The sequence below is a fragment of the Blennius ocellaris genome (assembly GCF_963422515.1).
Source record: "Blennius ocellaris genome assembly, chromosome: 17".
In the NCBI taxonomy this organism is placed as follows: Eukaryota; Metazoa; Chordata; class Actinopteri; order Blenniiformes; family Blenniidae; genus Blennius; species Blennius ocellaris.
In genome coordinates, this window is record NC_137666.1 from 20321514 (window position 1) to 20464427 (window position 142914).

General features: G+C 43.9%; 6 protein-coding genes and 1 long non-coding RNA gene across 15 annotated transcripts; 5 read left to right on the forward strand and 2 right to left on the reverse strand.

Moving 5' to 3' along the window:
• Positions 1–1476: 1476 nt before the first annotated feature.
• On the forward strand, positions 1477–35744 carry larp1b (La ribonucleoprotein 1B). 6 transcript variants are annotated; one of them, XM_080512876.1, is made up of 20 exons: positions 1477–2231; positions 6393–6454; positions 10857–10913; positions 11183–11411; positions 13246–13419; positions 14309–14434; positions 14563–14725; positions 17321–17465; positions 18253–18430; positions 20384–20577; positions 21159–21248; positions 22431–22781; positions 27259–27373; positions 28332–28501; positions 28788–28894; positions 29252–29412; positions 29510–29654; positions 30665–30774; positions 33543–33670; positions 34239–35744. In XM_080512876.1, exons 1-20 carry the CDS (start codon positions 1895–1897, stop codon positions 34512–34514), a joined length of 3318 nt encoding a protein of 1105 aa, XP_080369002.1. In that variant the 5' UTR covers positions 1477–1894; the 3' UTR covers positions 34515–35744. The 6 variants fall into 6 exon arrangements, with proteins under 6 accessions (XP_080369002.1, XP_080369004.1, XP_080369003.1 ...); XM_080512878.1 differs by having other exon boundaries at positions 11183–11405; XM_080512877.1 differs by having other exon boundaries at positions 11189–11411.
• A 1823-nt stretch (positions 35745–37567) lies between these two features.
• pgrmc2 (progesterone receptor membrane component 2) lies at positions 37568–46860 on the forward strand. Its single transcript, XM_080512967.1, has 3 exons — positions 37568–37911; positions 44846–45001; positions 45189–46860. Exons 1-3 carry the CDS (start codon positions 37569–37571, stop codon positions 45284–45286), a joined length of 597 nt encoding a protein of 198 aa, XP_080369093.1. The 5' UTR covers position 37568; the 3' UTR covers positions 45287–46860.
• A 1811-nt stretch (positions 46861–48671) lies between these two features.
• asmt2 (acetylserotonin O-methyltransferase 2) lies at positions 48672–53187 on the forward strand (the record flags this gene model as incomplete). The annotated part of the gene is made up of 9 exons (XM_080512991.1): positions 48672–48769; positions 48856–48942; positions 49123–49297; positions 49422–49551; positions 49621–49689; positions 49805–49923; positions 50290–50427; positions 50527–50649; positions 52976–53187. The coding sequence occupies exons 2-9, from the start codon at positions 48862–48864 to the stop codon at positions 53185–53187; spliced, it is 1047 nt and encodes a 348-aa protein (XP_080369117.1). The 5' UTR covers positions 48672–48769; positions 48856–48861.
• Positions 53188–57691: 4504 nt separating this feature from the next.
• Positions 57692–69358, forward strand: jade1 (jade family PHD finger 1). 2 transcript variants are annotated; one of them, XM_080513518.1, is made up of 11 exons: positions 57692–57764; positions 59838–59910; positions 61537–61604; positions 62430–62587; positions 62666–62850; positions 62957–63168; positions 63569–63736; positions 64868–64984; positions 65521–66135; positions 66525–66642; positions 66796–69358. In XM_080513518.1, the coding sequence occupies exons 2-11, from the start codon at positions 59862–59864 to the stop codon at positions 67743–67745; spliced, it is 2640 nt and encodes an 879-aa protein (XP_080369644.1). In that variant the 5' UTR covers positions 57692–57764; positions 59838–59861; the 3' UTR covers positions 67746–69358. The 2 variants fall into 2 exon arrangements, with proteins under 2 accessions (XP_080369644.1, XP_080369645.1); XM_080513519.1 differs by having other exon boundaries at positions 57751–57764; positions 59786–59910.
• A 4439-nt stretch (positions 69359–73797) lies between these two features.
• Positions 73798–87377, reverse strand: nsd2 (nuclear receptor binding SET domain protein 2; the record flags this gene model as incomplete). The annotated part of the gene is made up of 19 exons (XM_080513224.1): positions 86763–87377; positions 84740–84905; positions 84454–84620; positions 83419–83652; positions 82725–82911; positions 81947–82059; positions 81536–81628; positions 81307–81433; positions 81030–81221; positions 79902–80081; positions 78936–79092; positions 78648–78850; positions 78372–78475; positions 78021–78290; positions 76696–76812; positions 75908–76049; positions 75152–75258; positions 74870–75065; positions 73798–74066 (listed from the first exon to the last, which is right to left on the reverse strand). Exons 1-19 carry the CDS (start codon positions 87372–87374, stop codon positions 73798–73800), a joined length of 3636 nt encoding a protein of 1211 aa, XP_080369350.1. The 5' UTR covers positions 87375–87377.
• Positions 87378–90437: 3060 nt separating this feature from the next.
• letm1 (leucine zipper-EF-hand containing transmembrane protein 1) lies at positions 90438–117800 on the forward strand. 3 transcript variants are annotated; one of them, XM_080513005.1, is made up of 15 exons: positions 90438–90741; positions 96923–96980; positions 97692–98184; positions 103742–103885; positions 103997–104134; positions 104788–104991; positions 105087–105206; positions 105463–105594; positions 105685–105843; positions 106102–106224; positions 109046–109180; positions 109300–109493; positions 110718–110750; positions 111277–111433; positions 113739–117800. In XM_080513005.1, the coding sequence occupies exons 1-15, from the start codon at positions 90663–90665 to the stop codon at positions 113889–113891; spliced, it is 2322 nt and encodes a 773-aa protein (XP_080369131.1). In that variant the 5' UTR covers positions 90438–90662; the 3' UTR covers positions 113892–117800. The 3 variants fall into 3 exon arrangements, with proteins under 3 accessions (XP_080369131.1, XP_080369132.1, XP_080369133.1); XM_080513006.1 differs by lacking the exon at positions 110718–110750; XM_080513007.1 differs by lacking the exon at positions 110718–110750 and having other exon boundaries at positions 111295–111433.
• LOC308142535 lies at positions 96307–97777 on the reverse strand. The gene is made up of 3 exons (XR_013937004.1): positions 97640–97777; positions 96903–96986; positions 96307–96415 (listed from the first exon to the last, which is right to left on the reverse strand). It is a non-coding gene; the product is annotated as an uncharacterized lncRNA (long non-coding RNA).
• Positions 117801–142914: the final 25114 nt, after the last annotated feature.

Sequence of the window (142914 nt, forward strand, 5' to 3'; positions counted from 1 at the left end):
TTTATATGAGCTTTAAACTGTCATAAATATCAAAGAAAATGTTCATCTGTGTTTCCTAAAGCCTGATTACATGTTTTCCCCTGACATCTTTAAACACAAAATATTTAGTTTAAAATCCCAACTATTACAAATTTCATCTCACAGCAGTAAACTTGTATTTTTTCCATCGATCAAAATATCACATCATTCTTATGCTAGATGATCTGAAATATATATTTTATGGTGTAATATAAAACATTGAGTGGCAGACTAGAGCAGTTGCACTCTTGCCTCACTGTGAGAAGGTCACGGGTTCAAATTCCAGGCCTTACGGTGTAGAGCTTGCATGTTCACTCTGTGTGTGTGGGTTTCCTCCCATAGTCCAAACACAAGCCTGTGAGGTTAATGGGTGACCTTGATATTGATCCTTGGAGTGAATGTGAGTGTGTGTGTGTGTGTGTGTGTGTGTTTGCCATGTGATAGACTGGACATCTGTCCAGGTGTACCCTGCCCTCGCCCATGGTTGTCTGGGATTGGCTCCAGCACCCGCTGTCCAGAACAGATTAAAGCGGTAAACGAAGATTACCGCTTTTACCAAAGCAAAAATAACAGTGATTCAGTCTGAAACGTGTCATTTCTCAACAACGAGTCCACAAGCAGAAGAGATTCATTTTATTTACAAAGAGTACTAAAGAAATAAAAACATTTCACATCTAAATACTTTAAATGAGAATACTTCAAACTCAAAACACTGACTTGTTTATCAACATTTTGCATCGATTAACTCATCAGTATTTCTATTCTAAATGAACTCAGAAGCCATATTTCAAGTTTGATTGGCAAGGTATGTAGTGTAGAAGTGTATAATGCAGCATAATACTGCAAATGAAATACAGCCGGTGGAAAATGCAGGGGGGCAGGGGAGGTGTACTGTACAGGTCATCTCAGAGAGGGGATGAGGTCCAAACAGAGGTCCCTGAACAATCTATCACCACCATGATGGTCCACAACAGGAGCACAGTCAGCTACAGACTCACACAACCAACAGTTACATAAGATCACGTAGATATCAGATTCTAGAACTCTTGCTTGTAAATAATATTTGTTGTGTTTTCACTGTCCATTTCCGTGCTTTAAGGTTTTCCACGTATAAATATTTAGTAATTAAATTTGTATTCTATCTCATTTGTTAGTCAAGCATTATATTGCATTTATTATCATATATTCTGTGTGGAGCAACACCGTAAAATAATTCATCTCTGAGATTAATGGAGTATTTCTCTGGATTGTCTGTGATGTAGTACCGCAGAGTGTCTGCTGGGGGCGGCAAAGAGACCGTTGCCAGGAATAATTGAGTTTTACTGGTGCAGTAACGCAATGTCTCCACTGGGTGCAGCAGAGGGACTGTTTACAGGAGTAATGGAGTAGTGGTGCAGAATGGCGGAGTGTCCGCTGGGGGCAGCAGAGTCACTGTTTACAGGCACACTGACTGCAGCAGGCTGCACGAGCTCCGGACTGTCGCGTGGAGCTCACTCTCCGAGAGGAGGTCGCTGTACAAGTCTATCCCCCAAAAAAGTTACTGAAACTCGCAGGAGGGTCGATTGGGCGAGTGCCGTTTACATGGTGACAAAGTGTGGATTCAAAGGTAACGATTTGTTGGTATGAAAGTGTCGACCGGAGCGGAAAACGAGGACTTTTAGCTCCGGGCTCGCCTGCTAACGGTTAGCTGCGTTAGCTGCTAGGCTAGCTGCTAGCAGCGAGGTCCAGCCCAGAAGTTGTTTACCTGAAGTTTACCTGGACCCGTGGAGGTGCTCTCTCCCACCCGAGCTTCACTGCACTTTTCTCTGGGATAAGAGTGCCGGGACCAGGGAGGCACACTGGATTTAACACCGCACGCTGTTAGGAAACTAGCAGGATGTCCACAGAGGTTGACTCGGGTTTGACAGCGGCCAGCTCCGGCGGAGCAGCGGAGAAGTACCACAACAAGTCCGAGGAGGGTCACCTGCAGGCGGAACAGGGCGAGCCGGGCCAGAAGGGCTCCGACGAGGCTGCCAGGAGCCCCGCGGACACTCACAAGAAATGCAAAGAGAACGACAAGGAGAACGATCAAAGCGGCGGCGCGGAGTCGGCTGCGGAGACGGTGAAGAGGAAAGTGGTGGAGGCTCCTCCGCCCAAAGTCAACCCGTGGACGAAGAGGACCACGGGCAGGGTGCCAGTGAACAACATCAGCTCCTCCAGTACGCAGGAGAAAGGTGAGCTGCAGTTAAATCCACACATGGGATCAGATTGAACTTTACAATATGCTCTTCCTCCTCCTCCTCCTCTTCCTCTTCCTCCCCCTTCCCCCCCACGAGCAGCCGCATGTTTGCTGCAGCTTTTTGACAGCAGAAATCCTCGCCAATCTCCTCTGTCAGGCCTCATATGGGCTCATTTACACGTGAATGGGCCACATTAAGTTGAATGTCAGCGCAGTCAGGAGGTGTTGATGGTGGCATTTGTGCCCCCATCCCCCCCCTGTGCTCGGATTGCTCCGGAGCACCACGTGTTGATCGCTGACAACTGCTACTTCTTTAGCCACCTCCAGCTAACTGCTGCTGCCCAGAAATGTCACAGACTGGAGGCCGGTGGTGGGGAGGAGCAGCACCGCTGGGGCTTAGTGTGGAGCAAAATCACACCTAAATCTCTCCTGTAGTGTCGACCCACAGTGTTTGGGGGGGGGGGGAAATGTAGGAGAAGACAGGCCAATTGCCCCTGTTTCTGCTGCTGTTCAGGCACGTTTCACATGTCCAATGGCCTGTCTGCCTGCAGTTCCTCCCACCAGCCAGATCCTCTGTCACCAGTAAAAGCACAAAGTATGTGTACAAGGGAGTTGGAACAGGTGGGGGAAGAGAGTGTGTAAAGTAATAATTTTATTGGGACGCGTGAGTAAACAAACATGCATTCCCACCCGAAGTTCTCTTGAGCTCAGCCTGCACCGGTCAAATCTCACTTTCAACCAGTTTATAATGGCGTGTAATTCAGAGTTGCGATACGAAGCCGTTTAATCCACTTGTATTTTGTAGAGTCTTGCCAATCATGTAAAAGAAATTGCCTTACGCGTAATACAAGAAAACCTAAAGCTGACAAATGAGCAAATCCTGGAATAGAGGTTAACCCGAGAAGCTATTTTCATAATCCCATGTGTTGTGTTTGACTTGGTGCTGACTCGGTATGATACAATCTTTATGGTTGCACATTAATGGACATTGATTTTATCATTCGCAGTCATAAATCATTTAAAGTGTAGAATTAACAGTCTTAACTAATGAGCAAAATGAAATATTTGTAATTAATTAGGCAGTGTCTTCCTGAGATTTTCTTGGTGGCACCAGATATCCACCTTTATAGTGAAATAATCACTCAATCTTTTTGTTATGAAAAGGGTGCATTTTTCTTCACGTTTGTCACTTTCTATTATCATAGAAATAAATGCATTTGAGCAATAAATGGTAATAATCAAAGTCAGCTATGACGTCATAATTAAATTGCAAAATTTAAAATCCAGTTGAAACATCTTGATTTCACTCAGTATACTTTAAAAAGTCATCATGTGCAGAAGCATTGATTCAGTTTTGCTTCAGCTTTAAAGGTTTAGAATTAAAACAACTTTACCAGCGTTTCTTAATCACTCCTTAATGCACCAAGTTAGAAGAAATAAAAATTGAATCATTCCATTTGTCATTGTACTACACATTAATTGAATAGTATTTCAGTATTGGACCTAAAAACACCTCACACTAGTACATTAACTGTTTGATGTAAAATGTTTATAGATGGGATATTTTGAAATATAATTGTCTCATTTGTATTCATAATAGAAAATCGTAAAAATAGCTGTGAAGACACACTGACCTTTTAATTCTTGAAGGAGAAACCAAACGACTCGACCTGATTTTCCTAGTGAAATATGCGACACTGGATGTGATCCATCTGGGAGAGATTTGTTTGTGGCTGTACAGTAATTATTTTAAGGCGAAGGTGATCTTTAAAAGCTCTTATATGTTTTCATTTCCAAAATCTAATTTATCATAATCAATGGCAAAAGTTTTTATAAAGTTCGCATTTAACGCCAATACTCAGTGACAGAAATAAGTTTTGTTGTTGTTGCCAAAGATCAATTAGCAGTTCTTCACAGCTCCAAACAGTAACTCTAAGTGAGAAAATTCATTTCTACAACCTAAAAAAGGTTTATTTAAAGTGATTATGAAATTGCAAATTTAACCAACAATATATTTATAAGACCATATTAATCATCAGGACCTGGTGCATGTTTTTTTTTTGAGGGGGGGGGTTTGTGTATTCAGCCACAGTAATTAATTATTTACAATGTTTACATAATGAAAATATTTTAAATGATAAAGTTTTGCATTATTTCTTGTTGATATGCAATTATAAATGCAGTCTTCAATAAAAATGTATGAAGTGGTTTGCCACTTTCAAAATAATCTTAAATAGAGAATCCTTATGGATGTTAAGCTCAAAAATCCTGACAGGCTGTAGATGTGTCGTTATAGTTGCTATAACTAGTTATTCCTCATTAGAAAGTAATTGTCGTAACACTTCATTTTGTCATTGTTATAACCTCACACTAAATTGTCTTTGCACATTTAAACCCTCATTTTGACATTAAAGTACTTTTGACTTGATAATGAACAAAGTTTAAGTATTTTCAAATATAGTTTTTGGAACCTTTTTCTTTCTCTCTCTGGAAAATGCCTTCAGGGCTTTTTCTCTTGCTTACTTACTGGAAATATGCAGCTGAAAATGTTGCTGCCAGAATGTTTAACAGGCTCCAGGTGGATTCTGGGAAATGTAGGCTTAAGCTCCTGTGTGGTTCTGCCTCATCTTCCATGTTCTGACCTTTAATCCTTCATGGACACTCTGTTTTATACAGGAGCTTTTTGGACATTCTAGATATCTGACAAATTCTAAAACGGAACATTTGACATGCTCTGGAACCACGGACACGATCTCGAACAGAAACTTTGAATGATGACGTTGAAATGTGATGTTTTCTCGAACTCCGACTAATTGTAGAAACAAGCTTTTTGACACATTGTGGTATAACAGATGTCTGACACGTTCTGGAACGACCTTTAGAAAAGATTTGTGACACGTTAAAGAATTCCTGACAAGATTAGACAGTTTGAAGAATTGAACTCTGGATGAGAAAGTCCAACAGGTTTCAGAACTCCAGCTTATTCTAGAATACAACAAGAGAACTTTGACATGCTATAGAACTAAACAAAAACAAAAAAACAGAACTCTGACACAATTTAGAAGTCAAGACATGTTTTAGGAATCTGACAAAATCTGGTAAAGAACATTTGACAAGTTCTTGGGCTCTTGACGGATTTTAGAACAGAACTCTGATACGTTCAAGAATCTTAACAAATTGAAGAATAGATCTTCGAATGATGCAAAGGTCTGACGGGTTGTGGAACTCTGAGCAGTTCTCGAACAGAACCAAAGAAGTCAAGACGCGTTGTAGAACATTGTTGTGACACAGTCAAGCACTGACACATCCTAGAACTCTGTAGCAAGAGGTCGTCTGATGGGCTCCGGCACTCGGACAGATTCTACAACAGACAAATTCTCTTTCACAAATTATAGAACTTATAATTTTGAGCCTTTCCAAACATGGTCGCTGGTCTGTGAAAGATTAAAATAATAAAAATAATGTGATCAGCTCCACTTCTTGGGACCAGTTTTACTTTTGCGTGTACGAAGAGAAACAGCAGCTTTGTCAAATTCAGACCATTCAGCTAAATGTGAGTTCTGAAATGTGTGTCAGGGCAGCCGGGGAGCTATATTTGACGCGTGCAGCCGTGACGAGCGCGCAGGCATCGTTTTACAGCGCTACTGTACCAGCAGCTCTGCAGGCATTCATGAGGACGCCTCAGCCCGGGAGGGGGTGGGGGGTGGGGGGGGGGGGGTCTTATCAATACAACCATCCTCTGAGCGATAGGGACCGAAAGGCTTCAGAGGGCCACTCCCAACATACACACACACACACACACACACACACACACACACACACACACACACACACACACACACACACACACACACACACACACACACACACACACACACACACACACACACACACACACACACAGAGCTGCCTGTATACAAAACAACCCCCAACAAATTGTTTCCGTCAGGCCCCGCAGGCAGCATATTTATTTATTCTACGGAAAGAGAGTCCCCGGTGCAGCGTGAGCCAGTGAGCTGCACTGCGGAGCAACAGTTCACTTCAAGCTGAAAAAAGAAAACAAATCTGCCTGAAACTGGATTAATCATCCTCTGGATTTACTCTCCTCTACCTCGTGTGACGATGCCGCTTTCTTTCATTGACTGTGTGTCCGCAGATCAGCAAAACGCCCTGAAAGTCGTCCGAGCCACCAAACCCAGGACGAGAAAATCCAGCAAGGTAACCATCCTCGTGTTTCTTTCTTTATCCCATAAATATTACAATGAGTCTTGTTTCGAGGTATTAAGCATTAATAAATGCATGGTAAGGTGTTATTGTATATTGATGATTACCTAAAAGTTAAAAAGAAAAAAGATTTGAATTAATATTGTTAAACGTTCTTATGGTGTGTGCTGTGGCACTAAAAGACTGAACTTGCGTTTGTTAGTTTTGTCGGTTTTTGTCAAGTGAGCCATGTCAGTTTGTCAAAATCGTCTACCACGAACCTGTTGAGCCACCTTGGCCCAACTAATACCCCTCCCAGGATTGTTCCATTCCAGACAAAGAGTTAAGAGTGATGGCTGGCCTTGATAGTTGGTGAGGGTGGGGCTGTGTGCGTTGGGGGGGGGGGGGTCCACCCCTTGATTTGGTTCGGTGGCGTTCACATTCACTTTAGAGATCGGATCAAACCACCAGGAAAATGTTACGCTATTACAAAAGCTGCCGGTTTGGGAGCGCTGTTGCTCAAAACAGGCTGACCAGAGAGGAAGTAAAGAAGAAACGTGGCTCATTGATTGGTCCAGACCGTAATCAAGTCCCACCTCTTTAGCCTGTGGTGGCTAGTCTAGTTAGCTCATGGCTAATGGGTAGCCACAAACATCCACATTGTACTATAGTCTTCAGATCAGATATCAATGAGCGACTTTGTCACTACTTCCTCTACTTCCTCCTCTCTACTTCCTCCTCTCTACTTCTTCCTCTCTACTTCTTCCTCTACTTCATCCTCTCTACTTCTTCCTCTACTTCTTCCTCTACTTCTCCCTCTACGTCTTCCTCTCTACTTCTTCCTCTACTTCTTCCTCTCTCCTTCCTCTACTTCTTCCTCCTCTCTACTTCTTCCTCCTCTACTTCTTCCTCTCTGTCTTCCTCTACTTCCTCCTCTCTACATCTTCCTCTACTTCATCCTCTCTACTTCTTCCTCTACTTCTCCCTCTACGTCTTCTTCTCTACTTCTTCCTCTCTCCTTCCTCTACTTCTTCCTCCTCTCTACTTCTTCCTCCTCTACTTCTTCCTCTCTGTCTTCCTCTACTTCCTCCTCTCTACATCTTCCTCTACTTCCTCCTCTCTACATCTTCCTCTACTTCTTCTTCTCTACTTCTTCCTCTACTTCTTCCTCTACTTCTTCCTCTCTACTTCTTCCTCTCTCCTTCCTCTACCTCTTCCTCTACTTCTTCCTCCTCTCCACTTCTTCCTCCTCTCTACTTCTTCCTCTCTACATCTTCCTCTACTTCTTCCTCTCTACTTCTTCCTCTCTCCTTCCTCTACCTCTTCCTCTGAGTAGAGGAAGATGTGTATCTTCCTCTACTTCTTCCTCTCTACTTCTTTCTCTCTGTCTTCCTCTCTACATCTTCCTCTACTTCTTCCTCTCTACTTCTTCCTCCTCTTGACTTCCTCCTCTACTTCTTCCTCTACTTCTTCCTCTCTACTTTCTACTCTCTACTTCTTCCTCTCTACTTCATCCTCTCTACTTCTTCCTCCTCTCGACTTCCTCCTCTCCTTCCTCTCTACTTCCTCCTCTCTACTTCTTCATCTCCTTCTTCCTCTGTCTTCCTCTACTTCTTCCTCTCTACATCTTCCTCTATGTCTTCCTCTCTACTTCTTCCTCTCTACTTCTTCCTCTCTACGTCTTCCTCTCTACTCCACATCTGCTCGCAAGATATTTTCAGACTCTTTCTTTCTGCTCCTGCTTCTTCTGATTTACGTGGTCAGCTTTGATCTCACACTCTGGATGGTTTTTCCAAGTGTAAAAATAGCGCAGACAAAATACAATACTATTTTTTTCACTAACCTTGTGCTGCACAGTTTCTCCTAAGAGTAGAGATCATAACACAAAACTGACACTGAGAAGCGACCAGTAGAAATGTGTAGCTGATCATTGAAGGCCAGTTCAGAGCCACACTGATGGGATGGCTTTACCTCAACGTGCTGACATTTCAGAAACAAATCCATGTGGTTAATCTCAGGCCTCCGCCTGAGACTAACCACAGGAATTTGATCAAAATGGTTTTAAATTTGAACATATTAAGGATGTAATCACAGTTCTTTGAACTGAAACCAAGACAGCAGTTTAAATTGAGCCGATCTGTTTGGTTTACTTCGTTAAATGAGGCTGTATGTGACTCTTGCAGTCCACTTGGATTGGCCACCCTCATTTTAACAGTCTTTCACATAAAGAATATCCAGCTAGTCCATTATTCAGTTTATAATTGAAAGGTAATTATCATTTATGGTGGAAAGGTGTTCAGTTTCACGTTTGCACAACTAAAGTGCAGTAACAATACTCATAATATCCACCAGGGGACTTATTTGAAGCCTCCATGTTATTAAATCATCACAAGACAAATGAAACTTGTTGCACACCAAGTTGTGAATTTTGGTTTAATTCCACATTATTATATCCACATTGTTTTGCAGCTCATCCTTTTGCAATGATGAGGATTTATTGATCGTCACAACTTGTGTGCTTCTGTTTTGATCACATCTCACACCCTGAGTAGAAGCAACAGAACGGGAATAATAGAATTTAACATTGAACATGAGGAGATGTGATGTATGGAGGTTTCTGTACACTGCTTGATCTCATGTTATCATTTTCTACATAGAACCTCACATTTTCTAAACTTGCTCATGAAATGAACTTGTAAGTCATCTTCTCACTCTGCTGATAAATTGACGCTCTTTTGAAAAATCTTGTAAATTCGAATTTTTATTGCAACTTCTAGTCAACTTGAGAGAAGAGGGCAACGTTTTGATGCTTGATGGATGTATGGAGAAAAGTTCTCAGCTGCTTCCAGATGAAATAATCAAATATATTTACACATTGACACAAGACCCTGTAAATATATACAATAATCGGTTAATATGCTGCTTCTGAGCTGAAGTACAATAAAAAATAAAGCAGACGTGGAAAAAGAAAAAGGTTTGAGTAAAGAAATCCCCAGAGGTAAAAGGATAGCTTTTCAATATTTGTTGTGTAAACTTTACCCAATTATAAAGAAAGGATGAATAACAGGAAAAGAACTGCAAGTTTAATTTCATAAGCTTTTTTGCCTTTTCACCTTTAAGATTTTATCCTTAATAAATGGGTCACAGGCAAAGAAATTGTGCTTTAAAACGCTGATGAAGACAAAAAGTAAAGTATTAACTGAGACGTGTTTTGAGTTATATGGCTGAAATGGTGGCAGGGCACTAACGTTTCATCCTGAATTTTATTCCTATTTGTTTGGATTCTCCAGCCCTTTTCCAAAAACTTTCATCAATTTAAATAACTGTGGAATAAACAAAATATTAGATGTGGAAAACCGTGTGCTACCAGTCAGCCATACCTGCTCTCATGTATGGCCCCAGAATAGGACTAAAACGAAACATATTAAATGCCAAGGAAACTTATTCTTCATTCAAAAATGTTACAAGTAAAATAACAAAAACGACCATCTGAAACGCCTCATTGTTAATTTCTTTCACTTCATTAAGGCATTATAACAGAATTCTCACTAAAATGCACTTTAACCTCTTTTTGTGCAGAATCATTTGGAATTAGAGAGACCGACGCACGTTTTTCACTTTTGAATAAACTGACGTGTGGGTTTTTTTTGGCCTTTTTTCACTCGCTCACGTTTACTTTTCACCACTGCGGCTCCGGACGGGAACGCCACAGCTGCTGCTAGCGCAGCGCTAGCTGGTTTGAGCTGCCATCCCGCGATCATGTTTGTCTTTCCCAACCTGTTTTTCCACGGAGGCCATTTCAAAGTTAACTACTGGAGGAGAATCAGATGATACCCGAAATTTAATTTAAAAGAATTAGTTTTCTTTTCACGGTCGTAAAGAAAGAAAGTTAAAAGTGTGTGTGTGTGTGTGTGTGTGTGTGTGTGTGTGTGTGTGTGTGTGTGTGTGTGTGTGTGTGTGTGTGTGTGTGTGTGTGTGTGTGTGTGTGTGTGTGTGTGTGTGTGTGTGTGTGTGTGTGTGTGTGTGTGTGTGTGTGTGTGAGCTCAGTGTACACTATAAAACTGCCTTCAGAAATCAGTAGTATAAACTTTTCTCTTTAAAAAAAAAAAATTGTATTTAGTCAAAAAAACTAAGTGTGCGTTAATGTTCCAGATTCAGCATGTGAGCGTTTCCTCGGCCCACTTTTCTCTGTTCAACCTTGATGTCATGTATGTTTGTCCAAAACTTCGCGTGGGTGGAAAGTGACTCCTCTGGTTTATCGTTATTGTTTGCATTTGCCCCAAACACACAGAGCACTGACCTTCTTTTTTTTTTTTTTTTCTTTTACCCCGGTATGTACCTGCCCGGGACCAGCAGGGGGCGACTTGTCTGCACTGGGCATTGTTTTATTTGATTTGTCTGTTTTTTTTGTTCACAGTCCAGTGACTTCAGTGACATCACAAACTGGCCCACACCGGGAGAGCTGGCCAAAGAGGTGTGTGTGTGTGTGTGTGTGTGTGTGTGTGTGTGTGTGTGTGTGTGTGTGTGTGTGTGTGTGTGTGTGTGTGTGTGTGTGTGTGTGTGTGTGTGTGTGTGTGTGTGTGTGTGTGTGTGTGTGTGTGTGTGTGTGTGTGTGTGTGTGTGTGTGTACATTCAGCTTTGTCTTTTGATGGTCTTGTGTGACCTGGTATGCACATTAAAACCATAGATTAGTACTTTTTGAAATGACCTTATCATGCACTGAAGTTGCCTTTGTTTCCCAAGCAACAGCAAAATGTGGTTAACAATGGGAAGAAGCCTCCGTCCTCGCGCCGAGAGAAGGACAAGAGGAGAGAGCGGCTGGACAGGAAGTCGGAGAGCAGCCACGACGGCGGCGAGAGCAAAGAGAACCAGGAGGCTCAGCCCGACCCGCTGGAGAGTCTTCCCAAAGACGAGGTGTCGAAGGCAGGGCAGGACGCCAGGAATGCCGGCCTGAAGAAGAAAGGAGGTGAGGGTGAGGAAACCTTTTTCTTTTCTTTATTTGAGCATGTCAAAGCATCGTACTTCAAATAAGTTCTGTGATTGTGGCTTGTGACCTGGGCTGAATCCTCAACAAGCTCCTTTTCGTCACTGTTGAGTGAAAGTTACCATCTCCAAAGTGATTTAAAGAAAAAAATGTAGTTAAGAAAAGTCGTTTCCATCTGAATAAGTTGCCTCGAGCTGACGTGGGGATGTGTTTTCACTGGACTGTGACAGCCTGTTTTCCTAAACTCTGTGTGGAAGGGAGCTTCTCTGTAACGGCACTGGTTGGTGCATGCCGAGTTTGATTCTTCAAAAGCACAAATAACAGACATGGACGTGACTGACCTCCTCGGCGTGTGAAGCAGAGATGAGATGAAGAGTTTTGTACCAACATGTGAGGAAACCATGTTTGTAGCTGTGAGGAGAACTTTACAATCACTGAGAAGCCAGTTGGTTTGACTTGGCATGCTCCAGAGAAAACATTGCTCATGTTTCTGTGGCGAAGCCGCCGGAGTCATTAAACTGGTTCGTGCCGCCTCTGATGGCAAATTCCAATAAGTACAGTTGGAGCTGCATTGACTCCCAACACTCGCACATCGGCACATTCTCTCGCCGGGGGGGGGGGGGGGGGGGGATCCGAGATAAACTGTACTTTCAGTGAACACTTAAATGTCTGCCTTTGTTGGTTTCTGACGATAGATAGGATTTTCAAGGCGACATTAAATGACCATCATACTGCAAAAAGGTCAAAGAGTCGACTTGGCCAAGATACTTTTTCAGACGGCTTCCTGCGGTGAACACGGGTAGAAATAGGCGACTGGTTAACACAGTGTCGCTGCAGGTCCAAGTTCTTGCAGACAAAGATGTGGGCAGGTATTTCCTCCAGGAGCTGCCGTACTCTGACAAGACTCAACTTTCTCCTCTTTATATCTCTAGAAAAGCTGTAGACAGTCTTCATATATGATGTCGTGGCAAACCGAGTGGAAACTACAACCAAAAACGGTCCATTGTGATAATGTAGTCCTTTTATATATTTCCCATAATGAACTGGCCAGTCTGGAGACGGGAGAAGTCACTATGTAGTACAGGAGTCGTAGTCGGACCACACAATTCCAAGCGACGGCTTCCAGTGTTTGCTGAAGTCCCTGGAAAAGGTTAATAAGTGAAGTATTCAGTGAGCGTAACCTGTGAGGTCAGCGTGCAGTAAAAAGTCCAGTGGAAAGCTGGTGGTTTCCTCGAGGCTCCGCTTTGACGACTCAACACGTCCTTTAAATCGCTGAAACATCCCAAACACAACCCAGTGGAACATCAGCACTTTGTCAAGTAAACCAACACAGTAATGGCGCAGCCCAAATAATATGAAGTTTAGCTTCAAGTCCCTGGTAGAAGTTGGTCTGCAAAGGTCTTGCATATAAAGACGTTACTGCTCATACAGTATTGGCAGTAAATAGTCCTTTTCATGTCTGTGGTCATGGAGTCAGTGACGATCTCGTAGTTTGAGTCTGACGTGTGGGTGGAACAAACACTTTAAACTTGTGAGTGAAGATAAATCAGACAGCAGCTCAGTGGAACATAACATCTTCAATTAATATTACTGAAGCAGGAGCATCATGGAAGTAATCTTCAAAAAAAAAAAAAACATCAATGGCGGTTAACAATGTTTTATCAACGTGAGTTCTGACAATATATTTCCCTGGTTATTTTATGACACGACATTTGTGAGTATAGACGAAGCTTTTATTTTCCTGAGTGTTTGGGTCCAGAACTCTTCAAGCTCTCTCTTTTTTTTTTTTTTTTCTCTCCCCCCGCTCTGCAATCATCGCCAGGTAACAAACGTAAGTGGCTTTCTCTGCCGCTGGAGGAAGTCTCCCGGGACGACGGCGAAAAGACGGCGGGCGGCGGCGGCCCGACCCGCCCCGACGCGGAGCCCAGCAGCGACTCCGCCAACCCCTCGTCGCCCAATCAAACGCCCCAAGTTAGCAGAGCGGATAGCAGCAGGAGTAAGTGTCCAGCAGCCGGCTCGGCTTTCCTTCTCTTCACGCCGTCCGCCTCCCCCGGTGCCCGTCGCCTTTGAAGTTTCCCGTTCGCTCTGCACGTCACTCGCTGTTTGCTCTACGCTTCTTTGCTTTTCAAGTCCCCTCCTGTACTCGCAGCGTGTGCACAAAGTTTCCGCACTGCACAACGAGAGCGTGGCGTCTGGGAATGTATTTGGCGATTTAAAAACAAAACAAAAAAAAACCCGCTTGACTTTCAGACTGTCATTAAAGCCACTCATAAAGAAGGTTCTATACGGGATCATTATATTTCCTCCACAACCTGAAGGGACATTTTCCCTCCAGTTACATTTTAAACAATATTTACAATTTGAACCACCTGAGGTGTTGCTATCGAGCGACACAAATCTGTTACGCGGTCACACAAATTCTAAATGTTCTTCAGTTTGATCACAGCCATCTGTTCCAAAATGATGTGTAAACTAATGAAATCCTGGGAGAGTTTCGTCTTCTCGTATTTTCCTGTCAACTTTAAGATGACCAAATGGTTCATCTCTTCGTTTCCTAACAAACTAACGATGGCAAAGTGAAGAAAATGATAAAAGTTGTGATGAAATTAGATTTTTTTTTGTTATTTATTGTGGTATTTCTTATCGTGCTTTAAAAAAGTGCAGCATAAACTGCTGCGAGTTGCAACCACTATTTTAATAAGCAAGTCATATCCACTGTACATTTTGTTGTTGTTGTAAATAACACATTTTATTTGTAGCTGTAGATTCTTTTAAATTTTTAAAAATGACAAGTTTCAGTGTTTTGCTGAGAAGCCGAAGACACGGTTGTTGTCTGGTGATCTGCTGGGCGTTGAACGTTCTGACGGCGAGTCGATGTCTTCCAGGTTGGCGGAGGGAGCCGCGGGACTTCGGGGACGACGTCTCCAGCGTGCGCAGCGACAGCGGGAGTGTCCGCGGAGGAATCCGGGGCCGGGGGAAGGGCCGTGGCCGCGGGCGAGGTCGCGGGCGAGGTGAGGACTTTGATCCCCGCCGTCGGGTTTCTCCATGTTTTCTGAGCCTCCGACGTGGAGAATTCTTCTCCCGCAGTCGACGCCAGAGGTTCGTAGCTCACGTTTGGGTCTCGTTTCTCCCCCCGCAGGCCGCTATGAATACTCTGGGAACTTCCGAGACTCCCAGTCCTCGGACGTCCAGGCGGCCTCGGAGTTCGGCACCAACATGGTTTACTACTACGACGACGGAAACAAGGTCCAGATGTACACGGTGGACGAGAAGCTCCTGAAGGAATACATCAAACGGCAAATGTGAGTGGATCAGAACTCCAGTTTTCAGGTGGGAGCAGAAGAGCTGGCGTGTTGAAACTGTTGACTCGTGTGGCTGACAGTTTAAAAGATCCAGCATGAACACCTCACGTCACTACGACTCCTGCATTTTTTTTATCTCGACATTCTAAAACGGAGAAGTCTGAGGTTTGACCATACCGTGATGGTGAAAGATAGAAGTTTGTTTGGAAAGAGGAAGAAGAGTTCACTCATTAAACATTTTAACATTTTGCAGCCATGAAATACAAATAAATCCGGCTGATTAGGTAATCAGGGGATAAATCAGTGGATTAAACCTCCAAGGTTTATCTGAAGCCATGTTTCTTCACTCTTCTCTCTAGAAAAGCTCCCTGACGTCGTTTCAACGTGACTTTTGGATTATATCAAATATAATCCATCATTTATTGCAGGTTTCCACTGGGAAATTAAAGATTTATGCTCTTTTTTTTTTTAAGTATTAAAAAAGGCATATTTTATTTAGATGGCGTGGTCATTTCTCTTCACCTTTACAGAGAAAACCCAACAAACGACACCCAGAAACTCAGAATTCAAGGAATGGAAACACTGGAAATATTGTTTTACATCTTGAATAGTTATTTCAGTTTCAGTTTGTGTCACGACGTTATTGTGGTTGCTTTGCTGATGGATTTTCTTTTAGCTTTTGTATTAAATTAGGAAAAGAGCTCCTGTTTTTTTTTTTTTGTTACATGAATACATAATGGAAACAGTTTGGCTTAAAGTTTTTCTATCGTTTGTACCCATGACTATCTATTAATAGATTTTATTCCTCCTCCTCTTCTTCCAACGCTATCGATTATAGTGCATCGGTAAAGTTGTCTAAAAGTTATTCACAACACATTTCAAGCATTTATTTTTTAAACAGTTGTGTAATTGTGGCCAAATAAAATGAGATTATGACAGGCGCTTTGAACTCGTTTTAGTTTTCATAACTTACATGCTGAAATCATGAATGAATAAAACAAAGCTTTGAAACATGCAAGTTTATGTCTAATTAAGTCTAATATACAGGTCATATCAAAAAGTAAAATACAATGGAAAATTTCATTTGACCAATCATTTATTTTAAGGTAAACAAATTTTCCATTGTATTACACTTTTTTGATCGGCCCTATATCCGACATTTTTTTAAAACAAAGAAATGATCAAGTACTTGAAAAGTTTAATTTTATTAATGTAGCTCCTCTGTGAAATTTACTTCCTGTAGAAATGAACCTTTTAAACGTCACCTTATTGAGTAACTTCTGTATTTCTTCCTGGAACTTAAATACCAACAATGATTTATTTAAAATATAGGCTCTGTACAACGTGTAGAGTTTGTGAAAAATTATAAATTATTCACTTTTCACAGAATAACCGGAACACCGGGGTGTTTTTGACCTTTTATAGCCATTTGATGATTTTCATTGTGCACATAAGACAAGTCAAAGTTCAGTCTGTTAATTTTCAAACATAAATGCAACAAGTCAGATTTAGTTATGATTCAGACGCTTATAAAATATAGAAAAGGGAGCTTTTTTTTAAGATTCAGAAAGTTTTTTTAATACTATTTTGATGTATTATGTCGATATAATACGTGGAGCAGGTATTTGGGCCGTAACGCTTCTTGCAGTGGCCTGCAGGGGGCAGCGTGCGCTCTGAGTCCACCTCTCAGCTTTGGCCTCATTACAGATCACTCAGCCGAGGAGGGTGAGGTGGATCCTAAATATAGTCCGAGTGCTTTGGAGGGGACAGGCCATGAATTATATGCAGGCCTGAGCGAGGAAATGTGAAGAAAAAAATAAAAGTGTGTTATGTGAGGGGGGTGGGGGGGGGGGGTATTCTTGTCTTCTCCTCTTCTCGTCTCACTCTGTGTTTTTCAGGCTGCTCGGTCAGCCATCGTTACTTCACTTCAACTGCACACATGCCTGCAGGCGGAGCTGTGTGTGTGTGTGTGTGTGTGTTTTAGTCTGCTCACAAAATAGATTTAGTTTAAAAGCATTTAGTTTAGTATTGACCTGGTTTGTTTTTTGTTTGTTTTTTTTAAACAAAGAATTGCTATTTCCAGTAACTCACCGGATGTTACAAATAGTTTGGATTCTTCAAAAGTGACTCAGTTTTTTAACATGTAAGAAAAGGTGTGATTAACAGTGATCCTTCTACATATATTACAAAGACGTTTCAAGACGAGCCGTCGACACGATCTCCTGTTGAAACTCATGTTGCATGATTTCATGAAACGGATGTTTTATTTCCCCGAAGAGAGAATCAGAAATGAATTCATGTAGTGAAAGTTTACTGAAAAGGAACAATATTTCCAATCATTCTTTCGGACTTTTTCTTAAAGAACAAAGATGTTGCTGCATTTACAAGCCTATCATTTGACTTTTTTTTTTTTTTTTTGTGACACTTCCTGATTTGAATCATATTCTGGGAGTTTTATAGAGTTCCTTGACCTTGTCTATAATTGTTGACACCCAGACAAGTCGATGCGCGTTTGTTTGTTTTTTAGCCGATCATGAATGCCTTGTAGAGAAAAGTCAAACCAACCGACTGAGTGTGTTGTGTTTGGCCCTGCAGTGAGTACTACTTCAGCCTCCACAACCTGGAGCGGGATTTCTTCCTGAGGAGGAAAATGGACGCGCAGGGTTTCCTCCCCATTTCCCTCATCGCCAGCTTCCACCGGGTTCAAGCTCTCACCACCGACGTCAGCCTCATCATGGAGGTACCGCTCAGCCTCGCATAAACTTCTGTGGTTTCATCAAAGCCACTACTCAAGATTGACTTGATAGGTCACACTTGTTTTGACCTGTTTTGATTCTCCTTGATGTTGTGATTGTACTGGATCATAAAGCAAACTACAATCTAACAGAGCCTTGACTGTATGTAGTGTAAATGCTTAGTATTTTGATGTTTTCTCCTCTTCATAAATATATAAGTGCCTGTTTAGGTCTCATATGTTCCCTTCCACATGCAGGCAAACAAAGCCTTTTTAATTACAACTGTGTTTGTGACCAGTAAAGAATCTTGAGTGATAATTTTGGGGAAAGTGAACCTATAAATATCAATATTAAAAGCAGTTAATGAGCAGATCATCTCCTTGATGTCATATATGTGACCTTAAACAGAATAACGGAGTGAAACTGGTGAGGTCTGTGTATAAAAACCTGACGTAGCCAGGAGCAGTCAAGCGCTTAAGTCCAGGTTCATTTCTCTGCATTTAGAAACGTTAACAGTTGGAATCCAATCTCCAGAACCAACATTGGATTTGGTTCTGGTGTGTGAGCTTGGTAAAGGAGGATCAGAGAGTAAATGATGCACAAAGTGACCTTCAGTCAGTGAAACCTGCAGACAGACTTGAAGTAGAAGAATTGCTTTCGACCACTTGTCCCCGAGTCTTTCCCAGTTGCGTAAGCCCCCCCCCCCCCCCCCCCCAGGTGGCTGATGGGTATTCTCGGACGTTATCTCCCTCCCCCGGTGTTTGACCTGTGTTGCACACTTGTGCCCTCCAGGCCCTGAAGAGCAGTAAAGAGGTGGAGCTGGTGGACAACAGGGTCCGCTGCAAGGTGGACCCGGAGCGCTGGCCCATCGCCGTCCCCCCCATCGTGGGCTCCCCCCGCACCGACTTCTCCCAGCTCATCAACTGCCCCGAGTTCGTTCCTCGACAGACGCTCAGCTCCACCAACTCCGGTCAGTGACCGCCGCTGTCCTCCGCCTCATGAGGAAAATCTACCGGCCCTTTAACTCAGTGTTTTTCAAACACTGTGCCGCGGCACACTGGTGTTTCCGTGAGATCTAATCAGCTGTGCCGTGGGAAATGATCCAATTTCACATTTTTTCTAAAAAAAACATTTACTCTCACAGTCAGCTGTGAGAGCAGTGTGCAGAGTAATCAAGTATAAGTACTGTGCCGAACACCGGCGGAAGAATTGCTCTGAGTCGAGATTCTTTTCTGCCAGCTGATCACCAGAGGCTTTTATTTTGACATGAACATACACAACTGGACCTTCATAACAGGACGACACTCCACACGACACATTTCTCACTCATGGTTGCACACCAACATCCAACAAACCAAACCAGACGAAATAATGAACGATCTGAACCGAGGAACAAAAACGCAACACAAGCACAAATCAACACACACAACCACCCCAACAATAACCCTCAATAACCTCCGGCAACACATAACCGGAACTCCCATCATGCCCTGCAGCGACCAACTCCGTGATCGCTACAATACTCTTCACCACTAGATGGCAGCACAGAACTTTGCCGGTGAAATGGAAACTTAACAGACGTCAGTCTGGTTAATCACCACCACCTGCTGCTCCCATCTTGTATCAAAGTGTGTCAGTGACAGTGATGGAGACGTTTTTGAAAAGGAAGAATGTTAACCAGGATCTCAGCTCTTCATCCATCAGGTCCAGGTTTCACTCTGAGTCAGTGAAAATAAAAAAAAGAAATTGGGAAACACTTTTTTTCTGTATTTATTTGATTCCTGTTGATAAAACTTTGATGAGAATGACTTTATGTTGTTAATAGAGGCTACAGAGGTTCACATTTGAACATTTTCGGGTGGTGGTGTGCCTCCAGATTTTTCCAAAGAAAAAAAGTGTGCCTTGGCTCAAAAAAGGTTGAAAAACACTGCTTTAAGTGACCTTTTGCTCTCATTTGTATTTCTAAGTATTTTATTCCAAGTTATCAACGTTAACAAAACACAGGTTGCGCCAGTGAGTTATTGGGATTACTGTTGAGACGAAGTGCCAACCATTAACCATTGAAGCTGTTTGTGCTGATCCTCATCCGGAACCAACATTAATACGACTAAGAGCATAATTTACTTTCAGTGTTTGTCCGTCACACGCACACACACTTTGTGTGTTTTCTGCGCCATCCTGGTGCCCCACATACCCAGCTGAGCAGCTAATGTGGATTAATCACAGCTGGAACAAGTCCTCTAAATACTCTGAAGTGCTCCTCTTACCCAGGACGCCACTCTGTCTTATTGTAGAACAAAATATACCATATTACTTCATATTACTACATATTACACATCGGCAGTTTAGTGATCGTCGCATCTTTCCCGGGGACATACATTACGTGTGAAATCAAACAAAAACCAACGGACACAAAAACAAATGGTGGTTTTTGAGAGTTTTGATCACATTACAATTGAAATCAGGCTTCACTTGTATCTCTGAGTATAGAAGCTCCAGCTAATGATCTGTTATGTGATTAATCAATGTATTAAAGTGTCTAACAACATTACAACAGTCAGTTCAAAGACATAGATTGATATAAATACCTATACATTGCCTTGAGTCTATTTGACCATTTTCATTGGGTTCTTTATTCCATTTATTTCATATTCAAAGCTAATAACACACAGCAGCTCACAGGATGAGCAGATGAGCACTGATTTGTCTTTATTAAGAGCTGCATTCACGTTACAAAGCTCCTTCCTTCTCATTACGTCTCTAGAAAGTTTGAATCATTAATCATGTTGCAACCCGACTGACAAATCACCAATAAAAGCAGCCTAGTGTTAAATTGTCCCTCCAAGTAGCCGCTAATGTCTAAAAGTTGTGAGGTTCAGTCTGCGAGCTTTGCTCACTGGGTTCCACGTGTTTGACTTTGCAGCTTCCCCGCCCGAGAAGGAGCCTCCTGCCGAGTCCCCGCAGCCTCTGAACCCCACCGGTCCCGGCGGCTCCCCCCCCGGCCGAGGGTCTCTTCAGGCCACCGACGACTCCATTGACGCCCCCGTGCCCAAACTGGACCCCGACGCCTGGATCCAGGTGGAGAAACGCCACCGACAGCCCTCCGGCAAGGCAAAGGTAGGGTTGGTGACCAGGACCTTCACAGTTTGAGGGTTGTTTAATTTAGAGGATAGGTGCTCTCATATAAGAAGGTTGAAGACCCCCCCCCCCCCCGCTTGATTCAGACATCAACTGGAACTAAATGGGCGCAAATAAGAGAATCTCCAGGTCATCGGGAACTAAACTGGTAATGTTCCCACTTAGCACTGGGCCCAACAAAAGTCTTTATTCTTTTGAGCAAGAAGGAAATTTGAGCAGTCCTCCTTTTTCAACTGGGAATTTCCTTCCTTCATTCAGTAAATCCAGCTTTACAGTCTGACTATTAGAGGTCCAAAATAACTCTGTTGATCCTAATGCAGCACAAAGACGTTGAAGTTGCTGTTAAAACCCGAGGTTTGTTTAGTCTGTAGACGATTAATAGATATTCTGCTCATCTCGTCACATCTCTTTTTACTCCTGCAGCACACGAAGGGAGAAAGTACATAACTCCGTCTTTTAATCTCCTCCATCATGTCTGTTTTTTCACCACCTCTTCCACTGTCTCCTCTTTCCTCCTGCACCCCCCCCCCCCCCCCCCCCCTCCCTGTCTGGGCCGGCAGCATGTCAGTGCTGAAGTCAGTGCTGAAGTCAGTGCTGTCGGCTCGTCCCCCCCCCCCTCGGCCCTCCAGCCCGACTGCCTCCCCTCTGCAGTTGAGTAATTCTCTCTCTTGCTCGTCCTCTCTGCCTCTCCGTCCCTCTGCTTCTCGCTCGCTCCTCATCCCGTCACCTTCCTCTTCACTTCATGCATCCAGTGTCTGAATCTAATGCAGTTTAAAAGCCTGACACAGCGACGGCGTGATGAGTGATGGAATGTAATTGAATACTGGAACACCTCAGTCACCGATTACTGGAATCAAATGAGTTACTGAAGTTTTTTATTGTCTCGTTACTTTTGTGGTATTAACTGTTGTAGAGCTGCTGTCTGGGTATTACGCAATCTGAGCAAACTGTTAGCTTTAGCATTAGCTGGACCTATTTTTGCCTATTGTCTATTTGTTACAATTACATTAACTCTTGTTGACTGAATAGCTTTTTTTTTGATACTTTGTTACACCCAGATTATAGAGCATCTTCCTCTTCTGACATCAGATTATAGAGCATCTTCCTCCTCTAACTTCAGATTACAGATCATCTTCCTCCTCTAACACCAGATTACAGAGCATCTTCCTCCTCTAACACCAGATTATAGAGCATCTTCCTCCTCTAACATCAGATTACAGAGCATCTTCCTCCTCTAACACCAGATTACAGAGCATCTTCCTCCTCTAACACCAGATTACAGAGCATCTTCCTCCTCTAACACCAGATTACAGAGCATCTTCCTCCTCTAACACCAGATTACAGAGCATCTTCCTCCTCTAACACCAGATTACAGAGCATCTTCCTCCCCTAACATCAGATTATAGAGCCTCTTCCTCCTCTAACACCAGATTATAGAGCATCTTCCTTCACTATCTAAACTACATTATGTAGAAGCACCTAGTAACTCCCCAAATACCACTGCTCACTAGATATTACAATTCAGGACAATGAAAATGAGAACATTAGACTGAGAGCTTCTTGTGTAAAGTCTATATATAATGTAAATTCCTCAATGTTGTGTTTGTGAGAAAACAAAACATTGTGTAACTTCACAAATCTTCTCATAGATTTCTGTTGGCGGTTTTGTTGAATGTTTGAATAAACTAAGAACATGCTGCTGTTTATCTTCACTGGTGTGAAAATAATAGAAATGTCCCAGTTTTCAGTCTTTTAATTGTCTCATCAAGACGACAGCGTTTCTAATCCAGTGCGTCTCTTCCCGATGGTCTGCTGTGCGTTGTGTGGTCCAGGGCGACGGCAAGCCGCTGCCTCCTCCCAGCCAGCAGCCCGAGCCGGACCAGGAGGAGCTGGACTTCATGTTCGACGAGGAGATGGAGCAGATGGCGCCCAGGAAGAACCAGTTCACCGACTGGTCCGACGACGACGACTCCGACTACGAGCTGGACGACCAGGACGTCAACAAGATCCTCATCGTCACCCAGACGCCCCCGTACCTCCGCAAGCACCCCAGCGGCGACCGCACGGGGAACCACGAGTCCCGGGCCAAGCTGACGGCCGACCTGGCCAAAGCCATCAACGACGGGCTGTACTACTACGAGCAGGACCTGTGGAAGGGGGAGGAGCAGGTCGAGAGCAGCAAGGTCAGACTCACTTTCAATGGCGTAAAGACATTTTCCTCCTCTGTTTTCTTTGATACAACACAGGGGTGTCAAACTCGTTTCAGTTGAGGGGCCACATCCACCCTAACCTGACCTCTGGAGGCCCAACAAGTCAAACGTAACATATTCAACTGCAGATACGGACAAATGCAAAGTCTTTCCTTCTTTTGATCCTTTTGTAACTGCAAGGATTTGCCAGTCTATTCTGAAATGTACATATTAAATCAGATATTCAAATCAAATCAAATTCATCAAAATATATCACTATATTTGATTTGATATTTAAGGAAATCAGATATTATTATATTTGAAAACAAAAAAAAACCCTCAGTCACCTGTATCTGGATATCGTATTCAGGATTAAAACAATTTGTGATCATCTGGAAAGTGTTTTGAGTTTACGTGTCTACAGTATCATTTCACATAAGTTGGACTCATTGTTTTATTGTGAAAGGCATTGCGTTACGTGACCTCCACAGATTGCATTAATGTTGGGGGTCAAATTCTGACCAAGGGCGGTTTTGAATGTCATTTCTGACAATCTAGTGTTTTTAGATCAGCCTCTGTCAGTTTTCATATTTATACTTTTTAAAAAAAATAAAGAAAAAATCACATGTCGGGCCGGTTCTGGCCCGCGGGCCGCATGTTTGACACCCCTGATATAACACTTTGAATATTCCTGATAAAGTCAAGCTTCAGCTCACCGTTTGAATTGATCTCTATGGGATCGATGGCCTCAGGCTCCAAACTGAGCCGTGCTTCAATTCTCTCATAGGTAATAAAAAAATGTCCCCCTGCTTGCTTTGGTTTAACTTCAAAATAAAAGACTCTTTTACCTGTCATTGGATTTCTGATAAACAGGCTAAACGGCAGTTTTACATTGTTTTTAAAGACTATTATGATCAAAAACAAAGTGAATAATCTCTGATAATTAGATCTTTTTTCTTTTTGTGGTTGAACAAGTTGAAGCGGGAAAGTCGAGTCGTGATCAAATCCTCGACCTTTAGTTCAGCACACGTCGTTTCCCTCTTGAGATTGACAGGTAATTTAAACGATGGAACCCTTTGCCAGCGTGTCGTGTTGTAGCAGGTCTGCAGTGTTAAAAATGGAGCCGCCACTGTGAGAAGATGAACCGCAGAAGCACTAAAATGTAAATGTCCCGCATGCCTCAACGAGTCGGCGTTTTTCTTTACTTTTCTTTCTTTTTCTTTTTTTTTGTGCTTTAAACCATTTATTTTCTATTTGCTTCTCTGAAAAGAAAACAATCTGACTCATTTAAAGTCACACTTCTTTTTTTTATTATTTGTTAATGGCAAATGTACATGGTTATACATACAGTGTACAAATACAGATAGAAGATTATTTCCCTCCGTGCATTTTTAACTCACTGAACCAACCCTTCACCCTTTGTCTACACAAAGTTAGACAAATTTGTTTTGCGTATCACCGAAACTCCCAAAAGCTGTCAAATAATTGCCGGGATATAAAATTACTGACACCCGGAGCTATTTACAAAAGTGGAGCGCTTACAGTATGGAAGCAGACAAAAACCTTCTACTTTAGAAAACTTTAAAACAATTCAGATAAGTCGTAGAAAATCTGTTCTCATTGGGTAATCTAGTTGATCCATTTATTCCAAATGTGATAAAATTAGTTTTTTTTCTTGTTTGCATTATGTAGGTTGACTTTCAAGAATGTCAATCCAACCTTGCAGAGAAAGTGGAGCTGAAGTTACACACTTTTTAAGTCCGCTTTTTGCTTTTTGTTTTTTCATATGGCGTCTTTACAGCCCACTCAAGCTTTAGGACTTTTATGAACCATTACTTTGTTTTTCCTTCCAAATGATTACCTACAGTTTCACTGCGACAGAGAGGACGGGGAGTTAATCAATGTTCTTTCCAGAAAAGTGTTACTCAAGTGAGCACTGTTGCTGTTTGGAGGGACGACACAGCCCAGGCTCTCAGCAGGGCTCATTTATTTCTATTGTACCAGTCCTACACAAGACCGTCTGAGGTGCAATGAATATTTTTTAAGTATTGCTGAATATGCATTTCGAAAGCCAACAGAAGATTGAGAGCAAACACTTGCTCTTCCCCTCCAGATGTTAGCTGAGGTTAGCCTCTGGGCTAACCAGCAGAAAGTGACGCTGCCTGGCCGTGGTGCTCGTCACACAGGCCCTGCTTCTCTCAGCTCCCGGGGTTTGGGACCTGCAGGTGCTTCAGCTCTGCCCGGTGACAGTCTGGCTCTGTGACAGTAGGTCAGTGGGTTGATTTCCCAAGTGACACCGCGGCGCTGCAGCGCCTGGACAGCAGAGCCGCACGGAAATAGTCGCAGACCAAAACTTCACAGAGGCACGATCGTCAATCTAAAGCCCAGTTTGTCTCCACGACTTCTCAACCTTTATTTTCACTCACTTCCTTGCACATGAACATTTCAAGTTAAACTCCATTACAAACTATTTTTGTGACAGAAAATGTTGCGATGGATCCAGTTTGTCTTTATATTCATAATAGCAGAGGGTTAAAAGGTCATGGTTAAAGGCTCATCCTGCCCCCACTCTGACACTCGACTGGATGTGTCCTTTTCACACATTCAGATTTTCCACTTCTGACAGTCGGGAGAAAAAGTTCCTCCCTGGTTTTGTTCCTCCGCTTCACTGCAGCCCGGAGCGGCGGTCCCTCGCAGCGCTCTTGACTTTAAGGCCTTGTGACGGGGCCGCTGAAGCTCGCGCTGTGCGCACCGGCACCAAAAATAAACGGGACTATTTATCGCCCACTCCGCGAGCCGGCAGACTTCATGCGTGTGGCCCAGCTGCTTCCAGGACTCAGTGGAAGGTTCTCGGGGAAGCTGCAGGGACTGACACCCACTAAAGGTTACACAGTGTGTCCCCCCCCCCCCCCCCCCCCCCCGCGCTTTGATTTATAAGGAGAGCAGACGTATGGAGCGCCGTATGAAAGCTCAGGATCGTGTTGCAGGAGAAAGACAGACCCTATGGAAGGACCGTGATGACGGGCTGCAGAGCTTTCTCGACGTCTCCTAGTCTTCTGCTGAATTGTTGTCGTCATGGGGAATAAAATCAGTCTGAACCGTCACTGTGATTAAAGCTCGCCAGAACGCCACACCTCATTCATTCTGCCGCCACAAAAAAGAAAGACGCTTTTAGTTTTTTGGAAAACAAGAAGCGAACTGTGAGCAAAAAGCAGTTTCCTTTTTGTGTTTTTTTTTTTTATTTCATTTATATGAAATATATCATGTTTTTGTCCAACCTTTTTCTCAGCGGCTTCACTGTAGTACAGTTAAGGACATGATGAATAACAATCCCTGTATATGACGGATAAAGAAAAATGTATATATGCACTAATTGGGGACATTTGTGAATAGAAATCAATATTTTAATTATTTAATTTCCCAAAACAATGAAATGTCATTTTAAAGCCGAAATCTTTTTCTTTTTTTTAAAATTCTACAATACACAACAGGAGGATGAAAGTGTTTGACATGAAGAGCCAATATGGAAAATGGGACACAGATGTGTGAAATACTCATAATTCCTGCCTGAGACAAACTTTAAAGAATAAATGATGCATTTAAAGCAGAAAACGTCGATCTGTTGAAACGCCACACGAAAAGAAAGAATTCTGCATCGTCAGCTGTTTGTGGGCTCGAAGGTTGTCGTTATAGTCGTCACCACATGTGAGAAATGTTACGCCTGAACACACACACACACACACACACACACACACACACACACACACACACACACACACACACACACACACACCAAGGCCACCAGCTTTTTCTCAATCAAACGCTGACGTGTAAAGTTCAGAGTCTGCTGCACATCTGCTGTGTGTCACAGCCTCGTTTCTTCATCCGTTATCAGCTGCCCCAGTACACACACACACACACACACACACACACACACACACACACACACACACACACACACACACACACACACACACACACACACACACACACACACACACACACACACACACACACACACACACACACACACGAGGTGCTACGGCATCGTCACTTAACCCTACATGATTAAAATGTGTTTAACGATAGAGTTGCAACCGAAAAAAAACAATGTAATGAATCAGCAATTTTCCATCGTCTGGTTTCTGACAGAAACTTGTGAAAGACGTTTTTTTGACCGATTGTTTTATTTCTCTGTTTGCTACATGACTTTTAATTTGTCTCCCACAAAAAAGAAGTTCCAGAGAACCTTCTGCCAGTTTTTGTTTTGGTCTCAAACTCTTAATGTCACAATCATGGATGATTTTCCAAAAAGTGACTTTGAAGATTTTGTTGATTTCTCTTTGAAGTCAGTTTATATTTTGAGAGTAAAATTGAGAAGCGAAGTGTTAAATATGTTCAAACCAGACTGGTTCAGCTTCAGCTGACCTGCCGGACGCTTCTTGACGCGTTCCGTGTTTCCGCTGTGCAGCAGGATGTGGAGAACTTCAAGAAGCTGAACGTCATCAGCAAAGACGAGTTCGACACCCTGACCCCTAAAGTGTCCATCGACCCCAACCAGGAAATCCCGCCTCCCCCCATGACAGGTGAGCCTCAACCGTTCCAAAAAAAAAAAAAAAAAAATAGATGTAGGCAGGCCTTAAATGGTTCCTTCTGGACTGCTAAATACTACATTGTGACGTGTAGCTTTTGCTTTTTAAAAGTAATATTATATATATTTCCTTTTCTCCTTGACACTGCTAATATATTTTCTTGCTTTGTTAAAAAGTTGTCATTTTTCTAATAATAATAGTAATCGCTTCTTTTCATTGGTGAAGGTTTTCACTTGTACCTCCAAACTTCACTACATGCACATGTTTGTTCCCCCTGTAGTTTCACTTTACTTCTATCTGCACCCCAAACTGAGCACCGGTGGCCTCTGAACTCTGAAATAGTTTTTAATAGAATATTAGATGTCGTCATTTCTGTCACACATGAATCGATCGGGGAACAAGCAAGGTTGTCAGTACTTGTATCAAAATCAGCATTTTCACAGCAAAGAATATTTAATTCTTCTATGAAAAGCATGAATGACGTGCAGTTGACCAATCACGTTGCTCGTTACTGGGCGTCGTACTACAAACCGGAAGTCAGTTGAGGTTTGTGTACTCGAACCGACGATTCGCTATATTTTGGCAGAAAAAAAGATGAATTTAACCAAAGTTAGACGGTGACTAGTAGTGATGGCCGTTCTCTACATATTATAGAGGCTTTCAGCGGCACGTCCGCTATTTTTTTTTCAGCCGTCGTTTCCAAAAAAGGACGGCTGGACGGCTCGCTGCCTGAAACCATGATTATGTTGAGAATCCTTGTTTTGATGCACAAAACGATCCAAAAGATGAGCTGATCATCTTCAGTCGGTCCAAAAATATATTATACGTTGCTTTTTTACTTGCTTTTATTTATTTATTTATTTAGAACTTGGGTTACGTGATATTTCTATGATGTTATTCCTTGATCATTCGGTGAAAGAACAAGTTGATGGAATGTGTTTGGTGTCCTCAGTGGACAGCGGGGCCGAGATGGCTCGCTCCCTCCCGAAAACGGTCCCCGAGTCCCCCGGCTCCCAGCAGCCCCGGACCCCCCGCACGCCTCGCACCCCCGGGCGCCAGGACCCCAACAAGACGCCCCGTTTCTACCCCGTCATGAAGGAGAGCGGCGCCATCGACGGGCAGGTGAGCCCGGGGCGGGGTCACATGACAGGCTTTGCAAAGAGAAAACATTGGTTCTATTTTTTGGGATCAGAGCATTTTTAGTACGAAGTGGCAGACTGGAGGTCGGAGATGCAGCAGTAAACATTAGCTTCCTCATTGTGAGCTAACTAGTGTGATCATCAACGCTTTTTTTTTTTTTGTATTTTCAGTATCGAGTATTTTTTGAAAAAGACTAACGTTGAAACGGCACTCGTTGGCTTTAAATGTACGCCCTTGTTAAAAAAGAACTGTCTGCCGTCTGCTGCAGATGCCGAGGAAGAAGAAGACCCGCCACAGTTCCAACCCTCCCCTGGAGGCCCACATCGGCTGGGTGATGGACTCCCGTGAGCACCGGCCGCGCTCCGCCTCCATCAGGTACCACCGCCTCCCTCAGCCAAAAAACTAATTCTCCAACACTACGAGTGTGATACGAGCACTGAGGGTCAGAGGGGACGGGACGCCTGAGTGTGTGATCGCTCAACGTGTTTAGAAGACGCTACGACGTTTCTTCATGTCGCCTCCGTTGATGAATTATCATCAAGACAAATGTCAGCCATTAAATTGACGATTGCACGACTTCTGGAAACCTGTCAAATTTAGAAAAAAGAGGAGTGACGGAGGGACAGACAGATGAACGTATTCTAACATTCTGTTGTTGTTTTTTTAAATATTGGACTCCATGGCTTGTGTTGAATGGTGCAGTGAGTCGATGTGTTCTGCTTCCCGCTGCAGCAGCTCCAACGCGTCTCCCTCTGAAGGAGCGCCGCTGACGGGCAGTTACGGCTGCACCCCCCAGTCTCTGCCCAAGTTCTGGCATCCTTCCCACGAGCTGCTGAGGGACAACGGCTTCACCCAGCAGGGATACCACAAGTACCGCCGACGCTGCCTCAACGGTACGCTAACGCACGCCGCCGCCGCTCCGCTCTCAGCCTCACGCCAGAGGCCTTTTTTATAATTGCAATAACGGACGTGACGCTGCTGCCGTTTCAGAGAGGAAACGGTTGGGGATCGGACAGTCCCAGGAGATGAACACCCTCTTCAGGTTCTGGTCCTTCTTCCTCAGGGACAACTTCAACAGGAAGATGTACGAGGAGTTCAAACAGTACGCGCTGGAAGACGCCAAAGATAGCTACAGGTGAGGAGGAGGAGGGGGGCGAGGACTCTTGGGTCTGTGGAGGCAAAGTCACGGCGGAGACAGACCTGCAGGGCAGCGGGAAGCTTTCCAGGTCTGAAGTCTAGAAAGAGGCTTCAGGTTTTCTACGGCGTGCAGATCGAACTTTTTGACTCAGGGATGAATCATTCATGATCCACACGAGGAACTCAGAAAGATCAAGGCGCTCGCGTGCTAAATCAGTGTTTTGTTATTTAACGCCAGCATCAAATGTCCTTGTCTCCAAATAGCAGAATACCGTGTCGACACATCGGCCAGAAATCAGAGGAATTTTGGTCCAGAAAACTACATTTGGAACAGTAACGGTAATATTGCTGAATTAAACCTGGAGGAATAAATGAATAGAACCATTAAGAGCAGCAAAAAGCGTGAAAACAATTATGATTTCAATAAAATACAGGGTAAAAGCAAAGAAAAATAAAATGATTTAAAACCAAATTCGAATAATAGACAACTTTAAAAATATTTACCAGTAGATAAAATCAAAATGACAACAAAAGGAAAAGAAAGTATATTTATTCATCTTTAAATTAAGGATTAAAACAATGAAATAGAAAATTAAATATAGAATAAAGTAGAAACAATTTTTTTTTTAAATAACCATTTTGGAAAGATTGATATAGAAATGAATCCCCCCCCCCAAAAAACAACAACAATTTAAATATTTTAAATAATTTGAAACAAAAATCCAATTTTTGACATTAAATGTCTCATCATGGAGAAAGAACCTGAAACGAGAGGCAGGTTTAACCTTTGAACTGTTTTTTCCTCCTAATTGGTGTGTGAGTGAGACAAACAACCATCAGGTGTTTTATATAGCTGCTCACAAACCGGTCTTTCCGCTCCGTCTCCAAGCTTAATGCTCGTAAAATCAAATGTGAGAAAGATGCTGATATGAGATGAAGAGATTAGAACTCGTCACCTCCCGTCAGGGTGAATAAACATCAGTGTGAACGTGTTTCCCCTCCGTGCAGGTACGGACTGGAGTGTCTGTTCAGATACTACAGCTACGGTTTGGAGAAGAGATTCCGGTTAGATCTGTTCAAGGACTTCCAGGAGGAGACGCTCCGAGACTTCGAGAGAGGTAATTGACACGCCTGTGAACAGACTCGCCCCGGACGCCAGCGCAAGATTCACCGGAAAAAGTCTCTCCCCGAATGCCGGAAGACGGAACACCGCCGTGGAAAACTGCTCCTCGTGGAACGTCAAACAGGAGTTTAATGGATTAGTAACCGAGCCGCAAGACGCCGGCATGAGACTTCCACGTCTTGTCCGTGAGAAAGTTTCCCTTTCGTCCTTCACCGTCAAGAGCCGCGTCGGATACTTTCTCCTCGGATCTCCACAATCTGGCCTCGTGGTTCCTCGCTCCTCTCAACACTTCTGAACAAGCTGTGCAGAAAATCATCCTCTCGGTTCCACACAGACGTTAAAACTCAATGAAACCGTGACGTTTCTGAGCCAAATTCACATAAAGAGTGGAACCTTAATAGATTTAGTATCCAGTGATTCTCAAAGCAATATGACAGATAGCTTATTCCACTGAAAATAATAAAGAATCTGACATGAATGTGAGAATATCGTTAAAATGCGTTACATAGAGCAGCCCCGTCAAATTCAGTGCGTCCTCCTCCGTGGGCGCCACTGGCCCAAACGGTTGCCACGGTGACCGTGTGGTTCCTGGTACCGCCGAGCTCCGCGTGCCGGCCGGGGGTCAAGATGTTCTGCACACAGGAGAGACTCGGTGTCCAGGTACGAGGCTCCCTGCTGGACTGAGAATGAAACGTGTCAGGGTCACTTCTCTGGAAATCATCGCTTCCTTTAGAAATGTCGGCTTTATGAAGCAAAACATGGTGACGTGCAGAATGTGATCGGCAGCAGAGCAGGTGGAGATCAAACTCCTCCTTCACTCTCATGTCATTTCATCATCAGCCAGCGTTGGTGTGTTCAAACCTCCTGATCCCAACTGGAAGAATCATTCTTCCCTCTGAGAGCTGGAACGAAAGGAAGTGAAGGATTAAAGTGGATTTTAACACTGTAATACAAACAAGGTTTTTTTTATCTGAAGGCTTCAGCCTCTTAGTTCCAACCCAGTCCTTTCTCATCCGGCCCAGTACTTTCTCATCCAGCCCAGTCCTTTCTCATCCAGCCCAGTCCTCTCTCATCCGGCCCAGTTCTTTCTCATCCAGCCCAGTCCTCTCTCATCCGGCCCAGTCCTTTCTCCGGCCCAGTCCTTTCTCATCCAGCCCAGTCCTTTCTCATCCAGCCCAGTCCTTTCTCATCCAGCCCAGTTGTTCCTCATCCAGCCCAGTCCTTTCTCATCCAGCCCAGTCCTCTCTCATCCAGCCCAGTCCTTTCTCATCCAGCCCAGTCCTCTCTCATCCAGCCCAGTCCTTTCTCATCCGGCCCAGTCCTCTCTCATCCGGCCCAGTCCTCTCTCATCCGGCCCAGTCCTCTCTCATCCGGCCCAGTCCTCTCTCATCCGGCCCAGTCCTCTCTCATCCAGCCCAGTTGTTCCTCATCCAGCCCAGTCCTTTCTCATCCAGCCCAGTCCTCTCTCATCCAACCCAATCCTTTCTCATCCAGCCCAGTCCTCTCTCATCCAACCCAATCCTTTCTCATCCAGGCCAGTCCTCTCTCATCCAACCCAATCCTTTCTCATCCAGGCCAGTCGTTTCTCATCCGGCCCAGTCGTTTCTTGTTCAGACTGGGTTAAGTTGAGTCAGTTGAGTGTATTTTTTAAATTCACCTCTAGTTTTTACTCTTATTTGTGTCACTCTGTGGTTCCTGTCTGCTCTTTCATTAAAAAAAACAAACAACATAATAATGTAGGCAACCAGAAAACTTTTTAACACAAACGTGTGAATTTATGTGGTTTACATACAATCATTCCAATAATCTTTCCTAGAATGTTTTAAAACCTCAATCCATCACAAGAAAACCTGTTTAAATCGTTTAATTTCAGTTTTTTGTCATAATTGTTATTGTGACACACTAAATTAATCTACAACAGTATAAATCAGGCGGATTAAAATCATCCTGTTGTGGCTGAATGCCTGGAAAACAGTCATCTTCCACCAGTTCTTTAGCCACTGACAGACGTTTAACTTCACTCTGTGTGAAGATGATACATTGGCCTTGATTCAATTTTCATCCCATGACCTCATGTTCGTTCTGTAGTTTGTTTACTCTTGTCAATGTAAAAATACTCATAAATAGTAAAAAAATATATATATATAATTATCTTGTTTACAAAAGTGTACACAGAAAAATTGGATTACAACACTTTAAAAATGATTTCCTTTATGAATCATGACGGATTATTAAAACCATTAAATCAATAATAGTTGACATTAATTGTTTATACATTTTGATCAAGTGAAAATATTGAAGAAACGTTATTTGCAAATGTTAATCAAAAGAACATGTATGAAATAATTTTATATTTGCGTCCATGTCTAAAACGTATACAGACGTAATGAAGGGTTTGCTGAACCAAATGTTAAGTTGTATGTTTTTATAAACATGTGAATGTGGAACAACTACCATAATTCCCAGACTATTGTGCATCTGAACAAGAGTCGTACCCACCAATTGTATAAAGGGAAAAAAGAAAGGTCGTAGTTACGTGATGCTCCTGAACGCATCGCATGAAACTCATTTACATCATTGTTTAAACCGCAGGGCGGAAAGTGTGTGAAACAGGTAGCGGCTTATAGTCCAGAAATTACGGTAATTCCAAACTTGAACGTTTTACAGATAAAAAAAAAAAAAAGAGGCAGATGAAAAAGAACAATTGACTGTTTGATGGGAGGTTTTGTGACGGCCCTCTGCTGGTTTCTTGTGGTCCTGCAGGTCAGCTCTACGGTCTGGAGAAGTTCTGGGCCTTCCTGAAATACTCTAAGATGAAGAACCAGCCCATCGAGCCCAAACTGCAGGAGCACCTGTCGCAGTTCAAGAACCTGGAGGACTTCAGGGTGGTGGTGAGTCTCGGCTCGCTTCTCTGTGTTACACCGTCTGACTGCACATTCTGCCCGTCGGTACTTTTATTTTGATAAGTCACCGTAATAAACGTTGTGTAAACGGTGGCCTAACATCTACAGCTGAAGTCTGACATTTTACCATCTTCATCATTTATTTAAAAAAAGAGAAGTGAAGCAACAAAATAACTTGTTTTTAAAGTGGGTTTCTCAAGTAGCAGCACCGCCAGAAGTTTAAAAAGGCTGTTTTCTTCCTTTAAGATGTTTCTAATAGAGATCCCTCCTTCACTCCAGAGGAAAATAGACTTTTCAAAAGCTCCAGGCAGATAAAGTCACAACCTCTCAATTGATTTTGATTTCCTGACATGATGTCAGTGTTTGTTCCACAGTGATGATCCCTGTCTGGTACGAGTTGCACCGCGGGGCCGACCGTTAAAATACCTTGGCTGCCATGTTGTTTATCTCCTCTCTTATCGGTGTGAAAGTATTATGACGTGCCGCGATCTGGATTTCTCTCTCTCGTCAATCCGGTAAGTTCCAGGTTAACAGTGTTGGTGTGGTGTGTCTGCAGCCTCCCAGCGGAGAGGAAGGAGGCAGGAGGAGACGTCACTCGTCCTCGGCCGGGGACGAAGGGAGACGCCGGCGACATCCCTCCAACACTACCTCAAAGTCCTCACAAGCCTCCAAATCCTCCAACGTGGCTGCCGCCGCCGCCGCCGCCTCAGGTGACCCGGCCCAGACCACCGCGCCCAAAGACAACGCCCAGAAAGCAGCGGCTCCGCCCACCCAGGGAAAGAAGAGCGACGCCCGAGCTGCGAAGAAGGACGGCGGCGCGACGAATAAATGAAGCGCTCCTCCGCCCGGGGCGTGCGTTTGGATACGAGGCGAGGAGGCGGCGGCTCTCGGCTCAGCGTTCAGTGTTTCTCAGACTGTTCCAGTGTGATGAGACTGAACCAGCTCGACTTAATTTGATCGTTTTTATCAGTGCATTTCATTTTAAAGCAGGCGTAGGCAGCAATGAGCTTGAATCTGTCGGCCCGATGGCTCGTAACGTTTACAAAAACACACACACACACAAGAAAAAAAATGCATTCCCTGCATTTTGCCTTTCACTCAGATGCCAAACTCCTCGGCGAGTTCATGATTTAAAAAGAGAAAAACCATCTGCTCTGGGCCTGCGAGGAGCTGTTGAACTGTGATCCTACTTTGCCAAGATAAAGATAAAGAGATGCTGCAGGTCGTCTCGTGTGCCTTAATCTGATTCAAGTCGGAATCAGCCACAGAAAGAAAAAGAAAAAAGAGAGAGAGAGAAAAAGTCCAAATTCTGCTTTATGCTCTCGAATCAAGTCTTCCTAATTGATGGTTTGGGGTTTGAAACTGACACGGCGTGCAGGTCGTTCTCCTTCCTGGCACGTAAACATTGCTCCGTTTCCATGGTGACAATCAAAGCGGTAAATTTGGACTCTCCTCCCCTCCGAGGCTCCGGATCAGATGTTTTCCAGTCTGATGTTGCAGCTACAAACGTTTTAATTTAAAATTTAAAAAGGAAAAAAAAAAAGAAAGAAAGTGTAGAAATGAGTTTTATCTGGGAAGCTTTAAGCCCTCTTTTACACCCCGAGGTCATATAATTTATTGTTTTATTTTTGTTTTTATCTACCATTTACTTGATTGATGGAATAGTCTTAGGTAATCATTGCAGTTGTTAATGGCTTTCTTTTTTCTTTTTTTGCTGTTGAATATTATGGAGAGAGAAAAAGATCTTTCTGTTGGAATAATGGGTTTGAGCTAGCATCATAAAACTACAGTATATTTTAGCTTGAAGTTTACTTCCTATTATGTTTGAGGCTTGGTGCTTTAGAGCACTTTAATTGTTAACTTTCCTTCTTCGATGGACTTAAGTTTTTAGAGTTGCCTTTAAAAAAAAAAAATGTAAATACTATAAAAAATCATTTGCTATTCAATTATTCTCTTGATTTTAAGAAGTGATCTATCGGTAGTGTGGTTTTCAGTGTGTTTTAGGATAACGCATCGCATGTTAAAGAATTGTAAAAATGCAAAAAAATATAAAACCAGTTGATTGTAAGAAGTTGTGTTGGTGTGGTCTGTCCTGTTTTCTCTACTTCTCCTGTGCGGGCGCTGGCGGGAGATCCAAGTCGTCCAGCCTGATCAGCAGGTTTGATTTCTCCCTGGAAGCGGCTGATCTGAGCCGAGCTGCAAATCTGAATCTTTCTTGAACGAGTCATCTCGCTGCAGCGTTAAAGAAGTTGTTGACATGGAGCGGGCAAACCGAAACACCCAGGCTGAACCGTGGGGAACACAACACACGGGACAATAAACAAACAAAGTGAAAGGATTCTCTAAACTAGAACCAGACTCGTTAAAATAGACCTGAACTATCTAAACCGCACCTCTAAAAACAAACCTGGACACTTGAAACGGACTGGACCTCTTACAAAAAATTTAATCTTACACCCTTTCTCAATAAAGCCTGGTCTTTTAGAACTAGAACCAGACTTCCTAAAATGGACCAGTAGCCTTTAGACTAGACTGTTTAAACCTTAAAACTTATTCCAAATTCTTCAAAACTGACTTGGACCCTCTAAAGACACTGGGGTTCTTTTGAAAAGGACTGTAATGGACCTTTTTTCCTTTTTTAACTTAACCAAGACACGGTTAAAAGGAGCTAAATGGTGAGCCAGTTTCTCTAAAAAGTTGAAACGGACCCATAATGACTATAAATACAACTCTTTAAAATTGGCCTCAACTCCGTGAAGCAGACCTTTTTAAATAGATTTTTCTAAAATTGTACCTATATTTTCTCTTTCAGTGGTTAGACTGCATGTTGGTGTTAAGAGACAAAAGAGTATATGTTTTCTACTTCCACGATATACAAGAACCAAAAACAAAGTGAAAAAGTAAAACAATAAATGTGTTGCTGCCTTTTTTACCATGTGCCATGTTAGCAGAGCTACGGGTCCCGAGAGGGACAAAAAAGTCGAAGTCGTGATTTAAAACTTAACAGGCGGTTGTTTAGATGCCTTCAGGTGTTCCTCGGAATTCTCACACAACAATCAGAAGTCACTCTTCATGTATTTTTTTTTTTCAAAGAAAACACCAGCAAACCAAACAGAAATTAACCTTTGTGTTTGCCTGGAGTGCTGCAAATCTGAAATTGGCCTTATTTTCGATTTAAAAACGTACTTTGGCCCACTTTGAAATGGATTATTTGGTACATTTGAATAAAAGTTAACATCTCCCTATAAACCATTATTACATAATGCTGCTACAGCACATTTACATGTAAGAATCTGGTCTTTATAATCACAACAATAATAACAATGAAATGACTGAAATGAGGCTCACACACTTTAGAATAGAATAGAAAATACCACAATCATCCCAGAGAGAAGACTATTGTCTAATCAATAATATATTATGCCTTCATCCAGTTAAATAAGTAAACAATAATACAACCATAAAGTAAATAATTTGTAAAATCAAGTCAATGCAATACATTTTTTGTTGAATGGAAAATGAAAATAAAAACACATGTATTTAAAGTTATGATGAAAGAAGCAGTAATAAATACAGATAAAAATCGACATTATGTATGAAAACCAGATTGATGAAAATGCTTTGTGAAATAAATAATATAATGCACTGGGATAAATGGTATAGCACATACATACATACATACATACATACATACATATAAATAAACACAGACATGTGTCAAACATGACGTCAAACGACGTTTGCCGCCCAACTTTCGTTGTAGGCGGAAATAACTAAGTGTTAAGCCCGTGAACGCAGCTCTCCTCTTTTTCAACTGGTGGTCGGTGTTTTCTGACGGGCCCTGAACGCAGCACGTCCAGGGGCGGGTAGGCGCTAACCGAGCAGTATGGCGGACGATGGAGACAGTTCGAGCGGACCAGTGGACACCAGCGGCGGGCAGGGGGCAGCGGAGGAGTCGGACGGGCTGGGCCTCGGCGGGATGTTGCTGAATATCGGCTTTCTGCTTGTGCTGGTGGCGGTGTGTCTGGCGGCGTACCGGCGGTGGGGCAGGCGGCTCGGCTCCGACGCGGCCCAGGGCGACGCGGCCTCGGCGCTTCCCAAGATGCGGAGACGGGACTTCAGTCTGGAGCAGCTGCGGGAGTACGACGGGCTCCAGAACCCCCGCATCCTCATGGCCGTCAACATGAAGGTGTTCGACGTGACGAGCGGCAGAAAGTTTTACGGAAAAGGTGAGCGGGCTTCTTGTGCGGGCTGAGACAGCGGCGTGGCGGCGGCGGCGGCGGCGGCGGCAGGGAGCCCGCCGACACGTCCCCGGCTTTGTGGTGAGCTGTCCCGGATAGACATTTGGGCGCACGCCGCTCCGGTTAGCCATTAGCTCCGCGGGGCTTTGTCTGCGCTTCTCAATGGGAGGCTCGGCTGCGAGCTAACTAGCCTGCTAAGTTTGAGGCTCTCCTGGCCTTTCAAATGAAACGACAAGTTCGTGTCTGCGGGCAGCCGCCGTCTTTCTCCGGAGGTTAAAGTTCTCCAGATGCGGCAGCGGGGAGGATCTCTAGGATCCAGCGGGGCTCGTGGTCGTGTGTTGGCGGCTGGACGCGATCCGGAGCCGCCGCTTGTTTTACACCCAGCAGACTCGTTATTCCTCCAAACCTCCACATCAGCACCGGATAAAAGCAACAAAATACAACACAGACTGGCGATAGCGAACATCTCAACACTTATTTACTGTAACTTTGTAAAGTTGTCAGAGAAGAACAGCAGAATCTAATTTGTTGTGGAATAAAATCAAAACTCCAGCCCTGGGATGATAAAAATCCTCTCAACTCTTACTGTTGACACCAGAATAAGACCTTTTTATCCAAAAAACTCGTGTAAATGTTGTAAAACTGGTCAAAAGCACACATCCCTCTGCGTTAAAGCTAAAAAATGTTATTTGCAAACTTTTCTGACTAGATTTATGATGTTTAAATTGCATAAAATACCTTAATCTCAACCACAAATGTATGTAAACAGATTATCCACATTTATAGGAGGAATAAACAATATAACAACCTCCTTGTTTCTTCCAATGTTACTTTTAATACACAGTCCTTTTGGCTCATCCTGTAAACTATTGGCAACAACTTTCCACCATTCTGCTTTGTAATACCCATACAAACAATGTGCTTCATGTATGACTGAAAACACACATATGGAATGTTTAAATTGAAACTTAATTTTGATTTGGTTTCTACTATTATATATGTTTATGAGTATTAGTATTCAAAATACATTAATCTGGTGACATGACATACAAAACATTTTGACACTTGGAAACTATATTTAAATTATTTTCACACACATTTAATCTGATATACACTTTCTATTGTTAGTTTGTAAGAAATTCTAAAGTTACTGATTCATATGTCACGTTGTAGTTCACTATTTTATGTCGAGACACGAGTTTGCATGAAGAATCATCTCTAAAAATCTGTATTTCTGAACTGCGAGTGTCTAAGTTTACTGTATAAGTCTGATCCTTTGATCTAAAAGTGAATTTAAAAGACCACAGTTGAATGAAAATGTGCTTCAAAGTGAGACGGTCTTTACTTCTAGTGTCGCTCATTGATTCCCCACCCTGCTGAGGTCCGAGTTGAGTTTTGTTCGCAGCTTGGAAACACTTCAGCAACAACAACAACTTGTTGTGTTTCCTCTGCAGGTCGATTAGATCACAGCAACACAAAGTTACACAAAAGTACTTGTTTCTGACCGTTTAGTTTTTTTTTTATTAGACATGTGACATAAAGACCACAGAGGCTGCCGGGCCACAGCAGCACAAACACTGTTAAAGTTTTGGTATTTTCATCCCACTCAGTTCATCTGATTGTTGCATTTAACTGCACATGAAGTGAGTGAATCAGTGTTGTTTCACATATCAGCTGAATCCCTCCAGGAAATGTACTTTTATCCAAATGAACACCGTACTGTTTGACTGCTGTGTTTGATTTCGGGTTAGAAGTTTTATAAAGAAACAGAATGTTAGTTTTCTCCTGTTTGAATGTTTTTCAGCTCAAAACTCGTCTGTGGCTTTGGTCAAATTCACGTTAGCCAACACATGGTATTGGATATATAAGTAATGATAATTAATTACTCAACTGTATTAATAAATTGCAATGCACTTTTGTAAAAACTAGGACAGTAAGCCCATAAAAAAAAATTGGTGTACAGACTTATACCTGATTAAATACACTTAATTTAGACCGTAAATTAGAAACATTTTAAATTAATCTTTTGAAACATTTCAAAGTAAGAAATTATATATGTCTATCAATGTTCAATTATACAGTTTACAACGGATTTTATTCAACATGAGCTGCAAATAATGTTTTTTATGACGTCTCAATAGAGAAATCTCTATTTTCTTAAAAATGTTGAATGTTTCTAGTGTCTTCATTCATGAATGGTTAATTTAGGGACTGGGCTGATTCAATCCAGTATTGGGCTCCGATATGAACGTAATTCATGGATCAGAAATTTCTGATCCAACCTGCGGGGATTTCTGATCCATGAAGCCTCGTCTGCTTCACCGTTGCTGAAACGACTCCACAGTGTTTCCCTGCTGCTGCTCTGCTCACTGGCTGCAAACTGTGGACTGGATTTCCTGAAGGGAGGCGGGTCTCAATGAGACATGGAGGAGTGAGTCAGGAAATCCAGTCCACAGTTTGCAGCCAGCTAGCAGGCTAACGTAGCAGCACTGTGCTAATCAACTTTTCATGATAACATGTTGCTGTTTGGACGTATTTTACACTCAAAACACTGCAAAGGCTGTCAGCAGGCGATTCACACCTCGGTGAGGCTTTGTCCTCCTCCACCCTAAACTCCCTGAAAGTAGTCCCAATGGTTGGAGCTGCGTTAGAGCTGGAAACATTGTGTTGCTGCTGCGTTGCTAAAGAATTTCTCCAGGGATTAATAAAGTGATTGTGAAGTTTATTATGAGATGATGACGTCACACATTGTCCACATGGAACTAAAATACTTTGTACTGCTTCCTTTTCTCACCTTCTAACCTCAAGTTGTCTGTAGAGAGAAAACATGCAAACATTCCTACATTTATTACTTTATTGGAGAGAGGAGTTCATTACTGCCTCATATAAAATCAACAATAATGATAATAATAGTAAAGTCAAAAATAATAATAATACTATTAAAGTAAACAGAGCTCCGGGAAATCAACAGATATTCAAATTCGGGTATCTGGATCGTTTAAGAAGAGAAAAAACAGTCATCGCTGCATCTCTCGGTCAATTGAAAACTAATTTCTTCATTAAATTATTGTGACACAAGTTTTGTTCTTTGATTGCTATTTTATCATTATTCATTGCTGACTGGGTGTGTCGCTGCTTTTTTAGTTCATGAGAGATTTTTTTCTTTTTTTTCAATAAACTGCTTCCTTTCAACTTTGTCCAACTTTGAAAGGCTTCAGGACAATTATCAAATGCATGGAGGGTGAATCCACGGAGCAACACGGTTTTTAAACTTCAACCTGCAGCCGCTTCAGACACGGACTGGGATTGAGTCACAACATGCTGACTCAGCTTAGTTGAAACGGGAAACCAGGGTGACATGTGAATATGAAATAAAAGCACATTAGTGGATTTAGCAGAGCGTATGTCTAACTCCTGCACTTTGAGGCTGGTTCTGGAGTTGTGTGGTTCTGGAGTTGTGTGGTTCTGCTGTGATACGTCAGGACGAAGGGTTTTTTGTTTGAAGCGTGTGAATGCGGCTCGCTGTGAACTCCGGGTTCCTCCCCTCTCGCAGCTCCTTCTTTTCTCTGAAAGCCCGTCGATCCTGCCGCTCAGCATTTCTGCCTCCTGCCAGACTCGGTGATAAACTATAATTATTGGCGCTCGTGTGTCGGAGGCGGCGATCGCCCCCAGCTGAACTTAGCCCTCGCACTGTAACCAGTTACTCAATAAGTACTCGGATTACTGCGCTGATCGACTGTTTGGCAGCTCTCTTTGTTGCAGAGGTCGCTGTCTGTGCAACACGCAGTACTGTAATCGAGTACTATGAGTACTGTAAGTACTAAGTATGTAAACGTCTCATGGTGGAGGAGAGTAATACGAGGGCTGCGTGATGTCAGCATGCAACAATATGGTTTGTGATGAATAGAAACACTTCTGCATGATGACATTAATGCATTTGTGTCATGACATTTCTTCTCAAGTCACAGTTTATGAATTATCACAAAGAATCACTGTTTTCTTCTATATTTGAATGACGGCACCGTGCAGGTAAAAAGTCTTTTGTTACATGAACCTTGTACTTTGATCTCTGGATAAATAAAGCTGTGATCCGTCTTCAGACTTAATTTATACCATAATGTTATGAAATACACTTTATGCAGGTCGGTAGACTTCAAAGTTTACCGGAAAACTTTAAGGATTCATGAAAAGTATGGCGAGAAGAAGATATCTACAAAATAGATTAGATTAGATTAGATAATCCTTTATTTGTTCCACAATGAGGGAATGTTCATTGTTGCAGAAGACGGTAATAAGGAATACAAACAATGAAAACCATAACAGGCCCTCGGTGGAGAGCATAACTTTGCCGGCGCCACATTTATCACCTTGGAAACCAACGCATTACAAGGATATTTGATCCTCCACTCCTCCTCCCATCGTTTGTCATCACGGCCGTGTGAATTCCTTCGCGTCGTGGCAAAGTTCAGGTTAAATGATGTCCTGTCTGTTCCAACTCTTTTGTGTTACTTGAACACACCATCAGGGTGAAGCTGGCCTGTGATTGGCTGAGAGTGGAGAAGGGGGCGGGAGCAGAGGCAGCCCTGATGGACGGCGCACCGCAGAGCAATGGAGTGAATCTCCTCCTTGCCCCGGGGATCTGGTGGATCCCAACATCTAATGGACGATGACAAATCATCCCAGGAGCCCCGGGACACTGCCCGGCGTGATTGTGTTGAGTGGCGTCGTCCTGCGGCTGAACGGGTCTCCGGTTTGAATCCGGCTGCTCTCGTTCTGAACTGTTTCAGACACGGAGAACAAACGTGTGTCAGTAGTTTCTCCTCCTGCCGAAGACTTTAAAGACGGCGTGTTGCGAGAAGCGGCGGAGGGATCTGCCGCTGCGGCTGCAGAGGTTTGTTATCCGTCAGATGTGTGTCAGTTGTGCAAGGTGAGAGAGCACATCTAATCTGAGGCGATAAGGTGCTCCGCGGCCCGTTTCACAGCTTTCGAGCAGCAACGGCTGCTTTTGTTCTCTTGCTCACGGTCGCAGTCGCCAGAAGCAGGAAACCTGCAGCGCTGCACAGTTTTCACATGCTCGTCAGATGATCCCGGGACCCGGAGGGCCTCGGGCGCCGCCTCCAGGACTTCATCACCCGTCTGCTGCAAACAGCCCATCAATCACTGGACCTTTTAGCTCGCGTTATTTAACCTTTCAGTCTGCAGCCACTTTAAAATGCAAAACGCTTGGTCACAGTTCAGCACCGCGTTTCAGACTCGCCGTCTCGCTTCAAGCTCCTGGACACTTTCCAGGTAGAAGCTGATGCTGTGGCTGTGAGGACTCGGCTGATGAAGACGATGATGATGATGAGCTGGATCACGGCACCAGGTCGATGTGTGCTTCACGAACTAACTAACTCTCACTGTTGGTTTTAAAGCTGGAAACTGGAAACGCTGAAGGATTTAAAGGCCTAGTGAAATGTAAAACACTACTTCGCAAAAAACGATAGTTGAGGTACTACTTCTAAGGTTCCTCCGACTCTGCCCCACCACTGTTGTCACATCACAAAGTTATTTGAATTTTGAATCTCCAGCAGAGGAAGTCGGGGGAATCCTTCTTCGTGAGTGTGACGTCAAGAGATGTGCAGATCTCGCTCTGTTGTGTTTATATTGGTTTGCGTTGTTTCCCTCTTAAATATCAAAGTTTTAAGTGTTTTGAAGTTATAGTCGGCGTTTTATGAGCCTTGACGAAAGATTGAGCCTGGAGGAGACCAGAGAGAGGAGAAAAGGAGCACAGGCGGCTGGAGCGGCTAGCCGTTAGCTCGCGTGGCTAGCGGGAGCCGCTAGCTCGGGCAGCTAGTAGACAATCAAGTAATACCTGGACTCTTCTTCGGTGATTCCGCGCAGTCAGAAAAGCGCTTCGACATGATCCAGGAAGCCGGGTCGTTCTGCCAAAAGTCAGGACGCCTCAAAGCCGCGGTGTAAACTGGCGGCTGCTGAGTCACGGACGAAGCGTCTTCTGCTTCCTCAAACATGTTCCAGACGGGGTCACCGATGGCAGAACGACCCTTCTGTGTTTCTTCATCAATCACTGGGTTTAAAATGCCCGGTGATGATGAAATATGGTTAAATTCAGCCTCTTCGTCGTCAAAACTCTGATCCTCCATAATGTAAACACAACTTGGGCGTGTGCACAACTCATGATGTCACTCTATTATTGTCAGAAGCTCCGCCCAGCAGCGAAAATACCGCTGTTTATCGGCTATTTTCTCGCAGATTGCCGTGTTTTAACATTTTACCCTTCGGCCAGTTAGCATAAAAATGTCCCTAGAAGCGACAGCCAGAGTGTTTTGGAGGTCGAATTTTCATTTCACAAGGACTTTAATTCTTCACTTTATATTAAACAGGAGAGACTTTGTTTAGTTTTTTTACCTTCCTCCTCCATCAGCTGAGCAGTTCTCTCAAATCAGTTCATGTGATCGAAAAAGAAAAAGGCCTCATTATAAGTGAGGAATGGTTTGGTTGAAGCTTCTCCTGCTCCTTCAAACACTCGTCTGGGCGGTTGAGTTTCTAAAGTGCCGCCTCGCCTTGATAACGGGATCGTCTCCAGGAATCTGCTTCGTCAACAACAATCATCACTTTGAAGAAAACAAAGAAAACGAATGTCTGCGGGCTTTAAATGTTAAAGCAGCACCAGTCATAAGACCTGCAACTGAAGGTCAAAACATCCCTTCCTGCACTTTGTTTTTGTCTTTTGAAGCCTTGAAACGCCTGAAAAGAGTTTTATTCTCGCAACTTTGCAGATATTTAGTGGAGAATGTTGAGAGGATGAATTTGGCAGATTCTACCGAACTGCTGCTGGAGCGTCTTTTCTCAGCGTCAACCTGAACGTTCGACGCGCGGAGACGCCAGAGTCTGTAACATCGTGGTCTCTTGTGTCTCTCAGATGGTCCTTATGGCATTTTCGCGGGCCGGGATGCTTCGAGGGGACTGGCCACCTTCTGCCTGGAGAAAGACGCCCTGAGGGACGAGTACGACGACCTGTCCGACCTCAACGCCGTGCAGATGGAGAGCGTCCGGGAGTGGGAGATGCAGTTCATGGGTAGGCTCGTCCCCAGGGACACTTTCCTCCTGTGATCGAAGCCAAATGAATTTGTACCATTGAAAATCATATCTGGGCATATTTCATACACTTGTTTAAATAAGAACCTTTTTCTGTATCGTACCTCTGTGTTGCCTTCCGAGGTGGACGGCGACTCGTTAACCCCTGGTGTTGCGTTTCCTCGCAGAAAAGTACGATTACGTTGGGCGGTTGCTGAAGCCGGGCGACGAGCCGTCGGAGTACACGGACGAGGAGGACATCAAGGACCACCTGAAGCACGACTGAGCGGTTCGTCACAGCGACCAAAGCCGGGAGCCCCCCCAACAGCTGCGATGGACCTCCTCCTCCTCCCCCCCCTGCCCCTCCCCCACCCAAACCCAACGTCTTCCCCCCCCCCCCACAAACTGCTCGGCGCGCGGCTGTTCGGACGACAAGCGGGGGGGGGCGGGACTCAGGTCTCGACGCCGCCCGGACCTTCCTCCCTCTTCATCCCTGGAAGATTGACGGTCCCGAAACCTCCGTGAGGGGGGGGAGGGGAGGGGCGGGGGGGGGCTCGTGCCATTAGATGTATGTGAAACAAAAACCCTAAAATATTTAAAGTGTTGTTGGGGCGAGGCGGGGCGCGTGGGGAGCGTGCGGGCTGGAGGCAGGTCGGAGGTCGGAGGGACACACTGGTCTGAGACCATTGGCCGATCGGGACGGGGAGGCCGATTTCTCTTTTTATCTTTGGTTTAGTCACATCGCAAATGAAACTGCTTCAGCTTCGGACAGCTTGTCAATCAATCACTTGTGTTTTTCGTTCCAGTCGTTGCCCCCACCCCTCCCGTCCAGAGGGGCGGAGCCAAGGCGGCGGGTGGACGGGGCGTTTTCCTCCTGTGTTCTGTAGTGTCTGCACTACTAGTTCTCTTCGTTTGTCACCATGTGATTGTTCTTGTTGAGTAGCATAGAGGGAGGGAGAGGGAGGGGGCGGGGTTCCTTTACTGTCGGGGAGTTTATTTTGGGAGGGGCATCAAAGGTCCTTTGCCATATGAAACCTGTTTTGAGTCACATCAGACGGACTGATCGGGAATCCAAAAGGGAAAGGTGAGAGGTCAGTCCCAATCAATCGATCAATTGTTTACACGCCTCACAAGCCGGCTGCAAGTCTGTAGATTCCCCCGGAAAATGGTCCAAGTATTAATTGTGCCTTATTTTGTTTGTTGCGTCAGTGGCGAGCGGTCTAACGGCGGCGGGACGGAGGCATTGGTTATTTTCTCGAAAAACACCCCCCCCCCCCCACCACCACCCCCAGACTTTTAAAAACTAAAGTAAAAAAGGCAAAGCGTTGCGTGTCGGTCGTTCCAGCACAGACTGTAAGGTTTCCCCCACTTCACTCTGTAAATAGACCGTATCAATTACTCAGTGTTACTGCCATATTTATGTAGTTGATGAACTCCATATACGTATAATGGTACTGTCGTATTGGCCAAAACCCCCCGATTGTTTGTGTTGTTCTGTTTTGTTTTTTTTCTTTCAGTTCTGAACTTCTTTTTAAATGTGGGCGAATTTCCAAATAAAGAAATCTGAAGAGAAAAAAAAAAAGAGTTGCGAAAAGTGCTGCAGGGCGGGACCGGGAGCTGTTTTTCTTAGGTTTTTTTTGTTTGTTTTGTTTTGTTTTTTTTCGGAGATATTGCTTTTCCTGTAAATATATCTATCTTTTATTAAAAGCATGTGCAACAACAAAGTGAGCTATGCCGATTTCCCACCACATCGTGTATTTAAATGTTGGGGGTGTGTGTGTGTGTGTGTGTGTGTGTGTGTGTGCGTGCGCGCGCGTGTCTGCGTGACCGAGGCAGGAAGGGATTTGTTCATGCATAATAAATCGATTTGGTTAATAATTGAAGATGTCTGGGCTTTGTTTACCTTCAGAGGCGGCGTGATTGGATCACTACCTGCCAGACGGACGAGCAGTGATTCAATCTTTGTCACCAGGATAAAGTTATGTGAAGCCTTCTGCACCAATTAGTCATGATTGATCCTGTCAAAAGAAAAAAAAGTTTTCTCTCCCTCACTCTTGTAAACAATTCTTTGTTTCTTACTAATTTAAAACTAACTATATAAATAGTTTGGGGGGAAAAAGTATGTGAAGCCTTTGGGATTTGCTAGTTTTGGCTTTAATTGGTCATAAAATGATCCCAAGGCACTTCTAATGCAACAAACAATTGTAGTGTTTAATGTCTTCATTCGATAATCCATTAAAACATCTACTGTGCTGCTGAAGCTAAAAGTTCAGAAGTTAAGTTTTCAACCTAAAGGCCTTCAATGTGGAAACACTTTTTCTCGCCTTCATTTTGGAACGATAACATTTCTGACTCCAATTTTAATAGTTTGTCTCTCAAAAATCAGACTTCAGACAGTTTGTTAGGACGCAGGCGTTTACACGGCAACGACTTCGATGGAAAACACCAAATTTTAATGTTTTGGGTGCCGAGTCACTGACGACGCAACTATTTCGAAAACCATTCCCAAGGTGGGACTTTTTGAAAATGCATTTTTGGTCATGCATACCAAGGCCGGAGTGTGTGTGTGTGTGTGTGTGTGTGTGGTTTCATTACAAAGACAAACAGCACCTACATGATACCTATATTGTTTTCAGTGTTTGTTGTTGCCTTAGAAACAAACATCCTTTTCAGGACGTTGTAGATTTCAGAACTTCGCCTCTGAAAAACATCTGTGGAATTCTGACCCACATTTCTTTAGAATCTCCAACCTGAAGGAGGCGGAGCTTTGAAAACGTCAACCGCCCAGAATTTAACCTCGATGTTTCTTTTCGATTTGATATTTTCATGAAAACTTTCCATGACTGGTACAAAAAAATGACTAAAAAGCACAATTATAATGTTCTAATGGTCATAAAAAATTAAGTACTTTTTTTAAATTATTAATTATTAACCACTCGTATCCCATAAACTGTGACATAATTCATAGTTATTTTCTTTGTTTCCTTTCAAGCACAAGTCTTTATTAACATACATCATAATGCTGGATTTCTTATGAGCCAGAATTATAGCCATGAAGTAAGAAATAGTTAAATGATTTTCTTTCTTTCTTCAGAAGAATTATTCATGTTATGAATCAAAATGTTGCAATAAATATTCAAGAAGTTTAACATACTCCTTTCTGAGCATGCTACACTTCCATTGCGTTCATTATATTGTTTTAATTTATCTTTGCAATGAAATTATTGGTTCATAATTTTTTAATTCGAAATGAATGTTACTGTTTTGTACATTTAAAGGAAGTCTTTTAATATATGCGTTGTGTACAGTAGCCACAATAACATTATTATTGTTGTTGTTGTTGTTAAAAATGTACCATAAAGTAGGAACAAAAACAAATAATTTGTATTGAGTCAAGTGTTCGGGTTTTATTATTCTGCTCTCTGTCACACTCACACACGCGCGTGAGTGTCTCTCTCGCTCTCTCTCTCTCTCTCTCTCGCTCTCTCTCTCTCTCTCTCTCTCTCTGCAGGTCCACAGCGCCTCCTCTGCTCTGTGGAGGCTGCCGGTACTGCACCCCCCCCCTCCTCCTCCTCCCTCTCTCTCTCTCTCTCTCTCTCTCTCTCTCTGTTCGGTCTTGGACGCGACGGACCCGCCGACCATTTAATTTCGGCATCAAACCCTCCGACATCTTGGCTCTTTTAGGGGAGAAAAAAAAAACACAAAACTCCCCGGAATTGCGCACCGACCGCCGGATCGCGGAGCTTCCCTGCGGGACTGTCTGCACCGGGTGAGTAAAAGAGGAGAAGGATCCACGGAGAGATGCGGCTTTACGCACATTCCTGCAGCTTTACGCGCTTTGTTGCTTCTGTGCAGAGCATCATGGCAGAGCATTTGTCCCAGAGCGAGCTGGACTACCCATTCAAACTTCTGGAGTATTTCAACGGCTTCAGGGTGTCAAAGGTGAGCTTTCACTCCTCACAGCAGGGGGTCCTGCACGAGGTCAGTTTGCAGCAAACACTCATTGGAAGTTGTCGATATCATGACATCGGAGTGAGACGGTTGGAGCCCAATCCTCGGGAGGACATGCAGATGTTTCCTCCAGCTCAGAGGTGTGATGCAGGCCTGTGTGGCTCCCGGCAGGTGATCTTCTCGGCCTGTGAGCTGGGAGTGTTTGACCTCCTGCTGAGCGCCCAGGAGCCCCTGAGCGCCAAACACGTGGCCCGGGAGCTGAGCTCCAGCGAGGACGGGATGGAGCGGCTGCTGGACGCGCTGGTGGGCATCGAGATCCTGGAGGTGGAGCAGAGGGACGGCACAGGTGGGGAACCCCTTCCAGTTCTGTCCCTTCATCCCACAGAACACGGTTTCTGTGGTTTAAGGTCACTTCTGAATCGTCTCCCATCAGCGTTGGATCCGACAGTCAGACATGTTGTGCTCCGCAGCGTTGTACAGCAGCAGCGACGTGGCCAGCCTCTACCTGGCCAAGGGTAGCGCCAAGTCGCTCCACGACATGATCGTCTACCAGTCGCAGACCATCTACCCGCTGTGGAACAACATGGCGGACGCCGTCAGGTCAGTGGCTTCGCTGTGTGAATGAGGAGACGCGAGAGGAAGGAGTTTTAACCTCCGAGACTGTTGCAGGGAAGGAAAGAACCAGAATGAGAAGACGTTCGGGCTGCCGGCGGAGGAAGTGTTCCAGGCCGTGTACAGGTTGGTCTTCAACTTGTTCACTTCTCATGTTGGCTTCAGTCAGCTGAATCTAAAGGGGGCTATAGAGCGGTGCAGAAGATGAAGGGATGAAGGGTGGGTTGTGTGATCCTGACAGGTCGGAAGAGGAGATGTTGAAGTTCATGGGTTTGATGAACTCGTCCTGGGTTCTGGACGGACCCGACATCGTGACGGCGTTCAACCTCTCGGGCTTCCAGAGGATCGTCGACCTGGGAGGTGACGTCACTTCTGATTTAATCCTCTCAGCTCCTCCTAGGTGTTTCCTCTAAAGAGTCGTGTGCAGCTGAAGTGAAGGATGGGCTTCACTTTATCTCACTGACTCAAGTAAAAGCTTTTAAAATAGTTTCAAACGCACTATTTTCTCTGTCTTTTCCAAATGAAGTACATATTTAAAAAAAACGTTTTTTTAAATTCAACTTCAACACTCCATTTCCAACCTGCAGTCTGTCTTTTACTTTCTTACTTTCTGATGACTGAAGCGTCTCCTGGTCTCCAGCGTGTCACAATAAGTAGCTCCTAGCAGAAAGTGAGCACGCACACGCGTGTTGATTAACGTGTTTGTTGTGTGTGAACAACTCCCAGGATGCACCGGGGCTCTGGCCCGCGAGATGGCCAAGGCGTACCCGTCGTCCTCCGTCGTGGTGTTCGACCTCCCGCAGGTGGTGGAGACGGCGCGGAGACATTTCGCCCAGGAGGACGATAGCGTTGAGTTTCAAGCGGGTGAGACGCGTTGGGGAAACGGTGGAAGTCGACTTCCTCTCATGCAGTATTTATTGCTCACCAGGCAGAAGTCGATGCATGTTGTGTATCACTGTACAGGCGACTTCTTCACTGGTGAAATCCCTGCGGCTGACTTGTTCGTTCTGGCGCGAATCATCCATGACTGGTCGGAGGACAAGTGTGAGATGCTGCTGAAGAAAATCCACGACGCCTGCAGACCAGGTGAGTTCAGGAGGAGGAGTCGTTCCACTTCCTGGAACAGGCTTCAAGAAACACAGCATGTATATATGTGTGAATGTACGTACGTATGTATGTACGTATGTATGTATGTATGTATGCATGCATGCATGTATGTATGTATGTATGTATGTATGTATGTATGTACGTATGCATGCATGCATGCATGTATGTACGTATGCATGCATGTATGTATGTACGTATGTATGTATGTATGTATGTATGTATGTATGTATGTATGTATGTATGTATGTATGTATGTACGTATGCATGTATGTATGTATGTATGTATGCATGCATGCATGTATGTACGTATGCATGCATGCATGTATGTATGTATGTATGTATGTATGTATGTATGTATGCACACATGTATGTACGTATATATCTATGTACGTATGCATGCATGCATGTATGCATGTATGTACGTATGCATGCATGCATGTATGTATGTATGTATGTATGTACGTATGCATGCATGCATGCATGTATGTACGTATGCATGCATGTATGTATGTACGTATGTATGTATGTATGTATGTATGTATGTATGTATGTATGTATGTATGTATGTATGTATGTATGTATGTATGTATGTATGTACGTATGCATGTATGTATGTATGTACGTATGCATGCATGCATGTATGTACGTATGCATGCATGCATGTATGTATGTATGTATGTATGTATGTATGTATGTATGTATGTATGTATGTATGTATGTATGCACACATGTATGTACGTATATATCTATGTACGTATGCATGCATGCATGTATGCATGTATGTACGTATGCATGCATGCATGTATGTATGTATGTATGTATGTATGTATGCACGTATATATCTATGTACGTATGCATGCATGCATGAATGTATGCATATCGGTATGTATGCATGCATGTATGTATGTATGCATGTATGTATGCACACATGTATGTACGTATGCATGTACGTATGCACGTACGTATATGTTTGTACATATATATGTACGTACATATGTATGTATGCATGCATGTACGTATATATGTATGTATGTATGCACACATGCACATACATACATATATACGTACATACGTACGTATGTATGTATGTGGATGGCTGGATTGATGTTATCAGCTTTTTGCAAAAACTACTCACCTGAGTTACAATAACAGTGAATCGTTTCTAAATAAATCCCTAAAACTGCAAAAAAAAAAAGTCCTGTACAAAGCAGATAAGAGAGGTACCTCATGAAGATCAAAGATCACCGTCTGTTGCCATGGAGACCCTCCCTGCTCAGCGTGTCACACAGCGATGTCGCTACCTGACCTGCCTGGTTAGCGTCACTATGCGCTCACGGCTATCATGCTGGTGATGCTAACTCGGTTCCGCGATCAATTGTGGCGTTGGCGACGGTCTGCACTCTACCGAGCGTAGCTCTAGTCAAACGGCTACGCTCTCAGATTCAAGTCTTCACAGTTTTTCCTGGAGACATGAGGAGCAGAAATGAAGGAGTTTCTTGAGTAAATGTGTTTTTCTGGACGGAGACGGAACACGAGAGCAGCAAGCCAGGATTAGTGCAGATTAAAGTGACGTTTGATGGATTTACTGCTTTTTGACTCATCAGGAGAAGAAAATGTGTTAATGACTATTAAATAGATGGGATTAATTGTGTGATTAATAGAGGCAGTGCTTTTAAAGCTCTTCATACTGCAGTTTTCCTGCTCATTCTTAGATAGAAGGTACTTTTCTTCCAGCCAAGCCTAAAGGATCCATTTATTTTGCTTTAATTCTTATTAATTTCACAGATAACTCCAGTTAAAACTCTATTTCAGTAGAGTTGTACATGTCTTGCAGCACGCTGTAGTCTGAGCTGATTCCAGACTCCTTTCAAAAGTAAATGCAGTAGATTCTTTTTAAACACTGAAGTTCAAATGCACACTTTTAGTCACTCCTGATATTCCTAGAAAAACTGCGAACACTGAAATATTTGAGTTTGTAAAAAAACTCCCAGAATGCAACGGCGACAGGAGGAGTCTTCTGGACATTTCACTGGATTTCATTGAAATTGGCTTTATGTCGAGACTGCAGTCATTTTCAACAGTAATTGTTTAATTTTGCAAAAAATAAAATAAAAAATTTACATTTTCATCACGTATGCTCTGCGTCACAATAAAGAAAAAGTTAAAATTCAAAGGTTACCATGGCACTCTTTTTACCCAGGTGAAATTGAGCTGATTGTGACCCCTGGATGTGTTTGACCCTCCCGACTTAACACACTGTAGTCAAACACGTCGGTGAACGTTGAGGCTGGTGTGTGCTCCTCAGGCGGCGGCGTCCTGCTGGTGGAGGCCATGTTGCTGGAGAACCGGCGGGGGCCCGTCACGGCCCAGATCTTCTCCCTCAACATGCTGGTGCAGACGGAGGGCCGCGAGCGCCCCCCCTCCGAGTACACGCGCCTGCTGGAGAGGAGCGGCTTCGGCCAGGTGCAGCTCTGCCGCTCCGGGAAGTCGTACGACGCCATCCTGGCGCTCAGATGAGCTGCGGGAGGAAAACTGGAATCAGGTTCGACCGTGAAGCCACGCTGTCAAGTTCTTGCCAGCGTCTGGAGCTGCAGGATTCATTTATATTGCTTAGATAGGGTCACATTTTTAATTTAAAACCCTCATGGCAACCAGGAATATAATAATCAGCAATTTGTTACCACCGTTTCAACGTAATGACTTTCCAATAATCGAATAAAACAAAAACAGATACAAACAAAACTGAGAGTGCTGCAACAAAGTACTTTATTTTCAAGAAATCCCACCTTCATTTTACATTAATAGGTTGTTATACGACGCCCGTCCCGAGGCGTCGTCGCCACGGCGACTGCAGGAAAACTTTCAATCTGCTGAAATAGAAAACTGCAGCATTATTCAGTGTTTATCTTTAAACTGTGGGAAGATATCAAACTGAGATGCTGTTTACGCAACGTTTTCAAGTGAAAACGCAAAAGTTTCATTGAAAGCGGCTCCCAGGTGAAACTTTTTGAAAACGCTCCATGGAAATGGGAGAAACGCTCAGGCCGTGCAGATGGCAGACCTCTGCACATGCTCAGTAGAGACAATCAGAACATTTCCTCCATCGTGTCGTGACTCCCAGTCCATGTTCTTCTGGACTTGGTACTTTTATTTTGACAGTCACTGTAATGACAATCCAACTTGGTACTTTTATTTTGACCGTCACTGTAATAACAATCCAACTTGGTACTTTTATTTTGACCGTCACTGTAGTAACAATTCAACTTGGTACTTTTATTTTGACAGTCACCATAATAAGAATCCAACTTGGTACTTTTATTTTGACAGTCATCGGTCTGAGAATGTCTGTTTTCTACAATTGTTAATGTTTAGAGCTCATTGTTTTCTTCTGCGTGTGTGTGTGTGTATGTGTGTGTGTGTGTGTGTGTGTGTGTGTGTGTGTGTGTGGTTTCATTACAAAAAAAGAACAACAGTGCCAACTGATGGCTAGGCATGCTAACTACATAATTTTCAGCGTTTCTCCCATTGCTTTGTAAACGGACGTCGTTTGTGAACGGGAAACTTTTGTTAAATGAAAATGCAAAAACTATGCACTTTCACTTGTTGTCATGGAAACAGGACCTACAAACTTAACCTCAGTAAAAATACAAACTTTTAAACTGGAACCTGTGATTAATTGTGTAATTGTGTAAATGTGCTTTCTGACTGAACTTCCTCAATGAACCTTATTTCTTATTTTACTGATTTCACTTGAAACGTCTGTATGTGAGAGTAATGTGGCTGTGTGCATTTATCTACAGTTTATTTGTGCTTATGGCATTCATTTTTTTTAATGCTCGTAAACTTTTTTTTTTTTTTTAATCATCTCAGCTGTGACAATCTGCCGATAAGTTCACATGTTGTTGAAATGAGCATTGAAGAACCTGGAGTTTCTGTTTTAAATGTGCATGTGAGTCAGTGATGAGATATGATTAAAAAAAAAAACACAGAAACATGAGAAAACTGTATTTTCTGGATCAGCTGGTGAAACTGTTAGATTGTTTATCTTCTTCTCTTCCCTTCACACATATTTATTTTCTTTAAAAGTGTATTCATGTCTGAAATCCTGTTCCTAATATATATATATATATATATATATATATATATATATATATATATATATATATATATATATATATTAGGAATTTATGCATGTCTTTTCAGTTTCCGGGTGTTCGAGGAGTATTTTTAGATAATAAACTATTAAGACAACATTTTGGTTCTTAGCCTACTTCTGCCTTTGTATGTTTTTATATTATTGTACAAGTTTATTTTTATGAAATATTTTCTCTTTTTTTCATTCAAACTTAAATCTTGTACAATAAAAACAGTTTTACGTCACTCTGTCTCTGTGTGTGTGTAATAAAATGCACTAAACTTTATATTTAATATTGTATGGCAGCAACAGGAAGTCTTGATGCAAATTTTTTTGTTTTACTTTAAAAACATCAAATAGCTTCAACTCTGAGCTGGAACAAGGTGATCCAGGTGACAAATTACAACAAGCCGGCAAAAACATGACGAACAGGTCTTGAATTGTCTATTTTGGTGAACATCACGAGTCTTATTGTCCATTTTCCATTTATCTTGTGATCGTGTTTTCTTATGAATATTTTCTGCATATTTCTGATTGTTTTGTGTATTTTTGTTGCCATTTCTTTCATTTGATGTTCTATAGATCCTTTATAAACATTTATTTCAAATTCTTATAATTATAATTTGTTTATTTTTTAAATTACTTTGTAATTTTTCATTTCTCTTTGTGTTCATTTGTCTTTTTTTATTTTAATTTCTTTCTTGTTGTTTTGTTTCTATTTTGAAAATGCAAACTACTTTTGCATTTTCATTCATTATTAGTTGTAGTTATTTTCTATTTTTTGTGCTTTTCCATCTTCAGTAGAAAAAAAGTTGTTTTTGTGGCTTTATAGTAGTTTTTGCATCTTTCCTACCTCCAAAATCTGATTGTAAAAAGTGTTTTTTTAATCTAAATAAAATACATTCTTTTGAGAGAAAGTAACTATGAATACATTTGGTAATTCTTCTTCTTATTTTATGTTGACAGCATGACTGTGAAGCATACATAAAAGTGATATAAACTGTGGATTAATAACAGTTTTTACTGCTAAACACATTTTCCATCAGAACATATATACATTTTTCTAAACAGAACCACACATTTAAATAAGCTCCCAGGTTTGTGTCTTTTGGGATTATTTTGTGGTGTTTTACGGACATTATGTAATCTTTTTGGTCAGTTTCCATCTTTCTCTGGTCGTTTACATTTTTTGTAACCATAATTTCAGTATTTTTATGTTATTTTGATGTGCTCGGTTGAGATTTACTGCGTGTTTGTGATGTTTAATGCATCATTTTTGCCTCGTTACATGTTCGTTTTATGCCTTTAATCGATGTTTTCTGGCTGTCTTTCCACGTGTTTCTGTGCCTGTTTCCAGTGCTTGGTGAACGTCGGGTGTCTTCTTGCTGTTATTTGAGTCGCGTGAGGCCCTCTGCCCCTCCAGGCCCCTGAGCTGCCCTCCGTGTGCCTGTTCAGAAAAGGAAACATGCCTGGTGTGTGGTGCTTTGACGCACGGGGGGATAATTAATAATTTCCAAGTGAGGTTTTCCCTTTTAACAGATAAACACGTGCACTTTCTAAAAAAAAAAGAAAAAAAGGAGCTTGGGTTCAGTTTGCTGTGTAACACACTCAGGAGAGTTACCTTCACTTTATTGTGTTTGTGGATAATAAATCTGCAGCAGAGTTGGTCCTGCAACTCTGGAAACTTTCTGTTCTTTCCACTCATCTGTGTTATTAACAATAATATTGTGAGACTCTCTGCTGCCAAAAAATGAGCTTGTGTTGATTGTAGTCCGTTGAAGCGTCACAAGTAGCATTGGAATGGGAAAGGGAGGAGCCGGAGGTGGAGAATATGCAGAAAAAAGATAAGGAAAAGTAAAAAGCATATGAACAGGAAGAAGAACGAGGTGCGGAAGAAAAGGAAAAGTGTAAAAGGTGAGAAGAATCAGTTGGGAAAACAAGGAAGCAAAGGACGAGTAGAAGGAGAGTAAAGGGGGTCAAATGAAGTAATAGAGGAAAAATATATTTATTGCTCTTTGCTCAGCAGATCAATGTGGAATTTATCTGTTACTGAAGAGTCTGGAAACTGTCAAAACATCTAAAAGTATTTACAAAAGTACAAAAATAAATAGAAGGAGCAAACAAAAGCAGTGGACATATATTATATATATTCACTTTACAATATAGCCTGAAATCTGAAAAACTGATCAACTTGATCATCAGTGGAACAACAAATATAGTGTCCCAACCACTTAAATACTTTCTGAGTTTCTTTCTGGCAAGTAAATTAATTGTGATTAAATCAACTTGGGAAACACATCCCTGTAATCTGATTACTTTCTATCTACGGTATGAATTGAAGCTACCTGGATAAAGGTTTAAAAGTCTTGCATTGACAGTGTTGCATATTTATTCATGGGGAAGAAAGGAGGAAATAATAGAACAAAAGAGGAGAAAAATAGAAGAAACAAAAACTAATGAATGTTTTTTTCCCCCTTTAAAATAATTGTTTTCAATCTTTTAAACCGGATTTTCAAACTTCCTGACTTAATGTCAAAACTTTAATGGACTTTGTCCGTTTTATTATTTTGTTTCCTGCACAATTAATTCTGAAAAACAAGCACATTATCTGTAATAACTAAAGCATTATGAGCAGTAATTATGTTTTTTTAAATGAACGATGTCAGTTTGAGCTCCATGGGCACGCGCACTGTGCGCGCTCCGGCTGACAGCAGACCACTGCACGCGCAACCTCACTGTTCGCGTCGGTTTGGAATGGGAGGTAGCGCCCTGCCGCCCTCCAGCGGCCGACCCGCGGAGCTGCGTGCCCGGGCACGGCCCCCTCCTCCCGGCCGTCGCCTCCTCCTCCACCGCTCGGTGTGTTTGTGTATGTGGAATGCGGGTCAAGCGGAACTCACGGCAGAAACTGCGCTTCGCAACAAACTCAAACAAGCGGCTCGCCTCTGCCTGACGCGCTCCTGTACGTACCGTCCACTTTCTCCGCGGCCCTCCGCAGCTCGAGCCGGGTTCCAGAAGGTTCTCGACGGGATATTTGAGCGAGTTTGTGTGTTTGCAGTATGGTCGCACCAGCGGTCCGCTAGGAGAACGCGACATCGTCATTTAAAATGGCGCCAAAGATTAACCTCCGCCAGTGGAGCGCTGGTCACTGTACCACCCCGTGCCCCGCTGGTTAGCCGCACCGCTGCCTGAACTGCCCTCTGTCATTAAATTATACTTTAATTCACGACTCCGAGTTGTTTTTAGGGAGTTTGTTTGGATCAATAATTGACCCCTCACCTTTGACAGTTAGCTCGGCTGTGACTGAGGCGTGTATCGAGGGGCTACGTTAGCAACGGTGGCTAATGCTAAACAAACCCCATGAAAGTGGACGAGTGGCCGGTGCTAACGAGCTAGCCGCTGCTGTCAACTGCTAACGTCAGCTAAATTTAACTGGCCTTAATATTACTCAGAGCAAACATTTTTGGTACAAGTCGGTTTATGGTGACTCGATTTTGTTCAACGATGCGATTCATATCGGTCGATTTATCCTTACGTTTTATGTACCATAAACGATTGTTATTATAAACAACATTTACGGTGCGGAAGTTGGACTCGGTTTGGGAGCTCTCTCTTTAAAGGTAAATTTGAATGATTCTTAGTTTTAGTCTGCACTTGAGAATTTCTGTGAAGCATTTTACGCTGTTGAGCAAAGAGTATTAACAGATTGTTTTAGGCTGTTGTTTGTCTTTTTTTTATATAGTTTTATTTAAGGTTTAACAGTAAGTTGCAGATAATATTGCATATATATTATTGGCTGCAGTTTTTTGTTTTATGTCTCTAATCGGCGTGGAATATGTTATAAAGAATCTTTCCATTTAAATGCTTAGCACATCTGACCAATTCCACTTAAAGTTCTCAATTATGGCCTGATTGTAATCACAAAAGTGATGTGCCAATCACATTTAGCTATTCTTTCGTAAATGTGTTTAGTTAGTTAGAAATATATATTGAAACATTATTTGAGCTGTCATAACTACATTAGATCACGTCGAGGTTGAGTTACTCTGCTTAAACCTTTTAATTTAATGAGTTTTGAAGTTTTCCCTTAAACTATGAACTGACAGTACGAACCGGAGGCTAACTTCAGGGGGTGTGGGTGGGCCCGCGTGTTGCATAACGGACTGAGGTTAGCATTGAGGCTAACCGCTGCTAGCGCCAACCTGCAACCTAATTAAAAGAAATGCATTCCTGTGAGGTGTGCTGACAAGCTGCACCCACGTCGCTTAAACCCAGCGGCCTTGCCTGCTGGAATAACACTCGAGCAGCGTTGTTTTGGTGCGGCTGGCCGCCACCTTGCGCCGGATTGAGGGGCGGCACACACAAACCGGGCTAGCACGCTGTTAGCCTAGCCTGCTGAAGTTCGTGTTCGCACGTTTCCATGCAAATGGGAGTTTTTCCACCTGCTGTGAGTGCAAACTGGAGTTTTTCCCCACCCGATATGAGTTGTGTTGAGTCGGTGCTGGAGTCTTTCCGCTGCACGGTGCTGCTTCCAGGTGTTGTTTTCAGTGTGGGAACTTGTTGTTTTGAAGGCTGGTTTCAGTGCATGTGTTCACATTGGTGCAGATTGCAGCAGAGCCGCTGTGCTGTCACAAGGTTCGCAGCCGGTGCAATAGTAACACGGTCTAACTGACTGGAAATTGTGTTTTCTTTGCCGTTTTTATCCGGATTAATTCCTGTGTTGTTTCAAATGTACTGGTTTGGTTTGTTTTGAAATGAATTGAACATATAAGATGCGCATTTGTTACCTAAATCAACTGTTTACACGTTCAACAACAAACCCTTAACATATATGAGATGACGACATGAGCGTCTTTATATTGTTTTTAGAATTTATTTTGATAGCAGTGTACTTGTGTATAATAGGGACGAACTGACGTTTTAACGCAACTTTCCTCCATCATATCAGTTTTCTGAGTCAAACTTTTGTCTCCCTCCCATCAGATCTGACAGCTGTTTGTCTCAGCCTCACCAGTATTGTGTGTTTTCTGTGAAGTGCGGAGCTGGAAACACAGGCGACATGAAGAGGAGCAGGCACACCAGCAGCAGCGAGGACTCGGACAATGGAAGTAAGCAAAATATCTGTGCTGACTCATACATCACCGGCTCCAAATATAGAGCCGAGCGATCCGGCTCAATCCTGCCGGAGAAAGTGCCAGGCAGGACTCTTTAAGTTCAGCGAAGCACATAAAGACCGTGTGATCTGCCTGGCAGTTTGTTCTTGCTTCAACATATCTCCAGGAAGGAAAACGAGAAAGTCGAGCGTCAGGTGATGAAAGATAAAGAAAAGGAGAAAGACAGGCTACAGTTTGAGAGACAGGGGACAGAGTGGGACCTTTAAAGACGGCCAGGCAGGTCAGACACTCTAATCAGGACTCTCAACAATTTCAACAGCAGGGTGTGGTTGTTTGTTTTACACTGTATAAACTCTCAGAGAGTTCAACCACACTATTCAAAAGGAAGAAAACACGATAAACTTCTCCCGAATACCACTGTCATTGTGTTTATGAAATTGACATGGTATTTAGTATTAAAATACATCAGTTATTCTCATTTTAAAAGACCTTGTAAGGCGAGTAAAAATATTTATGGTCATGTTTGACCTCCAGGAGTCTATTTTCCTCCTTCTAGTTTCCAGCTTTGCAAGTTATTTTAGTATTTTATTTTGTTAAAGGAAATATCTTGTGACATTCAAATTTAAATTTTACTGATATAACAATTTGAAGCTTAAAACATTTATTACATGATATTAAAACAGTCTATTAGCTCTTTTTACATTTATTGTTTCTTCATGTGCTATATATAAATTATATACTGGACATGATTTTAAAAGATGTTTCTTTGCTTTTGCCATCAGTAATTTAACAAAAAAATTCAAATAAGTTGCATTTTACGAAACTGAAAGTATCAGATGAAGTTTTTGTGCATCATAATGAAGCTTTCTCAGTTTCTCCCTGCAGAGGGGAACTCCAGTCATTTTGTAAAGATGTTTTTCATGAGCAAAACCTTTCAGACAAATTCAACACCTGAAAGATCCTAGAGAAACTCTCTTAAATCTAACTCGAGCTGCACCGATATCTCCTGCTGCTCTTTAATCATGTGTTCACTGATTATTAGTTTGGAGTCTTGATAAAAGGTTCATTCCTTTAGCAGCACTCGCCGATATAAGAAAAACCACAGACAGTGCAACATTTATAGCTTCACAATCTGAGTTGAGTAAAAGGTTCTGAAATCCACATTATGGACAGTTTTTAGTACATCTGTCTAACAGCTTTATATCTGCCATTCACACATACAACAACAGGAAAATGATCAGTTCAGATAAGATTAAAGGGAAAACCAAAGTAAAATAGTAAAGCTATGTAATTGTAATTGCAAGAAAGTAGCCTAAATGACTTTTAGGAGATTGTAACTGGATGACAGGGCTCCATTTAATTCCCATATAAGAGCTGAAAAAACTTCTTGATTCATTTCTGTGACTGAAATGTTGTTTATTCTAGTGTGTGTGTGTGTGTGTGTGTGTGTGTGTGTGTGTGTGTGTGTGTGTGTGTGTGTGTGTGTGTGTGTGTGTGTGTGTGTGTGTGTGTGTGTGTGTGTGTGAGAACTGAAAGCCTCCAAAAAGGCTCATCAGGGTGAAAAGATGTATACGAAATGTCTTCACCTCTTAACAGTTTGTCCCATTTCTTCTCCTGCAGGTAATTCAACCTGCTGGTCACAACAGTCGTCCCACCCGAGGAGGGGGACGGGGCAGAAACCCTCCGAGGTACGCTCCACCTCACACTCTGTGTGTGTGTGTGTGTGTGTGTGTGTGTGTGTGTGTGTGTGTGTGTGTGTGTGCGTGCTATCGGTGACCGACATGAGCCTGAGACCCTCAGTTGGAAACTCTCCCTGTTATCTGCTCTCCAGTCTGGACTTGGTCCTCACAGGCCACTGTAGCCCCGCCCCCTGAGCTCTGAGCCAATCAAATCAAAGCAAAACAAAGACTCGTGCTGAAGGCGTGCGCTGACTGGCTGCGGCTCCTCGGCTGTTTGTGCACAGCGTGTTCGGTTGTTTTATGACCCGTGTCAGCTGATAGAACATCAGGATGGAAAAACCCATCAGTTATTAATGCAGACTTAAATCTGCAGCTTTTAAAGCAGCTTTATGGCAACTTGTACCGTGGATTTTGTTGAAATGGTGGCACAGAGTTTATAGTGAAGACATAATGTGGCTGTATTCAGGTGTTTTTCATGAAATATCACGTGTCATTGTTGTGAATCAGTGACTGAAGTGTGGGGCTGCAGTGTCGTGACGATGACAGATCATTTGGGATAAATATAAACACTGAGCTGAAGTTCATGTCTTTGTACTTTGAGATCAGTGCTTCCAGATAACAATGCTCTGTCTCTTGTCACGGACTTGCACCAGGCCTTGTGTTTTTGTCTTACTAAAGCAGTTTTACTCAGTTCTTGGTCATTCCTGGTGACTTCTGTGCTTCTGTCTTGTGAGTCGGTTTGAAATGATTTCGCTTGTCAATCACTGTACAAATGTTTTAGTTTTTTTGTGGGGTAAGCTGTGTGTTTTAACTCCTGATGGTGAACGTCTGCAGGTCTTCAGGACGGACCTGATCACAGCCATGAAAGTGCACGACTCGTACCAACTGAACCCCGAGGACTACTACGTCCTGGCCGACCCCTGGAGGCAGGAGTGGGAGAAGGGGGTCCAGGTCCCCGTCAGCCCCCAGTCCATCCCGCAGCCTGTGGCCCGGTAGGAAGACCCAGAGCGGCTCGCTTAAACACTCTGCGTTCCTGAAGGCCAATCTAGTAACGGGAGTGTTCTGTGCAGGGTGTTGGGAGAAAAGGGAAAGGAGCTCATGTTCATCAGGCCAAAGAAAATGATCCGGACCTCGGGGGCAGAGGCGCTGGGCTACGTGGACATCCGGACGCTGGCAGACGGGATGTGTCGCTACGACCTGAACGAGGAGGACGTGGCCTGGCTGCAGGTCATCAACCAGGAGTTTACAGATATGGGTGAGCCCACGATTCAGTCGCAGTCCTCTCTTGCTGAACACATGCAGCAGTTAGCATTAGCTTCAGCTCTGCTGGGGGGCCTCCTGGCTTCTCGTCCACTTTCCAGCCTTACCGCCGCTGGACGAAATCACCATGGAGCGAGTGATGGAGGAGTTTGAGTGCCGTTGCCACGACAACATGACACACGCCATGGAGACGGAGGAGGGTCTGGGCATCGAGTACGACGAGGACGTGGTGTGCGACGTGTGCCAGTCGCCCGACGGCGAGGACAACAACGAGATGGTGTTCTGCGACAAGTGCAACATCTGCGTGCACCAGGTGAGAAATCCACTGACGCTACCGTCACACATTTCAAGATTCACTGTACAACAGTTCATTCTCAGAAGATACAGCAAATGTTGTTCTTTGGGTGTCGCTGCTGAGGGTAGCCGAGTTCTCTGTTCGCTTTCTAAACTAGTTTGTGCGATAAGATTCTGCAGTGAAACTTGAAGAGGCAGGTTTTGACACTGAGACGTGACAAAGTGAACACAGAAAGGTGTAAATTCCTGCCAACAAGTTGCAGCCTGAACCCCGCGGTGACGTTTCCCTCTGGTGACATCCTTTATTTAACTTGAGGCTCCTCCAGAAAACTTCCAGTTCAATTTTAAAGAGAAATGTTTTCACTCTGCTCAACCTCTCTCTCTCTCTTTTACTTTTCTTCCCAAAAAAATCCCACCAGGCTTGTTATGGCATCCAAAAAGTCCCAAAGGGCAGCTGGCTGTGCCGGATCTGCGCCCTGGGAATCCTGCCAAAGTGCCAGTTATGTCCCAAGAAGGGCGGTGCCATGAAGCCCACCCGCAGTGGAACCAAGTGGGTCCACGTCAGCTGTGCCTTGTGGATCCCAGAGGTGAGCGCCGACACCGAGTACAGACGGCGTTCAGGCCCCGTTTAGACCACAACGTCTGTCGGTGGACGTCGGAGGGGAACTTTATGAAAACAATGTTTGTCCACATGGCAACGGCAGAAACACTGAAAATGATGCCGCTTGCATGACGCCACACTGCAATCTGGTGTCAAAATAAAACTACCAAGTTGGATTATTATTATGGTGACCGCCAAAATAGAACTACCAAGTTGGATTGTTATTATGGTGACTGTCAAAATAAGAGTACCAAGTTGGATTGTTATTATGGTGACTGTCAAAATAAGAGTACCAAGTTGGATTGTTATTATGGTGACTGTCAAAATAAGAGTACCAAGTTGGATTGTTATTATGGTGACTGTCAAAATAAGACTACCAAGTTGGATTGTTATTATGGTGACTGTCAAAATAAATCTACCAAGTTGGATTGTTATTATGGTGACCGCCAAAATAAAACTACCAAGTTGGATTGTTATTATGGTGACTGTCAAAATAAGACTACCAAGTTGGATTGTTATTATGGTGACTGTCAAAATAAAACTACCAAGTTGGATTGTTATGGTGACTGTCAAATTAAAAGCACTAGGGGCAAAACAAGACTAGCAAGTCCCTGCAGAATAGAAAGTGGGAGTCATGACACCATGGAGGAAACTTTGTTCTGATTGGCTCTACTGAGCATGTGCAGAACTACTGGTTAGCCCATAGTGCTCATGAGCAAGAGCAAGAACGCTCCTGATGGCCTCACATGATTACATCGTTTGTTTTCTGGTGCCAAAACGTTTCTTTAAACAATATTTACATCGTCGTTAACAACTTCATTCAAACAGATGAACTTTTTCTATCTGAGCTTTAAAGGCCAGTAAGTCTTGGTTCCTCCTCCCGGTGTGATACCAGGAGAATATGAAGGTTAAAAGATAAAGTACGATATGATATTGGAACAATGTTTCTCCTGTGACGTCTGGTCATGTGACCACGGTGCATCCTGCCTTCACCTGCACTGTCCTCAGACTCGTTTAGCTCAAACTCCCGTTGTGTTCCTCCACGCCGTCGTGATTGATGTGCGATGACTCGCCCGCCGCTGTCTGACGCTCCCGGTGTGTTCACTGTGGCGTGCAGGTGAGCATCGGGAACCCAGAGAAGATGGAGCCCATCACCAACGTGTCCCAGATCCCCAGCAACAGATGGGCTCTGATCTGCTGCCTGTGCAAGGAGAAGACGGGAGCGTGCATCCAGGTACAGAGACGCCGTCCGCTTCTCTGCTTGTCACGGCCAAACGACCGTGTGAAATGTAATCAGATTATTTCAGCTCAGCGATGGCGGCGGCCTTCAGGCAGAACACAGTTTGCAGTTTGTACACTTTGTTTTGAACTGTGACGACGTACCAGGCTGTCATCAGCGTTTCCTACATTTACAATGGAACTCAAAGTTCTTTCCACAATTCTAACAAACACTCAAGAATGAACAAAGAAGTAAAACCAGAAGTTTCCAAGTGAACCAAACAAGAGATAAATAACTAAACTTGACAAGCCGGGTGAGAAGGTGGCTCTTGTGTTTGCTTTTCCATTTTTTGCACGTTCTGCTGATCATCAGTGTGTAAAGAGTTTAAATGAGCTAAGACTCTTTCAGCTCCTCATCAAGTACGGCTGAATTCTGCTGAAGCTCAAATGACGTTTTCTCACAGACCTTGTGTCTCGTGCTGCTGGTTTTTCAGCTCCAAGGTGCAGTTTCCCTTTTCTTACATGTCGATTTCCCTGATCCTTCCCCCGCAGTGCTCGGCCAAGAACTGCCGGACCGCCTTCCACGTGACGTGCGGCCTCCACGCCGGGCTGGAGATGAACACCATCCTCACCGAGGACGACGAGGTCAAGTTCAAGTCGTACTGCCCCAAACACTCGGGCCTGGAGGGCGGCGAGGCCCGGGACCGAGAGTCCGGAGGGGAGGAGGAGAAGGAGAAGGAGGAGGGCTCCAGGGACGGGAAGTGCAGGAGGAGAGGTCGGGTGAGAGGGGGGGAGGACGAGGAGGAGGAGGTGGCCTCCTCCTCCTCGTCCTCCTACGTCGCCCCGCCGCTCCCGGACCGGACGGCCGAGGCGCTCAGCAGCCGCCAGCAGGAGAAACGGGTCAGCCTCCGCAAGATGAAGCTGCAGGAGATGGAGGAGGAGTTCTTCCAGTTTGTGGAGGTGAAGGAGGTGGCGGCTCACCTCAAGCTGCCCCCGGAGGTGGTGGACTTCCTGTTCCAGTACTGGAAGCTCAAACGCAAAGCCAACTTCAACCAGCCGCTGCTCACGCCCAAAAAGGACGAGGAGGAGAGCCTCGCCCGCCGCGAGCAGGAGGTGCTGCTGCGGCGCCTGCAGCTCTTCACGCACCTCCGCCAGGACCTGGAGAGGGTACGCTTCTTCTTCTTCTGCTGCTCCACACCAGGCGCTCACACACAAACACATACTGACCCGATCACAAGTGTGTGTGAACTTTTAAAACAGCACTGACTCGTGAAAAACCCACAGGGACGAGAACAATCTGATTGAAAGAATTCAGTAAAAACAAGGATTAACACGAGGTCCTGCAGGGTTTAGCTCCTCCCACTTCAGCACACCTGACTGCAATGAGGGGCTCGTTATTGGGCTTTTACACAACCTGGGTGGTGACATCATCGTTAGAGTGCTTTACAGTGACTGTTCTAATGATAAATGAAAGAATCTATATTTATCGTGTGTGTGTGTGTGTGTGTGTGTGTGTGTGTGTGTGTGTGTGTGTGTGTGTGTGTGTGTCCCCTCAGGTGAGGAATCTGACCTACATGGTGACGCGCAGGGAGAAGATGAAGCGCTCACTGTGGAGGGTCCAGGAGCAGATCTTCCAGCACCAGGTCCGCCTTGTCGACCACGAGCTGCTCAGCGGTGAGTCTGCGGCCGACGGAGGGCCGGCGCCTCCTACTGGTCAAATTGGGAACAAATCAACTTTCAGTTCTTCCTCTTTCCTTGTTTCCCTTCCTTCTTTTTACATCTATTATTATTATTATTATTGTTAATAATAACTCCCCCTCCTTGCAGGAGATCCGTCCTCCAAGGATCTGGAGCAGTTCTTCTCTCTCGGCTGGTTCTCTTCAGGTTCTTCGGGTTCTCAGACCAAACGGGGTTCAAAGCAGGAGAAGAGGAGGAGCGGCGAGAGGAGGAGTCTGTTGGAAACTCCCAGCGTGCCCCTGGAGTCCAAGGACAGCAGGAGCTCACGCCTCAAAGAGGCGGGGCCTGCGGAGGCCACGCCCACCGCCACCACCCTCCACTCCGGCGCCGGCACGGAACCGCAGGTGGACCCGGAGCCGCACAGAGCCGACGGCAGGAAGCCCCCCCGGAGGGACGCCCCGGGGGCGGAGCAGGAGGCGAGGCGGCGGCGGGAGGAGGCGGAGCAGGAGGAGCGGCGGCGGAAGAGGAGGAGCGAGCTGGTGGACCGGAGCAGCTTCAGACAGCTGGAGAAGACGGTTTCCATCCGGCTGGTCGACATCCGCAGCTCCGACTCCGACGACTACTTCATCGACGAGGGCGGGACCAGGCGGGGCCCCGCCCCCTCCAACGCCGCCGCCAACACTAAGCCGCACAGAGCCGCCGTGTCGGACGCCAAAGCGAACGGCTGGCTGCGGAGGACGCCGGCCAACGGCTCGCACGCGGCCGGCGGGCCGGCGGGGCAGCTGAAGAGCTGGGGCAAGTTCAGGATCCCCAAGAAGGGCGAGAAGCTGGTGGCCAGGGGGCCGGAGGGCGGGCAGGGGGCGGAGCCACGCAAGCCGCTGCTCCGGCCGCTCACCAACACGCCGGAGCCGTCGTCCTACCCGAGGACTCGGCTCCGCACGGGCACGGAGAACGAGGAGTTCTCCTCCGAGCCCCGGGGGGGCGACGGCGAGCTGGAGCCGTGCCTGAAGCGCTGCCACTCCCACCAGCTGAGGGGCGACGCCACGCTGGGCCGCCGCTACGGCTCCGACATCATCCGCAGGGGCGTGCTGGCGTCCTGATGGAGGAGGGGGAGGAGCCGGGCGGCGGCGGGGAGGGAGCCGCTTTAAAAGCAGAGAATAAAGTCAGAATGTCGAGGGCGGAAAGTGTTTGCACCTGGTCGTTGATTTGATTTTTCATCACGTTTCCTCGTGTGTCCGTTCGGTTTCTCTCCACGTTCTTCACTTCCTTCTTACTTTTCCTCGTTTTAAACTTAGTTTTTCCTCGTTTCTTTTCTTTTTTTCCCCCAGAAACATTAAACTCTTGACTTTTTTAATAACTGTCTCTTTAACTTCAGTTTTTCCCAAACTTTTGTCTTCGTTTCTGCTTTTTTTGACTTTTAGAAATTTTATTTGTGACCTTTAAGTTAAGTGTTTCTCTTTTTTTTTAACCAAACCTTTGGATTTCGACTTTCATTCTTTTGTCGATATTTCAGTTTGGCTTTGTTTTGATTCTCATTTTCATTTCTGTCATTTGCTTTATAAACTCAATCCTCATTCTTTTGAGTTTATTTTAATGTTTTCTTCTCTTTTAAAGTTTTAGCTCTTTTTCTCAAACTTTTGCACATTTATTATTGAATTCTTTTGATCAGATTCTCAATATTTGACTCATTTCTACATCTCTGGGTTCGTCTCACCCACCTTTTCACTTGATCCTTAAAACATTCAAATGAGTTTTTCTTGAATTGATTTTTGAACTTTAAATTGTTTTATTTTTTCTGAACATTTTCACTTTATTCTGATTTGTATTTTTGCTTCTTTCTTCTCTAAATTCAAACTCTACGTTCATTTTTGCCTCTTTTTTTTTTTTTTTTTTGATTTAACTCCCCCCTCTCTTTCTCTTGGATATTTTCGATTCTCCACATTTTGACTTTATCGGTAAACCAACTGAACCACCAGGTTGCTCTTCGCGTTGGAATCCCTGCCCGACGCTCTGAACACTCCTCCGCCTGGCCGCTCGCTCTCTCTACCTTTATTTTTCTCAATGAATCCTAAAATATAAAGCTAGTTTAAGAAACAGAGCTGATATTTATTTTTTATTTGTAACATATGTAAAACTGGGAAATATTTCACTTTATTTTGAGCTAGTTTGTACGTTTGTTGTATTTTTTTTTTTCTCAGAGTAGAAAGATGTCAAGATGCCACTTAAAAAGCTCGCTCAGATATTTACAAGCAACGAGGGAAGAGTCGTGATTGTTGCTTTGGACCATAAGCTTGCATTCTTATTTTTTATGAATAGTATTAAACTCGGCCATGAGTCGGTTGCACTTAGTTGGAGAGGCTGAAGCGGGTGATGTTTTTTTTTTTTGTCTCCTCTTGATTCGAGCTCCATCGGATGTAAACGGCTCCAAACATGAACTCTGAAGGTTTTTTGGAAGGAACTCCTTCGTCAGCACTTAAGTGTAATTGAACTGCGATCGTATCGTATCCATCATGTGCCTAACTTTGATTTGAAGCGTTTGCACTACGAGAAGACGGCACAGTGAGGTTTGAGTAGAGTTATTTTTACACTGAAAACTAAAAGTCCAGCGTTTTGTACTCTCGGCCGCTGCTGTACTACTGTCATGCAAGATGAACCTTGTTTTCTTTCTGTTGTCGTCGTCTTCAAGAGGAATAAACACTCTTAAAAGACTTAAGTCTGCGTCCGGGTCGTCTCTGTCTCAGTTCACACACGTCACAGAAATACACTCTTCTGTGTTTTATTTGCATTGATCAACAAGTAAACTATTATAAGAAACTGAAATAGTCCTTCATCTACCTCACTTTCTTAACAACCTCCATGTACATGAATCCTTCATTTCCAACTGAATCGCTGTCCTGGTTCATCACAACTGCACTGTATTTACCATCACATCCCTTAACGTGTGCTGTGTTCCAGTGGGAAGTTCACCCTGAGGCACGACCAGAGGACTCCAGTCCGATTCCCAAATGTTTTAAACTAACGTAATAAATAAAATACTTTAAACTGATATTTAGTTAAATGATAAAGACATCCAACACAGTTGAAAATTAACCAATACACTAAAATCGTTTTTGAGAAAATTAATTGTAATTGATTACTTTTGAAGTTAATTAAAATGACTTTTTTCACATCTCCTGCTTGTTCTCAGATTCCAGACTGAATCTGTACATTTTGTGTTTCCCGTTTTTCTTTTCTTTCTTTTTATCAGCAGTGTTACATGCTCGACCAAATCAAAATTAAAATATATTACATTTAGTAATGTTTATGTCACTTCGGCTAACTTGTGTAACTCTAAATTTGATACTTTTTACATGCCTGGCACTTCCGGTTAGCGCTTGGCACTTCCGGTTCGCGGTTTGACGATTAAAAGTTCCATCAACTGGTCTAAACTGTTGTTAATTGCCTCTGATAGTACATGTATAATCGTTTTATGTAAGCCGTATTGAATATTGTGTGTCAGTATTCATTTTCATATCGTTAGAAATAACTTACAGACATGAACAGTGATAGAAAATGTAATTTCAGGATAAAATGTGTATATTTGAAAGCGGGTTCGCTGCGGGCCGTAAAGCGCACGTGTCGATCGTCCGGAGCGTCTTTGGAGGACAAACTCTCCCACTTGATGAGATTTCAGATATTATTTTTTGAGAAACTAAACTAAACCGTACAATGCTCTTCTACATATTATTTCCAATTAATATTTTATATATTTGTCATATATCTAGTATATGTTCATATGTAATTATTATAGTATCATATGGCTTTGTTTCTCTTGGTGTGATTTAGCTCCTCACACTTATTATAGATTAATTTAATGTGATTATTGTAGGACTGTAAATATCTACTGTAATATGCAATAAAGACTGCTTCATAATGAAATATGTATATTGTGTTTTTGTGTCAGATATACTTAATAATCCTTCCAAATGTGTCAAATATACTTTGGAATCCTCGTGGACGAGTTGTCCTGGTTTGGAGTTTTGTGGAGGACACACCTGATCACACTTAAGGGATAATTATTAGACTTTTTTGGTACAAGCTTGATGATTATTAGATTCAGGTGTAATGAAGTAATTTGAAACCTGAAACATGCAGTTTGATACTTTTGCTTGAAATCTATGGTTATGAGTCCAAGATGTACAAGGTTTGAATGTCGGGTGGAAATTGTATTTATAGGCCATGTAATGACGTATAATACATACAATAATAACAAATACTCCTTGGTTGTGGACTTACATGTTCATTACAGAAGTGCTTATTTTTTGTTAAATGTTGAAGAATCTGGGTCTAAAGTCACAACGGCTGTTTACAGATCTGTAATTTTTAAATGATTTATTGACATGCTCACATCTAATCTTCTCAAAAAAGATACGTCAAAGTGGTGAAGCTTAGTGAAGATTCACATTAAAAAAAGTCTTAGTTTCACTAATTTCTCTGCTTGAATTAATAAAAAAAAAACAAACTCGTTCTAGAAATGCATTTTCCTAAAATGAAAATAACTCAACCGCATGTCAAATACTAACGACATGTTGATGCAAAAATAATAAATGAGATAAGATCTTTAAACCAGCTACCATGAAATAAGGTGATATTGACTTTAAATAACTTATTTTAATCAAAATGCTTTTCCACATTTTATCAGAAAAGGCAGTAAAAAGTTATTAGTCCAAATATTTAAGAAATAAAGTTTCTGTTGATGTGTGCAACACCAGTGATGACAGAAAAAGATAGAATAAACCAAAGTACTTTATACCAGCAGTTTCAGGAATCACCAACCAAACCAGACCTCTCTAGTAAAATACATCTATAAAAAAAAAAAGAATCCTAAAATTTGCCTTTGCTTGTTTTTATTTAAATAAAAGTAAAAGTGTGTAACACATCCAAGTTTTATACAACTTGATATCCACTGTCAGTTAACTGCTTCTACTTTATTCCAACATGTTACACGTAAAAGACCAAAGCGCTGACTAGAATAGTTTAAAATAAAGGGAATCATAGAAAGACGCCATGAAAAGTGGGAATAAATAAAAACCCCGGGAGAAACGGCAGCTGCTTGTTGGAGCACTTTTTATTGCACGACTCAGGTGACGTGAAATCCTGCACAAAAGTGTTTTTAATCGCACTGCTTTGAAACGGGGGGGGGAGAAACAAAAAAACGTACACTTGTGTGAAGGAATCCGAGGATATTTACAATAGATGCATCACTATGACCACTTATACATTATGTACACATTAGTCTCTGGGTTCACTAGGACAGTAGTTACAGGATGAAACTCTTCAGCTCTACGGGGACGAACTGGCTGGACTACATTCACTCAAACTTAAAAGACGAGAGGTTAGGATGACGTTGTTACGAGGCTGCGGAGAGGCGTACAAATCACAAGAAGGTGCAGATGTGTGTAGATTCAAAAAAACAACAAAAAAAAACCCTAATGTGAAGTTAAATGAGGGACATCGGAAAGTCACATGTTCAGATATGAAACTAAAGCTTGTAGCCGCGTTCTACAAGATGAAGATCTGAGGGACAGTTTTAGAATAGTTGCTCACACAGGCTGTTAAACTGGGAGGTTTTATAAAAACCTACAAATGTTTGTTTCCCTCAAGAAAGCGTCTCCAGGTGGGCGGCGACGCGGCAAACTGCACTCTGACCTCCAAATATAAGAAATGAGACGAGAACAAAAAATCCTAAAACTGGATCCGAGGCGGCAGCAGGACACAAAACGGTTTCATACACAAAAATAAAGACTTTGGGGACTTTTTTTTTTTTTTTTAATTCTTGTTATCACTCGTTTCCTGGAAACAAACTGAACGTTTTCACTCCTGCATATTACGATAAAAAAAGAAGGAACAGGAGACGAGACGTGAAAGAGTCGGAGGCTTCACAAGTATTAAAAAACGACAAAAAAAAAAAAAAAAAAAAAACAACCTCCGACATCATCAGAATCACACAAAAACAAAAAGACTGGACTTCCAGGACCTGGACCAGGTCAGACCCCCCCAGACCAACCGCTTACAAGCAGATTTAAAAGTAAGACTTTTCAGAGTTTATAAACAGAACGAAACCTGGAGTTTTTCACTTTAGTCAGAAAGTGAGATGATTAAACCTGCGGAATAAAAAAAAAAAGAAGAAGAAGTGGAGAAACAAACTAAAATCTCTTTCAATTTAAAGTTTTTCACATCAATTTGGAAAAAAATATAATAGTCAGTGGAAATGTAAACTTTTCTCATTTTCTGAATATTAACCAATTTTAAAATTGACAAAAAGTTTTTTTTTTTTTAACTGTCAGATTTTGACCTGTTTTTAAATAATCACTCATTTTCCTTTAACCAATTTCACTGAGACTTTATGATTTTTTTTTTTTTGGTCAATTGATGGATCCTTTTCTTTCTTTAACCTCAAATGTTATGTAATCAAACAAGACGATCATTTAGCGTTTTCAGTTTAAAGCGAGAAAACGTCGACTTCTTTGAAGAGATTTTCAGAGTAAAAGCTTGTGGGCATGGTTGAGATTGAGAAGAAGAAGAAGAAACGTTGGGAGTGTTTGTCTACGAGCGCGGTGGCGGTTCCTTCATGACCAGCGTGGCGACACCCGGAGTGTTTTCAGCCACTTCAGCACCTTTGTTACGGGAAAAAAACAAAAACAAAAACAAAACAATCTAACAGGTCAAACTGAGCTCAAGCCTCAGGAGCTAATCTACAGCTTAACGGGATCTACGGCTACAAAACCAAGGAGGCGCCGTCAATAGTGTCTGATGTGTGGTGAATATATACTATATAGGAAATAAAAAGCGTTCATTTGGCAGCCTGACGTCTCGCACTCCTCCAGGGGTCATAGTTTGGGGTCTTTGATATACACGTGTACAGATATAGCTATAAAGAGACGCTTCACTTCCTCCGTCAGTTTGGTCTGAGTGACGAGAGGAGAAGAGTCGAGCAGGAGGTGGAGTGTGTGTGTGTGTGTGTGTGTGTGTGTGTGTATCCAGTGGCTGCAGCTGCTCGTGTTTTACCACAGACGTTGACCTTCAGTGAGACGAGTGAAGGAACCGAGGCGTGAGGAGGCGAAGCCTCTCGGCTCAGTCTGGTTTGGTGCTTCGCGGGGGTCAAAGGTCACTTCAGGCCTCGGCTGCTTTCCTCTTGGAGCTCTTCGTCCGGGCCTTCCTGGAGCCTTTCTGGGGGGCGGCGGTGGTGGTGGCGGCGGGGGCCTGCGAGTCTGCGTCCTGCAGCTCCTCGTGCTCCGAGCAGCAGAGCTGGCCGGAGGCCGGCCCGGCCCGCAGCGCCCCCTCCTGGTGGGCCTTGCAGAAGGAGTTGGGGCAGAGCTGACAGAAGGCCTCAGAGTTTTTACCGCACACGTCACAGTGATGCCACGGACAGTCCCAGCGACCTGCAGGGAGGGGGGGGGAGGGGACGCCACACAAATCGTCATGAATCAGACGAAGGATTTAGAAATAATCTACAGAACAATGGGATTTTGCCGTCATATAGAAAATTTCCATGACGACGTTTCAAATGAAAACATTGTTTAGGAAGTTTCATGTTTACACAGCAACATTTTAAAAACGAGGCCCAATTCTACAGAAAATGACGCAGTTTTCATGTTTTTATGTGATTAAATCACATAAACAGGGGCTATTGAAGAACATTCTACTGAACAAATGATCATAATCTGTTAAACCTCTATGCCATTCTGAGGCCTAAAAATCCCAGAATGCAGTGCCGTTGCTCAAAACTCTGAAGTGGCGTCTGGTCCCCCGTGTCTTTTCAGAACAAAAGCCCTTCATGAACAAACACTGCAAATTCAGCGCTTCCTGTGGAGTCAGAGACGCTCCGATACGGTGAAGGCCACACGATAACGTCGGACAAACAATTCTTCACATCATATTTTCACACTCCTGAGATCCGTTGTTGTGTAAACAAACCCCCTAAACACCACCAAGGCTGTTAGTGAATCGTGTGGATTTCCATCCGGCACCAAGTTGAACATGTATGTTTGACTCGATACTGAAATAATGAGTTGATCCAGTGACTCAATATTGATGTTTCACAAAACTGCTGTCATTATGACCAGATCTTTGAATTAAAATACCCCCAAAACAAACCCCGGAATTAAATCAACTGGTAACAAATTCTTCAACATAAAGTGCTAGAAGCAGCAAACGCAGCCGGTCGCTCCCGGGTCGTTCTTACCGAAGGGCCTCTTGGTGAGGTTGAGGCAGGACAGGTGATAGGCTTTAGTGCAGGTCTTCTTGCAGCAGAGCACCAGCTGGCCGCCGTCGCCGCAGCGGAAACACTCGTCGTCCGACTTCTTCCCCTCCGTTTTCCTCCTCTTGTGTTTCCTCTTCATCCTCTTGGCTTTGGGCTCGGCGGCCTGGCCGTTGGAGTTCTGCGGAGGAGAAGACGCCACGCCTGAGAATCCGGGGTTTCCTCCTGATCGGCGGCCCCGCCGGGCCCAAAACGGGACGGACTCACTTTAGGTCGGTCGCCCAGGAAGCCGCTGCAGTTGGGGGCGCCGCAGCGACACACCGTCTTCTCGTTCCCGAGGCAGTCCAGGTTGTAGTTGAAGGTCAGCTCCGTGCCTGCGGGACAACGAGACCCGGCGGGGCGTTAAAAGAACCTCCGGATGTACACAACACAGCTTGGTTGGAAAAATCTGACACGCTTTTTTTATCACACTGCAAATCAAAAGCAAACAGACCGGAATACAACAAAAGTGTTGGAGACAATGTGGAGAATATAATGCCAATCATATTTTCTGGTCATGCCCCAAACTACAACCTTGTTGGTGTTCTGGAGGACATCCTGAAATACAAGGTTCCCAGGGACCCAGGGGTTCTGTGTCTGGGATTGTTCCCAGAAGGAATCCTCTTGAAGGAAGACAGGCACCGCTTTAAAATAATGATCATTGCTTTTAAGAAGGTCATTACTAGGAACTGGTTAAAGAGCGATGTTCCAGGAACAGGACACTGGATTTCCATCATGGAGGAAATCTATTCAATGGGGAAAATGACTTTTCACCTGAGAATCAAAGCAGGTGACTGAACACAGAAAAGGAGGAAATGGACCTTGTTTAGAAAGAGATAATCCTTTTTTGACTGACTGAAAACTGTGATGCCCCTTTTGTATTGCTTTTTGTTTTCTATGTCTATAAAAACAAAGATAAATAAAAAGTATTTAAAAAAAAAAGAACCCCCAGAAGTGACGGGTGGAATCCAGAAGGGTTCTCACCTGCCGGGATGTCGCAGACGGCGAACAGACCGACCCGAGTGTCTCCGTTCACCGTCCACTTCTGCGTCTCACAGTTGGGCTGACAGCTGTGGTTCATGAAGCGAGAGTAGTTTCCCTTTGGGCCGGCGTCGATGATCCGGTCCTGAAAGAGTCGGGGGGGGGGCTGATCAGTGAAACACCGAACCACAGAACCTTCAGTCCAACTCGTCAGATTAAACAGCTTCTATGTTCAGGTTCACTGCTTAATAGTTTCTGCAGCTCTTCGATTCACAAACAAAGTCCTGTGTTTTTAATCCCAGCTCAACATGTAGCGTTACAGCGAGCATGAGCTTCAGCCATTGAGACCAGGGGGTCAAACTGTTAGTCCAGGGGCCACAATGTCACTCTGAGAGGGACCAACTGGTAAAATAGTCCCATAACAACATTGAAATTTAAACCTTATTTTCACAAAACCCCCATTAAGAGCTTTAGAGAGAATTACTGACACATTTGTCCAGTGAGGCTGCAAACCCAGAGGAAGTGACTCTACTGACCTAAAGGCTCAACTGTTTGTCTTTAATTCACATATTTGCACATTAAAGTATCAGACCGAGGTTTGATTTGTAGTATTGATTCCTGTAACGCTGCACAACGACTGTGGTGCAACATTCCCAATGCAATACCAGTGTTGATGTGGCTCCCAGTGGGAACGGTGCTGCTGCTGCTGGGCAAACGGCACCTCGGCACACTGAGGAGCAGAACCCCCACCCCCACCCCCCCACCACCCCCCACAGCAGCCAGGCACAGACCTTGTCGATGGTGAGCATGTAGAAGTCGGTGATGTTGTTTTCGTGAGCGAACTTGATCCTCGCCCGACACTCCTCCTCGTCGATCAGCTCGCCGATGTACTCGTTCACGAACTCGCCCTGCAGAGACGAGGGGGTTTCTGACCGTCACCTTTTAGATTCTGTACAACTTCAGGAAAGTGATTGAGCATCCAAGAGAATCCTAACCAGTGAATATTAACAACATGCAGGCACATCTGGAGGTTTTTCAACACAATACAAGTACATCTTGAATCAGTTCCTCAAGAGAAGAAAAAAAAAGATCATTTAGAGTCGAGATCAGACTTGGAAAAGAAATGTTTTGGAAAGCATCGTTTTTGTGTTTTGCCTTCAGGAAAGTTTTGCGATTGTACAGAAACAATCTGAAAAAGATGCGTTTCCACCAAAACAGCAGAAACGGGTAAAATGATGTAATTCTCATGTTGGCCACTAGTGGGTGCTGTTGGTTGTTTTAACAATGAAAGCTCTTAACGTTAGTGGACAGGCCATCAAGATGGATTGTTTTCACGGCGACAGTCAAAAAAAGAATAATATGGACTGGGAGTCATGACACATAATTGTCCGGCTACTGAGCATGTGCAGAACTAGTTACAGCCGTGGTGACCAGGACCAGCACAACCATCTACGTGGAGACGGAGTGTTTTAAAAAGTTGTGTTTCAGGGACTCAGAGCACCGCTGTCGAGTAAACGAACCCTCAGTAATTATGTAAAGCGCCTAAAAATTAAGGTTATAATCTCCCCATCCGATCTCTCTCTCTGTCCACCCTCTTCTCTCCCCTCCCCTCCCCTCCTCTCCTCTCCCCTCCTCTCTCACCCCAACCACTCAGCAGAATGCCGCCACCTCTGGTTCCTACAAAAGTTTCTTTCTGTTAAAAGGGAGTTTTTCCTTTCCAGTCGCAAATAAACCTGCTGCTCATGTGGATCCGTTGGGTTTTTCTCTTTTCTCTGTTAAAAGCACCTCGGAATGACTGTTGTATTTGGTGCTGTATAAATAAAGTTGAATTGAATTGAAAGTTGAATTATAAAAGTTCTTTTTAGAGAATGAATTAAAAGGCTTTAAAATTGAATGATTAACTGCACTACTTTAATAAAATATCTTATTTGTTTCTGCATGTATCAAATCTACCCAAGTTTTTGTTTGTTTTGTTTTTAGCATTTCTACCCTAAACATATTTCATACAACAATTACAGTATTTACAAATGAAATCAGACTCAAACGTGAGAGAAATGACTTCTTTTTGATAACCCTCTCATGTCAGTGTCAGTTTGTCGAGTTGCGTGGCGCCGACCTTCTTGATGTCCCTCAGCGAGATGAGGCCCCAGCCTTTGCCGGGCGTCTTGATGATCTTGGTTTCGGGGTAGAGTCGCTTGGTGAAGTCCTGGTTGCAGCAGCGCTCGCCGCTGGGACACACCTGAGGGTGACACTCGTACTGCAGCATGCGGTTCAGGCACTCCGACTCAAAGCCGCACGGCCGCTCCACCGACGGCTTGCAGTTACACTTGGGGATCTCGGAGATGTCGGCGGTGTAGACCTGGACGCCGCCGAAGGGCTTGTTCACCTGAGAGGAGAGAGAGAGATGCTGGAGATCGACCGCGGAAGGAGGAGTGAACTCCGCGCATGCAGGTTTTTATCTACAGACCTTGATGGATTTATACGGGGGAGGCTTCCTGCTGTTGTCTTGTGCTTCCTTCGCTTCTCGCTTCATCTTTATCTCTTTAAATCGAGCTTCAGCCTCCGACACAGCTAAAAAGAAACAACACAAGCATGTTACTATTTTTAGGGGGGGAAAAAACAACATCAAAACATTTTGGACTTTTAACTGCAGCATGTTTACTTATGTTGTGAATTTTTAGATTCAATCTGAATTGAATTAAATCTGATAAGAGAAGCAGAGGTTAAGAGTTCAGATCGTCACCATTCTTGAAGAGCTTTCCCAGGACGCTCCTCTGGTTCTTGCTGCCTCGGTCGCCCTCCATGTAGGGGAACACTCGGCCCTGGTGAGTCCAGAAGTAATCCTTGGAGCCGAAGAAGAAGACGGGGAACTCTCCGATCTCGTGTCGAAGGTGCTGGATGTTGGTGGGGATGTTTCTCGGGTGATGGATTTCTGCCGGCCACCACCTTGAAAGGACAAGCGGCCGTGAGCGGTTCGCTTTCTGAGACACCGGGACAGTTAAGGGGCGGCGGGACTCGCTGCCGGTCTGACCTGTAAGTCCCCAGCTTCACCCAGATGATGTCTCGGTACTTGGGCTTCTTCCCGGCTCGGCAGTCGTTGCAGAACCAGCTGCCGTCGGGCATGGCGATGTTCAGGCAGTCGGGGTGGAAGGCGGCGGGACACGACTCGCAGCACAGCAGCTGACCTCCTGCAACACGCAGCAACACAAACCTCAGGCCTCATCCAGCTCAGCAGCGTCTCAACACTCATCTGGTGGAACACGACAGGCTTTAAAAGCCTCATAAAGTCAAACATAGCTTCGTCTTATGTAAGAAAAATCACTCCATCGAGAACGGCAGTTTTAGCATTTGTTTCAACTTGTTCCAGCCATTTGAAGAACCGACACAGACGCCATGTGGAGCAGCCATCATTACTTGAGTAAAGACAAGACCTCAGACTGGCGACAAAATAAATATTAGATCTCAGCAAAACAGTTGGAAATAAGCATTAAGACCTGCAGTGAAGACTCACGTCAAACGATACGTGAGGAAAAGGTGAAGTACTCAGAGGAAACTCTGCTTGATAAAAGTTCACTGATAAACACAAACGTAACGAAACTGCAGTGAAACCTGATCTTCCTTTGTGTTTCAGTATCGTCTCGCACGTCGACGTGAGGTCAGTAACGTCTCCGCCAAACTGTCTGATTTCACTAAAACCACAGTCACAACTGCCGTCGTTCAGCATTTCCTCTGATTGTGTGCAGCGGCGACGTGACGAACTCCACATTCACCTGAAGCTTTGTGTTGTTCAGAGGACGGCGTCGCGTATTAATCCCTTTGGGGAAATGATTTCTGAGCATTGAACAACATCCAATATTTTGTTTTCAACAACAACATGTCACACAACCAACGACGACAGGGAAACGAAGACGAAAGAGGGAAACGGCGTCCCGACACACGAGAACGCGTTGCCCTGCTGCCGAGCTCTAAGGGCGTGGAGACTGAAGGCGGCTGGAACCTTTGGAGCAGACGAAGCACCAGCTGACGTTGACGTGGCTGTGGTGACTGTAGCCCTTCTTGGCGTGGAAGTGGTTGGTGCAGACGAAGGCGGTGTTGGTGATCATCTCGCTGCCCGCAGCCACACACAGGTCGCCCACGTGGTACGCCACCGGGCATCGCAGGCAACGCATCAACCTGGCTGCAGAGCAGAGACACGGGGGGAGGGGGGGGGGGGGGGGGTCACAGTCACATCAACACCGTAGGACTCTGCCTGAAGGTGGTAGGAAACACGATTCTGATTTCAGGCTGAAGTCGCCCAACATCACCATCATGAGGAATGAAACGTTGCCATTTCCAGCTCCACTAGAACTCAAGACACTTGTAAACCTGCTCCGATCACATTGACCTCTGAACACAGCAGCTTAATGGTACTAATGCAGCAGACGGAATGATCACACCTTCACCCCCCTCACCATTAGACGGAACAATCAGAAAAGTGTCACCCTGAGTATTTTCTAACTGGTGTGATTGTGGTTTGTTTTTCCTGACAGCCTACATCCTGCCTCGTTTTCATCCGCAATTAAACACATTCAACCCCAGACTTTGAGATTATCGAGAGCTTCTGCCAACCGGGACAGACTGAGGAGGGTCACAGCATCTCTGGGTTAACCAACTTCTCCTGAGTGACACATCAGAGACCAGGAGCCACAAACATGACCCTGGTACTACAAAGAGCCAAACAATACAGATGTGGACTTGAAAACAAACTCTCTCTCTCTCTCACACAAACACAAAATGACAATAAAATGAAAATCAACAGACCCCAACGGCTCCATACCGTGTGACGACAGTGGGTGTTGAAACATGCCCAGACTTGACAACACATCGGGGCTGTAATGTCAGTAAATTCCAGCAAAATACAGAGTTTGATTATCCCGTGAAAATGCACTGTAAGGTCTTTCTACCTCTGTGTAATACTGATCCTGTGGGAAAAGTACTTCAGACCAAACACTGACCCACTTTCTCTGCACCTCAAACTGTGTTAATGTGACCTGCTGCTATAAATGATGATAATACAAAAAGCCACAATAAGCAATGGATATCAGGTCAGAGAAAATCCCAGTGTGAATCTGTCTGGGAGCCTTACTCTTGGTGGACTTGTGGGACCCGTAGTGGCAGCTCAGGCAGGTGTGCAGCGGGCAGCGCAAGCCTCTGTTGTCAAACACGGTGAGCGGGTTGAGGCGGACGCACGCCTCGTGGTAAAACTTGCCGCAGTGCGGGACGTGGCAGCGGCGCGCTTTTCCTTCAGACTTCTTACAGATGAAGCAGGCGTGAGTTCCTGGGGAGACAAAATAAGGGTCGCTTTAACTCAGGGTGGCCATCAGGTCCCGTCCCAGGACCCTTCAGACGGGGGGAGGCCTCACCCGTGCTGCACTCCTGACACATCAGCTTGTCTTCAGGTTTGAAGGACTGACCCATACAGTGGAGGTGGAACATCCCACAGCACTGACCCTCGCAGGGCACCAGGTCCTCGCTGGGCAGCTCACACACCTACACACACACACACAAACACACACCTGCTTCAAACCAGGCTCTACAAACTTTAAACATCAAATCTTTCTCCGTTTGAGGGTTTAAACCGGTAAAACTCACCTGACACACAAACTCTTTCTGTTTCCGTTCGCCTTTCTTCGTCCCGTCTAAGCTGTCGCTCGGAGACTCCGGACGTCCTTCGCTGCCAGAGCCCTGCAGAGCACGCACACACACGATTAATGTTCAGTCAGAAATCTTTCACATCAGAGCACTGAAGGAAAAACCAAACACTTTGCTGGTATCGTGAAGAAACGGCTGGAGATTTTGTTCAGTTTGCCATCAATGACATGTGAAAGAAAACACTAAAAACCTCTGCAACAACCACTGATAATGTTAATAAACTTGCATTAATGAGCGACGTGGACACTCATGGTTGGGCCATGGGGGGGGGGGGGGGGGGGTGCCTGTATAGAATTTCTCAGATTCTTTAACAAACAGTGCAGCTCAATGAGTGATGGAGGAGAAGCGGACCTGTTTCTCCGCAGCTTTGCCAGCCCGGCGTCTCTTTTTTTTAGGCTGCTGGTCCTCGTCTGTCGCAGCGTCTGTTGGCGGCCTTTTAAGTCTCCTCCTCCGTTCTCTTTTCACTACAAAAAGATGAAACAACGCAGGGCCGTCACACTCATTTCAGAGGAAACATTCCATCCAATCCAAGATGACTGAACGAGAAGACCACTTTATCATGACCACTTGATGTTTTCTCTGTTATTGTAAATCAAATCATTTTATTGTGAATGAAAACTTGTAAAACAAGTTTGAAATATTCAAGAACGATGCAAATGCAATCTCAACATAAAGTTGTGCAGCTCGTCTTGTTCTTTGGACCATTAATTGTGTTTTGCAGCATCCGGCATGCATGATTTTAATGATCATTTAATGCTAATGCTACTTCACCAGGCGCAAGTTAGCCTCAACCGTTATCGGTGCAACATGCCTGATTATGTTCCATAATATATTTAACTTTTCAGCATCGGATGAGTTTTGAATTCTTTCGTCAATTTTTGTGCAGAAACGTTTTAATGCCACTGTAATGAAATGTTCCCCTTTTCCATGAGACATCCCATTATTTAAGCCCACACACAATACAGGACACTGGTCACTGCAGCCAGTCAGGTTGGATATAATGGACAAAGGATGTTGGAGAAGAAGAAGAGTTGTGTTTGTAGAGAGGAGCTGTAGTTTGTGTTGGAGGCAGACGATCCGCTGCCCAAAGCAGAAGAACAACTCTGATCTTTGAAAGGTTTAAACCAACCTGGAAGTGCTCCTGAACCTTCGCCCGCTGAAGAAAGCAGCTTGGGTTTCCTCTTCCTCACAGGGACTCGGGTGTTGTTCTCCACAGATGTGGCCTTCCTCCTCTTCCTCACAGTCTTGGCGAGAGGCTGCAGCTGTTTCTTTCTCCTCTTCTTCGACTGTACGTCCGCTGTAGAGGCCGAGCGGTTCTGCAGAAGTCAAGCCACAAAGATCAACATATTGAAAACTTTCTAAACTCCACCATCATTTTCTTTTCTCCCTCTATTAAAGAAAAGCTGTATAATCTGAAGCCAGGATTAGAGATGAGCTTGAATCTCCTGCTGAAGAACATCTGTGTTCAATCTATAATCTATAGATTATCTATAATTCTAATGAAGCAGAAACACACGACATGTGCCTGAACTAAAGCTGCAACTTGCTGTTTTGTAGAGAAAAGATAAAGAATCATACTGAACAAATTATTGGCATAATTTTATGTTGTTTTTTTCTTATTATAAAAATGCAGACTACTTTGTTGCATCGATAAGAGCAACAACGCTCCTGCACGACAGAGGCCTTCTCTGATTGGCTGAGTGAGTTACCACCTTGAATCTAAAGTATTTCCTCCAAGAGAAAACCATTTGGATGAATCTAACGTCTCTCCAGACGCTCATGTCGTTCTCTGGGCTCAAGCACCAACTAGCTGTGAGACCCACCTGTCCGAGGGCCCGAGCCGGGCCGAGCCTGGACTCCGTTTCCTCGTCCGGCCCGTGACTCTGCTCGGGCTGCAGCTTCTCCAGGACGTGGGCGTTCAGACGGGGCTCGTCCCCTTCGTACAGAAAGGTGAATTTCTCCAAGCGACTGTCCAGCGACATGGCGAGCGCCTCCTGGGCCTGAGTGATGCCCGCGTTCCACTGAGCCTGGAGTTTACGGGGTTTGGGAGGAGCCGTCTGCACGACAGAGACAGAAAACCACAAGTTACACAATCCACAGCAGTGACACAGAAAACATGGGTTTTCATGACTTTCTGGCATTTATAAGGCCAATTAACAGAACAGTGGCCGGAAAAAAAAGATAGCATTACAAATATTCACCACAATTTCAGCAGCACGTTGGATATAAACGAGTCCAATACTTTGATTTCCTGCCATTATTCATGTTTACTTACATTGATACACACCATTAACGCTTCAGAAATATTCTCTATAAAACACGGGAAGTGTACGCATGAAATTGATGTGGAAAAAAGCAACTGATCAGGAGAAATAATAACTTAATGTGTGTTTAGGAATGATGTTAGTGTCCCGACTCAGATCCTCGACATCGGGGTTCTTAAATTCATAACTTGATGTCAAAGATACAATAAATACACTTCGGCTACATTATCAAAAAGAAAAAAAAAATTGTATGCAAATAAAATGTGTAAAAAAAAAAAGCCGACTGTGTGGAAAAAGAAGCAGAAGAAAAGTAGTTTAAAAGAGGAAGATGTTTGCACTAGTAGTAAAATAATTAATTGGTATACTTTTATATATTGTGGAATATGAAGAAAAGAAGAGCACAAGTGTCTGTGGATGGTTAGTTTACTGAAAGGCTTCATTCAGGTGTCTAATAGACGTTGTCCAGATGAATAAATGTGCTTTTTCTTTTGTCCGACTCAACCACTGAAGTGGCTCTTCAATGAGCCCAGCACGGGCCCCCGGCCCTCCAGTGTGAGGCCCCTGCTCTACGCAACGGTGAAAAAGCTTCTTTACCTTTCTGTGGACGAGACGCGACGCCCGCCGTTTGTTCAGCTGACTGAGCTCCTGGTACTGATCCAGCCCGGTGAAGGACACAATGTTTCTCTCAAACACGTAGCCTCTCTCCGGGGCGTCGCCGAAATACTGGACATGGTACAGGAGGCCCAACCTGCTTCTGGGCGCTGGAGAACAGAGCCAAGAGAGCTCAAACTCAGAAAACACCTCAAGTATTCATATTTAACAACGCTGGAATTTTTGCATTTCAGCATTTTAGGTGAATACATCTGAAGCCGTAGCTCACATTTCTGTCTGTGTTTGAGGTGATTGTTGAATTCTGGGTCTGTGGTGACCATGCAGGGCCACCAGGGGTACCCCGACACTTTGGTCCACACCAGGTCTCCCACAGAGAAACGGTTCAGGGCTGAAGACTCCTGTGCCGCCGCCTCTGTGTCCGACACCAGCGCAGGCTGAACAAGGAAAACTTGGTTAACCAACATGTGAAAACTGGAATTGAGCAGCAAGAACCATCACAGATGGGGACACTTCTAGCAGTTACGCCAGTTTTAAAAACGGATCGTTACACAAAATAGAGACACTGAGTCAAACTATCTAAAGCTGTGAATGTGTCAACAGATGTCATTGCAGTGTCAACATGCACTAAACCAGGTTTTCAATGGACTGTGCATAACAAATTTTTAAATACGGAAGAAATGTGTACACTTTCGTTAAAGAGCAGTGTGATAGTTGAATTCAAGTCTAACTCACAGAGGAGAAATTTGAGGGTTAACGAACGTCACTCATGAGTTCAGTCGTGGTCAGTGAATGTCTTCAGAAATACTCCCAACCTCATCATCACTTCACCCCCCAGATCCTGCTGCTCCTTTTCAGTTCACATTAGGAGCTTTTCCACCAGGAACAACCAGGTTCTTAAATGAGCACCGCCAAAGAACCGCTTGTTTTTCCACCATTAGGGGAGCCAAGTGAGAGCCATGTCATCACATCACTCCAAAACATTGTACATCACTGATTTCACCAATGCAGCGCTCATACAAGAACCAGGAGACGGACTGAACAGTGGTTTGGTCCGGGTCGCTCCATCTAGTCTGGCCTGAACCTCCGATTCAGACCAAAGAGACAGAAAACATTGAGTCTCCTCGTCGCTCTATTGGTGTTTTTTCACGTCCGTCTTGCTTTAGCCCGGAGCCGCAGAGTGGCCAGAGAGAGGAAAAACCCCCAACATGTCAGTGGGCTTGGGGCTTAGCTTTCTACATTACAGAGTGGATTTCTGCTCCTTTCACTTTATTTCTGGACGTGTCTGAATCAAATGCTTCAACATCAGGAGGAATGGAGGTGTAGAACGATAGAAGGCAGCTCTACAGCCGTTTCCATGGTAACCTACGTAAACACACACCCATTAAAGTTCTCTTTCACATGAAGCCCTTAAAAGGCTCATTTTATAGTTAAAAAAAAATAAAGCTTTCATTGACAGTAGTATGTAGTTTAGTTTTTAGTTGCTGATGAACCAAAAGTATCACTTCATTATAAAGAAGTTCTGTGGGTTAGAAAATATTAATGGAGCTTAGTGGAGCGCAGACCTCATCCTGTGGTCATAATGCCAAACAAGGCCTGGAAGTGAAGTTAGTTACAATGTTACCATGAAAAGCGTGAAAAAGAAAAAAGGACAATGGAAAACTGCTGACAGGACAGGAGCTCTGCAGCATCTTGCGAACCGCGGCTCCGTCATGGCAGATTAAATTATCTCGTCCCTTCGCATCATTAACTTGAAGGAGCGACTCATATCATTAACCCACATTATTATTTTCTCTATAACCACTCCGGGGCTTTGTGTTCACTGTAGATTTCAGAAAGTTGGTTCAGCGTCTCTTCCCGCCTTGTAGGAAAACGAGAACTCCGGCGATAACTCCGCCCCCAACTGATGACATGCCAAACCCTCGCGCTGGTCCAGCAACGACGTGGGGCCAGCTTAGCACCAGTTTAGCCCCAAGCAGGCCGGAACTTTGGCGGTGGAAAGACAAAGAACTGGTGCTAAATCTGGTTCCTGGACCAGAACTAGAGCCTGGTTCTTTCTGGTGGAAAAGCACCCACTGAATTCTAAAGTGACTCATTGCACCACCTTGTGGTGTAAAGTGGTATTACATTGAGGAAGATGGGGATAGCTGGTTCGCCAATGAGCTAAGATAATAACATGGCTGCCGTTTCATCATGACCTGAGGATTATTTCAATGCTGAGCACTAAAAGTGTCCTATTGAGCCTTTAAAGAAGTCAAATATATTTTTCAGGATGATAAAAGTTGAAGTGAAACCTCGTCAGCGGCTCCAGGTTTGTCTTCAGCATCAGTGTGGTTGAGTGGCTTCACGGGGGCGACGGAAGAGCAGCAGTCCTTCTGTAGTTTTGGTTTGTGAGGTCTCCCTCTCCGGCTCTTTGTCTTCTGCGCGTCGTCGGAGACGGACAGAGCGCCTTCGCTGGACGTGTCCAGGCTGGTGCCGTTAGCACAGCAGGGCTCAAGCGGCGGCTGCTGGACCACCTGGGGTATGGTCACTTTGAGTTCGGGTTCGGCGTGAGGGGGGCAGTTGTGTTGGTGGGTGCCATTTGAGGCAGGCGCCTCGGCGCCCTTCAGCATGGGCGGCTCTGGTGCGCAGAGCTTCGGCAGTGTGTCCTGGTCACCGTTCAGGACCAGGGAGGTGAGGTCTTTGAGTCTCTCGTGGTGGTTGTGATTGTGGCCAGCCATCTTCTGAAGAACGCTGTCCTGTAGTGTGGCAGCCACCTGCACCGTGGCTTTGTCCATCAGCAGCGCGGGGTCGCTGATCAGATCGCCCCGACCTTTCTGTATACTCAGGGACTCCGGCGGCTGCTTCATGCTGATCGGGTTGGCTGGTTCGGGCATCGAAGGCAGGGAGCTACCTATGCTGTCCATACCATCTAATCCACTCCAGGCTCACTGAGCTGCAACACACACACACACACACACACACACACACACACACACACACACACACACACACACACACACACACACACACACACACACACACACACACACACACACACACACACACACACACACACACACACACACACACACACACACACACACACACACACACACACAAAATATCAATATCAATGCTGTGCAGCTCTTCAATGTGAAAACTGGCATTCTGGGATAAGAATCCTAGGAGCATAACGGTATACAACTTACAAAATGGCCTTCAAACAACAGAGCTTGGAGGCGATAGTGAAAAGCTGCACCTGTCGCAGAAAGAGCTATCCGCCTGGGTTTTTTTTTTTTTTACTGTAAAGTACAGAGAAAAGAATCCCCAAAGACCCGAAGCGCAATTTGCAAATAATTCCACCACCACAGTGAAATGTGGACCTGCACGGCGATGTGAGGGGGATCAGGTCAGATCCGGTCTGCGTTCCATCCATGCAGGCGAACAAAAACCTCTGTGCGGCTGTGGACGCTCCTCGCCGCGGAGCTCCAGAGTTCCACCGGGAGAGGAGCAACACGCTGCGGGGAGGCGGTGTGGAGGAAGCAGCCTGCAGCCTCCTACATGCACCCAGTGGCCCGGCGAGTGGGAGGCGATGTGCCGCGTAACCACCGCGTTATTACCGGCTGGAAAAGCCGCGGAAATGGAAGCAGCTGACAAGTCGGAGCAACGCGACCGGGTAGCGGATAATTACTGGGAGACAATGTGTCCCAGCTGGACTACGAACCAGCAGGTTTAGTGGGTTAATATTACGCGAAATAAATGCTACAATGGCGCAAAAAGTGAGGGTGTAGCAAAGTCAAAGTTATCACGTTTTACGCCAGCTCCATCTATCAGAACGTGGAGGCTAACAACTTTAGCCAGAGGTTATGAGTGTCACTCGGTGGAGAGGATGCGTCTATTTTCTGGAGCTCAAGCCACGATGTGGGGAATGTCGTGGATTCACGGCGAGGACATACGGAGAAGCGTTATTTCCCCCCAAACCGCGTCTGAATCGCGGCTGTGGTCACTCAGCCATTACACTACAATACATTACACTACATTGCATTATCCCGGAATCCAGCAAATAGACAAAGTCACCGCACAACACGCAAAATGTACTCAACCTACCAGCTAACAAATTAAAGCAAACACACAGTTAAACAAGCGGACGAACCGCAGAGCCGTCGCGGGAGCTTGTTCGACTTGTTTTTCTATTGTTTCACAGAAATACTGAATTTGTAGGCGCCATGACAGCTCCTTTCAAAAAGGCTAGCAGCGTTAGCCGAGGCTAGCGAGCCTCCCGTTCGAAGCGGACGGGGACGTTAGCACAGCTGGCTAGCTCGCGGCTATCAGGCGAGTCCTGCTAAAATGGAAGGTCGGAGCCGAACAACGGCACTTTCCCTTAAAATCCCGGCGCTGACAATACCATGAAAGAGCATCTCTGTCCGGTTACCTGTTCGGTCTCCCGTCGGTGTTTAAAGGGAGTAAACGTCCGTATTCATTCTGCAAAGCGGAGGATTTCATTCAAGTCAAATCAAAAGCTTGCGGGAAACTCAAACTCTCCGGCCGACCAGCGCGAAAAATGCTCACTCCTGATTGGTCGAGAGCGCAGAGAAGATCCGACCGGTCCTTTCAAAAAACCAACCGTAGGAAGCGCGTGAGGCCGGCGGGACCGAACCACTCACAGCCCTGCACGCTCACCACTGCACGGAACACTTCAGCATAGGGCCTCCACTGCATGGAGATCTGGACACACAGCTGGATCAATGAAGAGCGCAAAACAAACCCGTGGAGGTGGAGGACGCTCGGTATTTCTCCACCCTGAGGTCGAAAGTTGAAATATTGAAGCTCAAACAGACGGTTTTCCAAAATAAAAAAAATTGAGAATGACATACTTGGAATATAATCTCGAGGTAAAAGTGGAAAATTATATCCCAACAAGTTAGAAATTGAACAAAAATGGTCTGCCATATCCTGATATAAATTGGAAATTGAATTCAAAATGGAAGTTACAAAGTTGAAATGCTGAATGAACTCAGAACTTGAGAAAATAATTGAATGTAGAGCTAATCATAAAATGGTCAAATGTATGCTCTAATATAAATATTTCATTTAATTTCTAAGTTTTTACACTTCTAAGAGTTTAAAACTTAAAATAACTTCGCGCTATCAGACTTTGTGTACAGCACAGCTGTAGTACCACCTGCTGACAGGAGGGGGCGGAAACATTCTAAAACATTTATGACTGGTAATACAGCGAAATACAATTTAATAATACTAATTTGTATGCTTTAAAAAAAATAGAATACAGTCAGAAAAGAGGTTCAATGTATTTGAAATGGGACAATATGAAAACAGCAGGAACAAGAATGAATAAGAAATATCTAGATGGAACATTGAGATGATGTAAAATCGAATTTATATTATAGTTGCCTAATGGAACATTTATTATAATGATGGTGATCATAATAACAACTACCAAAATATACAAAACAATCACGAGAAAAACATCAAGATTTAAAAAAAAAATGATGAACACATGGGAAATGGCAAAAAAATTGTCAAGAAGAAACTGAAATGAGTGCTAATTATGAAAGTAAACCGAACAATATTAAACACTGAGTGAAATGCAGACAGACCTCATAGTAAATTAAAACTGTCAAAATGATGAAAAACGAAATAAAAATGAAAATCCGGCATTAAAGGCACAAATCAGACACCCTTCTTTTGATTGCATTTTTGTGGCACTGCTTCATCTGTGACTGAATATTATTCTGTTTCTTAACATTATTAAAACATTATTAAAACATGATCCATAAAGTTTTTTGTTTACATCATTCAACCATAAGTCTTCAGGTTTTTGTAATTTTATCAAAATTCTGGGACCAGGAGCTTTTACTTTGGAAACCCACCGGAAACCGTCATCGCCTCTAGAGCGCGGACGAGCCGCCTCTCTGTGCTCTGACGTCACGGGGAGCCCGGCTCGCGGTGGAGAGGAGGAAGGACATGACACGGACACTGTTTTTTCCAGGACATGACATGGACTCTCTTTTCTCCATTAACACTCAGAAATGCACCGCTGCTTGTTGAGAAAGTTCTAGAATCGGAGGATTTCTATGCGCCGCGGTAGTTTGGGCACTTCGAGCCAGCAGGAGGAGGCTAACCGGTTAGCTGAGCCGCGACTTACTGTTAACTGTTAAGAGAAATAATCGACCTGAGACTTCTTTGGAGAAATGGCGTTAATCCTGTTTACGAGGTCCCGGGCACCTTTAATGAAAACCTCCCGGTCTTTAAAGAACGAATTTCGAAAAGGTAAGACTTCTTTCGTTCACGTGTTGTTTTCCTCTTGGTTTCAATGTTTAGTGTGAAGCTAAACGTTAGCAGGGTTCGACAGAGGTCGGAGGTCCCGTTAGGCCCTGTTTGTTTTCATCAACAACCAGATCACAACGATTCCAGCCGAAAACTCTTTCTAATGTCGTTATTTTTAAGCTGGTGATCAGCAGTTGCTTTGTGTGACGGCATGGCGGAGTGTAAAGCACCGCCACGGCCACGGGAAGAGGCACAGCGGGATGAAGCGGTGGGGTTATCTGAGGACAAGCTGGCTCGCTTTCAGGAGAAGCGCCCCCATTTCTCCTGCAGGAGGAAGAGGGGAGGAGGAGGAGGGGATGACGGCATGAGATGGTGACAGGATGACATAGTGACAGGATGAGAGAAGAAGAGGATGAGGGGGTGAGGCGAGGTGAGGTGAGGATGCTGTTGCTATGGCACACAGGCTCCTCCGATCATTCAGCATCCTCACTGTCCTCAGGTCACCCCAGCAAGGTGGGAAACAGGAAACCCAGAGGACTGAACAGGAACCAAGCCTAGTTTTTGAGACATATTGTCACGTTTTTTTGGCTTATTATCATTCAGGTGATTCAGAGGAACTGATATACCTTTATAAAGGTGCAGTTTTTCCTCGAGTTGCTTATCGTTTGTTGTTGTTGATGTATTGCTGCGGAGGAACAGTGATGCTGCAAATGCATCAAAACTGCATTGCTCTATGTAATGCCATATTAAAGAAAGGAAAATACAGGTTTGGTTTTGGTTTCTGAAAGACATCTGCTGTTAGAACGAGTCTGTTGCAATGCTGTTGCAATGCTGTTGAAATCTGCAGCCAAATGTATGACAAGGTTTTGATGAGCTGCTGTTCCTGCTTTGCATCTGTCAACTCTTTGTATTGGTTTTTCATGCTTTGTCACAGAAGGAAACACCCAAAAGCACAAACTGTGTACAACGTCTCAATCAGCAGTCGCAGTACTTGTCCTTGGTGAGGCTGCAGATCTGTGTGTGGTCGAAATGAACGAGTCTGATTTAAAGTCACAGCCATGATCAGAAGCATACAATCAAGGGAAAATGATCCAAAACCAACACAGTTGACAAACCGCTTCTCTTCTCAAACACTGCAGATGCACATGTGATGAACGTGAAGTGATTCTCAAACAGAAAAGCGTTTGCAAATCAGTAATTAGCTTTATGTCCTTTTACGATGCTATTATTCCGCCTGGAGTCTGTCCGTCATGGTTGGATAAATGTGATATCATGATGTGTATTCATGGAGTCTTTACATGTGTCAGCCCTTCCTGTGATCAGGATGTTCATTGAGTAATCTGTAGCACGGACCTAATCTGATTCAGATAACGCCAGTTTTGTCTGCGTGACCTGCCTTCATATATAATCAACTGGGATTGACTGCAGCTCTCCCACAACTCCTAATCAAATGGATACTATCAGGTTAATTTAGTGTTTTAGCATATGCTGTGTGATCTGGTAGATATCGTCTCGTAGTGGCGGAGACCTGAAGGGACTAATGGAACCGCAAAAACTTCTAGTATTTCATGTCTGCAGTCGTACCGCTGCGTTTCCTGAATGCGTCCACGCTGCTCTTATAAATAGACGAGAGTCATGATGGGGATTTGTCTGTCTAGAGTGGAGAGCATGCTCTTGGCTCCAGGCCCAGATTATCAGACGAATCGCCGAGCGTCCGCAAGGAAAGGTCACCGCCTTGTATAACTCCACCTGAGACCGGCTCACAGTCGCCTTCTTTAGTTTTCAGATGTGTGAGAAAAAAACCGAATTGATTCCACCAGAAGAGCTTGTCAACCGGTCGATGTTTTTAACCCCCGTCCACTGGATTCTTTCTATTGTTGGAGGGTAGAAAAGTCCACCTGATCAGAAATCTGAACCAGGCTGCCCCGTTTATACCACAACATTTCAAGTGAGACAAACTTTGGTTGTCGTCAGACTTCTTTATGATTTTCACAATAAGAGTTATTAGTGGCTGTTTGGATCTCTATACAATAAAAAAAAAAAATCTCATTGTGAACAAGGTACTCATTCTTCTTTATTTTTACCCCCCCAAGATTTCTTGAGGAAAACTCCAGTTTGGGGATGACTTGATCTCTCATATAGGAAGGATTTTCCCTCACTGGTCCACATCGTCTCCCCCAGATCACGCTTTTTATTTCAGTATTTTTCTGAAGCTTTATTGGACTTCACCAACATGGCACTAGTAAAATGATGCACGTGGAGCTATGTCTTTGTGCGCTGGCGTGCAGTCTTTCAGACCAAATGTCGTCGCAGCCTGAACAAAAGGCTGGAAGGTTGCTGGTGGTAAAGATTAGCGCTTTATCTCGCGTCAGTATGACGACGCACCATAAAGCAGCGATAAGGCGATGAATGGGCCGTGTGGTGCAGCAGCACTGCCAATGCCACCAAAGTGTTATTATATTGTCAGCTAAACTCCATTTACACTGAGAAGTTATACCGAGCTCGTCATCCGAGGGGGGAAACGACCCAGAAACGTCATGTTTTTATGGAGACCGTGAAACCAGACGCTCGACACTTTAGGAGTCTCTGTAAACCTGAATGCTCGGAGCAGCGAAGCATACCACAGTGACCGGCAGTCTGGTGCTTCCTTTACGAGAGCAGACGCTTAATTATGACCTGTTTCCCACCTCTGTGTACGTCCATACAGCCGCCCTACTCTACTTAATGTTAAGGCAGATCGTTTTCGGTATTCTGTTCGATTCTCAGACGACGCGTGTAAAAGTGTGCCTCATTAACGGAGCGTTTGATCGCTGGCCCGAGGCGACGCGCGATTTGACTGCGCTCGTCAGACAGACGGCTGCAGGCTGTGGGTCACACAGGACCGGCGCATGTCGAAAGGAACCAGACGGGTTATCTCCTCCTCCTCCTCCTCCTCAGTCAGTTTCAGACCGACTGAAGATCAAATCAAGAAGTAGAACTGGGTTTCGGCGTTTCAACCCGATGTGAGGTCAAAGAGTTCAACACTTCTTCTTGTACTCACTGCTAATCATTAACTCGCCATTCACGCATCTCCGATAGGTGAAATCATGAAAACAAACTCCCAGGCAACAGTCGGAGCTGAGCGACAGCGAAGGAAGCTCACCAAACCTGCTTTTCTGTCTTCACTTGAAGTCTTTTGTTTGTTTTTAAGATGGTTAAGATGGTTTCAACACAAGCCTTTAATCCGACTGGAAGTGGAAACATGTTGGCTTCGTGAAGTTTCACTTCAGTTTGAGGAATGTTTCACTTAAGTTCACAAGTTGTCGCTGAGCCCATCGCAGTCGGGGAGCAGCAGAGATCCTCCCCCGCTCTGATTCAAACTGACGACGCGTCCATCGACGTGGGCGCTCAGTCACACCCTGTTAATAAGTTACTGTTAATAGTGGTTTTAGTTCATTTTCTGTTTCTTTTCCTCTTCACATTTGGCCTTTTAACAACCAGCCTGCTCCACTCATTGTGTTTCCTTGATTTGATCATTACAGTATTTGACTGGCCTTCCTTGCCTTTGATAGGTCTGATAGGAGTTGGTCATAAGGTAAAACTATCATCTTTTAAAACTTTTGATGGAAACAGAAGCACTTCAACACTTATTTCTGGGTTTAAGTTAAGTTTTCATTTATTTGCTCCTCACTTGTACATATACGGAGCTATTTTTGGTGGCAATTCATTTCCTAAATTCCTTGATTCCCTGACGTGTGCTGGAGCTGAGCCCAGGCAGGCAGGTCACTTCATGCAGAGACTGACTCAAGTCAGTTATTCTTTGTTTTTATTCACATGGTATTCAGAGTAAATTAAAAGTAACTGTTTTTACGATGTTGTTCTGTTGCAATTTGTTTGGCATGTAGACATAAAATGGCGCGGGTCATTCTTAAAAAAATGATGGATGTTAGGATGCAAGTCATGTCTGACGAACTAGTAATGAACCTATGTGCAGTTATGACTATAACTCATAGGCTATTTATGATGTGTAGACATTTCAAGAACTACCTGAAAACACGAATAGAGCTATCTGTCCATATACTAGTCAATATAGACAACATCACATGTTTGTAATCTGCACAGTCAAAAACAACATTATACTGAATGATTGCCGCGTATTAAGAGTTGAAGTTATGTTGGATAAAACTGCTGTTGAATGGAAGTAAATTCAGCCTGAAGATGACCCATTCCCTTTGGAACTACAGATTATTTAGAAAATATTTTGAGATACATTTGAATTTCTTCTTTACGCGTGAAAAGTAGAAATTGTCCCGCAGAGTCATTTATTTCCAGAGGAAAACGGTTGAGCTGTTGAGGAGGACCGGGGATATTTCACGTGAATCGCTCACTGTGGAAACGGGAAGAACCCGCCGAGAAAAGTGTTTCCCCCCCCCCCCCGTCCGACTTTGTGCGGTGGACTTTTCCACTGGACTTCCAGGGATTTCTCTCTGTGCTGCAGTGGCTCACACTGTTCCAGTAAATGCTCCTGGCAGCGGCCTGGCGTGTTGACCCGGGTCGTGCAGGATCCACTCCAGCAGGGCCACGTGACCTGCCACTGGGAGAGGCGGGGCCCACGCCCGCTGCCTTGCCTGTGATTGGCTGGAAGGCCTCGGGGAGGCCCCGCCCCTTGTTCCCATGTGAGGCTGTGAGGCCCACGTTGGGCCTCTGCGAGGGTGTGAGCGTTCAGACCTACAGCAGATCAGAGCAGAGATACTCCGAGGAGAAGCCGCTCTGCAGACACATGAGCGGAAGGAGACGTCTGTGGTTTTAGAGTTCTGCTCGGAAAACCACTGTTTGATCATAGTTACACTTATGTGTCGAATCAAAATGAAGACATTGTAGATATTCGGCATTTTTGAAATCAGTCATTTATTACTTATAAACTACAAACAAACCGGTTGATTGATGTGAAACGTAAAAAGTTCATGCTGCGGTGACATTATATCATGAAAGCCGGGTATTTAAATCGACGCATCGGTGGTGATTTCCTCAGTTTAATGAAACAAAAGCCAACAACAGTGAAAGATAGACAAAACAACAATAAAGTGGTCTTCTTGTTCTGCTGAAGCCTGAAGGTCGACCTGAAGGTCATGAAGGTTCTGAGTCCAGAGTCTGCAGCTCATCTCGGAGGTTTTCTCTGGATCCAGGTCTGGTGAAAGTGCAGGACTCTCCGTCTGAGGTCCCCCCCCACCCCCCCCCCCCCCCCAGTCTCCAGCAGCCGTCCCCTGATGGTGCCCCCTCCGTGCTGCTGGACAAGTGTGACGAAATGAGACCTGTATGGATGGAGGATGGTCTTCAGGTAGTTGGAGCGTCTCCAACATGGTGGATGGACGTTGATCAGAGAGCGCCACTGAGACGCGCTGGTCTCTGGTCCAGTGAAACGCTCCCTGGTGTATGAAGACCAGGAGGCCTGGTCCTGCAGGCGGTCGAGCACCAAACCACACTGATGGAAACGGTTTGAACATCCTGTTTGAAGCCATCAACGGCGAGATACTGTTGATCAGTTGTGAGGTGTGCCGGTTGAGCCATGAATGGATTATTATTGATCCATTCATGGCTCAAGCATCTGTTGTGATTTAATTTTTTTTTTCTGTTCAGTTTCTTGTTAGAGAACAGAATCACTGAGCAGTTGGACGTTCAGGAGGTTAGAGAAGTTCACCTGGAAAAGTTAGAGTGCATTTCAGCTTCATTCTGAAGTTTGACCCGAAAAGCCATTATCCTGAACGTTTTCAGTGGTGTGTGTGTGTGTGTGTGTGTGTGTGTGTGTGTGTGTGTCACCACGCACGCACACACACACACACACACACACACACACACACACACACACACACACACACACACACACACACACACACACACACACACACACACACACACACACACACACACACACGTGTGAGAGCAGAGCCGGGAAGTTCACAGGATCAAGTTTAGAGCGTGTTTTTGCTCTGCGATGAGTCTTTCTCCCCCTTTTGAAGCGATAAAGATCAGATCCCGTTCTGCTCAGACGTCCTCGTATACGAACGGTTATGTAAAGGAGCAACGGCATGTTGTGTCATTACATAACCGCTGGTATCAGTGCACGTGAGTGAGGAATGATATAGCTGCATATACCGAGCACACAGCCGATAATGTGATTTACTCACGTTTTTCTTCTGTCTTTCAGGGAAACTCCAGGAAGGTTCCTGTTTCAAATGCACCAGCCTCAGACTCTCCAGTCAGAAGTGAGTCTGTTCACAAACATGCACATCTTAATAAAATGATTTACACAACTTTATTTAATTCTATTACATTTTTTTCATTGCAATCGATTTGCTTGCTTTTTCCATTATTTCATTGCTGTGTAGTATGATCTTTTTGTACTTCTTATATTTTCATTCTATTTCATTCTATGATTGTTTAAATCTGAACTTTTATCTTTTTAATTTTTTTAGTTATTTGTCTTGTTTTTTGTCCTCGTTACCTTGCCTGACACATTTGACACGTTTCTGACTCCATTTACACGACAGTGGTACTCAGAGTCTCTGGAAACACAACTTTTTGAGAACGTCTTCCCAAGGTGGAACTTTTCCAAAACCCTCTGATTCTGTTTACATAGAAATAGGGGAAAACGCAACTTTCTGAAAACGCTTCGTCTGCGTGTAGACAGTGGAAACACTGCTACTGCGCGTTCACACCATGGCTGTAGTAACTCGTAGTTCTGCGCATGTTTTCAGCATTTCTACCATCTCCCACTGAAATGGACATCATTGTCAAAACATTATAGTGAAAACGCAAAACATTTCTGAAAAGAAAACACAGAAACGATGCGTTTTGACTTGAAGCGTTGTCGTGTAGACGGAGCTACGAATGTAGTTGCTTTTTTTTTTTAGAAAGCTCTTACCTTTTCTCTCATCCAAAGCTTTGGGTATTTTCTCCCTGCGTGTTGTCTTCAGGTGTGACGGTCTCGGGCTCAGCAGCTTGTCCCAGGTCTCCTCGTTCAGTCCGTCCCTCCCCCTGTCAGAAGAGTCCGTCGGTCCCTGCCGGAGCTCGGACTCGCAGCGGCTCTACTGCTCCCTGGTGACGGCGCCGTCCTCGTCCTCGTTCCCTGGGATCGTCGCAGGGACACGGTGGACGATAGCGCGACCGCAGGACGTGCGCGGCGTCCGGTGGATACACGCCTCCAGCAGGAGATGGGACGACTCGAAGGTGGAGAAGTCTCTGCGGTCATTAAAGGACAAGAAGAAGAAGCTGGAGGAAGGGGGGCCGGTGTACAGCCCCACCCTGGACGCAGAGCCCGTGAGGCGGACGCTGCGGCAGCGAGTCGTGGACGAGATCAAACATTACTACCACGGCTTCCGGCTGCTGTGGATCGACACCACCATCGCAGGACGCATGCTGTGGAGGGTCCTGAACGGACACCCGCTGTCCCGCCGTGAGAGAAGACAGGTGAGGGCGGAGGGAAATACACATTTACACCCGTCAGACACAACTTTATGACCATTTTGATGGCTTGTTTTTGTGGATGAGGCCAAGCCGATCCAGTTTCAGTATCGGGTTCCAATACCAATGTAATTCACGGATCGGAAATTTCTGATCCAACCTGCGGGGATTTCTGATCCATGAAGCCTCGTCTGCTTCACTGTTGCTGAAACAACTCCACAGTGTTTCCCTGCTGCTGCTCTGCTCATTGGCTGCAAACTGTGGACTGGATTTACTGAAGGGAGGCGGGTCTCAATGAGACGTGGAGGAGTGAGTCAGGAAGTCCAGTCCACAGTTTGCAGCCAGCTAGCAGGCTAACGTAGCAGCACTGTGCTAATCAACTTTTCATGATAACATGTCGCTGTTTGGACATATTTTACACTCAAAACACTGCAAAGCATCGACATGAATGTTAGCAAAGCTGTTATACAGCGAGCTGGTGCTCTTCTGCTAGACGTCAGCATTTTAAAACTCCAGCTCTCCAGGAGAACGGTTCTGACATCAAAACATTGACCAGCAGCTCCTCCACGGTAGCAGGAGATTCACACCTCGGTGAAGCTGCGTCCTCCTCCACCCTAAACTCCCTGAAAATAGTCCCAATGGTTGGAGCTGCATTAGAGCTGGAAACATTGTGTTGCTGCTGCGTTGCTAAAGAATTTCTCCAGGGATTAATAAAGTGATTGTGAGGTTTTAAAGACAGAACTAGTTTATTATGAGATGATGACGTCACACAGACCCACATTGTCCACATGGAACTAAAATACTTTGTACTGCTTCCTTTTCTCACCTTCTAACCTCAAGTTGTCTGTAGAGAGAAAACATGTAAACATTCTTACATTTATTACTTTACTGGAGAGAGGAGTTTATTACTGCTTCATATAAAATCAACAATGATAATAATAATAATATTAAAGCAAACAGAGCTCCGGTATCAGAATGGTATCGGTATCGGCAGATATCCGAATTCAGATATCGGGATCGGACGTGAAAAAACGTGGATCGTTGCATCCCTCCGCCAGCAGGTGAATTTCCTCAAAGTTTACATTAAAAGCAACAACATTTACAAGCACAACTGTCGTCACATTTTCAAACCTCCAGCTCATCTGCAGCGACCTGTATCTATTCCATGGAGGGAAAAGAGGTCAACCAGCTCACATCCAGATTATAGAGCGTCTTCCTCCTCTAACATCAGATTATAGAGCATCTTCCCCCTCTAACGTCAGATTATAGAGCGTCTTCCTCCTCTAGCATCAGATTATAGAGCATCTTCCCCCTCTAACGTCAGATTATAGAGCGTCTTCCTCCTCTAACATCAGATTATAGAGCGTCTTCCTCCTCTAACATCAGATTATAGAGCGTCTTCCCCCTCTAACGTCAGATTATAGAGCACCTTCCTCCTCTAACATCAGATTATTAAGTTTCTTTGGCTGAACTTAATTAGTGAATCATTCATTCACCTTGCATAGCGGCAATTAAAAATCGCTAAGTTACCTTATTACTTGATTATTTTTAATGTTCAGCCACTCACATGTGTTCCATCTTCATAATGCGCACATAAACGTGTTATTGTCATTTTCAAAGGACTAACTGGTGACTTTTCTCGAACGCGACTCAAGACGAACTTGCTCCTAATGTTAAAGGAAGCCGCTTGCCTCCGTCTCTTCCACTGCTGCGTCCACCTGAGGGTGTTGGATCTGATCTCGCCGACTCTGGCTGAAGGCCAGGAGAGCTCACCAAGACAAACACGCCGACAGTAACACGCCCACATCCTCACTTACACCCAATTTTGTCTCTAAATAACCCGAAAGGTTCATTTGACTGCTGAGGAAACCGGAGTGTCTGGAGAAAGACTCATACATGTGCAGGGAGGACCTGCAAACCAGGCTGGACAGTCTCACCTACCCAGTGGAGGAATCGAAGCGTCAGACCGGACAGCTCAGACATCGTGTCCTCTAATGTTTAATCCACTGCCTCTGTAACTGGATCAATTATAGAAATTGGCTGCACGCTGGGTGTTTACTCACCAGACGCTCAGCGGCTTGATTATAGGTCTTCAGGGAGAAGCTTTACCTGCTGATGAGAGACGTTGTTGTTTAACGTTGGCTTCACACTGAGTTTATTTTCTCGGCTTACACAGTGGGAGGAGATAAAGGGCAAAACCCGAGAGCGATCAGCACCCGGTGATGAAACCACCTTAAAAAACAATCTCCAGCACAGTTTTATTTTCCGTGGTTACTGTTCAACATAACCTCAATCCCGTTCAATTTCAGCTTATCGTGACTCCATTTTTCTGATTTTAGTTACACTTTTTTTTTCTAAGTTACTGTTAAATACAAAGAGAAAATGAGTCGATTTCAGTGATCTACTTTCCTTTGGGTAAATGGATACCCTGCTGGGGTGTTGGTGATGTTCAGAGCAGCTGACTGAGGCCCGGCGCTCTCTGCAGTAATCTGATCAAGGTTCTGGCTCGGAGGGTCGGATTCAGAGAAGGCGAGCAGCTCAGCCAGGGTTAGGGTTAGGGTTAGCTGCTCGGACTCGCCACGTGTGGAACTTCATGCATACTAATCGTGAGCTCCTCCAATGTGTGAGGTGTCTATTGGACCCCCTGCTGACCTCTGCTCGGGGATCAGTTACATCGACTTTGGCTTGACTGCAAGGAGATGAACGAGTGACTGAATGGCGGTGAGCAGGAGGGAAACCCAGCGAGCTAACGCAATGGTTTGAACACGTTTTCCTCCACTTGCATCACGAAAACATCGGCGAGACCCTGGAGGTCTTAAACCTTCACGGATCAAAATACCGAGAAATTCTAGCGTGTGAGAAGAAGGAACATTTCAAGACATTAAGACAGGAAACGCAAACATTTGTAGCATTTTGGGTGCCTGTTTACACAATAACAATGCTTATAGAGCCACTGAAAAGGGATCTTTTTGAAAGTGCTCCATCTCCATGGAAACGGGGAAAACTGCAACTTTCGTGAAACACTGCTACTGCTACTGGTCACCACGGCTGTACTGACTACACTTCTGCACATGCTCAGTAGAGACCTTCAGAATAAAGTCTCCTCCATGGTGTCATGACTCCTAGTCCATATTCTCCTGGACCTGGTGCTTTTATTTTGACAGTCACCGTAATAACAATCTTTAAGTGTCTGTCCACGAGAATGTAGGAGTTCTCCCACTGTTAACGTTTAGAGCGGATTGTTCTCTGCTGCATGTGTGTGTGGTCTTATCTCAAAGACAAACAACAGCACCAACTAGTGGTCCAACATGCTAACTACACCGTTTTGGGCGTTTCTGCTGTTGCCATGTAAATGGGCATTGCGTTCAAAAGCCAAGACTTTCAAAGTCTTTCGATGAGGTTACCTTGACCACAGCTTCTGCCATCTCACGCTGACGTGACCAAAATGGCGTCATGTAGACACTTGAGTCTGATTGAACTGAGCCCGTTTGATTTGTGCACACGTCTGCCGTCTTTTTACAAAACTGATGGAGGCAGAAAACAACCCATGATTGTCTCTGAACATGGAGAATATTTCTTTGACTTGATCAGTCGATTAAGCAAACCCTGAAAGAGTCGGTGAAAACCAACGTCATGGTGCAAACTGCAAAGCGTTTATAGAAAAGTGAGCTTGTAGACACACTTACTGTAAATAAACACATTTACGTGTCAATTTAAAGAAATAAGTTTGCTTCCGAAGAGTTTGACTGAACACATTTTCACGCTTTTCTCGCAGAAAATGATCTAAATTATTCATATTTAGATTTTGTTCTGATTGACAAAAAAACATGTCGTCCACTGCATTTATGTATTCAATAGTTGTTTTTTTACAAGCATTTTATAATAAGAGTCATACATTTACAGTTCTCAATTTGAAAGTAGAATTCTTGGCTTTTCTTCAACGTGCACAAGGCAGGGAACCCATCGTGACCAGTCTGGGATCATTCTACATGACTATACACCGGAGGCGAGATTCACAGCTCAGACAGACGCAGAAACAACCAGGAGGGACGGTCCAACATTATCTGTTTCTGTGAACGCGCTGCAGAAAAGTGTAACCTGCGGCGGCACAGAGGAACTGGAGCCCGATGGGTGCTGACGATGGAAGAGTTAGCTCCTCCATTAAACCCACTCTGACCCCCTCCTGCACCTTTAGAAATGCAGCGGACTCCCCGTGAGTCTCCCGAACCCCCTCCACACCCCCCATTCATCTAACCTGAACCTGCTTTGCCTCCTTAATCTGCCCCTTTTCATATTCACTCCCGGTGCCCAGGCCTCTGTTTCAGGCTGCCTCTATTTTAATCCCCCACCACCTCCTCCGTCTTTGATGCGAGACTCTGGAAGATGATATACATGTCAATGGGCCACGGGACAAAGACCTTTTCACTCCTGCCGGTCTAAATCCCCCCCCCCCCCCACTCCCCACCGGCCCACTGACATGCCAGGTGGGAAGGCCGGAGAAAGGACTTCATGTTTTGGCCTTCTCCGTCCCGGGACGGTCCGTAAGCTGCCGCCGGACAGCAGGACAATGATACTGACCAGTGTTGGCCGTTATGCTTCTGTTCTGTCCGGATTGTTCACGTCTCGGCTGAACAAAAGTGCTTCCTGTTGGATCAAGTGCACATATTCTTTTTTTTTTTTTTTTAAAACCTTGTGAGGCCGAATGTTCACTTTGGTCTAATAATGGCCACATGAGCCCCGAGGTGCACTCTGGATGTATGGGCTCCCGGGCAGAAGTGCTGAGTAGAGGACGGTGATTGTACCAGCAGACAAAGGAAGAAGAGGTAAACAGATTTCCACGTGCTGCTGCCCTCTGCTGGAGAAACACACACATTGCAGCCCGCTGGAATGAAATCACTCCTTCACTGTTTACTGTGACTACGATACATCTTTTTATTTTTTTTTCTCAGCAAACATTTAAAAGTAGTCCAAACAAGGATGTGGAAGGGTCTGGAACTCCTGGACTCGGGAGGTTTAGAAAACCTACAGGCAAAATGCGGAGAGACAACAGGAAATGGATTTCACTTATATCGCGCTTTTTCCGTCACGTGAGCAGTCCTCATAACGCCCCCCCACTGATAATCACATTCACACACTGATGGAGGCAGCTGCTACGTAAGGACCTCGGTTCAGTTCAGTGTCTTGCTCAAGGACACTTCGACATATGGACCAGGGGGAGACGAGGAATCAAACCGGCGATATTCAGATTGAGAAACGACCGTTTGCCCAGTCGCTCCTCGGTCTCACTTTCACTGTGACTGATTAACTTGAGACGTATGTTATTGTGTGGAAGAGACCAGAGTATTGGTTGAAAACCCCACACGCACAGGACGAGCATGCAAACTGCACAGAACTGGACTTGTGAGGCGAGAGCGCCGACCACTGCAGTAATCTTCATAAGGAGGAAACTCCCTGGTGTTTAATACTGAAGTAACCGGCTGCACTCATCGTCTCACTGGTTCTTGTCTTTGTCAAGCATTCGTTGATTCTCACGGCTCCGCCGGTTCTTTGTTTCCTCCTTCAGTTCCTCAGAACGTGCGCAGACGTCTTCCGGCTCCTTCCCTTCCTCGTCTTCATCATCGTCCCCTTCATGGAGTTCCTGCTTCCCGTCGCACTCAAGCTTTTCCCCAACATGCTGCCGTCCACCTTCGAGACGCAGACCAAGAAGGTGAGCGGAAGCTTTTCTCAGCAAACCATCGGTTGGGGCTCAATTATTCACGTTTCTCCGCCCTGAAACGTTCTGTTTTCTTTTTTCTTCTCTTTTTTTTTTTTTTTAAAGGAGGAGCGATTGAAAAAGGAGCTGAGGGTCAAACTGGAGATGGCCAAGTTCTTGCAGGACACCATCGAGGAGATCGCCCTGAGGAACAAGGCGGCCCAGGACACCGTCACCGAGGAGTTCTCCACCTTCTTCCAGAAGGTCGGTGTTTCTCCATGACAGCGAACAAACCGGCAGAACGTAAAGAAAGGGTCGCTCAGTGCTGCCGCCTGGTGGTGAACTCAGAAAGAACCGCCTTTGTTCACGTGATCTGTAGTGATTCTAGGAAATCTTAGAAATTAAGATATATTTTTAAAAGACGTAATAAATCCTGATTCGTAAAATTACTTAAACACCTTAGAATTGTTCATTACTTAATTGATAATTGTAATTAAGTTGAGTTATAGCGGCCACTGAATATATACTATTTGTAAAAACAGGAGTCAGTCAGAGAATGGGTTTAAGTTCTGGATTTTAGCGCAGATCATTTGCACACATTGTTTCAATTTCTTTTACTTTTTTTGCTCCCTAATACATTTAAATATTCTCAGTATATATTTGATCTAAAATTTCAATATAATGCCTATATCATGATATAAAATCTGTGTTTAATATTTATTCTAATAAACTATATTGGCACCAGAACCGAGCCCATCTGACTATATGTCATTAAATAACATAATAATAATGAAATCTAAATAACAGCGTATTTAGGTTGAAACTCGCTGCCAAAAAAAACCCATTCCTGCACTATTTGCATGAAAATGTGACTTGATGTGAAGTGGAGGATTTCTGTCACGACTCGGTGGCTGCAGATCCGTGACTCCGGCGAGCGTCCCAGCAACGAGCAGATCATCAAGTTCTCCAAACTGTTTGAGGACGAGCTGACGCTGGACAACCTGACCCGGCCTCAGCTGGTGGCTCTGTGCCGCCTGCTGGAGCTGCAGTCCATCGGCACCAACAACTTCCTGCGCTTCCAGCTCATCATGAAGCTCCGGGCCATCCGGGCCGACGACAAGGTGCCCAGCTCCCGGAGTCTTTCACGCCTCGCTTAACTGACCACGACGACAAGGGCAGTTCCTCAATTAAACGAGCTCTGTGCTGTTGGGTGCAGCTGATTGCAGAGGAAGGGGTGGAGAGTCTGAACGTGACCGAGGTGCAGGCGGCCTGTCGGGTTCGAGGGATGAGGTCGCTGGGCGTCACGGAGGATCGTCTCAGAGAGCAGCTCAGCCAGGTAACGAGAAACACAACATCAATACACACTTGTGGATGTTTTACTTCATGAACAGTTTCCTGCAATATTTCAATCTGAAGAAAACATTTGGAGGTTGTCATATGTTTTAGTTTCTTGTTGAAGGAGTTTGGCTAAATCTCAGTGATTCTTTAAGTTTTTACACTTACATTATGGTATGTGCACAGCTGTGCATGGCAGGATTGTGTAAGAACGCGCATATATAAGAGTTTAAAGTTATCGTACGATCCCTTTGTAGTGGCTGGAGCTGCATCTGAACCAGCAGATCCCCACGTCCCTGCTGCTCCTGTCCCGGGCCATGTTCCTGCCCGACACCCTGTCTCCGGCAGACCAGCTGAAAACCACGCTGCAGACCCTTCCTGAGATGGTGGTAAGTCTTCGCCGCAGGACTTGTACTTCATCCAGTAAAGCCTTGAAGTAATACCAAGGAGAATATGAAGACGTCTGCCTGCTCTTCCAGACCAAAGAGGCTCAGATGTTGGTGGCGGAGATGGAGCTCTCCAAGGTGGACAACAAGACCAAAGTGGAGACGACGCTGCAGGAGGAGGCGGCCATACGCCAGGACAACAAGGACCGGGAGATGGAGCGGCTGGCCGACGCCGCGGAGAAAGCCGCCAAGGTAAGGACTGTCCGAGGGTCCGTCACAGGAAGGTCAGGGTTTTCCACCGCTGGATCCAGGGTCCACATTTCATTCTTTCCTCAAAAAGCCCCAGTGTTGTGGGGTCGTGCTCTTGATGGGAGGATTCAGTATTTTGTCCCCTCCTTTACTTTCATAGAGTCACTGTGGTTATCACTTTTGGATTTGGATTTTGGAGTTTTATTTGGTTTTTAAATGGATTCCTGAGGTTGTGAACATCAGTTGCACTGTGTCCTGCAGGAGGAAGAAGTGGAGCTGGTCGCTGAGAGGATGAAGCGTAGCGGCACCGAGACGCCATCGTCCACGCCTGAAAAGACCTCGGAGACACTGAGGGACACGGCGCCGGTCATAGAGAGCATGAAGGTAACGCCCCGTTTCGGTACGGTTCGGGTTTCCGCCGCAAGAATTCTGGGTTTTTTACAGAAACGACCGCTCCAAAAGGTTGACGCTTGTCCGTCAGCCCTCGGGACAACAGAACGGATCCAGTTTTGAGGATTGGGCAGTGAATTTAAGACACACCCTCACTATTTTAATATGTCAACTGTATGAATCCTCTGTGAACATCCAGCTTTGCACTGGTTGGTTGTTTTTTTTTTTCTTTTGTGCTGCGCAACTTGAGATCACTGTTGTGATGTCACATATCTGCAGAGCTCTAAGCCCCGCCTACTTTTTAACCTACTTTCTGGAGGAACTGGAGCTGGAGCACTGTTTGTGCGGTGGAAACGAGGCTCGGCGCTCGTCGTTCCCGTCCAGGCGAATGTCAGCTGATCCAAGTTGCCGTGTGTCGTTTTTTTTTTTTGACCCCTTGTTCAAAGTCGGTATTATTATTACGCGGTAATTCTAAATGATCGACGATCACATTTAAAGTGAACAAGACGAGCTGGTTTGTGTTTGTTCTCACTGTTTTCTCATCTTGTTTGTTCCGCCCGTCACACAGTTTGAACAGTGGCAGGCGCTCCTTCGCTTCCAGGTTAGGCTGAATAATGACGTCTCCTCCCAAACAATCCCGGTTTATCTTCCCCGTTCACCTGAGCGCAGACGGACGCGGGTCAAACGGCTCTGACACACACTCACACTTCATGACAGAACAGATAAAAATAGATCTGAAACGATGAGAATGTAGTGGAATATTATATAGAGAGAGGGAAAATGGAGTAGAATTGATTGAAAAGAATCACATGAGTGCATTAAATCTGGATCAGAATAAATGAATAGAATCAAATTCAATACTTTTGAATTAAATGGAACAGGATCGGAGGATAGAATGAATAGTAAACATCCGAACGGAATTAATCGGAATAGTGTGGAAAAGTGAGTAGATTAGAACCAAAAAAACACAATGAATAGAAATAGTAGAGTGGAAGTAAAGAATCTCATTGAATGGAATTGGTTGAAACAAAATAATAATATAGGGTGGGTCAGAAAGGATTGGAGTAGAATAAATATTTACTAAAATAGAATGGGATATAATCGAAGTGAGTAGAATAGAATAACAAGGCTGTATATAATGAATTGAAATTGGAAAAAAACATGGACCATGAAACTGAGGAATAGGTTTTTATAGATCAGAATGAAATGTGACAGAACAGATTAAAGTAAAGTAGAATCTGCATTGTGTGAGTGCGGCTCCTTCTGATGCAGCCCGACCTCACAATCTGCCCCCACCCACTGTCCCACTAATAATGTAAAATGATCCCGCCTATAAATAAACACTCAGGTATTTAGTTTGCAAAGTGCACTCAGCTCACAGTGGCTTACTGGAAGTTCCCCGTTCAGTGACGACTCGCCGAATAAAATCAGCTCCGCCCCACGTCGTGTCCTCGTGCAGATTTAAACGTCTCGGTCGTAGACGGCTGAAGAAACGCCGCATCTGACGTGAGCAGCCTGTTTGACCCACGTCTCTGTAGATTCTCCCTCCTCCCCTCCTCCCCTCCTCCCCTCCTCCCCTCCTCCCTTCCTCCCTTCCTCCCCTCCTCCCAGTGGAACGGTTCCTCTCACTGTAGCGCCTCAGTTTCCTCCATCGTCTGGTGACGTGTGACTGGATGACGGGGAGTTTCCCTGTACGTGTGTGTGTGTGTGTGTGTGTGTGTGTGTGTGGGGGGGGGTTATGTTAAATGCACACGTGGCTCTGGAGGAAGTGAAAAGACTGTTTGAACTACTTTTAAAGAATCATGTAGTGATAAAGATGGTTTTATCAAAAAAAAAAAGAAACGACTGGTCAGCCACGATCTAAAAAGCATTTCAGTGTAGTTTACTTCAAGTTGTGCGTTTTATGTTGAAGCAGCGGTTCTCACTATGTGGTCTTATGTGAAACAGCAGCAGCAAGAAACATCTGGAGTTACACAAATGATTGTGTTTTTAAAACACACCTTTTCTGGCCTGACTTTATTTCTAATGTTACAAGTTAGAAGGTAGGAAAGCCTTGCGATTGGAATTCAATCAAATCGGAGAGCCGGTTCTTTCACCAGAGATGAATTAAACTGAAGTTTTGATAGTTTCAGCTTGTATAGAAAGACTTCCCCACTATTTCAAACTGAAAATATCGACCAGGACATTTCTGCTTTTTGTTGCCTATATGTGGATCACGTTTACAATAATGTCTCGTCATAATTAGTAGGACACTAATTTCATTTAATTTGGAACTTTGTATTTAATTAATCAATAACATTTTTAGGATTTGATACAAGAAGCATCATTTCCAGTTTCTTTTACAGTTTTTTGTAGATTGTTGAATCAATAACTATACATGCGTAGTATTTTCTGGAATATAAGTGGAGACTTTTTTTTTTTTAGTTGTTTACCTGGTCATGTGACTTCAATTAAAAACAAAAAACAAAAACCCATCTGTGACCACAGAAAAGTGCTCCAATACCACAGAAGAGCCTCCATCACTTCTGTGTTTGTCTGACAGAGCAAGAAAAATGCCCCCAAAAAGAAAAATCCACACAATCAGAATTTAAAGTAAATTATTAAATGATTTCACGTAGAAAGAAACTTTAGAAAGTCTAACCTGAAGCACTGAGGCGAAAACAAAGACGACGTTAACTCTTGAGTGAACATTAGATCCACGGGGCTTCGTCTTCCTCTCCCACTGTGAAGAGCCTCAGTGTTTCCAGGGAGGGATTTCTCTCACTCGTGACGCGTTTTGTTTGTTTGTTTTCTTCACCTTGGCTTTGTGTTGCAGGGCGAGGAGATCACCAAGGAGGAGATCGACATGCTGAGCGACGCCTGCTCCAAACTGAAGGAGCAGAAGAAGCTGCTAACGCTGGAGAAGGAGGAGCTGGAGGAGCTGAAGGACGACGTGCAGGAGTACAACGAGGTGCCTTCAGATCTGGGCGGCTGTTGTTTGAGCCGCTGTGTGTGTGTGTGTGTGTGTGTGCGTGTGCGCGCGTGCTGCAGGTTAGTGTGGACGGTGGGCTTCATGATCGTGTGTTTCAGGATCTGGAGGAGATAAAGAAGGAGCTCTCCAAGACGGGACAGGAGAGAGCTCTGGAGGAGTCCAAGGCCAGCAAGCGGCTCTCCAAGCGGGTGAACCGCATGATCGGCCGCATCGACAAGATCATCGGGGAGCTGGAGAAGGACAAGGTCATCCTGGACGGGCAGGTGGAGAGCGGGGCGACCCCACCTGTAGGGTGAGTGGCTTTTTTATCAGCTCGTCCTATCTCTCTCTCTCTCTCTCTCTCTCTCTGCTCCTCCCCGGATAGCTTCCTGTCTCAAACTAAACATCACGATTGACACGATTTCTGGAAACGCACTGAGCCTTTTCACCATTTTACAAAGCTGTCGTTTGTGGCTGTGACGCTTCTGCTAGACTGAAAAAATCCCAGAAGAACCTCATCGTCATCATTTCTTTTGTTGAGGTTTCATGTAATCGAGTTGTCAGCTGCTGCAGACGACACAACCAGCGTGATTACCAAACCTTCAGGCGTTAAAAAAAAAACAACATTCATCCCTCCTGCTTAATTCAATTCAATTCAACTTTATTTCCACAGCACCAAATACATCACAATCATCTCGAGGTGCTTTTAAGAGAGAAAAGAGAAAACCCAAGGATTAAACTTTTGACAACCTGATTATTAATATTGACTCATTAGACTCAGCTGAAGTCAAGTGAGGTTCTGTAATCATGCGGTCTGCAACAAGAGAAAATCTTTGTTATGATTTTGTCCATTTGAAGCGTAAACAAAGCTAATAACATAATGAAATATTGCGACTCATCGTCCAGAACATATGATAATTCATTCACTTTAACAAGTTGAGAGATGCACAAGTTGTCAAATGTAGTCATCTGCCTCATAAAGGAGACGATTTAACAGTGTGTGAGCATTTTGACTTTAATTATAATTATAATTATATAGCGTGTCAAGTAAACTGACTTGATTTGAGAAGCAAATTTATTGAGCAAGACTTGGACCCGCGGCGCCGCAGCTGCTTGGTCGCCTCCGTCTCCATTGCCGTTGTGTGACGTCCCTCCGCCGTGTTTCTGCGTCCGCCTGCTCGTCACGCTGAGCGCCGGCACTGAAATACAAACAGCAAGCGCGTGACATATGCTCAACATTCACACTTCAGGCTTCCAGGAAACGGCTACATTTCAACAGCTTGAAAATATCTTTCATTTTTCTCACTGGCTCATTATTGTAGCTCTCCCATGATGGTTTCATCCTGCTTTTCCATCTTCATCATCCTCATCCTCATCTTTCATCTCCTTTCATTGTAAAATGGTGGTGGAGATCAAATAAGAACCAAAAGAAAAAAAGGGTTTCCCCTCTCAAAAACAAATCAATTTGAAACAAACTATATATATATTTTTTTTTTGGGTTTTGACTCCAAATTCTAACAGTTGTGAAATTTTTCAGATTATTCTTTGCTAAATATAGCGATGCCTCGAGGTAAGCCCCGCTGTGCTAAACAGCCCGCCTGCTTGTGAAACATTGCTAACATCGCATCGTGATTGTTCCGCGCAGAAATTGTGCCGTTAGAGATCATTGCTGTGCTTCAATTTACTAAACCGTCTGTAATCATTTAAAAAAACACGGTTCTAATCAAACAGATTTCACCCGATCTTAGAGGTTTTGGATGCATAGATCATCTGCGTTCAGAGTTTGATTGATGAAACGCACTAAATGTTGTGTAACAGGACACACGACTCATGAGACTAATCGATCCCGCTGTTGAACGCCGTCTTGTGCAGTTGTGAGTGTTTATATAAAATCAGGTGACGACGAGCATCCTGCATTCAGCTTGAACACACGTCAACGTTCCAAATTTCCCCCGCCCGTGGCGCCGCAAATGAAGCGGCCGTAATCCGTCTTGATTGGCGTGCTCCGGGGCCCTCGAATGCAGCATGTTGACCTCAGGCCTCTCCACCGCATTTTACGCCCTTTTCCCCGGGTGGTAACTGTTTCCTGTATGCAGTCTGTTCTACACCTTCAGGGAGAACCTGATCAGCATCGACGAGCTCATCGGCGTCATGCGGCAGATCCAGAACATTCCCGAGCACAAGCTGCAGAGCATCGCCGAGGCGCTGGACGACAACAAGGACGGGAAGGTGGACATCGACGACGTCATCAAGGTGCGTCCCCGCTCCGGGAAGGTCCCTTCAGGTGGATTTGTTTTAAAAAAAAACAAAAAAAAACGAAAACGCTAAAAGTCTTCCGGGACCATCAAGAACCATCCGGATTCAAGAAGTTCCGATTAGTTGTGACGCGTGGTGTTGTGGAAGAGAGTGAGACGGCAGAATCCACTACTGTAGACACCAAATCCTCCCGATCCGCCACCTTCCTGCCATATTCCTGAGAGAAAGTGACTTGTGATGATCCGCCACCGTTTCCTGCTCTTACTTGTAGCGCACCATCATCAGGTCGCCACTCTCCGTGACGCCTCGCCCCCCTGGATCACATAATTCAGGTCAAATTGGCGATCTGGGATTCGTGCCATTCATTACTTGTTGTCGTCGTGACTCCAGCCTGGGCTTGGACCTGCAGGCCTCTCATTGGCCAGTTAGCATGTTCCTCCTCCCGCAGGAGGGATGGAGGGAGTGCAGATGGAAATGTGGGATGAGGAGAGAAAGTCTGAGGAATGAAGACGTGTGAGGAACCTTGGCAGTGGAAAAACATGTTGGCAGGAGGAGGCTGAGGTGGTTCAGTCAGGTGGAGAGAAGAAGTGAAGATGTGATGCAGCAGGAGGAGGAGAGAAACCCTCCATTCAATTTTATTTACGTAGTGGCAAATACAACACAATCCTCTGAAGCACTTTGACGGGAAAAAAACAACAACAATGAATCAGCAGAGGAGACGGTGGGAAGGAACAACTGCCTTTTAACAGAAAGAAACATGAAGAACCAGACTGAGGAGGAGAAACATGTAGAACCAGACTGAGGAGGAGAAACCTGTAGAACCACACTGAGGAGGAGAAACCGATAGAACCAGACTGAGGAGGACAAACCTGTAGAACCAGACTGAGGAGGACAAACCTGTAGAACCAGACTGAGGAGGACAAACCTGTAGAACCAGACTGAGGAGGACAAACCTGTAGAACCAGACTGAGGAGGAGAAACCTGTAGAACCAGACTGAGGAGGACAAACCTGTAGAACCAGACTGAGGAGGACAAACCTGTAGAACCAGACTGAGGAGGAGAAACCTGTAGAACCAGACTAGGGAGGACAAACCTGTAGAACCAGACTGAGGAGGACAAACCTGTAGAACCAGACTGAGGAGGACAAACCTGTAGAACCAGACTGAGGAGGAGAAACCTGTAGAACCAGACTGAGGAGGAGAAACCTGTAGAACCAGACTGAGGAGGAGAAACCTGTAGAACCAGACTGAGGAGGAGAAACCTGTAGAACCAGACTGAGGAGGAGAAACCTGTAGAACCAGACTGAGGAGGACAAACCTGTAGAACCAGACTGAGGAGGACAAACCTGTAGAACCAGACTGAGGAGGACAAACCTGTAGAACCAGACTGAGGAGGAGAAACCGATAGAACCAGACTGAGGAGGACAAACCTGTAGAACCAGACTAGGGAGGAGAAACCTGTAGAACCAGACTGAGGAGGACAAACCTGTAGAACCAGACTGAGGAGGAGAAACCTGTAAAACCAGACTGAGGAGGACAAACCTGTAGAACCAGACTGAGGAGGAGAAACCTGTAGAACCAGACTGAGGAGGAGAAACCGATAGAACCAGACTGAGGAGGACAAACCTGTAGAACCAGACTAGGGAGGAGAAACATGTAGAACCAGACTGAGGAGGAGAAACCTGTAGAACCAGACTAGGGAGGAGAAACCTGTAGAACCAGACTAGGGAGGAGAAACCTGTAGAACCAGACTAGGGAGGAGAAACCTGTAGAACCAGACTAGGGAGGAGAAACCTGTAGAACCAGACTAGGGAGGAGAAACCTGTAGAACCAGACTAGGGAGGAGAAACCGATAGAACCAGACTGAGGAGGACAAACCGATAGAACCAGACTGAGGAGGAGAAACCTGAAGAACCAGGAGGGGAAACCTTAAGAACCAGACTGAGGAGAAACCTGAAGAACCAGGAGGAGAAACCTGTAGAACCAGACTGAGGAGGAGAAACCGATAGAACCAGACTGAGGAGGAGAAACCTGTAGAACCAGGAGGAGAAACCTGTGGAACCAGGAGGAGAAACCTGTAGAACCAGACCGAGGAGGACAAACCTGTTCCCCTTCTAAGGTCTCTGCACATCCCTGCTCTACTGTTTTCAGAAAGAGAAAGAAAACCTCTCCTGTCCTCTGTGTCCCAGAGTGGCGCCCTCTGGTGGATTGATCCGGTGCACTGCAAGTGTGAAAGCAGATGCTTTATGAAGCAGTTTAGAAGATTGCTGGATGGATTTGATAACTGTTTTTTTTTTATGCAGGTGGTGGAGCTGATCGACAAGGAGGACATCGACATCTCCACCACGCAGGTGGCGGACATCATGGTGATGCTGCAGAAGGAGGAGAAGCTGATGGAGAAGGGAAAGGCCAAAGAGAAGGCAGAGAAGGAGCAGGCAGCTACACTCAACAGCTAACTCCCCCCCCCCCCCCAATCCTCCCCCCACCATCCTCCCCCCTCCTCCCTCCCCCCTCCTCCCCCGAGAGGTTTGTGGCCATTTCCCGGTCACAGAACACTCTTCATGGGAGGATAGCAAGGTAACACAAAGTTACCTCCCTGGAAAACAAACTCCTGAAAATAGCTTCAGGATAGGTTTAAAAAAACAAAACAAAAAAAAAGGCTTTTTGCTCTAAAACTGCACAATATCGCCGAGAATATTATGTCATACGTCAATGCTTAGATTTGTGTAACTCTACACAGTCGTATATCGATGCGGGGAACACAGTGACAGGAAAGCCCTGTTAGTTGAAAGAAAAGAACGGCGAACATCCAGTTTGGGAGACGACGGTCGGAGGTGAAGCCGTCTTGCCTTTTCATTTCATTCATGTCGTCATCTCAGAGAAATGAGGAATCATTTCTGGACTTTTGCACAGTGCACATCGTCACCGCCATTCCACTCACTTTTACTTGATGGTGTTTGTCCGTCCCGTTTCCATATTGTAAAGAACATGTTTTCTTTTTTTTTCCTTCTTTTTCTTCTCCCCGGCTTGTTCTCAAACAGAGAGAGCCGACGAGCGGCTATCAGAGGTTGAAATGGTGGCTGCAACCAAATACAGAACAAAACAAACACATGAGACATCCGATCCGTACAGCTTGGAGGTGTTGGTGGAGCTTAATTCACTCTAAAAAAAAATACTATTCTTAGCATTCCTTAACAATTCTAATCACGAGGTGGAAACCAGCTTCTTTTTCCACCAGTGTTGAAGAAAAATTACTGTAATTAACTGTCTTTCTGCTAAATATAGACTATTTTTGATGAATCTTTCATCTCACTGATGTGCAGCTCTTCACTATCGTCTCTGTAAAGCTGCACTTCGGTACATTTATGAACACATTCTGGTTATTTACGACCCTGACTGACGTATAAACGAACAAACTTGAGCTGAATGTGTGTCGGACAGTGACGGAGGCTGGTCGTCTCGTTTATAGTGAGCGACCTGTATCATTTGAGTTCATGAGTTGATGATTTAATTGCGCTAAAGTGGCCTTCTCACATATTTTGGTTTAGATATTGTTGTATATATATATAATTTTTTAGTATTTTCCGGATATATTCATACTCATATTGTCAGTTACTTCGAGGAGTTTGTCTGTATATATGATGGAGAGTTTGAATTGATCCCCTCCTCTTCTTTTTTTGTTTTTGGCACTGAATGTTTTGCGGGATGTACAAACAGATTCCTCAGGTCGGTTCGCGCTCTAGAGAGCAGCCGCTTCTGTTCCCTAATCCAGGGATTCTCCTAATTAATCATGACGCCAATTCTAACGGCACGGCAGAAGAGACGTAAACACGCTGCTTGGTCCTTATTTTGATGGTTTAATGCACAATGATGTTAGAAACAAACATATAAGCAAACAAACAAAATATATAATCATATATATATATGTCTGCGTGTGCAAACACACAAAAATTAATGTACACAAATATAAATATAAACAAATGCAAAAAAAACAACCCCATCAATGCACACAAAATATATATATAAATGTATAAAAACACAAGCAAAATGTCTACATACATAAAGGTGCAATTTACACAAAATCATGCCATAAAACAACATGGAAACAAAAATACACAAACGGACATGAATGAAAAGAATCGCAAACACACACACAAACGTAAACATGCATAAACCTGAAAACAAACAAAAACTAAACACGCACAAAGAAAAAGTCAAACATACAAACACGACCTACGAATGAAAACAACAAAGACAAAACTGGACTCGCAGTCCTACAAATACATAAACAGCGATTAAACAGATAAACACACTGAATTTTCATGTCTAATAATTTTCCCAAAGTGACTCAGTTGTCGGTCAAAATCATCGACTTAACTGAACTTGATCATCAATTTCAGTTGAATTTATAAAGAAAAATGACTTAAAAATCAGACTCACTTTTTTTTTTGCTCTCGGTGCTCAACACACGATTTAACTTTCTCTTGCTGCAGTAGATTATATTTAAATTTAAACTGGTTAAACACTCGGCCCATACAAGGCGCTCCGCCGCAGGCTGGTGTTTAGCTTAGCGACGCTCCGCCAGGACATGGCACGCTCCCCGCCGCGTTAAATCACCCGCCGGTATAAACACGTCCCCGGGAACGTCGCGGCAACGTCTCCGTGACACTCGGCAGAAGAAGGTCCGCGTCTGCACCCGAGGGGGTCGGCCTGAGGGGGGCGCTGTGGGCACCGCCATCCGCTCAGTGGAGCGAAAATGCTCCGTTCTTTTACTTTTACTGTTATTAAACTTGCCGATCGTGGCAGCGAATGGAAAAGTCGCAGCTTTACCAAAGTTACTTTTAAAGGAACGGCTCGAACTGTTGATGTTGAATGTAGAGCTTTCCTCGTCAGGAGGAAGAGCCGCTCCCGCCTCCACTCCGCTTCCGCTCCCGCTCCACTCGCCACCTGCTCACCAGTAAAGATCCCTGAAATGCTACGTGGCGAACACACAGACATATATCAGCTTTAATTGTTTTTTTTTTTTTTTTTTTTTAAATGAACTGATTCATTCACTAAAACTTCCTCAGACTCGAGTTGTTTAGCACAACCTCATGCTAATTGGTTAGCCCATTCAAAGCCTATATTTAGCCTACTTTACTTTTAAAAGGTTCATTACACACTAAATCGGGCAACATAATGATTTAACCTTTAATAATTTCACGATGCAAATATTGCGGTGTCGAGAAAAAGAGTCGGTTCGTCAACCCGGACTGGATTAGCTGATAAAATGGTTCTTTGTGAAGATTTTTTTTTTTTATTATTATTAGAAATCTTCACTTAAAAAGCTGAAATAACATTTTATTGTTATATTAAACATGGAGGCTAAAACTAAAACTATGGCTTTAATGCAAAACAACCACAGGTACAACAATTATAGACTTGATTGTTGCTACTTAAACACATCATCTTATGCGATAAGCTTCAGTAAGCGTGACATTCTAGTTCTAATTATAAGTTTATTGCTCCAAATACACGTGTGAAGCAAATATCGTAGTCAGTTATTTTTGTTTTCTAGTGAACTCTTTGTCCTTCTTTGTCCAAATTCAGCTTCTCATTTGATGCTTGATGTTGATTTTTGCACTAACTCAACTCTTTTTGTTTAACCACTGAAGAATTTATGTTGGCTCTGTATTTATCCTGATTACTTCTCCTCCTCGGGATTGAAGATGGTGAACAGGGAAGAAATAAAAGCAGCTGTGAGCAGGAATCAGCAACAGATGTCAAAAAAAAAAAAAAAAGGTTGAAATAGTTTGAGGCTTTGTGATTAAATGAATCGTTTCTCACCGCCTGTTCTGGTGGTGCGTTCAGGGACAAACCAGCGTTTCCGTTGGTTTTTTTACGTGTTCCATCCTTTCGACAGACTCGTCCTCTAGAGAAGAAGTCGCCTCTTCAAACGTTTCAAACACGTCGACTCAAATGAGATCAACACACAAATACATGTTTCTCGGACTAAAACACATTTTTATTACAAAAACTAAACCAAAATTTGAAGAAAAAGAAAAAAATCAAAGAAAAAAAAAAACGAGGCTATAATATCCTACCTGATGTTTTGGTAAATTTATTAAAAAGTAAAGGATTTTTGTCAGGGACTCATAAAAGTCTGGTAGAGTTTTCTGTTATTATTTATTTATTTATTTAATCATGTTTTATTTTTTTCCCCCCCTTTTTCTTCTCACGACGCGCCGACATTCAGGCCACCAGAAGAGACGCCGTTTGATTTTAGTTGAACTTGAATTGAATGTATCAGGTTTTTTTTTTCTTTTTCTTTTTCTTTTTAACACAAATTTTGTGTTGTTGTAAAGAAACATCTTAGTTTTGAATAAATCGTGAATCATTCTGTGTTCATTTCCGTTTGAGTTTGTTGGTTTTTGTTTTGTTTCATAAGAGCATATTTACAGAATTAATTGTGCTCGTAGTTATTATTATTATTATTATACATTATTTATTTTTTAATTAAATTTTTTTAATTTTTGCTATCGAAAGAGATATAAACAAAACAACTAATTCATTTAAATCAAGGAACCCCCCCCCTTTAAAAAAACAATAAGAACTGATCTAAAAAGTCAGATTAACAATTTTAAAATGTAAAAAGTGTGTGTATGCACAGGGATACATATTTTATTAAGCTTTTTGCATGTTTGTAGTAGAAAAAGGGAGCGTAATAATAATAATGATGATAATAATACAAATATAAATAACAAGATTATTTGCTATAATAGGGGAAGTATTCTTTAAAAAACACTAGATTTTTGTTTTTCTTCGTGTTTTTCCATCCTATAATTTTGTGAGAGTCAGTGAGTGAGAGAGTGAGTGACCCTCGTTTTCACTTTTCAACCTCAAAACCATAAAAATTGTTCAGGTTTTCTTCCAAATTGGTATTTTTCTGTTGAATTCAACCTAAACGTGACGACAGTCTGTTAAATGTTTAAATGTTCCTCCATCTTGTTTGCATCCCTCATCCCATCCCAGCAGACATTCCCACCCGGCAGGGCTGGAGGGTTTCAGGACTCCGTCCGGAGACACACACGACTTTCTGAAGGATGGTTGACATTTTGTAAATAATTGAAACAAGGTTTTCTGCTGGAATTTTGGAGTTGAAACGTGAATCAGGTGAAACAGTCAGCAGGTTCCAGTGGGACGCAGGGTCAGGAGTACTTCAGGAGTACTTCAGTATGAAGAAGAACTACCTACTATAGAGCTGCAGGTGTGGAAAGTTCGCGGCCAGAAAGTGTATTTTGGTGAGGTTTAATGTTTGTATGACTTTTGTAAATAAACCACAAAGCTATTCGGTACAGATACGATATTATAGTGGATATTTTTGAAGTCAGTCCTTCTTTCACAGGCTTTAATGTGCAAATTGTAGCAGTGCCTCTCGTTTGATCTAAAAAATAAAATAAAAAAAAGTTACATTACGAACATGTGCAAAAGTAAAAGACGCACTATTTAATCCTCTTTGATGAAGTTTATTAAAAAAATTAATAAATGGAGACATCCTTTATTTTAGAAAGTGTCAATCCTGCAGTGCAGTTTTAGATGTTAATGCTGAAGCTCCGCTGCTCTCCAACTGCTTTTATTCATGACCAAACCCATCTGGCTGTGAGGAAACACACACGATTGTTGCACTTTATTTTAATATGATAAAATAATACTCGTGTGTCAGGGCCACAACAAGAGTACCACATTACCCAGCATTTAATGTGCAAAAACAATAATCCCACTAAATAATGCAATCTGTTGTTCAAGAATCCTGTTTTGTGTGAAAATGGCTCAATGGCTAAAGATTAAAAACTGGAAACATGAGGTCAAAAACATCTAATGAAAGGTCCGGGACATGTTGCAGAAAAGTCTTGATTGATGTCAAACACCAGAAGTGGAGTCTTTAAGGCCCCGGGGCGGTTTCTTCTCTGGGCTCAGCTGTTTTAATGGAAATAAGTTGTGTACATCAACAATCAGAGGCTGCTGGATGATTAAAACTAGAACACTGACTGTGACTAATACCACTGCAGGGCCGCCATGTTTGTTTACAACTGCATGAGCAGGAGGGAGAGAGATGAGCATGTGCTCTGCAGCGTCCATCAGTCTCTGTAGGCGGGAATAACGGCCGTGAAAGAAAGTGTCCACCTCGGAGCCGGGATGAAAACTTCCAGTGGATACAGTGGATCTGAACACTGGCGCCCCTGCACACTCCCGTTTTGAAGCTGTAACAACAACAAGAACATTCAACAGGACATTTCACACTCCGATAAGAAGCTGCCTAACCCACAGGCCACGCCCCCTCGCAACAGGCCACGCCCCCTCCCAGCAGCCAGCGTCTGTGAAGCGGCGTTTTAACTGCACAGTTTATTTCTCGCTTCCCATGTTTTCAGAAACGCATTTCTCTGAACTGCTTCAGTAATAAAAGAGAGAGTTTGTGTCCGAGCCGCCATGTTGGTCTGGTTTTAACTGCAGGAGCTGAGTGATGCGTTCAGGTGCATCACGTAAGCCTGCGCTCCAACATTTTACGAGCTGTGGCGCTCATGCAGTAGCAGTTAAATATGATTAAAATACGACTGATAGTCATTAGCGAACAGCACACGTCAGTGCTAAAGCTTCAGCAATTTCCAGAAGAAGCTAGACGAAGGAAATTGTTATTTTGTTCGGCAAGACCCCGCACTGCCCAACTTTTGTCTTGTTCTTATGAATTGGCCTTAAACGAATCCCCCCAAAAGTGAAGAAAGTGTTGCGGATACACTCGTATTGGTTGTCGTGTAAACGAGGCCTTAGACACGTAAACTGACCGGGACTCAAACCGACGGTTCGGGTTGCTCTTTGCACAGAAAGCAAGAAGACGAAGACACAGAAGAAGAGACTTGTTTTTTTGTAATTGTACCTTGGAATCTTCGTCTTCGTACTGCAACACTTTGCTCAGCTGTGGGTCACAAAACGTCTTCACACCCTCACTTTGTAACCAAGCGGCTGTAAAATCAGCACCGGGATCATTTTCTAACCCTAATTGGAAACATGACCCTGCTTTTTAATGTTTACTGGGCTTCAGACTTTAGTAGGAGACACACTAATCGTTCACAGCTTGTCATTTCATTTAAATGTCTTGTTTCAGCAATCGGAAAAACCAACTGGGAAATTCCCAGTTCAGTCGGGAGCATTCACGTGAAACAAGAGTTCCTTTACGTATGGAAAGGAAATCCCACTTTTGTCCCACCGATTCTTTACAGCTGAAAAAAAAACAAACAAAACTTCTCATCCCGTCACTTTGCTCGACTGTCACATTTATTTCAGCTCGCATGTCTTTATTTTCTCACTTTGTTGTTTAAATAAGCGATTTAGCTTCACGTTTACAAACGAGCCTGTTTCTTTTATGCTCTTGTAAAAACCTCTCTTTGCAACTTTCATTGTTATAAAACAATTTGTCAAGATCTTGAAAGCGACTGAGGTTCCGGTGAATTTTCCTGTTAATATATTTCCCCCTCATTGGAACAAAGAACAATCAGTGTGTGTGTTTCAGATCAAGTTAAAGAGTTATGATTCCATATTAAAACACAACAAAGCCTTGAGCCTCCATGAAATCACTGATTGGTGTTGTCGCGCCTCCCAGAGCTTGAAGAGCAGCTTTGAACTCGTTTTACAGCGAAAACAAAGCTAATTTATGATTTCTTGGAATGATGAGGGCGTCGTCTGTCTTCCTCTTCGACACCGAGACAAAGCAGGGGGCGGGTGAGGCACGGCGACGCAAACAAAACGCATCAGGGCAACATTAACGAGACGAGAACGGTCGGAGCTGAAAGCAGCCGACGTTTGAATTCACGTCATTTTACAATCAGGCGAAATGGAGACGGATCCCCGCGGTCACGGCCTTGTGACTGGATCTCCGTCACTTTAATGGATGTTCAGCCGTTTGGCTCACTTTGCTGCTGATTCTTACTTATTTTTTGAAGTGATTCTCAAGCTTTTTTTTTTCCGGTCAGTGTTAAACAGCTTTCAGTCCACAAACAGGCTGATTTCTCCCTGAGTGGGCCGGACCGGTAAAATAGTGACTTAATAACCTTTAGAGTTAAACTTTAAAAGATTTTCTTTGTTGTGGCGCAGAGTTTAGGTGATGGAAATATCTATATTTTCAAGGAAACAGATGCTCACTACTGAAAATGACTCCAAACGCAACATAAAGCAAATTTTAATGACACTTTCTGGTGAAAAATGCAGTGAAATGTCCAGAAAACTGTTGCATTATGGGAGTTTTGTAGTGTTGCAACTCAGAAGACATTTATTTATTGATTTCAAATCAACGTTTTCTTTGAAACGTTCACCCTTTGCTGGGTGTTTTTGGCCGGATGGGAGCCTCTTGTGGCCCACAGACTTCATGGTCTGATGTGTTTGTCCAGTTGTTTTCATTCACAGAGTTAAAAGATGCAACTAAAACTCTAATGAAGATACAAAAAACCCCCCAAAAAACTACGTTGGTTCAACCAAGTTCCATTTCTGGTTTGATTCCTGCTTAACAGAGGGAGCAGATGTTTTACTGTACAGTCCACTCATCACAGACGTTCCTCTTTTATTTATTAAAATAAAACCTTGCTCAGACTCTAAATGACCTGGAGTGTTTATCGAGGAAAGCTGTAATAATGTTTTCATGAGTTTCATGAGCTTCATCATCTGAATTGGAAAAAAAAAAAGAAAGAAAAGCTGAGTAATTGTGGTCCTGGTCTTGGAGATCCTCCTCTGGGTAGGAATCCATTTTACCTGCTGTGACAAAAATCCACTCGGTGTGTGAAATTAAAGCAGATGAAGACACAGAGCCGTCTGGAGCCCTTCCAAAGACAAGATTGGGAATTGTTCCTTTTTTTTTCTTTAAACTTTAATTTTTCATCATTTCTTTAAAGATTCACTGCAGTTCAACAGCCGAATGTTCAGTCACAATAAGTCTTCCCACGTTCCACCTCAGAAAACTGTGATCTGTGAATGAGAAGAGCCCGGCGGGAGACGAGGCCGCGGTCGCTTTCATTCTCAACCTGTTGGTGACAAAACCGTCTTGGATGTTTGATGATGTTCTGTCGTGGCGGTGAAGCTGCAGTGTGACGCCCCGAACACATCGGACACGTCTGGACGCTTCAACTCCCTGCAATAAATCTGTCGGCACAGTTTCTGCCCTCAGCTTCAGCTGCTGGTCACCTTGTTTATTCACACACACACACACACACACACACACACACACACACACACACACACACACACACACACACACACACACACACACACACACACACACACACACACACACACACACACACACACACACACACACACACACACACACACACACACACACACACACACACACACACACACACATATATTTATATATTCGACTTGATGGGATCCTGTTGATAAAGATCCAAAGACGTCATCTGATATTCTGATATCAAACCAGAGACGATAAAAACACGTGCAGATGTTCAAAACATTCAAACGTCCTTCTTGGTCACAAGCGACAAAATGTTATCATTTTACAAAAGATGACAAAGATCAGACTCCTCCAGGAGTTTGACGTAAAACCATAAATTATGTTCGATCCTCTGAAGGATTGTTTTCGTTCAGTGTTTCTATAGTTTGTGGGAACTTCCATGATGGTGAAGGCGGGTGAAAAGACATCGGAGCTAATTTAATTTATATTGACCACGATTAAATATCCTTTGTTCTTAATCAGCACTGATCGCTGATTCATTTTGAAAGGAAATATACATGCATTGAACTTGAAACGCCTTTTACAATAATGTCTCTTCGACTTGGACGAACTGCCTCGAACCAGAGACTTTTCTGGGGTTTTTTGGCTTTAGATTGTTTAATTGCTTTAAAATTCTACGAATTAATCCGAGTTAAGGAGTTAGTTATATTCTGACACGTTGTCTTTGTCATTATAATATGGAGGATGATCAGATTTGACTTACATTTTATAACGAAGGCCATCGTGGTCACATTGGAGACTCTGCAGCACTTTACACTTTGGTGATTGGAGACGTTTGGATGTTTTGTTTCTACAGTTTTGATGCTTTAAATAAAGGTGCAGTACTTTTTCACTGCACCTCCAGTCCACTAAGGTGGAGTCCAGTGGCGGCTGGAAAGAAAATCTATTAGGTGAGGCTCTTCATTGTTATTCCATTTAAGCCAATGTTAACTTCATTTGAATACAGTGAATTTATAAACCACATTACAATCTGGCCTTTCTTAGATTGACAGAGACCTCCAGTGGTAAAACTTTAGAGTTCTTTTAAACAGCAGTTCTTTTAAACAGAGACACATATTCAGACTCTTTTATTAACATACTTGTAAACAAACACAAGCAGAAGCTTCATTAAGACTATTAATGAATGTGTTTTGGGCTGCTTTACTGGAAATGACAGTTCGTCTGAGTTTAGTGAAAACTAAAGGTTCATCAGGTATGTTTTTATAAACATCCATCTTTCAAGCATTCTAGAATGATTTCAAAGAAACCTCAGAAAAATTAACTGCTTTTTCTTTCTTCCTGTTTTAAGATTTTCAGTCAATAAAGAATATGAGCATTTCTGATTGTGTGAATTTAAAAAGAACTATAATCGAGAAAGTTCAACTTTTCAGCCAAATTTCTCCTTTCAGACGGTAAATTAGAAGAGACGTGACAGAGTTAATGATGGGAGACTCATCGCTTGTTGTCTTCATCTCAACATCTGGTAGAAACAAGGGAGGACAAAAAAGGACAGACTTTCAGTCTCACACACACACTTTTGTGTATGGAGTGGTGTAATTGCACTGAAGTGTGTCCTTGATTTTACTTTATGAATTTTAATGTCTTTTGACTATTGTAAAATAAATGTTACACAATGAGATGATTACCAAAGATTGAATATTGTTTTTAGTTTTTGCACCAGGCTGTGAAGCCCAGTTTGACATGTCACGTGCAGCCTGGCCACTAGATGTCAGTATGACTGTTTAGATGAACGAATGAATCTCGCTGAGAGTTATGAATGAACAAACCAGCATCTGACAGACAGACAAACAAAAACAAAAACTGGACTGTGTCTCAAACAACTGGATTGATCCAGTTCAGGACGGAGACTTTTCTTCTAATGGAGGATTTAACCTCGAAAATTAATTCCCTTTCAGAAGTTGATCTGAAACAAACCATCAAGTTTGGAAGTCAAAGTGTAGAAATGCTTCAATGGCAGATTAACACACCTGGACTCTGAAATATTTTATTTGAAGTGACTCTTCTGCTCATCATAATGTTTTGTGGTTTTCCTGCTGCCATGCTTTAAAAAACAAACAAAAAACAGTCAAATGAACTCGAAGACTTTCAGAATTTACTGAACATTGAACAGATTTTTTTTTTTTTAATTAATCTAAAATCTGAACCTGTTTCAGATAAAAACACGATCCATTGAAAAGTAACAGAAAACAAACTTAATTTAATCCAAATATACACTTTTATTTCTCTTTTGGAAAATGCAGTCGTCACTTATTGAAAGGTTGTAGTCAATGTCTTGTATTATTTGTCTTTATAATTACTCAATGAGAATATTTATTTAAAAAAGTTTCTATAGATTTTTTTTTTTTAATTTTGACACATGAAACAGGACATCTTTAACCTTTTTTGTTTCAGTTTTCAGAATAAAATTATAACGTACCCTGCTTGCAACAAATGACTTTAATCTGAATTATCATATTCAAGTTGACTAAAGTTGCAAAAATAGTGTGTTATGGAGAGGGGAAAACTATATTAAATGCACAAGTGTGTAAGAACATTAATTCTCCATGTCCAGAACTTTCTTTTTGTTTTGCCAGGAGAACCACATTGAGATTAATAATTTATTTTGCCAGTGTGTCCTGGAGAGCTGGGGCAACATGCAAACTCCACACAGGAGCTGTATTAGGGTTAGGGTTAGGGTTGTTTTCCAAGATAAGTTTCTTTTCTCTCATTCCTCACAAGTTTCTCACACTCTCTGTTCTCTTTCCGTGTTCTATTCTTACTTTAAATTCTGCGTGTAGATTTTTCTTGTTGAAGACGTTTTCCCTGCTCTCAGTCTGTTAGTGTTGCAGCTTTCTTCTTGTCACACGGTGACGTCTGGTGGGTCAGGGTCACTAAACCCGAACCCTAATACTTTTTGTTGTTTCATTTTTAAGGCTTGGATCGCTGTTAACACCTATTTGAAATATAGATTCTGAAATGATATAAAAAAAAAAGATGTATTGCATAATGTTTTTGTGTAGGAATACATTTTCATGGTGAAGCACCCCTTACTTGCAATAATTTGGAAATATTTTAGAAAAATGCACTGACTTCCAAGGCGACACAGAACACAGAACAGTGCTATGGACTTCACATGTAAGATTATAATGACTTGATTTTAATAGGTGGTGATCGAAAGTGGGCCTTGGAGGCCTGAGGTCTGAGACTCCAGGCCTGAAGATGAGTCCCACTCCGGCCCTGGATATAATAACCTCGTCACAATAACATGTAAAGAACACAGAGTGGGGACTGAGCAGAGCCATGAAAATAGAAATAAACCAGATCATGAGATCATGTGGGATTGTACAGGAGTCCCTGTGGCTGCTGGTTCAAACACGTCAGCAGATTTCACTCATTTCAGAAATTGCTGGAATGTGAATTGAAGGAAATGCTGAGATGAAAGCAGCTTCTCTGCGTGTTTCCATCAGTCTTCCAGGATCGTGTCCTTCCTAAATGAAGCGGCCTGAAAGTTTACAGTGAAGGAGTTTGCTGAAGTGAAACGAGCTCTGACGGCTCGGCTGCAGAAACGTATACAAAGTGCGTCGTTCTTCTGTCTTTGAAGTGTTTGGCTCCAGAGCGATACCATTGAGTTTGTCGTCCTCCTGTCGTCCAGGCTCCAGTGTCTTCTACTTGTGACGCAGAAGTGACCCGTCCAGCCGCTGCCGTCTGCGGCCAGGAAACCAGATTGGAGCGTAAATGAGCCAACAGACGTGCAGAACCGCCGGCACGGTGCTTTAAGCTGGCATCCAGGGAATGTGCCATGACTCCGGTTCACTCCATCCCTCTTCATCCCCGCCGCACCTCCTCCTGCTTGAGTTCATCTGAGTCGCTCTGAGCATGCTCAGTGTCGCTCTCCTGATAGAGAGCAGCATCCTGCAGCAGGAAGGGTAGATCGTCACCTTTTTTCCACTGCCTTTGCAGTATTTGGGGGTTGGACGGCATGAACCGGGGTTTTAGAATTTTCCCACTATTAGACTGTTAGACACTTCTAGAACCTCCTCATGTGGACGACAGGCCAGAAACATCTGGTTTAGGTGAACCGGGTTCCTGGTGTGGACGGGCCCTCAGTGGCAGAGCTGCAGCTTTTTGAATCAGCTGAAATGCTTCAGATTATTTGAATTGTTTCTTGTTTTAAAGTTACTCTACCAGAAAAAAAAAAAAAATTCTTCAAAATCTACTTCTCATAAAAGGTCTCATTTTCACACAGAGAATCAACCAATACTTGAAAACATTTCCACTCATTCCAAACCTGCAGTTTCCTCGATCGATATGTTTACAAACCAACATCATCTTGGTAAACATGCAGCAAGCAGTGATGCTCATGGATATAAACACGAGCACCTAGCAGCGCCTGTTGTAAAGGAAAAGGCTTTTCTCTCCCCTCTCAATAATTTTCAATAATCTTCAATAATTTTCCATGAGGTTTTGACTGGATGGATCTTTTCCTCAGCTTTAAAATGAGGTAGACCCCCCCCCCCCCCCCCCCCCCCCCAAGATGGCGGCGCTGTAGGCACGTTACTGGCGGCACCGGGAGGCATCTCGTGTTTTATATCTATGGTGATGCCAGTAGCCTTACTGTAATATGAACACTCCCCGCCCCCCTTCCACACCCTCAGCCAATCACAGGCCGCCTCACTCTAATGGTGCGTTCATGTACCACAAAACAATGGGAACCAACCATCATCATCATTGAATCGTTGCAACAAAAGGACAACCGCAGAGATGTTGTTACACTGGTTTTGTAATTTTCTTTAGTAATGCTAATGCTTCTTCACCAGCATTAATGTTCTAACAGATATGAGCGTTGCTGCCTTAATGCCGTAATAACAATCCAACTTGGTGGTCTGTCCACTAGAATGTGCGTGTTGTCCCAGTGTTAATGTTCAGAGCAGACTGTATTCTGCTGCATATGTGTGGTTTCAGTCGAAAATCTTGCCACGATCATCTCTGTGGCTGCAGAACCCCCCCCCACCCAAACCCCCCCCCCCCACCCAAACCCCCCCCCCCCCCCCCCCCTTTCAGGTCATCATCGGGGTGTGACGGAGGTACGTACTGAGCTGGACGACTCTTGGTCTGCCACACAGAAAGCTGAACTCACTCTTACACCACACACATGCCTCCCTCCATCTGCACCCCCCCCCCCCCCCCCCCCTCCCAGAGCTAACCACACTACTGATGTGGTAGGTGCTCTGCTGTGGGGGGAGTGGGGGGAGGAATGGGGGGGCAGACCCAGCTAAATAAGATGGCTTGACAGAGGATATTTCCACCGTTCTTAAAAGCGTCTCTGTTGAATGAAAAACAAATGTGTGATTGATGTGTTTGACTTTGGCGATGACGACGGGTCTGTGTGTGTGTGTGTGTGTGTGTGTGTGTGTGCGTGTGTGTGTGTGTGCGTGTGTGTGTGTGTGTGTGTGTGTGTGTGTGTGTGTGTGTGTGTGTGTGTGTGTTGGGGGGGGTGAAAAAGTTATATGGAGGAGCAATGCGATGCAAGAAAATGTGAGGTCTCTTTGATGGTGAAGTCGACGGGTTTTCCTCCAAAGCCGGCGATCAAAAACACATCAGACACAAATGAAAAGGTGCCAAACGGAGACCAGGAAGATTTAATTAGTGTTTTCAACCTTGACAGGGAAATACTTACTACCCCCCCCCCCCCCCCCACACACACACACACACACACACACACACACACACACACACACATTAATCACTCTGGTCCAGAAATAACTCAAACTACTGATGCTAAACAAATAATTAACTTCCTGTCACCTGAAAAACCTTCAAACTAAAGTTAAAAAAACAAAAGAAACCCCAGTGAAACCTGGATTCTTATCTGCTGAAATAAAGTGTTAATCGTCGGCTGTTTGATCCAAGGTCGTCAGTCACGTGTCGTATGAGCGTGCGGCGGGGTTGGCGGGGCGGCGAGCTGGCCGCCGCTCGGATGACGGTGAAAAACGAAAGCTTTCTGGACGAGGCAACGACGAATCACACTTTGTGAAAGGGTGAGAGGATTATTCTCACAGGCTTCCTTTCAGTGTGAGCCTCAAACTGCTCCGTCACTCAATCAAAACAAATGTTTTTCTTTCAGCAAATAGCAGAAGTACACGACCTGGAAGTCGCTCAGATCAAACTAAACTGCAGGACAGATTTCATGTCCAAACTAATTATTGAAGGTGTTTAACGGAATGTGACCAAGACTGTATGTAACAAACTGCAAACATCTGTTCAGTCATATTAAGGACATTTCATGATAAAATCACATATTGTTGAATAGTGGCTTTCAATAACTTTGTGACATTTTTCATATTTAAATTGTTTTCGGCTGTAAATAGGCAAGAAAAACCAGATAATCTTTTATTGTTTATGGTAGTTTTATTTTGTCACTCACCGTAACAATAATCTAACTTGGTAGTTTTATTTTGACAGTCACCGTAAAAACAACCCAACTTTGTGGTCCGTCCACGAGAATGTCTTTGTTCTCCCAGTGTTCATGTTTAGAGCTCATTGTTCTCTGTGCATGTGTGTGTGGTTTCATACCAAAAACAAACAACAGTGCCAACTAGTGGCCCAACTTGAAAAACGTTGATGTGTAAAAACGAAACTTTTTGAAAATTAAAAAAAAAAGAAAATTTTTTACTAGAAAAAAATCTCCTGTTTCTTAATGTGCTCTTCGTCCTGACAAGGTGAGGAGGAGGATGGTTGGAGGACGAGGAGGACTGTCTGGACGGTGGGAGGAGAGAGGAGGAGATTGGTGGAGGTGGAGGGGCGGGACTCACCTCCTTCCTTCCTCTTCTCCACCTCCACACCTGAGTAACCACGTCTTCATATCCGTCCCGCCGCATCCGCTGTCTGAAGGACACAAACAGGAACACAGCTGTGGCACACTGCTGCTGCTGATGAAGATGAGGATGAGGATGAAGATGAGGGGGAGGCAGAAGCCTTCACAGCACCACCACCATCAACAACATCAACAGCTCCGCTCTTTGTTTACGGCCGTCGACTCGTAAAGCGCCTCCAACTCGTTTCTTTCATTTCCTCCAAACTGACTTGAAGTCGCAGCATAAAAGAGACGGAAGCTTCTGGAAGGGGCATCAGTGACGGTCCAGGAACGTTGGGGTTCCAGAACGTGTGCGAGGACAAGGACATGTCCTGCAATTCATCCAACAAAGGGTTAAAAGTCTAACGCTTGTTCTTGAACCCGAATGTCTCTGATGGATTCTGGGACGTTGTCACGGTCGAGGACTCAGAGTTCTGGATTTCTTTGAAAATAAAATGTTCTTGAATACTGTTCGTATTTAAAAAACGCCAAAGTCTTAGAAAGTGTAAGAATTCTAAAATGTTTTTTCAGACTCAAGAATGAGTCTTAAATATACAGTTTAATCGGGAGAATTTTTTGGGTAGAACGCGTCACAACTCTCAGAATTTGTTCTACAATTTATTCAACAATGGGTCAGAATGACACCTTTTAATGTCTCGAATTTGTTCTGGAAAAGAAAGTGTCAGGGTTCTTGAACGGGTCTTAATTCTAGAATTTGTCCCGCAATACCTGACAGTTCCAGAATATGCAGACCACGTACAAAGTACTAGAACACACCAGAGTCCTGAGTTTTAGGCCACGACAATGAAAACGAGAGTATCCACAAAACGTTCTTCCGGTTCCCGTCACACGACATCCACTGCTTCAGTGAATACTTCCTCCTGCTCATGTGCGTGTAAACAAACATGGCGGCGCCCGTCGTGATTTGACTCGTGGTCAGTATTCTACTTCTCTGGTCCATATCGGTAGTTTCATAGTTGAGACTCTCGCCTGATGGTGTCCGATTCCTCGTCAGTCCACTGGGATGTCGGGTTCTCTCCACTTTGCTCTTGTTTAGAGCGTGGAACCTTGAGAGTCTGCGTTTTGGGTCCATCCTCACACGCCACCACAGTTCTCTGCTCACGTCTGCTTGGTTTCATTACAAGAAGAAGCGACAGCGCCCTCCTGTGGTCCGGCATACTGCTTTTGTGCTCAAAAACACAAAAAACAAAAAAACAAAAATGGATCAGGTGAATCACGTGAAATCTGTCAGGATGTTTCAACATTTCAAAACATCTAAACTCTAAACTCCCTGCGATTGAATTCCATGCATGTAAAAGTCTGTGATAAAAGATCCAGTTTGGACTGTCGAGCGTCGATTTGAAGATGGAACCAAGAAGGAATAAAGTGTTTTCCCATCCAGATGATGAACGGCTGCTTATAGATACGACTTTCTTTATTTTCTTGGAATATTCTGTTTGTAGAGCTGTTATTAGATTTACATGCAGAACACAGTGATCGCACTCCGACTCAAGACGCCACTAGAGTCATATTTACATTTCTGGTGCCGTGCTGGAGTTTCTTCACGCTGCTTTGGTCTCGTTCATCACCCGATGCGATGTAGTGCACTGTGATGTGATGTCGTATCCACATTTCTTATTTTCCTTCGCTGTGGTCTCTCTGTGTTGTTGTTGTGCCTGGCTGAACCCCGTCAGTCGGCTGATTGGTAATTTTAAAGCCCCAGCAGGTAAAAGTTTGGAGTATAAACAACAAATGAAGCAATTTCTGCCTCTCCTCAGGCTGTAATGGAGTCAGATGAATAGTCGACATGCTGGGAGTCTCTGATAGCATCGGATCCAGGCGGGTGGACGCCGCCCTCACGTTTCTCTGCTGTTTTGGATGTTCTGAGCAGGTAATGTGCAGTGAACCTGATGGAGGCTGTTTAAACGCTACATAAACATGCATGAGGGCAGATTTGATATAAAACCCTGTTTAAATCAGCATTTCTGTGCTCGGTCACAGCGATATGGTTCTAATAATCCTCCACTGCTCATGTATAAAAAAAAACAAAACCTGCTGCCTGCATCATCCCAAACAAGGACCAGGTTCTTCAGCAGTTCACTTTAATTGAGTTCCAGCACATAAAAGGTTCAGAGGGAAGGTGAAGCAAGTGTTTGCTTTGAGGCTCCAGTCCGAACCTTGACCCGCTGGTGTTTACGAGGTGCACACGGCCAACATGTGGACAGTGAGCCGAGCTGCAAACAAAACGCGGCAGACGTGTTGATATCTCATCTCCCGCTCCGCTTTTCTTTTCTTTTTCTTTTTTTTTTACCCATATTTGTCTCCCCATATCCAAAATGCCCTTTAATAAAACCTCTGAGCTAAGTGCAAATGTCTTTTACTGTGGCTGGAGCTCTGCAGGCCGACGCCTTCCTGCATCAATTTGCAGCAACATGGATGATTTAATGTCTAATTGCAACAGCCGCGGGAAAAAAAAAAAAAGCTTTTAGTCTGAAGCACAGTGAGCTCGCGCGAGTGTGTGTATTGGCTGTCTTTTCAGATTAAAGTCTGCGAGATGGCAACGGTGGTAACCGAGTCAAATTCTCCTCTTCCACCTGCAACATCGTTTTGATTAAACTCATCTTAGGTGAGTTATAGATATTTAACACGCTTCGTTTAAAAAAAAAAAAAAAAGACTTACAGTAAGGGAGGATTCAGCTGACATCCAGATTATAGAGCAGCTTCCTCTATAACTTATGTAACTTCAGACATGATTAATTCTGCTTTAAATAAATAACGTTGAAGTTCAAGCAAGAATAAGGAAAGTTTGTATTCTTTTCATGCTCTGATTTGTTGGCTTCTTTCGCCGGGTTGAAAGTTTCATTTTATCGGCTTGAAGCATCGTAAGAAAACATCTGAGTGGCAGAAGAAGGATTTGTTTTTCCTGAAAGTACTTCTGGGTAAATCTGGACGTGAAAACATGCAGAAAGTGACTGATAAGCAACGTTATTCCAGGGAAGTGTTTTGACCCAGCTGAGGCCCGGTAGAAGAAATAGTCAAAACACATTCAGACAGTTCATAATGAGCCTGGAAACTAAAGTCGTGTAAGTTTAAGGTGTAATTTCTTTCAGCTTCGATTGCACAGAAACTTTACGTTTGACAAGCACAAGTGACTTGCGACGCTCCAAATGTCTCCTTCTTCTTCTCCTAAAAGCTCACGCCGGAGTCTGATGGCTTTTTAATCACAATCATGAGTTTCCAGTCCGTTTCCCTTTTGAGAAACTCTTCTGAAAGCTTGAAAACAGCCTGTCGTCATGCTTTAAAATACAACGATCCTAATCTGTGTCCACCTTCACGTTCACTTGCTCAGAAGTGTCTTTTTCAATTGAACAAGACTTCCCAGATATCGCAGCAGAGCGAGCTTCAGCCTCCAGCTTCAGCCTCCAGCTTCAGCCTCCAGGGAGCTTCTGAAACGGGCCGATGGAGGCCAAGGAGGTTGAAGGTGGTTAGAAATGAAGCTCAGCTGTGTGCCGGCGAGACGCGACATCCATCCTCCTCCCTTCAGCCCGGCTCTTACCTGCACGACACTGATTTGTTTCAAAAATGTCGGCGAGAAATGTTACAGACTGAAAGATCTCAATCATGCCTCCTGAGTCAGTTAGAAAAATCCGGTTTTCAGAGCAGACCTCAGCCGTCACGGCGGCTCCCGTGACCTCACATCAGTATTATCAGTGAAGTCAAAGATCTTAAAAAGTTGAAAGGACACAGAACCGGACTGAGTCCGTCCTGGTCCTCAAAGCGTTAAAGGTTTCAGCTCACACGTTTGAACACTTCAGAAAATCCATACTGCGGCCGACCGCCGGCCCGCCGTCCGCAGACAGTGAGGCCGTTTTAATGAAAACAAATGGCGACGCTGCCGAGCTGCAGCAGCTCCGCGCCGCCTCATCCATCCCCGTCTGATGGAGATCTATTGGCCGCGGAGGAGGCGGGACGCAGAGTTCCCTCCGGCTGTCCCAGCAGGGACGCCTCCACACACAGCTCCGCTCCCCAAATGTCTTCAATCCAATTTATTACAGTTCAGAACGAAGGCTGGAAGTCTCGGCTCCGCCGGAGCAGCCGGGGCGGAGAAAAGCTCCGAGTGTGGCTTCTGTAACAACTTTTGATTATTATGAAGAGTTAAAAACCAAAACGACACCTGGACACGTCCCAGAAAGAAAGCACTTCTTTTGAGTCTCAACCGGAGCAGCGCTGCATGAGAACGAACTTCCTTTCTGGTTGGTCACCAATGAGAGTCCCTCAGTGAAGCCCTCAAGCCCTGAAACTGAAATATCAAATCTGACTGAAATACAAGTTTTCCTGAAACATTTGTTTGAGAAGCAATTATTTAATATGAAATAATTAGATAATAATTAGATAATTTTTATTTTTTTTTGGGATCAGTGTATATTTTTTATAGTAAATCCAAACTCGCTTGTGTAAACGACTCAAGGGCCACCTGCAATACCTCCACTGACCACAGGGGGCCACTGGGTTTCATCCAGAATGTTAAATGAAGTAAAGCAACTAAAAACAGTTTCTATCCAGCAGGAGGCATTTAGGCCCTTTAACAGCACCTGGAAACAAAAAAAAAATAAGTTGCTCTTGTTTTAACTAACTTATTTTGAACTATTTGATGGTTTTATCTTTCATATGCTCTCTGTTTCTGTACTTTCATGTCCTTGTCTTTTGCTATTTATTTGTTTTTAAGAACATTTTAGTGTTATTGACACTAAATACATTTTATGTACTGCTGCCAGGACACACTTGTAAAAGAGATTGTTCATCTCACTGTGGTTCTCCTGGCTAAATAAAGGCAAATGAAATGAAAATGTGAACATCCTCTAAACAAACCTTTTGCTTAAAGGACGAATGCTAACTTCCTTAACGGAGCCGGATTGTTTCCGTTACCTCTCACCTCTGGCAGAATGACACAGCCAGAACATTTATTCTCCGGACATAAACACCCACAAAAGGCTCTTGCGAGCTTTAAGATTTAATCCAGAATAAAAAAACATTAAATCCCGAGGCTTAACTTATATTTGCCACGCCGTTATGCAGAACGGCTGCAGTCGAGGTGATTGATCGACCTCGGGCTTTTCCTTTCAAGTGCGTGGCCACTTATGAATCTGAGGCATCGGTCAATTTCACGGGCGACGCCGACGCGGCGTCTCTCTCGGCCTCTTCTGCCTCGGCGGCGTTTATGTTGCTGCAGGTCAGAGACCTCCAGCGGCAGTTGATGAAACGCCAGGAAAGTGAAGCGGTGGAGTTTGTCACACTGCTATACTGGGACACGTGGGAAAGTGGAAGGGCTCTGTGTGTGTGTGTGTGTGTGTGTGTGTGTGTGTGTGTGTGTGTGTGTGTGTGTGTGTGTGTGTGTGTGTGTGTGTGTGTGTGTGTGTGTGTGTGTGTGTGTGTGTGTGTGTGTGTGAGAGAGAGAGAGAGAGAGACCCCCCAGATGTCTCATTAGCTATATCATTAAGGAGACAGCTGGAAGAAGGGGCGCAGACAGCTGACGCGGGCTGCAGGGGCTGGATTAGCTGGGACTTTGGGGCTGGGGGGGCTGGGGGCTGTGGGGTGGGGGCGTGTGGGTATTCAGATCTCAGGCGCTGCATTTGAGGGTCTCACGATGTCCCACGGAGCCAGAGCAGTAATCTGAGCTGGATCCTCCTCACGCCAGTCATTATTTACATTCTGCTGCTAATGTTAAGTGTTTCTTGGTGTAATCAGCTGATGGGAGTAGTGGGGGGGGGGGGGGGGGGGGGGGGGGGTGGACCCCCTCCCTCTGGTCCAGGTATTCCCCCCCCCCCGTCATACTTCATCCACTTCACACACACGTAGATTCCATTCTGGCTTTCCTGCACTTTCAGCCCAGGAAGTAGAACATTGGGGACCGAAATGAACCCAGATGAAGTTACAATCTGGTCAAACTAGATCGTAAACATTTGAAAGAAAACATCGATCTTCTAAACAGGTTTCTTAACAGTAGATTACGCAACACATTTTCTGTATTTTGCTCCAGAAGGTTTAAATGACATTTATATTGAAATTGGAGTCACTTTCCACCTTAATAGTTTCATTTTGTAAAGATTTAACCATTCTAATGACAAATACTCTGTACCACTATGCAGCACTATGGTCATACTAACTACTAGTTCTGCACATGCTCAGTAGAGTCAATCAGAACAAAGTTTCCTCCAGAATGTCATGACTCCCGGTACAGATTCTTTTGAGACTTGGTAGTTTTATTTTGACAGTCACCATAATAATAATCCAACTTGGTGGTTTTATTTTGACAATCACCATAATAACAATCCAACTTGGTATTTTTATTTTGACAGTCACCATAATAACAATCCAACTTGGTAGTTTTATTTTGACAGTCACCATAATAATAATCCAACTTGGTGGTTTTATTTTGACAATCACCATAATAACAATCCAACTTGGTATTTTTATTTTGACAGTCACCATAATAACAATCCAACTTGGTAGTTTTACTTTGACAGTCACCATAAATAATAATCCAACTTGGTGGTTTTACTTTGACAGTCACCATAATAACAATCCAACTTGGTAGTTTTATTTTGACAGTCACCATAATAACAATCTAACTTGGTAGTTTTACTTTGACAGTCACCATAAATAATAATCCAACTTGGTGGTTTTACTTTGACAGTCACCATAATAACAATCCAACTTGGTAGTTTTATTTTGACAGTCACCATAATAACAATCCAACTTGGTAGTTTTACTTTGACAGTCACCATAAATAATAATCCAACTTGGTGGTTTTACTTTGACAGTCACCATAATAACAATCCAACTTGGTAGTTTTATTTTGACAGTCACCATAATAACAATCCAACTTGGTGGTCTGTCCAGGAGAATGCTCATGTTCTCCTTGTTCACGATTATAGCTCATTGTTCTTAACAGAAATAGCACCCACTAGTGGCCACACATGCTCACAAAAGGACACATTTTCACTTCAACTCATATAAATGGGGCCTTTTTTAGCGTTATAAAGACAGGATGATTATTGTGAATGAAAATAAAAGCAGTAATAACCTGCACTTAGATGTGAGGTTGTCCTTGCTGCTCCTCGTTAAACTACCTTCAGCCGAAGCCGTCAGGAAACTGAACACCCTTGACACCAGTGGATGAAACATAAAGATTTCTCGATCGTTTTCTTCTGGTGAAAACACAGATTCATGCGTCCTCCTCCTGTGGAAACAGCGAGGACATCCTTTGGCATGCGGAGCGGCCTCGGCCTCCATTAGTGGAAATAATTCCTGGGAGATGTTTTGAATAACAGCCCGTGAGCTTCAGTCACCAGCCTGCTGAAACGTTTGACCGCTCTTTCATGCAAAATGCCTGCAGCTGCGAGATATTTTAGGCTTTTTTTTTTCTTGCATGCGCTGCCAGTTTCAGATGGGCCCCCGCAGCATTTTTAATGTGATGGGCAGCAGGAAGAGTGTGTGGCAGCACAGACTCGCTGTCTACGTTTTCCTGCTTGTTAACATGCTGATCACAGTTTCTCCACGTGTTTCATCTGAGTTTAATGAGCGTCGGGTGACGATACAAACCTTCCCAAATCCATCACTTCATAACATCGTAGTTATTCTGGCAGACAGACGGTTGGACTGGCACGGCGTCACACTGGTTTACCCACATCTAGAACAGCTTCGATTCTGAAACAATAATGAAAAATGATGCATATATTTAACCAATTCAACGGAGGCTCCTCCTGTTTATATACAATGAAAACAAATAATATCAATGTTCATTGACCTGTTTGTATAAAGTCACAGTATTTTGCACATATTTCATATTATGAAAACAAAGATGCTAAAAAGGCAGCCTGAGTTTGCGACAGCATTTCAAGGAGAAAATGCATCGTTTTTGCATTTTCAATACTGTCAAAATAAAAGTACCAAGACCCAGGAGAATCTGATGTGCAGGACCAGGATTTTCAGCTTCTGGATGGAACCCTCGTTTTTTTTTTTTTTAAGTTGTGGTTTCCCTCGTTGCCATGGAGATGAGTCAGAGTGTTTTTGAAAAGCTGTGTTTTCAGTGGCTCTGAGCATCGTCGTTTTGTAAACGAGCCCCACAAACACAATGAAAGCTTTGCAATAGATCACAGCCAAACACTTTTCCACAAGTTCATAATTACAGAGGGGGGGGGGGGGGGGGGGGGGGGGATAAAAATCAAATCAAATATAGCATATTTTCCTCTTCCACTCAGGGTCCAAAAAGATGCTTTTTAAAGCCATAGTGTGATGTAATTTCATGAAGACTTGAGCGGAGGAATAAGCCGCCTATTCACTGGAGACGGGACAAACAAAACTCAGCTCAAACACGTCCACGATGGACAAATGAGGCGGTTAAAAGTAGAGCGTGATAAATGGAGGTGCAGGGTAAACATTTGCAGCGGCTTGTGTTAAGGAGCCTCAGTCTTTAATGTTGACTCATGGATCACTCACGGCTAAATTATAGGCCTGGATGGGGAAATTAATGACGGAGCGAGCAGCCACAGTTAAGGAGCTCCTTCTTCCTCCCATGCTGATTCATTTACTGGGTAATACGGTTTTCACATTAGAACACGCACAAGTTGCTCCATTGCATTTTGGGCTGCAGAGCGCGGGGGTGAAAGGGGCTGGTGTAAATAAAAAAAAAAAAAAGTCCAGGAGCAATTTGAAGACGTCCAGTTTCTCCTGCAGGAACGAGTTTCTGCAGAAACAGACTCGGAGGTTGACACTTTTTACATTCGTCCATAAAACAAGGACTACGGTGGCCTGGAAGTGCAAAACACTACAAGCTTCAGAAAACACTACCAAATACAAAAAACACAACCCAATACAGAAAACTCTTACAAATACAGAAAATACTTACAAATAAAGAAAATACTTACATATAAAAAAATGCTTGCAAATAGAGAAAATACTTACAAATAGAGAAAATACTTACAAATAAAAAAACGCTACCAAATAGAGAAAACACTTTCAAATAAAAAAACGCTACCAAATAGAGAAAATACTTACAAATAAAAAAACGCTACCAAATAGAGAAAACACTTTCAAATAAAAAAACGCTACCAAATAGAGAAAACACTTTCAAATAAAAAAACGCTACCAAATAGAGAAAATACTTACAAATAAAAAAACGCTACCAAATAGAGAAAACACTTTCAAATAAAAAAACGCTACCAAATAGAGAAAACACTTTCAAATAAAAAAACGCTACCAAATAGAGAAAATACTTTCAAATAAAAAAACGCTACCAAATGGAGAAAATACTTACAAATACAGAAAACACTTACAAATAGAGAAAATACTTACATATAGAGAAAATATTTACAAATAGAGAAAATACTTACAAATAAAAAAACGCTACCAAATAGAGAAAATACTTACAAATAGAGAAACTACTTACAAATAAAAAAACATTACCAAATGGAGAAAATACTTACAAATACAGAAAATACTACCCTAAAGTTTCCAAGGGGATTAATAAAGTACAATTCTTCTTCTTTTAGCTGTAAGTGTCTACTACATTTTGTGATGCAATCAAAATCAAAATAAACATACTGAGTGTTGAGTCCATTGACAGCGATGCCCCCCCCACCCCCCCCCCATATCTATATATATGTCCTGAACATGGGAGTGTGATAATTGTAAGAACAGCACTGGGGGGGCTCTGGGATTGGGCTTCACATTCTTGGGGTGTTGCATTTAGCTGCACTTATGCTCCCTTAACAATGTCGTGCCTCATCGGGGGCCACGATCCTCAGCGGCCGCGGGGCCGAGCGGGGCGACAGCTGCCGGGCCCGAAAGACAACGGACGCCATTTTACTCCATGTGAACCCCGGCAGAAATTCCTGGAATGGCCCCCCCGATTGTAACGTGCTCCTCTAAGGTTACATAATGAGGACGCTTCGTAAACATAATCTCCGCTTCCGCTTTTGCCTCCCTGGATTTCACCTCCTCATGTGCAGGGGCGCACGTCCCGGTTCCCACCCCCTGCCGTCCTTTACATATCGCACGTTATGAGTTTGGACTCACAGCTGTCCGACCACAGCTGCTCTTTAATTGCTCTGGTGTTTTACTAATGCACATTGCTGAGCTTCTCTCTCTGCTGCTTCCCAGACCGTCTTCACCCTCAACCAGCAAGTCTTCAGTTTACTAAGTAGGATTGTGTCCGGAGATTTCATTTGGTTTTTGTCGTGAATGTTTGTGTAAATACAATTATTATTATTATTTTTTTTTAAATCTGGCTTCAATGGTAAGCAGTGACAATCTGAGGCCACGTTTAACGACAATATTTTCAAGTGAAAATAGAAAAACGTCGGTATCGTTTTGGGTCCGTTTACATGACAACGATGCTTGGAGCCACTCAAAATGCAGCTCCCAAGATGAAGTTCTAGAAAATGTTCCGGCACATCTCGCAAAACTTTTCTCAAATCCAAAGACGACGCGTGTAAACAAGGCCTCAAACTATTCACAGCATTTTTTTCCTCTAATCTCGGTATTTGTTCAAAATGTAAGGAAACTCGTCAAGATCCTCATCGGTATAACTTTTAGAATGTCAATAACCTTCAGTCTTCTTAAAGCAGATCGGTTCTGAAATTGAAATAATGTCTTTAAACTCCAGCTCGCTGCTTTTTATTTATTTATTTTTTTACAGTTTTCATTATGTATATATTTATATATTATACAAAGTAAAGGATACAAAAACAAGTTAGTTCAATTCAAACCACCAGAGGACACAGATTGACTGAAATCATTCAACTGAATTCATTCATTCGGTAGCTATTTGACTTAATTACAGGTAACTTCAGGCACAGTTTTAGTGAATCAAGTTGACAGTTTAAAGTGATTAAAATTCCCGTCTGACGCCAAAGTTTCACCTTTTGCAAGATCATTAAAAACAACTAAGGGAGAGTATAGAAATTGAATTAAAAAATGTACAGTTTAAAAGAGCTTTAGATAATCAATTTATAACATTTGCATAACCAACTAAAATAAGAGGCATAATGAATTAGAACTAAAATAAAGTTGAAGGCACGTTTTCCTAGTATTCTGTCAACTCCAATGATGAAAGTCCCTTGAATGACATTGCTGGGGCCTGAAATGAACACGCTCAGCTCACTATTTGTTTTACATGGTCGGTACACAAACCAGATAAATGCCCCTACAAATTAAAACAGAAGAAAAGTAGTTGTAGAAAGTTTTAGCGACTGTTTGAACCTAACGTGTAATGAGGAAAACGATCTGCTCGTACTGTTTGTAGCTTTGTCCTATTATACAATCCTCCGGCCCAGGTTTCACTGCTTTACTTGATTTTTTTTTTTAAATGCAGTGATCCGCTGAAGCAGCTTTAATCACCGGGAGGAGAAAACATTTCATCATTTCAGAGGCCAAAATAATTCATCTTAAAGAGGAAACGTAACCGAGATGCCCTGTTGAGTCTAACACTGCTTTTCTGTCCACTTCCATACATCACAGAAAGCACCGGACCAGCAGCGCTGACAGCCTGAAATAACAATCATGTAACTGAAGAAACCAACCGTGCATTTTTTTCCACAACAGAAGAGAACTTCAGTTTATGTCTGCGCTCCATAAACAAGCCTCTGATTCTCAGACTTTTGTTTGTGGCGGCCCGGTCCTCCTCTCAGCCGCTCTCCTCCCTCCTCTTGGTTTCTTGGAGTGCTTGAAGTGGGTGTTGTATGAAAAGGCCTGTTTAAAAAGGACCTGAGGGAACTGGCCCCCCCCACCACCACCACCCTCCAGCAGCTGTCCAGCTGTGCCTCTTGTCAAACTGCCCCCCCCCCCCCACCGCACCCCACCATCCACTCCACAGCCCTGACATCACGGCACAGGCAGCCAGCGGCTACTGTACAGCTGGAATCGACCCGGGTGACGTGACGGTGGGATCTTTCCAGGTCCCACTCCTTCTGAGCTGAGGAAACCTACGCCACAACGTTTCAGGTGGAAATGCATTTTCAAAAAAGGTCCACCTTGTGAGGCGTTTTTATTTTCTCTCCAAAAGTTGTGTTTTAAGTGGCTTCGAGCAGCGTGGTCGTGAAAACAGTATACAACAATGTTTTTTTTTGTTGTTGTGTATTTTCACTTGAAATCATTGCCGTGTAAATGAGCCCAGGAGACTCTGTATTGAGCTGCTTTTTTTCTTTTGCTGCTTCGATTGTGTCGCTCCTTCTGCCTTACCCCCCGATAGCCCCCCCTCCATCCTCCACCTTCCTCCACCCCCCTCTCGTCCGCAGGCGTGAGATGAAAGGAAGCCTGAGTGGGCTTGAAAGGCGGCGCCTTGGCAGTGGAGTTGACCTCCAGTCTTTTCTCCTCTCCTGCAAGTTTTAATCCCTCCTCCTCCCACCCATTCACCTGTAAAGACGCCCCCCCCCCACCTCCTCCAGACCCCGCGCTCCTAAACCGCTCCTCCATATTGGCGGGTGGGATCGAGAAGTTTGGAGGGCGATTAAAGTCCAGAGGGAGAAACTTCAATTCTATCATTAGTGTCATTTTTTTCTCCTTTGCCAGAAGAGTTTTGTTATTGACGGGCTAGGGGTGGGATGGGGGTGGGGGTGGGGATGGGGGTGGGGGGGGGGTTATTTAGTGTCGGGCATGTCTTATTTTAGCTGTTGTCTTTTCGCTGGGAGGAACCAGCTTATAAAAGGGTGAATAAAAGTTGCTGATCTGATGCGGCAGCCTTTCTTCACGGTGTGCAGCGTCAGCGTTCGTTCATTGTGTGAATCTTATCAGAGCTGAATGATGGAAAAGCGAGTTATGAATACGAGGCGAGACCTTCCAAGGACAGACACTGACCTTTATTTCACAGTACTACCATTCACACGTACAGTGGTTTCACTAATGTGGTATTAAAATGTCGTATTTTTAAAAGAAAATCATTTATTACCAAACAACTGCCTCAAAAATTGAACAAAGGCAAAACTGAATAATTCAAGACTTGGCTAAATAAATCAAACAAAACCTGACAGTGTCCGTGACATAAGGCAGGGTGAGTTCTCCGATGCTGATGAGACAATATCACACCGGACAAGGAGAAACAGAAAAGATAGACGTGAAGTAACAGAGAATCAGTGGAATCAATCAGAGGACCAGGAAAACAACACAGAAATCCACACAGCAAAAAAGTAACATGATCAGATGATGGGCATGACAGTTATTGAAAGAGAGCTCCATCATTTGAATTCACTTATTTACAATTTACATGTAAGATTTGTCGACAGCATTGACCTGACCAAGACTACACAAATCTAACTCCATCGAAGATACCAATCAAAATCCTCAGAGTACCAGCCAAAGCACCTATTAGACC

Excerpts from the sequence above, each read along its gene's own strand:
- jade1 (XM_080513518.1), top strand. The coding sequence starts at position 59,862 with ATGAAGAGGAGCAGGCACACCAGCAGCAGCGAGGACTCGGACAATGGA. Across the intron at positions 64,985-65,520 it reads AGACGGGAGCGTGCATCCAG|TGCTCGGCCAAGAACTGCCG; the intron begins GTACAGAGACGC and ends CTTCCCCCGCAG. Across the intron at positions 66,643-66,795 it reads CGACCACGAGCTGCTCAGCG|GAGATCCGTCCTCCAAGGAT; the intron begins GTGAGTCTGCGG and ends CCCTCCTTGCAG.
- letm1 (XM_080513005.1), top strand. The coding sequence starts at position 90,663 with ATGGCGTTAATCCTGTTTACGAGGTCCCGGGCACCTTTAATGAAAACC. Across the intron at positions 103,886-103,996 it reads TCGAGACGCAGACCAAGAAG|GAGGAGCGATTGAAAAAGGA; the intron begins GTGAGCGGAAGC and ends TTTTTTTTAAAG. Across the intron at positions 105,844-106,101 it reads CCGCGGAGAAAGCCGCCAAG|GAGGAAGAAGTGGAGCTGGT; the intron begins GTAAGGACTGTC and ends TGTGTCCTGCAG.
- pgrmc2 (XM_080512967.1), top strand. The coding sequence starts at position 37,569 with ATGGCGGACGATGGAGACAGTTCGAGCGGACCAGTGGACACCAGCGGC. Across the intron at positions 37,912-44,845 it reads CAGAAAGTTTTACGGAAAAG|ATGGTCCTTATGGCATTTTC; the intron begins GTGAGCGGGCTT and ends TGTGTCTCTCAG. Across the intron at positions 45,002-45,188 it reads GTGGGAGATGCAGTTCATGG|AAAAGTACGATTACGTTGGG; the intron begins GTAGGCTCGTCC and ends GTTTCCTCGCAG.
- larp1b (XM_080512876.1), top strand. The coding sequence starts at position 1,895 with ATGTCCACAGAGGTTGACTCGGGTTTGACAGCGGCCAGCTCCGGCGGA. Across the intron at positions 27,374-28,331 it reads CCCGCCTCCCCCCATGACAG|TGGACAGCGGGGCCGAGATG; the intron begins GTGAGCCTCAAC and ends TGGTGTCCTCAG. Across the intron at positions 30,775-33,542 it reads GCTCCGAGACTTCGAGAGAG|GTCAGCTCTACGGTCTGGAG; the intron begins GTAATTGACACG and ends GTGGTCCTGCAG.